The following is a 144,179-nucleotide window of genomic DNA, read 5'->3' as shown; positions in this document are numbered from 1 at the left end:
GGCTTTGCAGGATCAGGGAGGCCATGCAGCGTAGGTTTGCTGAGGCATTCGGTCCGGAGTCCTCTGGGTCACTAAGGACAACATGGTCCGCAGCCACCTCCTCCCAGCCACGTACAAGTCCATGTGTTTCTTGGGACTGATCCCTTAAAGACTGCTACTGATGCTGAGTGCCAGGCTCCACCTCCATACTGACACAATCTTCCTCCTCCTCCTCCTCCTCCTCCTCGTCCTCTTCCTGTGTGATCGGCGGGCACGCAGGAACACTGTCTGGATAAAGGGGGCCTTGAGAGCTAAGGAAGTCCTCCTCTTCCTGCCTCTGTTCTGCCTCAAGTGCCCTGTCCATTATTCCACGCAGCGTGTGCTCCAACAGGTGGACAAGGGGGACAGTGTCACTGATGCATGCACTGTCACTGCTCACCATCCTCGTGGCCTCCTCAAATGATGACAGGACAGTGCATGCATCCCTGATCATGGCCCACTGGTGTGGGGAAAAAAACCAAGCTCCCCTGACCCTGTCCTGGTGCCATAGTCGCACAGGTACTCATTGATGGCCCTCTGCTGCGTGTGCAGCCGCTGCAGCATGGCCAACGTTGAGTTCCACCTGGTGGGCATGTCACAGATTAGGCGGTTCTTGGGCAGGTTAAACTCCTTTTGGTGGTCCGTCAGCCGAGCACTGGCATTATATGACCGGCGGAAATGCACACAGACTTTCCTGGCCTGCCTCAGGACATCCTGTAAGCCCGGGTACCTGCCCAAGAACCGCTGCACCACCAAGTTAAGGACGTGAGCCAAACAGGGCACATGGGTCATTTGTCCCTGTCGGAGGGCAGAGAGGAGGTTGGTGCCATTGTCGCAAACCACCATTCCTGCCTTAAGTTGGCGTGGCGTCAACCACCTCTGAACCTGCCCCTGCAGAGCTGACAGAACCTCTGCCCCAGTGTGGCTCCTGTCCCCCAAGCACATCAGCTCAAGCACCGCATGGCATCTTTTGGCCTGCGTACTTGCGTAGCCCCTTGAACGACTACGGAGCACCGCTGGTTCCGAGGAAGAGGCCATGGAGGAAGAAGAAGAGGAGGGGGTGGAGGAGAGAGGTGTGTCACAATCATTAGCATTTTGGAGGCGTGGTGGCAGAACAACCTCCAACACTACTGCACCTTGTCCTGCATCCTTCCCAGCTGCCAGCAGAGTCACCCAATGCGCCGTGAAACTTAGGTAACGTCCCTGTCCATGCCTGCTGGACCATGAGTCAGGGGTAATATGCACCTTACCGCTGACCGCCCTGTCCAGCGAGGCATGGACATTGCCTTCCACATGCTGGTAGAGAGCCGGAATCGCCTTCCGTGAGAAAAAGTGGCGTTTGGGTACCTGCCACTGAGGAACCGCACATTCCACAAACTCACGGAAGGGGGCAGAGTCTACCAACTGAAAAGGCAGCAGTTGAAGTGCTAGCAATTTTGCCAAGCTAGCATTCAACCGCTGGGCATGTGGATGGCTGGGAGCAAACTTCTTTCGGCGGTGCAGCAGCTGGGGCAGGGAAATTTGCCTGGTACAATCTGACGTCGGTGTACCAAAATCAGATTGCCCACAAGTACTTGGCTGTGACACACCTAATTCTACACCTTCATTCCTCTCAGTGCAGGTCTCAGAGAGGACTGAAGGTCTAGTGGGGTTGGAAATCTCAGCTGATGAGGAGCAAGGAGAGATCCTCTTTGTTCTTTGGTGTGGGTCTTTTAGATACGCTTGCCAACGAACTGCATGGCAGGTCAACATATGTCTGGTCAAGCATGTGGTACCCAAGCGGGAGATGTTTTGGCCACGCGAGATATGCTTGAGACATATGTTGCAAATAGCAGCGGTGCGATCTGATGCACTCGTCTCAAAAAAGGCCCACACCAAAGAACTTTTTGAATAACGCGCAGAGACTGCAGCGCCCTGCACATGTGGAGCTTTGGGGTGTGATGCAGTCAATGTGCTGCCCTTAGGCTGGCCCCTGGAGGGCATCCTGCCTCGTTGGTGATGTGCCTCCTCCTCCTCCTCCTCTCTCCTATCATGCACCAACGTTGAGTCAGTGACCTCATCATCCCCTCCCTCCTCATCACCGGAGCAAACCTGGCAGTATGCTGCAGCAGGGGGAGCATGACTGCCAGATTGCTGTCCTTCTTGGGCACCCCCTCTGTTCGTGCTCATGTTACTGCCTTCATCGAGCTCAGTATCATCATCAGAGCCTTCCAAACGCTGGGCATCCTCCTGGAGCATGTACCCAACACTGTGGTCAAACAGTTCGAGGGACTCCTCAGGAGGACATGGTGGGGCTAGGGAAGGAGTCACTGATGACATTGAGCCGAGGGAAGAGGCCGCTGCTTTGCCAGACAAAGTACCCTGGGCATGGGTGAGAGAGGATGAGGAGGATGAGGAGGATGAGGATGGCTTGGTCATCCACTCGACCAAGTCTTCCACATGTTGCGGCTCAACATGGCCAGCTGCCGAAAAAAAGGCCAAGCGTGTCCCATGGCCACGTGCTGATGAGGATGCACCGTCTCCACGACCAGCACTAGACACAGAGCCTGCTTGCCCTCTCTTATTGGCTTGTGACTGTCTGCCTCTCCTTCTTGGCCTTCCAGACATACTAATGGCCTGTAGCTGCACTAAGCTGGGATATATATATATATATATATATATATATGTACTGATACTGCAGCTAGCAAAATCAACTGCCTGCCTGTAGTATGAGAACACCACCAACCTTCTACAGGTAGCTTTAGCTGAACACTGTGAGGTGGACGCACCCCACTAACTTGTAGGTTTAGCTGAACACTGTGAGCAGGATGCACTGCACTAACTGTAAATAGTCTAGCTGCCTGACTGTGGTACTAATAGGATCAAAAGAACACCAGCAATTTTCTTCAGGTAGCTGTATTTACTGTAACAAGACAAGCCTGCCTGTCAGTAAGAAGATAACAGAAACGGATCTAGCTGAACACTGTGAGCAGGACGCACCCCACTAGCTTGTAGGTTTAGCTGAACACTGTGAGGTGGACGCACCCCACTAACTTGTAGGTTTAGCTGAACACTGTGAGCAGGACGCACCCCACTAACTTGTAGGTTTAGCAGAACACTGTGAGCAGGACGCACTGCACTAACTGTAAATAGTCTAGCTGCCTGACTGTGGTACTAATAGGATCAAAAGAACACAAGCAATTTTCTTCAGGTAGCTGTATTTACAAGACAAGCCTGCCTGTCAGTAAGAAGATAACAGAAACGGATCTAGCTGAACACTGTGAGCAGGACGCACCCCACTAGCTTGTAGGTTTAGCTGAACACTGTGAGGTGGACGCACCCCACTAACTTGTAGGTTTAGCTGAACACTGTGAGCAGGATGCACTGCACTAACAGTACCACAGTCAGGCAGCTAGACTATTTACAAATAGGATCAAAAGAACACCAGTAATTTTCTTCAGGTAGCTGTATTTACTGTAACAAGACAAGCCTGCCTGTCAGAAAGAAGATAACAGAAACGGATCTAGCTGAACACTGTGAGCAGGACGCACCCCACTAGCTTGTAGGTTTAGCTGAACGGTGTGAGGTGGACGCACTGCACTAAATGTAAATAGTCTAGCTGCCTGACTGTGGTACTAATAGGATCAAAAGAACACCAGTAATTTTCTTCAAAATACTGTAACAAGACAAGCCTGCCTGTCAGTAAGAAGATAACAGGAACGGATCTAGCTGAACACTGTGAGCAGGACGCACTGCACTAAATGTAAATAGTCTAGAAGATAACAGGAACGGATCTAGCTAAACTGAATACAGTGTATATATATATATGCAACACCTGGGATGCATATATATAGACAATACACTTTAAGTGCAGCTAACTGACTGACTGTCCTGCCTAATCTAGCTAACTCAAATCAAATGTCACTGTCTGTCTCTCTCTCTCTCTCTCAATGAACGCCGGAACACACACTACACAGGGCCGCCGTGCAGGCGGCCTTATATAGTGTGGGGCGTGTACTAAATCCCCTGAGCCATAATTGGCCAAAGCCTCCTTGGCTTTGGCCAATTACGGCTCTCTGTTAACGCGGCGCTGTGATTGGCCAAGCATGCGGGTCATAGTGCATGCTTGGCCAATCATCAGCCAGCAATGCACTGCGATGCCGCAGTGAATTATGGGCCGTGACGCGCCACACGAATTTGGCGCGAACGGCCCATAAAGTTCGGAATTCGGCGAACGACCGAACAGCCAATGTTCGAGTCGAACATGGGTTCGACTCGAACACGAAGCTCATCCCTATTAGATAGTGAGTAGGAATTTTTTTTTACAGGATAGGTAAATTCTCAGGCTTGGCCGGCAGCCAAGCCTGTGTGTTTTTCTTCTGGGTCAGGGTTGAGTGACTTAGGCAGAGCTGGTGACTCACAGACAGCATCACCAAGACCTCCCACTTCTTTCCAGAATATTCTAGCATCTTCTGGAAAGGAAGGAGGAGCGGAAAGGTGGAGCTGCCTGGGGTATTCTGAGGAGCTCTGACCAATCCCCAACTGTGTTGCGTTTGTTACAATATGATTTTTTTTATATTAATCAGAAATAAGATACATGGGAAAAAATTACAATAGTGAGTTGGTCAGACTACTGTCAGTTTTTTGGCTTGAGTAGATTTCCCAAACAAATGCTGTTTCACACAATGAGGTTAGATGTCATTGTTGTATGCAGGTTACAGTTTTCAACAGGCTTTTGCCTCTTATTTGTGTACTATAGCTATAGAGATGTACTTGTTTGAGCTCTCAAACTGAAAGAACAACTGTTAGATTACTGTCAGGTGTTGGCTTGAGTAGACAATAGGTACGTAGATACTATTTTTGTATTCAATTGACAGTTTTCAACAGTCCATTGTTTCTACAGCTACAGTAAACAGGTATGTTTTCTGTTGTTTGGTAACTATTGTAAACAGCCTGACACATAAAAGGGGTGAGTAGAGACAGGGACACACACACACCATCATGCTGTAAGATCCGAAGCCACTCATGATACAAGAACGGTGCCTGATGCTCCAGAAGAATCGTTGCCAATGGAGATCACGAACATACAGTAACAGAAGATAAGTAACTTTTAAGTGTATTTGTACTGTTAGACCATAGGCTGTTCATTTGCTAGGCATTTTTGCTTGTTATAGATATCTGTCAGTCTTGTATTGTATTCCTAAGATTGTAATAGTTTTGTATGTACAGCATCTTTGTATAGTAAAAACACATTTACACACTGCAGAAATCTTAGCTTCCTTGCTTATACCACAGAGTGATTTTGCTAGATAGACGCAAGCAAAACATTTGGGGGCTTGTGCCGCGATCTGTGCTATAGTTAAATTGAAGTAGACCTGTTTTTTTTCTGTAGTGTGTTGTGTACCTTGTGCTAGGTAAAATGCTGCATAAGCTGTTTAGGAAAAGCAAGGCTGCAGAGGGTTCTGGTGGCCAGAAGGAAGTGTGCAGCTTACCTGTCTTGGCCAGAGACAATGAGTGGGAGCCTCTTGCTCAAGAATGTGTGAAGTATGCTTCTCCCTTGAAGCTGACTTGGGGTGATAAAGTCCCAGATCATTTTGCAGATTTTAGCCTTAAGGGGTTGGATTTAAGTAAAAAAGAGAAGAGGACAGTGTCCACAGTGGGCTGGTATTTCCTTAATGCTATTTACACCTAATCACATAGAAGGGAGCAGGCAGAGGCAGAAGTTAAGGTATTAAAAGACCAGCTAGCTGTTGCTTCAGAGTGTGTGTATTCAACTGCTAGTTGGGCTGATGATTTACAAGAGCTGTGTGCAGCCCTCATGACCAAATCAATTAATGCCTTAAAGAAAAGGAAGGGCCGTAAACCTGTTAGTAAAGCCAGGGTACGTGCCATTGTCACATCCCAAAATTGGTATTGTGAGGATGTGCTCTCTTTAAATGATAGTAAGGATGAGGAGATAGAGTTTGATATTTTGCATGATGATCTGCTAGTTCGAAAGAAAAAGTATGCCAGACCTCTCATTACTAAGCATAGGAAATGGCAACATGATAGAGAGGATATGGCAGATGGGGAGATGCATTATCGCAACCCTAGAGATGTTGAATTTGAAGAAGTACGGGAGTTTACACAAACTGAACTCCATGAGCTGGCAAAACAATACAAACAAAGGTCTGGGGGGCCCCTATTGACCTGGCTCCTACACCTATGGGATGAAGGGGCGGACAGTGTTGTTTTGTCAGGTAAGGAAGCAGTGACTATGGGAGTGTTAACCCATGATACACAATTGCGTCAGGCTATGCGAAAAGCCCAAGAGTTTAGCGTGAAATTTTCAGTGTTAGACCTTGTGAGAGATGGAATAGTCTGAATATGTACTAGTCCTACTGACCTGGAAAATACCTACCCCTGGAGGTCAATAAGAGAGGGTATTTCCAGGTTACGCGAGATGGGTTTTATAACCGGATTAAATAGGTTTCCAGAATGGATGGGTCAGATATGGAACCCTTTACGTCTGCTCTGCGCTCTAAGCTGATGCAGTCTGCACCATTTAATCTCAGAGCTCCATTATTGTCCTTGTTGGGGGGCCTGGGATGAAACAGCAAGATTCATGAAGCCACAACCCTTTTAAGCCAGTTGAGGGAGCTAGAGGAGACTAAAACAAAACCTGTCAGGGCAGTAGATAAGGTCAAGGCCAGACAGGAAGAATATAAGCAGAAAAGAACAGAGAAGAAAGGGAATGGGGTAGAGAAGACAGGAGGTGAAGAGAAAAACAGGCTAGTTACTTCTAGGAAACAAATGTGGGTGGACCTATTAAAGGTAGGAGTACATAAAGATGAGATAGATGGCATTTCTACTGCAGAAATTCTGAAGAGGTGGAAACATTTAGTAGGGAAAACTGTCAGGGTTAGAAACACTACTCTTAGCGAAGATAACATCAGCCTGGAATTAGAGAAAACAGAACAGACCCCTCCTGTTAGCCCCAAACCAATTCCCAAAACTGAACATGAACCCAAACCCAAATCCCTTTTTTTCTGGGGAGAAGTTAGAGAGAATCAGAAAAGGGGATTGGGAAGTTACTTATGCTTTATGAAGGGAAGGTGAGTCTCCTGTAATAACCGTGAGGGCAGTGACAGCAGGAGACCGACGCCCATATGCACCTGTCACTGTATGGTGGGGGAAGTCATCTTCTCCTACACATGTAATGGCTTTAGTTGATAGTGGAGCTGAAGTTACACTTTTGCAAGGTAATCCTTCCCATAACAAAGGAGAATTGATTTATGTAGAAAGTTTGGGAGGGCAAACTACACCAGCAGTTAGGATACGGGTGAAATTGGCTATTGGCAAGGGATCAGGATTTATGACAAATGATTTGGTATCAGAGTTACCCGAAAATATTCTTGGGATGAATGTACTTCAAGGTCAGTCAATTCAGACTGAAAGAGGTACATTCACATTCAGGTAACCTAATAAAGCGTATCTGGCAAAGGAGGCGAAGGCTGTGGTCAGAGGTCAAATGGACCCCTGTCTAGCTTCTCTGGTGGAGGAATGTAGTCTGTCTCGAGCAGTACAGACTTCCTGGAGGCCACAAAGAAATTGATGAGACTATTCAAGAACTGTTGAGAGTAGGGATCCTTAGACCTGCTGTAAGTCCTTTCTCATCGCCGGTGTTCCCAGTAAAGGAACCTGATGGCACATATAGAAAGACTGTGGATTAGAGAGGTTTAAACAAAGTGGCACCTCCATTGAAGTCAACTGTACCAGATATGATCTCAATTGTTGAGAAAATTGCTAAAGAGGCAGGAGAATATCATGCTGTGATAGACCTGGCTAATGCTTTCTTTTCAATTTTAATAGACCCAGGGTGTCAAGACCAATTTGCTATGGTGTGGGACAGCCGCCAGTACACTTTCACCGTGCTTCCTGAAGACTATGTTCATTCTCCAACGATTTGTCATGGACTGATTGCCCGAGATTTAAGTACCCTGAGTTTGAAAGTCACTGTGTTCCACTACATTGATGACATCATGATCTCTGAAACAAAAGAAGATGTAACTGAAGCACTGCACCTGCTGATACATCACATGGAGAACAGAAGGTGGGCTATCGACAAAGACAAAGTCCAAGGACCTGCTATGGAAGTGAAATTCCTGGTAATGATGTGGACTGGGCCGCAGAAGAAAATTCTGCGGAGACAGTTGTGCAAACTATCCAGGCTCTGTCGCCCCCTACTAACAAAGAGGAGGCACAGAAGTTCATTGGAGTTGTGGGGTTCTGCAGATCATTCATCCCACATCTTGGACTGATTCTGAGGCCTATATATAATGTCACTAGAAAAAAGACTGAGTTCTCATGGGGTTCAGAGCAGCAGACTGCATTCCTGGCTGCTAAAGAAGCTATTTTGCAGCATCAGGGATTAGGACCCGTGAGACAAGGAGTACCATTTCAGCTGGATGTAGTGGAGCAGAATGGTACCATATCTTGGAGTCTATGGCAGCCAAATGAAAAGAAAGGACTGAGAGCAATACCTATTGGATTTTGGTCCAAACAACTGACAGGGGCACAGAAGAGATACACTCCCCTAGAGAAGTACCTGTTTTGGGCCTGCACAGCACTTCAACATGTAGAGACCATTACAGGAAAGGACACAGTCACCATCCATACTGCATTGCCAATAGCAGGATGGGTGAGAGATAATGGACTGACCACTAGGGCAGCTATAGCCCAGAACCAGACACTGATGAAATGGAAGTGGTACCTTCAAGAAAGAGGGGGTATTGCAGTTGGGGATGTTAGAGACATTTCAAAACAGTTGGCAGGGCTTGACACTTTTACCAGCACCTGGCCAGAAGAAGAAATTCCTGTGATGCAGTCATTCCCTATTCAAGAGGCTACACCCTTTAAGTCTCTGTCAGAAGACATGAAGGAGTCAGCGTGGTTCACTGATGGTTCAGCCATAGTCACCTCGTCTGGACGTAAATGAACAGCAGCAGCCTACAACCCAAGTACAGACACAGTCCTGCAGGAGACCGGAATTGGAGGGTCCAGTCAGTATGCAGAGTTGAAAGCTGTAGTGATGACTCTTCAGGAGAATCCTTCTTCCCATGTCACTATCTACACTGACAGCTGGGCGTTTTTTAAAGGACTGACAACTTGGATGCCCACATGGAAGTCCAATGAATGAATGATTCATGGAAAGGTGGTGTGGGGAGGCGAGGAAGTCTGGGACTACATCTGGAAGGAAGCTCACTCCTGCACCATAAAAGTGGGGCATGTTGATGCACATGTGGCCCTAGTCCCAGACTTTGAGAACTATAACAGTGTTGCAGATGAAATCGCCAAAGTGAAGGCAGTTGTGCCAATTGATCCTGTCTTGATGAACTTGGCAAACTGGGCCCACAAGCAATCTGGACATTTGGGGCGGAAAGCAACATATGAATGGGCACAGCAGAGAGGATTGCCTATATCCATGGACATGATAAGACTGTAATAGGGAACTGTACAGGGTGTGGAGAAGTGCGACAATGGCCATTGCAAAAGTACTCCACCGGGTCGATTAAGAGGGGTGAAAGGCCTGCAGAGATCTGGCAGATTGGCTTCATCGGTCCCCTGCCCCGGGGAAACAATGGACTAATGCCGCGTACACACGAGCGGACTTTCTATCCTACTTGGTCCGGCACACTTTCCGACGGACTTTGTCCGCCAGGTGCGCCGGACTTTAAAACGGACGGACTTGCCCACACACGCCGGGACTTTCCGGCGGGCTAAGTCCGCCCGTCTTTCCGACGGACTTTCGCCGGAGTTCCGGCGGACTTTCAGAATGAACGGACTTGCCCACACACGGACAAGTCCGTTCATTTTGAACGTGACTCAGGTGCGACGGGACTAGAAAAGGATGTCAATCTTGCCGCTTTTATCGGCGAGATTGACACCTTACTAGCCCCGTCGCGGGGCATACCAGGCCCTTAGGTCTGGTATGGATTATAAAGGGGAACCCCGCTACGCCGAAAAAACGGCGTGGGGTCCCCCTAAAATCCATACCAGACCCCGATCCGAGCACGCAGCCTGGCCGGTCAGGAAAGGGGGTGGGGACGAGCGAGCGCCCCCCCCTCCTGAACCGTACCAGGCCGCATGCCCTCAACATGGGGGTGGGTGCTTTGGGGGAGAGGGGCGCCCTGCGCGCCCCCCCCCCAAAGCACCTTGTCCCCATGTTGATGAGGACAAGGGCCTCTTCCCGACAACCCTGGCCGTTGGTTGTCGGGGTCTGCGGGCAGGGGGCTTATCGGAATCTGGGAGCCCCCTTTAATAAGGGGGCCCCCAGATCCCGGCCCCCCACCCTATGTAAATGAGTATGGGGTACATGGTACCCCTACCCATTTACCTAGGAAAAAAGTGTAAGTAATAAAACACACTACACAGGTTTTTAAAATATTTTATTAAACAGCTCCGGGGGGGGATCTTCCTCCGGCTTCGGGGGTCTTCTTCCGGCTTCGGGGGTCCCTCCGCTTCATCTTCTCCCGGCGTCCGGTTGGTTCTTCTCCGCTCTCTTCTCCCGGTGTTCCTGTTCTTCGGCCGGCTCCTCTGCTGTCTTCAAGTAGCTCTCTTGCCAGCAGAGGTCCGGACTTCTGGGCTTCTGGGCTTCTGGGCTTCTGGGCTTCTCTTCCCCAGATGTTGACACGACGCTCTCTCCTGCTGGACTGCTCTCCGAGGGCTGCGTTGTGACTTATATAGGTGGAGACCCCGCCCCCTTTTGATGTCACAGTCCCTGGGCATGCTGGGACTGTGACGTTTTAGGGGGCGTGGTCACTGGGTGATGTTGACCACGCCCCCTAAAACGTCACAGTCCCAGCATGCCCAGGGACTGTGACATCAAAAGGGGGCGGGGTCTCCACCTATATAAGTCACAACGCAGCCCTCGGAGAGCAGTCCAGCAGGAGAGAGCGTCGTGTCAACATCTGGGGAAGAGAAGCCCAGAAGCCCAGAAGCCCAGAAGCCCAGAAGTCCGGACCTCTGCTGGCAAGAGAGCTACTTGAAGACAGCAGAGGAGCCGGCCGAAGAACAGGAACACCGGGAGAAGAGAGCGGAGAAGAACCAACCGGACGCCGGGAGAAGATGAAGCGGAGGGACCCCCGAAGCCGGAAGAAGACCCCCGAAGCCGGAGGAAGATCCCCCCCCCCCGGAGCTGTTTAATAAAATATTTTAAAAACCTGTGTAGTGTGTTTTATTACTTACACTTTTTTCCTAGGTAAATGGGTAGGGGTACCATGTACCCCATACTCATTTACATAGGGTGGGGGGCCGGGATCTGGGGGCCCCCTTATTAAAGGGGGCTCCCAGATTCCGATAAGCCCCCGCCCGCAGACCCCGACAACCAACGGCCAGGGTTGTCGGGAAGAGGCCCTTGTCCTCATCAACATGGGGACAAGGTGCTTTGGGGGGGGGGGGCGCAGGGCGCCCCCCTCCCCCAAAGCACCCACCCCCATGTTGAGGGCATGCGGCCTGGTACGGTTCAGGAGGGGGGGGGGCGCTCGCTCGTCCCCACCCCCTTTCCTGACCGGCCAGGCTGCGTGCTCGGATCGGGGTCTGGTATGGATTTTAGGGGGACCCCACGCCGTTTTCTCGGCGTAGCGGGGTTCCCCTTTATAATCCATACCAGACCTAAGGGCCTGGTATGCCCCGCGCTCGCCGCAATAGGAAAATGTGTTTTTCCTATTGCAGCGAGCGTGAGATGCAATACCCTGCCCTCGTGTTGTATCTGGTCCGTCGGACCAGCCTACACACGAGCGGGCTTTCCGTCGGACCAGCACACACACGAGCGGACTTTCCGCCCGAAACTGAGTCCGGCGGAAAGATTTAGAACTTTCTTCAAATCTAGGTCCGGCGGGCTTTTGGGAAAAAGTCCGCCGGAAAAGTCCGCCGGTGCCTACACACGGGCGGATTGTCCGGCACACTCTGGTCCGCCGGACCAAGTATGCCGGAAAGTCCGACCGTGTGTACGCGGCATTAGATATTGTTGCACTGCAGTGGACACCTATTCAGGACTTATGCTTGTTCATCCTTGCAAACCTGCAGATCAAGCCGCAACGCTTCAACTGCTCCAGAAACTTGTCGTTGCTTATGGTTGTCCCAAACAAGTCCAAAGTGATAACGGCTCACACTTCACCGGATCAACAGTACAGCAGTGGGCAAAAGATTCTAGAGTGTACTGGTTGTGCCACATCCCATACCATCCACAGGCAGCTGGTTTGATTGAAAGATACAACAGGCTATTGAAGGACCAGATACGCAAACTTACACCCACACATACACTAAGGGGGTGGGATCAGGTCCTCACGCAGGCAGTCATGTTGTTAAATTCTAAGGCCAATAGCCAAAAGCACACCATATGAGAGGATGGTAGGGGCTGGGACACAGATTCCACAGCTGGAGTGCAGAGTTCAGTATTTATGTAAGGTTCCTGAAAGAACAGGGCTTAACAGATGCCATGTTACTGCTTTCCATGACATAGAAACCAAGGGTGACATATCTGAAGCTGAAGCCTATCTAGGAATTAGAGGGAATATGGCAGGAAGGTTTAAAGTTCATTTGCATTGACAGATGAGCTTCAAGACAGTGGCTGGGACTCTGACTGGTTAGTGGATACTTCTCAGCAAGAGTGGAAAGTGCGGCTACATAACATCAAACCTTCCAAAATAAACAGCAGTGATCTTCTGGGAATTATCAGTATATTTCCTCTCCTCCCTATTGATGTTCTTTGGGAGGGTGAGAAGTGGGTACAGGCAGGGGGCAAAGTGTTAGTCAGATATCCAGGCAAGAAGCCATTTAGAGAAAAGATTGTAGCTGAAGGGCTTGGATCTACTGTTTATGTATTATTAGAAGGAACAGATAATCCGCTTTGTTTTCCACTCCACAGGCTGACTCCGATATGATCCATAGGACATGATGGAAAGAATGACGGAAGATCGCAAGAGCTGTGGAGTGCAAGACTTTTGATGTATTACAAGCCTGGACTTGCTTCTAAACAACTTTAGAATGGACTTTCTAATGAACTTTTAAAGACTGAAATACCTTCTCAATTACAGAAATATAGGAGGTGTTGCATTCAAGGAAAATGAATGTTTAAAATGAGTTTTCATAGTAATGAAGTGATTTTCTGTATGGAGTCTGAAAGGAAAAAAATCTAGGGCGGAATGTGTTGCGTTCCTTACAATATGATTTATTTTATTAATCAGACATAAGATACATGGGACATAACATTACACAATATTGGTTGGTCATTGAGAAATCTTCTCAAGCGAAAAAACTGACAATATCTCAAACAAATGCGGTTTCATACAATGGGGTTAGATACCATTGTTGTATTACAGTTTGAACAGGCTATTGTCTCTATAGCTACAGTACACAAGTAAGAGATGTACTTGTTTGTGGTTCTTTCAGCTCTCAAACTGAAAGAATGACTGTTAGATTACTGTCAGGTGTTGGCGTGATTAGACAATGGGCACGTAGATACAGTTTTCGACAGTCCATTGTCTACAAAGCTACAGTAAACAGGTATGTTTTCTGTTGTTTGGTAACTATGGTAAACAAGCAAAGTGCAGCGCTATAAGTATATGACATAAAAAAAAATAAAGTCCCACCAAGTGACATAACATCAATCAGTAGATATAAATGAACAAAATCAATCAATAATATACAAGGAAAATATATATGTGACATAAAAAGAGATAAGGTCCCACCAAGTGACATAACATCAATCAGTAGATATAAATAGACAAAATCAATCAATGATGGACAAGGAACTTAGATCACAGATGCATGTGAAAAAATATAAGAAAGAGTCCAAAAAGAACCATGGAATTATATTGAGTCCATAAAAATAAAAAAAAACCCCATCCAGGAAAGATGTGATACGGAGTATTAGTAGATAATCCACCAAGGAGTGTATGAGTAGAGTCTGCTTACCGGACGGCGATGACTGCTGTTACGGCAGTCTCGCCCAGCATATGGATTATGGTCTCCCAAAACCAAAGGTATAAAGCGGGACCAGTAGCTTTTTCCCCGCTCGAGATCTTCCCCAGACCTTTCTTCACTGATGATGCTAAGGAGGAGGAGCGGAGGTTGAAGAGTGAACGAGCTGTGTACTTGTCCGTATAGAGGGGAGCAGAGTCTGCACACAGTCACCCGGGGGGATTCAATGTGCAACAGGCGCCAGAGGAGGGAAAACAACGAGAGGGTTCTACATCGTCCTCCTCCCCTGGGGGAAGCCGGGAGCGTACACCTCCCTGGGGGAAGAAGTGAGATCAAGTGATATTGACGGCATCATCAGTGAAGAAAGGTCTGGGGAAAATCTCGAGCGGGGAAAAAGCTACTGGTCCCGCTTTATACCTTTGGTTTTGGGAGACCATAATCCCTATGCTGGGCGAGACTGCCGTAACATCAGTCATCGCCGTCCGGTAAGCAGACTCTACTCATACACTCCTTGGTGGATTATCTACTAATACTCCGTATCACATCTTTCCTGGATGGGGGTTTTTTTTATTTTTATGGACTCAATATAATTCCATGGTTCTTTTTGGACTCTTTCTTATATTTTTTCACATGCATCTGTGATCTAAGTTCCTTGTCCGTCATTGATTGATTTTGTCTATTTATATCTACTGATTGATGTTATGTCACTTGGTGGAACCTTATCTCTTTTTATGTCACATATATATTTTCCTTGTATATTATTGATTGATTTTGTTCATTTATATCTACTGATTGATGTTATGTCACTTGGTGGGACTTTATTTTTTTTTTATGTCATATACTTATAGCGCTGCACTTTGCTTGTTTACCATACTTTAGGAGTCAGATACTGGACTTTTCCTAGGTGCTGGCAGCTTTTTTTCCCACATTAGTTTTTTGTTTTTTATATCTGAGCGCAGCTTTGACCCTAGTTTGGGTTTCTATATATAACTATGGTAAACAGCCTGGCACATAAAAGGGGGCTTCAGGCATAAGCTAGGGACCCACAGACACACACACACCATCATGCTGTAACATCAGAAGCTACCCATGATAGAAAAACAGTGCCTGATTTCCAGAAGAAAAGTTGCCAATGGATATCACGAACATACAGTAACAGAAGATAAGTAACCTTTAAGTGTATTTGTACTGATATAGACCATAGGCTGTTCAGTTACTAGGCATTTTGCTTGTTATAGATATCTGTCAGTCTTGTATTGTATTCCTAAGATTGTAATAGTTTTTTATATACAGCATCTTTGTATAGTAAAAACACATTTACACACTGCAGAAATCTTAGCTTCCTTGCTTATACCACAGAGTAACCTTGCTAGATAGACGCAAACAAAACACCAACTTGGATTGGCAGGTGGCAGGCTTCCTTAAATAGCCAGGGTCCGCCCAGCTGGGGGAGGAGTTTTTCGGGTGGAAGCTGGAGATGGAGTGCTAGGCTGTCATGGCCTGGAGGGAGCTCCCTAGTCTGGGGGGGACCTTGGGTTCTGGTGCGGACAGGACCCTTCTCACAACACTGGAGGTGTCCTGGACAGGTGGAACGGGAGCAAGGAGAGGACAGCAGGAGAAAGCACTGCTGGGCAAAGTCTCCAGGGAGGAACAACAGGTCAGAGCCAAGAGGGTTGGTGAGTGACACACAGTCAAGAAGGACTGGGGAGACACGCCTGAGAGGACTGGGAGATGGCAGTCTGGGATAGGTGCAGAGCCAGTGGAGTGGACTGTGGTGTGTACAGGCAGTGGAGAGAGGCAGCTGCAGCCAGGAGGGCTGACAGGGCCTGAAGATGTGGTGCTGGGATCAGTAGCCACGTAGACAGCTAGCACTAGGACTACCACTATTTTTCTGCTACACCAGAGGGGCCCATGGTCCCTGCCTGCAAAGGGCATTTGCTAAGGCCTGGCTGAGCCAGTGCCAGGCCTAAAATATAGTGCTAGCCAGTCCTGGAAGAATAAGCAAGTGATGTGCTTGAGGTGTTGAGGAGAGATAGTCTGCAAGCAAGTGCTGTGCTGGAACTGGCGTGTAGAGGTGTAATATACAGGAAGTGTATATAGTTGTGTCCCTTATACTTTCTTCAATCAAGTGGGCATCCCATACTCCCTTACCCCATTCAAGTTTAATACCCCTCAATAAAAAAAAAACAAAAACAAAGTTCAAGGACTGGTTTTCTGCCTGTGGTTGAATGAGAACTGTGTGCCTGACTGGGCAGGGTGACAGATGGACCATAATACTCAGCCGCCCCTTACGGGGGTACCGCTACGCATGTTAAAGGTGGAGGACTGAAATTGTGAAATATCATACCCAGAGGAAACCTTTTACTGATTCCTTTTTTTTTGCACTTTTTTATCACCATTTGGTAGAGGACTTTGAACTTTATTGAGCGCTGCTATGATTATTGTGACATTTCTAATTATGACAAGTAATATTGCTTTTTAAGTAGCTGACGTTTAGATTTATAGATATTTACCAATCTTGCATAAGCGCTATGTAGTGTGCATTCTATGTGTTTTTTTTTAAGCATATATTGTCATTTTTTTTGTTACCTGTAGTTACTTTTTTCATACAATGTCTGTGCTGTGTTCTACTTTTAACAACCCCAAATGCACAGCAAAATCAAAGTTTTACATTTTTATTTTATATGCAATTGGTTCTAAATAATGTGCATGGGTAGTACTTGCTACTATAGATATGATAACATTACATTTTGTTCTACCTTACAGAGTTATTACTGGGAATGCCTACACCAATGCATGATACAGCCAGTCAGGGCCAGCTTCAACAAAATATTGGACCATCTGCACCTCCTGCTTACTCTGATTCACAAGTGTGGACTGTCCCTTTACCTCCATGTGATAGTCGACTGTGGTCTGAATCTCCCCCGGCTTATGACACTCTTACTGATTTACCATTGTGGTGTGTTATTCCCCCTGAATCCCAGTTAAATCCACCAGCCGTTGTTCCACAATGGTGTAGACCACCACAAGCTGCCTCGCACAATGCATCCTCAAATGTATCAGCTAGGTATGCTCCTCGGGGTTTGGTCAACAACACACCAACTGCTCAACAACACAATACACCACCAACAATTCAAATCAGAAATGTCTCCTCCAATTCTCCAACCAGGAATCCCTGTATTGTCAATACAACTGAGAATTCTGTGCATATCAAAAGATTCTTGGAAAAAAAGCATTGCAGCCCAAGAAATTTCGCGGTAAGCAATGAGTAATTTTTAAGCATGAATGTAACATTTTTATTTTCAACAGAAAAGGCATTGGTATGGGTAAAAAGACAAAAGTAGGTCTAAAGACAGAGATGGCCCAAACTGATTCCCACCTAGCTCAAGAAGAGTAAGAATGCTTAGTGGGTTTATAAATAATCTTTTTTTATTGTCAAGGCTCCCACCAGGTTAATCCATGAAGTTTTAGTGTTCTTTTTCTAGGTTATTAACGAGCCTTACAATAATGTTCCAAAATATACTGGGGTTTGTAAAACTATAACAACATTATTTAGGGGGAAGTGGTCACTTTGCCCATTCAGGACAAAATTACAAGTTCTCTTGTATATAAAAGAATAACATGAAGAAAAAAGGCTTTTCTCTTTATTTTGGTAATATTTAATGTTGGTAATATATTCAGTTAATACGTGCAATGGCATTACTGGTTTACAGTTTTTTTTTTTTTTTTAAGTTGCTCTTCTGTTTGTCAAAAAAGCAATATTTTTGTTTGTTTATAAAACTTTGTTTTATTTATAAAGATGTTATTATTTATGGTAATAAGGTTTGAACATGTACTACAGACACAGATTTAGCCTTTGTGAAATATACAGTGGCGTAGCATGGGGGTTGCGGAGGGGGCCGTGGCCCCGGGCGCAACATTTAGGGGGGTGAAAGTCCATGCCAGTGTGTGTCACTACTGGCTGCCTCCTCCTAATTTCAATTTCCTGTGTCCACCGTGCTCTGGCGCCATGTTGAGTGTCTGGCACCCTGTGATTGGGCGAATGAGGGTCGTGTGGCGGCGGGGCTGGCCTATCCACGATCGCAGTTGCTCCTGGAGCCCCGCCTCCGCACATGACCCCCATACGCCCCATCACAGGGCATCGGACAGTGAACATGGTGGCTAGAGCACAGAGGACAAAGGCAATGCAAATCATGATCCGCCGCTGTCTTCTCCTCCTCCTCTCCTCTGGACAAAAAAAACTGTCAGTGAATTTGGGGGGGGGGGTAGACGCGGTCTGGGGAGAGGGAGCAGCCGGAGAGAGAGAGTGTAGAAGAGCATCGCCATGTAGTATCAGTTTAGGAATACTGTAGGAAGGACAGTATAGTGGTCAGTGTAGTGTAGTGGACATTACAGTGGTCAGTGTAGTATAGTGGTCAGTGTAGTGTACAGTATAGTGGTCAGTGTAGTATAGTGGTTAGTGTAGTGTACAGTATGGTCAATATAGTGTAGTGGACAGTATAGTATGGTAGTGGACTGTTTAGTGGTCAGTGTAGTATAGTGGACAATTTAGTGGTCAGTGTAGTGGACAGTGTAGTATAGTGGTCAGTGTAGTGGACAGTATAGTGGTCAGTGGACAGTGTAGTGTAGTGGTCAGTATAGGAATCGGGGTGGTCAGTGTAGGAATCAGGTAGGTCAGTACTATTGTAGGAAGGGAAGGGACTTGGAGTGCTAAAAGTCCGTAGGTTAGGGGGCACAAATTACTTGCCTTGGCCCAGGCACTGACAACCCACGCTACGCCACTGGATATATAACGTGATTAGATTTTAACTCCAGGAGTATAGAATGAGTTTGGCAATTCTAGAGAAATGCTTAAATAATGCATTTTTTTAAAATCAGATTCTTTTTATTTTTATATACAAACAACAAAAAAACAACATTAAAACAATACAAACAAATTATCCAAACAGAACCATATAAACAAAAACAGACATTACATAACCAAAAAAAAAAAAGAGATATATTGCCCCATATATTGCACTGCTATTAAAATTGTAGCTTCTCTGTAGTGTGCCACAAACAATTAGCACTATATCAGCGCATGCCACAAGCATTAAATAGGTTTCAGCACAGCATCCTGCACATGTCCCTATTAGCCCCACCCCCTGTTCTGCCACTTGCCCCACCCTTATTCTCAGGCCTGCTGATTTACAAAAAATCCTAGGTATGCCAGTAGGGATTGCCCTTGTTAGAAGACTGCAATTTATGGGAGGAGAGTTTCCAATGACATCACCACCCCAAAAAGGAAGTAAGTTATATTATTTTATAAGGAACCTCTCAATGTGACATCACTGCCCTACAAGCCTACAATAAAGTAGAATCTCAGCTTTTAAGTAATAAAATTATATTACATTTGTTTTGGTCAGCTCGGCTGTTTGTTGTAAAAAAAAAAAAAGAGCTGAATACATTTCTAAGTATAAATGGATATTAACATTTATAAGAAATATTTGATTGCCTTGTGGGATCAGAAAGGATTTTTTTGCCCCACTGGAGAATATTGGACCATACTTTGTAGGTTTTTTTTTGCCTTCCTCTGGATCAACTGTGGGTATAGGGTTCTGTAATAGGTTGACTGAACTAGATGAATTTGTGTCTTTTTTTTAACCTGACAAAGTTTTATGTATAGTTTATGGATACATAGTTAATCACTGTGTCTTAAATAGTCATATTATATTATTTTAGGATAGTTAATTATTGTTTTCTCTGTCCTGTAGCGTTTCCTGAGTCTGGTAGTCTTTGTACAGGTTGGAAGTGCCATTGCACTTTCAATGAATAAATCCAATTCTGGGTCTCGGTCACTATCCTTTGGCATCATCTTCTGGGCACCGGCGTTTGTAAGTATTAAAAGCAAGCCGTAACTAACATTTCGCTGGCACACAATCTTCTAAGTTTTTGTTGTTTTTAAGGATAAGTCCATCTTAAAGTGATATTTTAAATAAAGGTGGAGCAAGGTGAGCCAGGTCAGCCTCTGGCTTCTTATATATCTTGGATACTCCAACAGTGAGATCTCCCTGCCGTAATTTACAACTCTGTTCCGGACCTCCTTAAAGTTTTGGGTGTTCCCCCAACTTTGTCAGTTCCAACTCCTCCTGTTTTATTCTCCATAATATGAAATAAATATAAAATCCATCAGGGATGATGGCAGCCCCTCATAATGGCCACAGTAGGAGTGCAGAGCCATTAACTCAATGCAGAGATCTCACTAACAGACACCAAATGAGAATACAAGAAGGAAGTTTGCCTATTCCAAATTACAAAAGAGTGATATGGGGGAGTCATACAATCTACAGCTGGCCGCACACATCACACAATCTTTTTTTTTTTTGTTCTAGCAATCTGGGCTGCTGGTTAGGTAACAATTCCTTCACTTCTGTTTTAGGTCGATCTGTTTATCATTTTTTTAATAAAAAGAGCTGCTCTAGAACCGAACTTTCTAACTTTGGGTCATTAAGACCAATCTGCCCCTCCCCAATCACCCACTAAGCCCCCCTAGTGGTATAGATTTTTTTCATTTACCTTTTGCAAATGTTTTCAGGCTGGTTACCAGATGCGGTGGTCTTCTTGTATGGGTGGGCAGTCCTCTGATGCAAAGAGCACCACTGATGTGATTGAGTCAATGCTGCTCTAAGCACCTCTGCATCAACACATTGTGAAGGCAATCCCATTACAACGTGCATTCACAGCATGTTATCAGTCTTCCAGGTTGAATGGTCATGAGCATAATTCAACTTGGAAGACTGGAGCATTTTGTGGTGAAAAGAAAATGCTGCATGGAACAGCTCCAGACTGGGGATGAATGATGCAACCTTCTTTTTTTATTTAAAAGTTCTGCTGGGGGACCATTTTAATTAAAAACAATTGCTTGGAGTTGGGCTTCAAATATATGTGCTGACCTATGTTGTTAGCTATCTGCTACACTTGTTAGGATCAATAACCCTCATGGGCATGCAATGCCGTAAATGGCTTATCCAACTACTTTGTCCAAACTTTATCAAACTTACTAGGGCAACCCCAATTCGTGTAGGTATCTCTATACAGTGGAAGATTATTATTTACCAGTTGTTTCCAATATACAAGCATAGGAGAAAAGGATTTCTTCCAATGTAAAACAATTGCTTTTTTTGCATAAAATAATGTAGTATTAGCAAACACTCGCTCTGACACTGTAGGGAGAGCAGCCTCCACCAGACCCAGAAAGCATACAGACATTGAAAGTTTAAGGGAGCGGAAGTGATAGAGTTCAATAAATCCACCACTTCCGCCTAAAAAATAGCTAGTATGGGCAAGTCCAGAAGATGTGTGTGAAATCCCCCTGTGTCGCACCACACCGCCAACACTCAGACAAGCACGCTGGATTTATCTTTTGAAGTCTATATGGCGTAATATATGCTCTATGTACCAGTTTAAAAAGAATCATGCAGTCTCTCAAGGATACCAAAGATCGCAGAGGGAAATCTCACACACTCTTCCAGCCTTTTAAGTCCAAGTCTGGTATGTCTCGCATCAACCTAGCTCTAAGACCCTTCAATGGCAGGAGGGAAATTGAAATAAAATGAGAATTTAATCAGGAGGTGCACCTCTCCAAACATTTACTAAGTACTGATTCTAGTGCAGATTGTATCATTATTAAACAATCTTGTGAAAACTGGGCATGAAAGTTATGGGGAAGCTGAAGATATCTAAATAAATGAGAACTAGGCAGATTAAAACGTAAAGCAAGTGTAGAAAAAGTAGACAATTTCTGATCAGTAGCTATCTGGGAAACAAATTTTATATTATATTTAGTCCATGCAATAGGCTCTGGTCATTTGTAAAATTGAGGAAGGGCAGGATTAAACCATAGAGGGGCATTTGGTGAAATGAAGGCCTCTTGAGCCCTTTAGGGAAAGAGAGCCCTGACTGATGGGGGCATGGCCAGGGCAGATTAAGGTGACTAAGGGGTCACTGGGGATTGGTTGCTAGGGTGGTACGGGGTTGGGCCTGAGCTCAGTAGTGTGGTGCCCCAGGGGATTCTGGGTCTTTTCGGGAAGCAGAGTTGGAAGAGCTGCCCACCCTCCCGCCCTAATTTTTTGGTTGGTATGTCACAGCTTACTGCGGTTTTTGTGACCTTGCCAGCAAAAATGGCTGTAATAGGTATGCCCTTGATGGTAATTGGGAGATAGACGGCCTGTCCAGCACTTATGGTAAGGACAGGCCCCTCCTTCTTCTCCCTTTTCCCCTTTTGGAATTGTGTGCTCACAGTGCAACTGTGACCGGCACTGTTTGAAATTTCTGATGTTATGTGTTTGAGTTAATAAAAGTTGTGGCCTTGCCCTTTCCAACATTAATGGTTGTAACTGGTTTTTATTTGATGGGAAGAAAGGGTTAAGGAATAAAAGTTGGCCACAGAAATGTTATAGTACGGGACTTGGGCTCATTGCACCTCAGCAGTCATGATAAAAGTGATAATGTTCACATCTAAGGCCCGCCTCCCAAACTCAAATAGTGTTAAGCATTGATGCGCTCAGCTGGTAGGGTGCCCTGTGGCCCCTAAATACAAATAACCTAAGAGCTTTTAAGGAACCCACCACTGCTGCTTCCAACCGAGCAGAGGAGTTAGATAAATCTGGACTTAGCCACCATGCGACCGTAACCAACTGATTGGCTAAAAAATATTTATATGAATCTGGAAAAGCTAGACCACCTTGATCACAAGGGCGCATCAAGGTGGTCAATTTATACCTAGGATGCTTTGATCCCCATAAAAAGGATGAGAAAAGTTGATTTAATTTAGTAAAAAAGGAGACAGCAGTGATGAGCAACTTGATCTTACTGAAAGAATGCAGGATGAATTGACAATACAGATAGAATGGTATGCCATAGTGTTGAACACAAAATAACAGTCACGGAAGCTCTCTCATTCCATCTTCGACCATTAGGTGGCATCACAATACAGTATAAAATAGTAACAGAAAGTTCACATGCAAAACAAAGAGTGAAGCAAAAATTAGAACAAATAAAATTACTTGTGGTTCCCTGGAAATTGGGTTGTCCCGATGCCGATACTAGTATCGGTACCGATACCGAGCATTTGCCTGAGTACTTGTACTCGGGAAAATGCTCCGATGCTTCATCTGATACCTGGACAGTCAGGGGTGATCAGTGTGGCAGAGGGAGTTACAAACACCGATCACCCTCGTATAGATTTCAATAAATCCTGACAATAGCATCTCCCCTAAACCCCATCCCCCCGTGGCTTTCAGCTGCCTTAGTGAAATCTATACAAGGTGATCAGTGCTTGTAATTCCCCCACCGCAATAATCACCCCTGACTGTCCCTGTATCCTCTTCCAGTCCCCCTCTGTGTCCTCCTCCGTGCTCCATGTCCCCCTCTGTTCTGCTGTCCCCCTCCGTTCTGCTGCTGTCCCCCTCCATGTCCTCTTCCGCCCTCTCTGTCCTCGATCTGTCAGGATGGAGAGAGGAGGTAGGAGCCGGTAAATCCGGCTCCTTCCTTTTCAGAATGAACAGTCAGTGACCACTGACACTGTGCATTCACATAACTGAAACATTGTAACCTGTGTTTACGATGCCTCCGTTTATGAAGGAAGAGGACCTTTGTCTCCTGTCTATTCATTTTCAGTGCAGATAGTGCAGATAGGAGCCTGCAGTGTAGGTGTCTCAAGTTATCTTAAATACCTTCCTTCTGGACATCATGGATTGCCACACCTTTAAATAGGTTGCTGTACGATGTTTCTAGGAACTTTGTACCACAGTGCTTGTACTTTGCCTTGCTTATGTGCACCTTTGCGCCAAACTAGTACCCTGTTTCCATGTCATGGGTCAGAGTCCGTTGCCCCTAACTTTTTTTGTTCCCCTCCCAACAGACCTTTTATGAAATGTTGAACTTCCAACAGGTGTTGCTTCCATTCCTGAATCCAGGACTCTGGCTGTACTCTCCAGGGGACATCTGAGCTTTGGGGTACACTTAAGAACTAGAGCACACTCCAAACATAATGTGATAAGGTGAATGACCTCTGTGTGGTTGTACTTTTAGACCACTTTGGCCAACTAGTGGTTCCATCTCTTTTATTTCTTATGATCTAGGACTTTCAACAGCTGTACCAGGGTGTGGTTGAAACCCCTGCATGCCCCATTGTCTTGTTGGTGGTATGGAGTAGTATGTGTTTTCTTGATATCTAAAGAGTGATGCCACTTCTGGAAGAAATTGTTTTCAAAGCAGGGTCCCTAATCTGAGTGCATTCTCTATGGGCAGCCATAAGGAAGACAGAAGTGTTTGCATACTATTTGGGCTACAGTCCTGACAGTCTAGTCATAAGTTGAGGTATTTTTTTGAAGCGCTCAGTGCATCTGCTAGGAATATCAATGCACAAAATAGTCCTTAAAAAGTTCAGAAAGGTTTAAGATATTGAATAAATTAAATTAAATTAAAATAAAAATTATTATTATTATTATTATACAGGATTTATATAGCGCGGACAGTTTACGCAGCGCTTTACAACATTAGGGCAGACAATACAAGTACAATACAATTCAATACAGGAGGAATCAGAGGGCCCTGCTCGTTAGAGCTTACAATCTAGGAGAAAATAAACATAACTGAATAGTCCAATATGCTACGTCAGCTAGACCTATGAGTAGGCTCAGGCTAGGGAGTCAGTGTTGGCAGCCAGCTGTCAGAGCAGACTCTGTAGAGATAGAAGAAGGGAAAGGAAGTGGCACTGATCTGAGTGTAGCATAGGGTTAAAACATCAGGTTTAATGTGTGGTATCAAACTCGCATAGTTTTAGTGGAAAAAAGGCATGTAGTACATATTCACATTAGTCCCTGGCATCCATACCACTGGGCATGTGATCACAAGTCCCGGCCGCTCTGGTGATATCCAAGGCTCCGGGGCTGCAGAGAATCAGCTGGGCAGGTGGTAGGCACGTCAGCACATTGTCCGTGGCATCCGTGACGAGCAGGGGGCATGGTAGAGCAGCCCAGGTTCGGAGCATGCGTGCTTCTTCATCAGGCATGATGTTTTAACCCTATGCTGCACTCAGATCGGCAGCGCTTCCTTTCCCTTCTTCTGGTCATAAGTTGATATGTCTTCCACAAACTTAGTAAAGTGGTCCACCATAATGAGTACTTGGTGGTAACCACCTTCCGACATGTCAAGGGTCTAAAAGTCGACAGTCAATACTTCTAATGGGGCGGTTGTGTGCCAAGACCTAAACCCTTGTGACATTAAACAGATCACACAGTACCAACAAACTTACTTGCTTAGGTGGAAAAGACCCACACACATCTTGCCACTTGAACCAGGCGAGGTTTCTTTGTTATGGACAAAGCTTGAACCATTTATAGAATGACCTGCTAGGTTACCAATGAGTCATGGGGGAACATTATTCCGTGCTATAGTATGCCATCTCTCAAAAACAGGACAGGACCATTCACTCAATGGTTTGTGTGTTTCTGGCAATGACTTTGATCTCTCTCTGATACTTTGCTCCCCTAATAGAGGTGATGCAGCTCTGGTGGTGGCCAACACTGTGTTCTCTCTCTATGTCTCCACCCAGTTATACTCTTCCAGTACATGGATGCAATTCACCCACAGTTAACTCTTAGGTCTCCGTCCAGTCCTTCTTCTTCTTTGGTTTCTTCAACCACATGAGAGTAGTGAAAGAGGGTTTTGGGTGGTCTGTCTCGGCAAGAGGGATTGGTTAATAACCCAATGGTGAGATTGGGCGTAGGGAAAAATTGTGCCAGCCCTAAGGCGGTGACCCTTACAATGCCACATTTCTCCCAGATGTCTGCTTAGCTAATTTCTTTAGCTGGACCAAAGTGGGTAAGCCAATTAAAAGGTGAATCACATTTTAGAACACATAAATATACAGCGCTTACCCCTGAGGGAGCGCCTGATAAATGGATCTTGTGATTCTAGAATGAGAACAACCCTTTTGGCAATGCCACATCCTCTGACACACCAAGGCTGAAGAAGGTGGATTTATTTGGGCTACAGACCAAAACAACAACAATAACAATAAACAGTCACAAAGTAAAACAAATTTGCACAATACAACAAAGGCAATGCAAGGACCTAGTATTTCTGGACCCAATCCCCCCTGGTTACCTGAATCCTAAATCTGGGGGGGAGGGGGTCCTAACTAAAGGCAGGACTTGCTTAGATGCTGAAAGATTCTAAAATTGCTCCAAAACCCCTTTCACTGGCCACTGCCCTACTAAATATTGTGGCCAAGAGCCTTGCATTGAAGCACTCAAGTAAATTTGCCATTCCATGTTAAAGTCCCCAAAGTCCCAAATTAGCATGGCACTGACCCTTTAAGTGGAGAGCAATGGGGTTGTGGCCAGTGGTCTCTCACTATTATGCAGTCTATTATGAAGCTTCCTCTTTCTCTGGGGTACAGAACCTTGCATATTCAAGGGGTGTTTCCCATGGAATCATGTAATTTTGCCAGTAACTTTGGACTCTGTAGCAATGGTTTCTTATGAAGCGAGTGATGCCCCTCTTCTCCAGCTCACTGAATCTCTTCAACAGCCCCAAGCCAATGTGGCAGAACAGTCCTGATCAAACACAGCTGCGAACACTGAAGACAAGCAGTGTCTCTGACTTAGCAGCACTCCAACTGTCTCTTCTCACTCCCTACCCTTCCTCTTGGGACTTGTAGTCCCATACAGTAAGTGGAGGAGATTTCCCTGTGGGGTTTTGAATTGCAGCAATGGAGTCATAGGTTAGAGAAAATAGTTTTATTACAATAATTAATAAAGTTACGTTAGCATGACCATTGTTAAAAACATGAGCTCTGTGATGACATTTGGCATATATACAGAGGATACATAGAAAAAACTGCTAGACAGTGTACATTAAAACATTACATAATCTGTCACAGAAATCTGTCTTCTAATGAGGGGGGTAACCCAATTGGTCCGGTGTCCGGGACGGCCAATACCCCCCACCCTCATTCCATCCCGTAATCATCCGGCCAGATGAGGAGGAACGCCACGCAATGGCGTCCTCCATGTGGCATACCCGGCGTCCCGGAAAGGGAAATCCCCCCAGCACTGCAGTCACTTCCATCCGCAAATGCGCGTGACGTCATGACGCACTGCGCACACTTCCGAGGGGAGCTCGCGCATGTGCGGTGGACCAAAGATGTCCAGAAAGATCACAGGACGCCGCCGGCAGACTCGAGTGGCCCCCAGCGGCCAGACATAGCAAGGCCACCCGGAGGACGAAAACAAAAGGGGATCAGGCTGCAGAGTGCTGCCAATCCCCCAGGTCCCTAGAAGGCGGGAGGGAAAACTACCCCCAGGTGGCGGGGGCCAGCAGCTGAAGCCAAGCAGGCAGCTCCCGATGACCTATAAAATAGAGGCAATACTTATTATATACCTATATATATATTACTTGTGAACCTATGTGTTATTGTTTACACATTTTTTAATATACTTACTTATATACTATATTTTCTAGAAATCTATAATGCTTTTCCCCTGAAGACGCGTCGGAGCTTTCCTAGCATGATTTCTGTGACAGATTATGTAATGTTTTAATGTACACTGTCTAGCAGTTTTTTCTATGTATCCTCTGTATATATGCCAAATTTCATCACAGAGCTCATGTTTTTAACAATCGACATGCTAATGTAACTTTATTCATTATTGTTATAAAACTATTTTCTCTAACCTATGACTTCATTGCTGCAATTCAAAACCCCACAGGGAAATCTCCTCCACTTTTTGTATTTGCCTCCCCATTTTTTTGTAGTCCCAGTTTTCCACTTAATAAAGGCTGCCTCCCGGGGACTACATCGCCCATAATTCCAAGTGGCTCCTAGCAGTCTTTCACAGTTTCCTGGATGGGCTCTTTCTTTCACAGGCTGCACTGTAGCCAATCACATTGTTCTCTGTAGACTGGGGGCTCCCCTCCAGGGTCTGTGGCTGCAAATGTATCTCTGTCAGAGTTCTTGTATCCTCTCTTTCTCCCCCTTTCTCCCTGCAAAGCCACTCCTCACACTTCACTTGTGACTAGAAAGAGGGGAATGACAGGTGTAGTGTGAGGAAAGCAATAAGCCCAGACCATGCAGCTGTAGTCCGGGTAGTGTAGGGGACCTGAGCTACATACAGTTACTTGCAGTTCCCTGGAAATGGGGTTGTATCACCTCTCTCTGACTGTAGCTGTTAGTTCAGGTAGTGGGTTGCAGGGATTCCCAGGAAGGCTCCACAAGGCAGTATGGGAACAGGTGCATCTGAGCTGCTACGTCCTGTGCAATGCCCGGTGACGGTGAGCCTCAAGAACACAGCACTCAGTCTGTGAAGTCTCTGTAAACCTCCATGTAATCCATGCAAAAAAGAGAGAAAGGCTGGTGCCATGAAAGTGATGGTACTTCCATGGCACCAGCCTTTCTCCCTTTTTTCCACAAGGCAGTATGCCAGAGTCAGTTGGCACAGTATCCACTGTGACTGGGGCCCACACTTTGGTTGGAGAGTTGAAAAACCCAGGGCTTGGTGACAGCTCATATGCCCAGTCACTGCTGTCTCATCAGACAAGGTTACTTTGAGCACCAGAGCACAGGAAGAGCTAGAATCTATATCAATTGCACATGTCCAGGAGTTCAGGGGATGATAGGCCTGTGCCCACTGCTAAGGAAAGCAAGTAAAGAGGCACGCCACTACAAAAAATGGATTGTATATACAGTATGTATTGCATCTTTCAGAACATGTACAATCCATAGCTCCCAACTGTCCCTGATTTTGAGGGACTGTCCCTCATTCGGAGAAAAGTCCCTCTGTCCCTCTTTCCTCCTCATATGTCCCTCATTTTGGTCTGATCTATATAATTGTATATAAAATGCACTATTTATCTTTCAAAAAGTGTTTCCCAGTGCTAAACCTTTCATCCAATTTCCAAATTGCTGGATTTGTAAATTCCAAAAGCCAATATAAAGGAATAGTAGTGGTAGAAAAGCACTTGTGGATTTAACCAATCATTTTTTTTTTGGTAAAATTCTCTTTTAAAGGGGGTGCAGCAGGGAGTTTGCCCTACGCCTCCATACTTTTGCTAATAGGTGTCCCTCATTCCCATCTCAGAAAGTTGAGAGGTATGAGAAACATAAGCATATTAACAGTTTTTTTTTTGTTTTGTTTTTTACAGTACCTAATTACAGTAATATTCACTGCTTTAGCAATCCTTGAACCCTCAGTCTGCAAGGTAAGCCACTCACACAACTGATTTAATCAAAGAAGTAAATAAATTGGGCCTGATCAGGATTTTTATTTTGTATTATTCATACAGACAGGCTAATTTGGTAGATGGTGCAAAGAGCAAAGTCACAGTGTGTAAAATGCACAAATAGTGACTGAATGCTATGCATAGATTCCTAACCTACTAGGAAAAATGATTTGCATGGTAAATGAACTGGTAAAGGGATCTTTGGGTCCCTTTATCAGGTCACATGGGGTCCAGTATCATAGGGGGACAGTGCCTGTATTCATACCTGATTTGCTGACTGGAGTCAATGGTAGTGCCAGAACTTGGAAGCCTAGCACTTCCTTTTTAGGTCAGTTACATTCCTGACTACAGTCTTGTGACTTGTATCGGTGTCCAGTAGACTTTTGTTTTTTTTTTTGTTTTGTTTTTTTACTGTCCCTTATAAAAAAAAAATTTAGATCACTTTTATTGCTGTCACAAGGAATGTAAACACCCTGGAACAGTAATAGTCGTGTGTCAGATATATTTTTGGAGGGATCTGGGGTCTATAAGACCCCAAATTCCTCTTTTGCACTTACAAGCATTCAAAACGCCTAGTTTGGCTGTTTTGAATACAGATTTTTTTTTTTAAATCTGGCGACTTTAAGACTCCAGTAAACCGGATGTGATGTCATGATATCGCTTTCAGGTTACTAGACCCGAGACCCGATCAAAGCCGATTCCAACTTTGTTCGGGTCTCCGGCCAGCAGGCGGATGTGCCGGCTGGTCGATCGGGCCTGGGAGAGCCCAAGCGAGCCAAGGAAGGCGGCGGTGGGCATCCCCTCCCGCTGCTTGTTGAGCAGATGATTAGCCGCATTGGTTGTTATTACAAGAAAGCCGGTGGCTCTAAAAAACGGTCCAGGGACGATGCCTGCAGCAGGAATCATCCCGGTAAAATCACTTGAAACAGAAGGCCGCATATATGCGTTACGTTGGCGTGAAGGTGTTAAAAGATAAGGAAGCTGCATACTAAGTAAATGATTAATTCAGCTGCTGAAATTGTTTAAAAAACAGAGGGTTTAACATCACTTAAAGTACAAAAAAATACTTAGTGCGGTATGTCTGTCCTCACAAACAAATCCTCCCCCATTCCCCTAGCATTTTTTTGTCTCTGCATTCTCAGTGCAGTGTACACTCTCAGTCCACACTCAGCACCTGTAAGATGCCAAGAGTGAAGTCGGTTGCTGGGATGGTGTAAGTCCAGTACACAAACGCATGAGTTACACATGAGAAAGAAGATGCCACATTATATAAGTGCTATTGGAGCCTTGGGTTGACTTCAGTTCCACTTTAGCCCCTTCCTTTTGAACATATGCACATATGTGGCCTCCTTGAAATGGGTCTTCTTCCTTGGGGCCGCATAAGTGCATACTTGTGTTTGTATAGAGAGCACACTGTTAGCTGTTTATATTAACACCATGAAAATTTGAAACCATTAATGGTAAGCCACTTTGATTGGTTTGGCCTTTTTTTGCAATTTATTTTTTTTTGCAAATTATTTTTGGCTCAAAGTGATTAAAATTGGTAGACGTTCATATCTGACTGTGCCAATTTGAGCTCATTGGTTGTTATTACAAGAAAGCCGGTGGCTCTAAAAAACGGTCCAGGGACGATGCCTGCAGCAGGAATCATCCCGGTAAAATCACTTGAAACAGAAGGCCGCATATATGCGTTACGTTGGCGTGAAGGTGTTAAAAGATAAGGAAGCTGCATACTAAGTAAATGATTAATTCAGCTGCTGAAATTGTTTAAAAAACAGAGGGTTTAACATCACTTAAAGTACAAAAAAATACTTAGTGCGGTATGTCTGTCCTCACAAACAAATCCTCCCCCATTCCCCTAGCATTTTTTTGTCTCTGCATTCTCAGTGCAGTGTACACTCTCAGTCCACACTCAGCACCTGTAAGATGCCAAGAGTGAAGTCGGTTGCTGGGATGGTGTAAGTCCAGTACACAAACGCATGAGTTACACATGAGAAAGAAGATGCCACATTATATAAGTGCTATTGGAGCCTTGGGTTGACTTCAGTTCCACTTTAGCCCCTTCCTTTTGAACATATGCACATATGTGGCCTCCTTGAAATGGGTCTTCTTCCTTGGGGCCGCATAAGTGCATACTTGTGTTTGTATAGAGAGCACACTGTTAGCTGTTTATATTAACACCATGAAAATTTGAAACCATTAATGGTAAGCCACTTTGATTGGTTTGGCCTTTTTTTGCAATTTATTTTTTTTTGCAAATTATTTTTGGCTCAAAGTGATTAAAATTGGTAGACGTTCATATCTGACTGTGCCAATTTGAGCTCCCTCACCCCTTCCCCCTCATCTCACAATTCTATCCATGTAAGTCTTAAATTCATGTAGAGCTACCCTTACAGGAACTGCTTGGTAATTTGGGTTCTGTGTTCTCTACTCCCTCTCAACTCCAAGAACAACCTCAGCCCCTACGACACCTGGTTGAATGAAAGTTACTGCAAGCACTTTTAAGATTTAAGATTAAGAGATTTAAGAATTAGTACCACGAAATAGACACAAGACCATTTAGTGATAAATTAACTCTGTGTTTGAACCTACCTTCTATGTGTTTATTTATGCTCAAACCACCATTTATTCTAGCCCATACCAAAACACTGTCTGCTATACAACATAATAGAGATCAACAATGCCATACAAGCATTAACTGCAATGTAAATAATATTACTAAAACTAGACTAGAGTGCACTGGGCATGCTGGGACTGTGATGGCATAAGGGGGCGTGGTCACCACCTATATAAGTCAGATCAGAGCACTCAGAGAGCATTCCAGCCGGAGAGAGTGTCCTGTCAACATCGGATGAAGAGAAGAGGGAAGAAGACAGGAAGACAAGAAGGAGAAGGCAGAAGTCCGGGCCACCGCTAGAAACAGAGCGGCATGAAGATAGCGGAGGAGCCGGCAGAAGAACTGGAACACCGGGAGCAGAGGTCAAACACTGGGAGAAGAGACCAGAGGAAGTGGAGAAGAACCAACCGGACGCTGGGAGAAGAGGCCGGAGGGACCCCCGGAGTCGGAAGAAGAACCCCAGAGTCAGAAGAAGACCCCCGGAGCTGTCTAATAAATTACTTTAAAAACCTGTGTAGTGTTTTTTTTCTTGACACTTTTTCCACCAGGTGAATGGCTAGGGGTACCATGTACCCCATACTCATTCACATAGGGTGGGGGCCCCTTATTAAAGGGGGCTCCTGGATTCCGATAAGCCCCCCCGCCCGCAGACCCCGACAACCAACGGCTAGGGTTGTCGGCCAGGGTTGTCGGGAAGAGGCCCTTGTCCTCATCAACATGGGGACGAGGTGCTTTGGGGTGGGGGCGCCCCCCATTGCCCCAAAGCACCAACCCCCTCATGTTGAGGGCATGCGGCCTGGTATGGCTCAGGAGGGGGGCCGCTCACTTGTCCCCATCCCCTTTCCTGACCGGCCAGGCTGCGTGCTCGGATCGGGGTCTGGTATGGATTTTGGGGGGACCTCACGCCATTTTTTCAGCCTCGGGGGTTCCCCTAAAAATCCATACCAGACATAAGGGCCTGGTATGCCCCGCGCTCGCCGCAATAGGAAAATTTGTTTTTCCTATTGCAGCGAGATGCAGTACCCTGCCCTTGCGTCGTATCTGGTCCGTCGGACCAGCATACAGACGAACGGGCTTTCCGTCAGGAACTGAGTCCGGCGGAGTTACGACGTAAAGATTAGAAGCAGGCTTCAAATCTAAAGTACGTCGGATTTCCGACCGAAACGGTCCGTTGGAAGTCCGATGCAGACCATACACGGTTGGATGGTCCGTCGGATTTGGTCCGTCAGCGTCCATCGGACCAGTCCGGTCGAAAAGTCCGACCGTGTGTACGCGGCATAACTCTTCAGCCAGCTAGCGTTGGGGTCCAGTTATATCATTGGTGCACATGAGAATAGTCCCAGTCAATAGCAAAAAGGCTACTAGATGGCTGTATGTTCAGTTCCTAAAGAACTCAGTCTCTCTAGAAGCAGATAGTAAATCCCCACAGTAGCAGCTCACCAGGCCCAGTGATATTGCAATCACCATCCAGTTACACATATTGTTTAGTCCATAGTCTGTTCTACACCCAGGGGAATCTGTCTGTCGGAATCTGTGTCAGCACCCCCGAGCTCAGCACTCAGGACCCTGCTCAGGCCACCAAAATGCAGCAAAGATAATGCACACTGGACAGGGATGTGCACCCTCCAGTCTCCCTCATGGCAAGAGGAGGATGTGTCCTGTATAGCCTAGGAAAATGCAGCTCTTTCCTCTCATCCCAGCAATCTCGTCTTTTAGAAATGTAATTATTACACAGTAGAGTCTCTCCTAAGGACTACAGTCTTCACAGTGCACTGCTGTCTGAATTAGTCTATTGAACACTTCCTGCTCAGCAGCTCCCTCCTTTTGTTCAAATAGCTGTTAACCAGTTCAGCTACAGAGAGCAGATGCAGCCAATGTTTCTCTCACTGTCATTCTTAGCCAAGCACCTGGCTACACAGGGTTCATACACAGATCTACCACACATGTGTGAACTCACAGTCCTTTTCCAGGTTGATTGATGCCCAGCAGCATTCATCTACTTCTTGTAACCCAGGACGTCAAGGACCTGCCCCTGGAGGTGTATTATCAAACCACCCGAGATTTACAGATGAATAAAAGAAATAAGCACCACATGAGGGATATTCTCTGCAGCATTCTGGACCTCTGTGTGGAGGACCCATGATATCATGTAATCAGACTGGGGACCATGGAGAGGGGCTATAATGGAAGGGAGGGGGCCTAACTTGATATTGGGCTTTAAAGAGGCAATAAACTGCATTAAAAAAAAAGGCACCGGCAATTTAAGTCATTGTGTGCTAGTATGCTTCGCATACTAGCACATTATGACAGACTTACCTGAAAATGAAGCCCTCCAGTGGCGCACTGTAACTGAAGACGCTTTTATATTCATCCTGTCTTCTTTCCATGTTCACGGGCTTCGGTGATATGAATGGACATCACTCTCGCCCATGTACACAGGAGTCACTGTTAACGGATCTGTAGGAATTGCACAGGTATGCCATTCCTTCTGAACGCATGCGCAGATATTTACTGTACCTATAGGTAAGCCTTATTATAGGCTTACCTACAGGTAAAAATCATACTCGGGAGTTTACTCCCACTTTAAGTGAAATTGTTGCTTTCCTGTATGGGCAAAACATAGATTTTCTTCAAGTTTGCAGTAATGGGTTTGGCTTAAATCTTAAGAGCTTTGGCTCAAATTTTGCATCAGTGCCCAGGCACGTCAAGTTAATGGGTAAGGTGGGGAAAGGTGATACTTTGTGATACCATGTGGTGGGAGGTCTGATTGATGAAGGGGGTTAATGCTGTCCTTACTGATACCTCCAATTTCTCTCTGTAGGTCAAGAGTTTGCTTTCCTTGAACTTAGTGTCATCGGCTCTCAGTTGTATCGGGTTGGCACTCAGCATCCTCGACCTGCAGGACCTGCAGAAACCTGCATGTGACCCCACACCTTTTTTCCAATCCATGTGCAAACAGTCATTTGTAAGTTATTGATACATATATAGTGCACCCCCTAAGGAGCCTGGGTGGGATCCCCCATCCTGCACAGCCAGGCACAACAAATTTCCACAGGCACTCCAGAAACAGAGAACAGTCCGTGATTTTTTTTTATTTGAGGCATATAAACTTGGATCGGAATGGGAGATTATGGGATGCCCACTTGACTTCAACAACAACTTCAGGGGCAACTCTTCCTATATACAGTCTTTATATACAACTCCTCTTCTTCATCCAGCACTCACTTGTTTACAGAACTCATCTGGAACACTGTGAATTATCCAACAGTTACTCAGTCAGATGAAGCAAAAGCCAATTACAGGCAGGAACCCGAGGCCACCTAGTTGTGTAGCAAAAGTTCAGTGTCTAGCATACATTCCTCTTGTGGCTATTGGTCCCAGCAACACCTCTTCGGGCAATGCCAACCCGCTTAGATGCAGCTGCCCCTTTCACTAGTCCTCCATGCTAACTCTCTGGAGATATCCCAGACGTGCTGACCTTTTCCTGCTCTGGCTAGGGGCACCCTCAAGAGCCACTGACAGCCTCCTCAGCACTCCATCTTCCACCCGACTGCCCCTTGCTGGCATGACTCATGCCTATTTATGAGGCCTGCCCCCTGCCAGCCCCATACTGGGGATTGGCTGAGGTCCTTGTGAATATTCTCAACAGCCCCTTCTAGCTTCCACCCACTATGTCTAGAACATTCTCCAATGTTCCAGAGAACAGGATGAGTCACCCAGCCCCTGAGTCACTAATCCCTGACCCAGATTCACAACCCAGGCCTGGCTCTCAGTCAAGCCAATTTGCCTACACTAACTAATAAACCAGGTATTGGTATTTTTCACAGTGTGGGCAGGTGCCAAGTCCTGCTGGCAAATGAAATCAGCATCTCCATAAAGCTGGTCAGCAGAGCAAAGCATGAAGTGCTCTATAATTTCCTGGTAGAGGGCTGCACTGACTTGGTCCACTGTCTTTTATCAAGTCTGTTTTATCAACACCAGCAGATGACATGGCTCCCCAAATCATCACTGACTGTGGAAACTTCACATTGAACCTCATGCAACTTGGATTCTGTGCCTCTCTACTCTTCCTCCAGACTCTGGGACCTTGATTTCCAAATGCAATGCAACATTTTTCACAGTCTGTGATGATTTGGGGAGCCATGTCATCTTCTGGTGTTGGTCCACTGTGTTTTATCAAATGTTTAAAGACTCATGTAATTTGGCACGTAAATTGCAGTCATCCCTGTATATATGAAAAATTATAAATACCTCTAATTTGGGATTTTTAAGGTACTTTGAGAAGAAAAACTATATATAAATATAACAAAGATTTATTACAGATTAATTCAACATGATTAAAAATTCCAAGATTTTGGAAACAATACAAAAAAGAACATATAGTATATCATAATATTGCACAAATGATCATCCTGAAGTGGTATTTCCCAACTACTTGGGAGTAAACCATCTGTGCATGTTGTGGATGGCAATGGGTAGTGGGGACATACAACGCGTTTCGAAATGTATATAAACTATATTCTTCTTCAGGGATTAATACCACTTCTGAAAGTACAAAATATAAATGCAATTTAGAATCCATATAAATTAATCTCATACAAAACATTTTCAAAGCATAAAGTATCAAGAGTGCCTTTTCCAATAATATAGCAGGAGTTGTAAGTTTGATACTGTCACAAAGGCCACGTACCTAATGTGAGACCGAAGTAGTGGGGAGGCCTCCCTTGCACCTCTGGTCCTTAAAGCATCTGGAGATGGAGACAGAGACTTGGTGGACACCGAGTGGCAGGGGTGCCAGGGGTGCAGAGCACCGTGCAAGCCTTAGTCCGAGATCTGAGCCGAGGTCAAGTCCAGTTGGGCAACGAAACATAAAAGGGTTAATCCAAAGAAGAATGGTCGAGATCCAAGTCGGGGGTCGGTTTCAATCTGGCAGCTGAGTACAAAAGGGGCAAAGAAGTAGAATAGTTAAGGTACAAATCTGAGGTCAAAGGCAAGCAGCAATCAAGAACAGTCAAATAGGTTTGCAGGTCACAACAGGTTCAGACAGATCACACACTAGCACAGGAACAAGGGGGAATGAAGATAATCTAACAATTTGGCAGTGTCTGGGCTGGGTTTATATAGGGAAGGTTGAGGTCACTTCCTGTGTGCCTCCTGGGGATTTTCCTGCCTTTTTCCATCAGGTTGAGGTCACTTCCTGAGCACATCCTGGGCATTTTCCTGCCCTTTTCCATTAAGTCTTCTGCACAAGTGTGGGTTGGCGCCATGAGGGGTCTTTGAGCATGCTCAGTTGGCACGGATTTCCTGTTGCGGCAATGCGCCATTGAGGCATGCATAGTAAGGACTCTTACAGATACTTTATGCTTTGAAAATGTTTGGTATGAGATTCATTTATATGGATTCTAAATTGCATTTATATTTTGTACTTTCAGAAGTGGTATTAATCCCTGACGAAGAATATAGTTTATATACATTTCGAAACTCCTTGGATGTCCCCACTGCCCATTGCCATCCACAACATGCATGGATGGTTTACTCGCAAGTAGTTGGGAAATAACACTTCAGGATGATCATTTGTGCAATATTATGATATACTATGTGTGTTTTTTTGTATTGTTTCCAAAATTTTGGAATTTTTAATCATGTTGAATTAATCTGTAATAAATCTTTGTTATATTAACCACATGCCGACCGGGCCACAGCCGAAAGATGGCTACAGCGCAGTCGGCTTATTCTGGGTGGGCGTAAATGGACGTCCTCACAGATTGGCGCTCCCACGTGCCCCCTGGGGCGTGCACCCGGGAACATCCCTGACCGGACCCGGCGCATCATGGATCACCGTAAATGGCTGCTTATAGCGGCCATTTACCACGTGATCACTCTGTCAAATGATGGAGCGATCACAAACAGGCGTCATGCCATGATGCCGGTTCCTCCCTCCCCTCTCTGTACCGATCGGTACAATATGAGAGGAGAGAGGGAGAGGGGAAGAGATTGTTTGCAGCGCTGTGGGCACTACATATCCAGCCCACAGCGCTGCTCAGTGCCCATACTCTGCCATACTATGCAATACTATGCATTACTCTGCCAATAATTGCCAATACTTGCCAATACTCTGCAATAAATTTGAACAGAAACAAAGAATTTTTTTTTTTTTTTTTTTACCAAATTTTCAGTCTTTTTTCATTTATAGCGCAAAAAAATAAAAAACCCAGCGGTGATTAAATACCACCAAAAGAAAGCTCTATTTGTGTGAAAAAAAGGACAAACATTTCAAATGGGTACAGTGTTGCATGACTGAGTAATTTTCATTCAAAGTATGAGAGCACCGAAAGCTGAAAATTGGTCTGGTTAGGAAGGGGGTTTAAGTGCCCAGAGGTCAAGTGGTTAATATATAGTTTTTTCTTCTCTTTCTTTCTTGCCTTAAAAATCCCAAATTAGAGGTATTCATAATTTTTCACTGTGTTTTATCAAGTACAAAGTCAGCGCAGACCAGCTTTATGTAGATGCTGATTTCATTTTCCAGTAGGACTTGACACCTGCCAAAAGTCATTAAATCTGGTTTAATGATCATGGTATCACTGTGCTTGATTGGCCAGTAAACTTGCCTGACCTAAACCCCATAGAGAATCTGTGGGTTATTGTCAAGAGGAAGATGAGAAACACCAAACCCAAAAGGAGCCCTGACCATGTATTGAGTGCATACTATACTGTACATGGACATACTTTTCAGTAAGCCAACATTTCCATATTAAAAATCCTTTTTTTTATTGGTCTTATGTAATATTCTAGTTTTATGAGATGTACCTGTATATAAATATATACAGTATATACATACACACACACTTATCTGTCAGAGTATTTGTAATCCATGCACCCCTGTTGTGTCATATGACTACAAAAAGATGCAAAGCCCTGGCCTGGTCAGTACCACTGTTCGACCTTCTGTCTGTTCTATGGACAACTAATGAAGAACACCATACCAGCGATGCTTGCCTGAACTCTGTCACTCTTGAAATTACAGAATATATTTTAACAAATTGCTGCTGAGAAATGTAACTACTTAGTGCAGGTTCACACTACAGCAACTTGGGATCCGACTTGTCAGACCTCAAGTTGCTCCAAGTCGCTGGACATAAGAAATTCCATTGATGAGAGCCATCTTAATGTACACTACTGAAGTTGCTCCGACTTCAGAAAAGGTTCCTGTATTACTTCAAGGTGACTTCTAGGCAACTTGTACCCATAGATTTTAATTGAAGTTGCCTCCAAGTCAGATCTGCATCTATATTGAAGCGACTTTACAGGAAAAAGAAAATAATTTACCCAAATATTTCCCACGTTTACCCAGATAACCCCCTCCCTCCCACAAAGCTGATTATTCTGTGATTGGCCACAGCCAAAGTCGCCTGTCCTGGAGGCAACTTTAAGTCTCGTTGTAAGTTGCGCAAAGTCGCGCTGAAGTCGCCTCCAAATCGCCTTGCAAAGTCGCGCTGTAAGACGGGTTGCCCCTGTGTGAACCGAGCCTTAGTGTCAGTTGCTTCATTGCAGCTGAATAGTGCAAGTGTGCTGGTAATCAGTAAATGTTAGAAAGCAGTAGAGAATAAAATTGCCCTAGCTTTAAGTACCTCCTAAGCCCACCAGTCTTTTTATAGAGGAGATATTCAAATTACAACCCATGTGATAGCTCAGCGTAAAGATAGGTTTCAGTCAAATACGCTAGATGAATTGAAAAACTAGTTAATGGATGTTAATAGATGTTAAAAAGAATACATAAAACATGAGCTTTTCTGTACAGTGATAGATCTATACAGCAGAGGGCGCATCTGAGTGTAGTGGGTTAAAACATTAATTGAAGTAGACAATTAGCAACTTACACAAATCATAAGGGGTAGCTTGCGCATCAGAAAATAAATATCCCAATTGAGGAACTGCATTCAGCGTATTGAAGACTCACCTCAGAGACAAGCAGCACATGCAGATGAAATACCAGAAAGACACCCCGGGGGGGGCAGCAGACTAAGGCCATACATTACAATTTTTATGTACAATTTTCATTTATATTAAATACTAAACACTTCCGCGTATTAATTTTTTTTGGGGGGGGGGCAGATGAGCAAGTACCTACTTTTGACAGGTACCCAGCTTCCACTTCCTCTCGGGGCCGCCTAGGGGACTCAAGCAATTCTCATCTCCCCCTGCAATCTTCTGGGACATGTCACAGGTCCCAGATGATTTCCCGACCATTGAGGAGGTGCAGCACGACTCGCACATGCGTAGTGTGCACTCGGCTGTGAAGCCTCAAGCTGTCACAGCCGGGTGCCCACACTTGTGATGCCGGAGAGAACTGAAATCGGGCAGCCGCATTGCTGGATCATGGGACAGGTGAGTTGAGTGTTTATCAAAAGTCAGCAGCTACACTTTTTGTAGCTGCTGACTTTTAATAAACACAAAAACGAGTGGAACTCCACTTTATGTGTAGCAGTATATAAAAGGAAAACATGCATATATTTATTCCAACTCACAGAGTTAGAGAAGCACAGGAACGATAAGTCACTGTGGCATCAGTCCCAGTCTCTCATGCATTTCCTCAGGTCCTCTGGGTGGTGGAAATGTGTCAGAGTACAGCAGCCATGAGGATCCAATAAATTGTGGATGAAGCCTTGGAGAACCCCAGAGGGGTGGAACACATGTGGCACCAGAGGTGGCTTCAAGTGCGTCTGGATGTGGGGGGTGTGGTATGCATTTTAAAGAGGACCGCCTCTTTGTCAAACCAAACCAACATGTAACCATGCCCCCCACGTCCAGACGCACATGACATCACCTTGAGTGCTACGTGCATTTCTCCCTTCCACCCTCCTGGTCCTCCGGTGCTCTCCAAGGCTCCATCCATTACTTTTAGATCCTAATGGCTGCTATACTCAGTCACTGTGACATCGGTCCCAGTCTCTCATGCAGTTCTTCAGGTCCGCTGGGTGGCGGCGATGTGACATACATAGCTCCCTCCCTCATTCTGGTCTGATCTATATAGTTGTATATAAAATGCACTACTTATTTCTGAAAAAGTGTTCTACAGTGCTAATATATAAGAGAGAAGAGTCGGCAACTCTAAAGTCCTTAATGCAAACATTTATTGGCTACATATGAGCATTATAAAGCAAACTACTGACGCGTTTTGACATGAGCCTTAATCAGAGCCTTAGTCATGGCTATGACTAGGGCTCATGCCGAAACACGTCAGTTGTTTGCTTCTCTCTAATATATTGTATTTAGTGTGAGAAGACACACTGAGCCTTGGCACCTGTGCTACAGACTGCATACTAGGATTGGATTGCTTCTGTTGGGAGTGCTGCATCTTTTAGTTTTACAGTGCTAAACTTGTCATCCAATTTCTAAATGGCTGCATTTGAAAAAAGCACTTGTGGGTTTAGCCAATATTTTTTATTTTACAGTTCTCCTTTAAGGGGTGTGTGGCAGGGGGTGTGCCCTATGCCTACATACTTTTGCTAATAGGTGACCCTCATTCCCGTTTTAGAAAGTTGTAGGGTATTGACTTATCGTTCATGTGCTTCTCCATCTAACTTTGTGAGTTGCCATGATGTGTGTGTGTTATCCTTCTATATACTGCTACACTTATTCTGCTGCCCCCTGGGGTCTTCTTGGTATCTCAACTGCAGGTGCTGCTTGTCTCAATTGAGGAACTGCACAGAGCTCATTGAAGACTCACCTCAGAGGCATTTCTTTTCTGATGTGCAAGCTACCCCTTATAATTTGTGAAAGTTGCCAATTGTCTACATCAAAAAATATGCTTTACCCCCTACACTCAGATGCGCCCTCTGCTGTCTTTATCTATCAGTCCAGGGAACCTCCAGTCTCTTAAGAGGTGCTGCTCCAAAGTGTCCTAGAACCCCACAAGAGTCCCTTTGGAATTACTACGATCCCCCCTTGGGTCATAGGTCATGTACATTTCTGCTCCATAACTTTAACCCTTTTCTGTACAGTGAACCTGTACTTTTTGTCATTTTGGGCAACGCAACAGACTAGCACATGACACATCCCCTTTCTTTGTACAATGCAATAATGGGTGCCTGCAAAAAATAATATACTCTTTGGTGGCTCATGTCTTCTCTCAATTTAAGCACTGCAGCATCTATAAGATTCTTCAGAATTTAACTTTTCTGGGAGTGTCAGATGCCTGTGTCACCCCATTTTGGCTGTGGTTATCACCCCTTTTTCAACATTATCAACAGGACTCAGCAGTGACATAGGGGTCAAAGGAATGAACCACAGAGTGCAGCAGGGGATGCAGGCAGAAGACATTCCTGGAAGTGCTGTATAACTAAGAGTCTGGCTGTCTATACTTAACAAAATAAATGTTAAATTAAATGTTAAATGTAGTTAAAGTTATATATCCATTATTTCTTTTGCAGGAGGGTACAGATATACCTTACTATATTTTAATCGTTACGAATGTGCTGGCTATCATCTTATTCTTGTCGACTGTCAGTGTTTCAAGCTACATTTTACATTATACCTCCAAGCGATGTCCTCCGCTAAGGACTTTTTCATAAGAAGATCAGTTTTATTTTTTTAAAGGATGTGAAAATACTGGTAGGTTTTATTTTTATTTTTAAAGGCTTAGTTTATCTTTACCAAACAGACTGCCTATGCTGGTTAAGGAGTGCCTGTAGATCAAAACAAACTGTCTAATGTTGCCAAGACACTCACAGCCTTTACTGATCACCCCCACCATCACAGAGACAAGTCCTCAAATCCCCCCCACACGTGGTCCATTATCTCGCCTATCGCTGCTTTGCTAACCTCAGAGCTACTGTGACGGGAGAAAGAGCATATGCGAGGGAGTTTAATTTGGCTAGGGTGTTTTAGCAATATCCTAGCAACAAGGCAGGACGGGATAATGCCATCTCTGAGAGTTTTTCAGCCAGGCCTTGGGATGTACGTAGTGATAGCAAACACTCCTGGGCATAAGTGTAATAGCCAGGCAATATATTGCATTACTATATGGCAAACCGTTACACAACATCCCTAATACTCATGCTGCAGGTACCTTTTTAAATGGTGCTCATGTTGCAAACGCTTTACTAAGGACACTTTATATAATAAGAACTAAGTGTCATCTTTCAACCATCACCATACTCCCACCCTTCCACAATACCACCCCTTTTAGTGGAAGGTGGCTTGAGTTTCTCGTGAGATGTGTCTCATCAATGTACAAGTGTATATAATAAGTTGAAGGAGCCATTACTGCTAGGCTCTGAGGAAGAAGGTACTCCTTCGAAACGTGTCATCCAGAAGTGATTCTGAGGTCTTCCCCTCTGCTCTCTGGAGATGGTCAGTTCCAGGACTGATTGCCACATTTTAGTGGCTTCTATATTCTTTTATTCATCACATGTTTGTGAGTAGTATTTTACAGTTTTTTTATCAATAAATTATCTTGGGATAATGCACAAGGCTGGTGCCCCCTCTTCTTTTTATCTTTCTTGGGAGGTACATAAATGACTTATAGTAAGGGCATGATCCAACCATAGTTAAAGCTACATATTTTTTTTTATCTAACTTGCATTGATAGTTTTTTGGTAAAGGTGAACTAACTCTAAAAATTATCTTTTACGCTCACCCTATCCTTCTTTTATACTGTTCTCTCACCACTCATAGTACCATTAAGTTATCTCTTTAAATAAACAACATTCTCATTTTAACAGATAACCTTACAGTACTATAAGGCACAGAGAACACAAATATTATTTTCATTGAATCCTTGCAATTCTTTCACACACTGGTGGTGGTCAGGTGACCAATGCTTCATTGTTGGTCACATGGTGACAGGTTGTGCCTGAATGTGACTCTTTAAGGTCCCTTTAGCGGAAACCATGTAAACGTTACTGAGGGATTAGTCAGGGTGCCTGGCATCCAGAAGTGCAAAGATGCACTAAAAAATATGTAGACGTGACCTCTTTGTACTTATGTATTTGTTTTAATTGCAGTCCGTGTATGCATTAAGTAAAATTCACCTCTCTGTATTTCCTGGTGTCCTTTGCCTCCGTGGCTGAAATAGATGGGAATTGTAAAATTTCGAGTTGTCACCAGAAAAGAAAAAAAGAGGCACAGTCTTACAATGAGGACACTTGTTCCGGAGAGGGGAATTTCCCTTAGTTGGCAAGATTTTCCTCTTGCTGTTGTGTCTTCTGGTCAAAAAGAGATGGGAAATCTAATACGATACAGATGGCGAGAAAAACCTCAGTGGTTTGAAACAGTTCCTACTTTTTCCAGATAGATACCACAGAAGTAAAGAAACATCCCATCAGCAAGTTTCTTTTTATGATAAAACATTTTCTGACAATCTACAGATTGACAATTTCAAATAAATTTGGTTGGCTTAGTGACATTTTAAAGAATTCAACGTATTCAAAATTGAAAACACATTGGATTTTTTACTTCCTGTTGACTCCATGATCATAGTACTACCCAGACTCTTCCCTTAAGCTCCCCACCATTAATACCACTTGGAAGTCTTCTCATAGTTGTATGCCAAGTCACCCACCAGTTTTTCAGTTCTTGGAGAAAACCAGAGCACCCATTGGAAGTAATCATTAGAGAGAGTACCTTCTTACATCATCCATGAATTTGATTAAAAGGAACAGCAAATTAAATCCATTTTTTTAGTTTTCAACAGAGCAGGGAAAGAGAAGAGCCCCTGCCAGGTTTTATTGCTGTTTGTGTCACCATTGGGAAGATTAAACCTCTTTATCTGTCATGTTGACCATCGTTACTGGGGCCAAAAGTGAGGAAAACTCAAACAATTTGAGCGGTCACTAGAAAATTAAAAGAGTGGAAATTTTTCCAAGCGAGCATCTCTTCTGGGGGTGCCTAAGAAACGATCTCCCTCACTTTGGAGAAATATAATTTGACTTACTGTTGTGCCTAGGAAAAAGGAAATTTAGGGAGATCACCCAAATGGGAGAAAAAAGACAAAACAATTTAACATTGGTTTTAATTCTTTCCTACTCTCTACAATAAATAAGGTTTTTAGCTTTAAGGATGCATGTCACATCACATCAAGAACTTCTGTGAAAACTTACAGGAAATATTCATAGTTTCACAGTTTTATATTAAATAGAAACACATTTATAAGTAGAGTGCTAGATCAAGTGTAGTTGTTTTGTTTTATTGTCATTGTTTTTTTTTTTTGCAGGTGATCGCCCTTGAGAACCGTACACTATCACCAATGCCTCCAGTATCTCCACCAAATCCACACTAAGATGTAATCACCTCTATAAAATTTAACTGCAGCTCACCCTCAGATAAGAACCTTTTTTTTCAGAAGGTCTAAAAGCACTTATGATAAAAATCTCAGACAAACCCAAAACACCAACCGGGCTTTCCCAGGAGCTTCACTGACTCAAACCTTACAGCTTAATCTTTGTATGTAGCATTTGAAGCTCTCTATAGTGTATGTACCAAGTAGCTGACATAGAGAAAGCTGAGAGAGACCTCTATGGTGCACTTTTCTCTGCTTTAATTAAGGGTAAACCTCAAAATTGTTGTGTCAGAGTTCTTTATGTGGAATCACATAAAAAAAAAAAAAAAAGCTAATGCGTCTCATCAGGGCTTAGTAAACACTCAAACTTTGTATTTTGAATGTCAAACTAGTGACTGGAGCAGCTCTACACTTTGATTTGTCTTCTAGGATATAGATGTTTTATACAGTTCAGGACATGCAGCTTTAGACTTTACCAAGAAGAAGGTCCCACAGGGCCTGCTAAAACATGCTGGCTTTTTTATTTTTTTTTTTATGACTCCAAACACCTTTTTGGATGACACCAATTTTGACACTTTACTTTATACACTTTCATACTTTCTGAGATAAGAGCCCAGTTTCACAGGTTTCAATAAAACCAGATGTGAACCCCTTTAGGGTCCTTAAACTCTACTAGAGATCCAGTGCTCCATTCCACATACCTTTAATAAAAATCAGCATTTAAAGTGCAAAGTAAAGCACAGAATTCCCAAACCCTTTGTGACATCAAATGGCTCCCCTTGCATGTTTCATATAATAAGGCTCTACCAGGGCTTCCTAGGATGCCAGGATTTTTGAAAAAGTTACAACCATAACACCTGGCAACAACAGTCATTCCACATTTAAAATTGCTTAGATTACTTTTTGATCAAACATTAGAAAAAGGGTGATGATGTGAAGGAATGTAAAATAAATAATACCGATGGTGATACTTCTCCAGTTCACAAAGTTACAGTATTTCCTTTCACCTGCGAATGCATCCAATCCAGACTATAAAGCCACAACTGATCTTTTTTTTAAAAAAAGCTCATTACCCAGCTGTAATATTTCATCTGTAACAAATTAAGAAGCTTCAATAGATGTCAGCTTATCATGTTGTATTTAAAGGTAGTATATTGTTCTGCTTGAATTACTTGCATTATTTATGGTCCAAAATACTTTATTTTAAATCTGGAAAATTATCATCAATAGTGAGTGTACAGAAGATGAAATGGCTCAGGAGCGGCAGGACACAATGAACACGGATTTGCAATTAAGCGTTACCTTTTTATTTTTTGAATGCAAAAACTGACCTTCTCAAGTATGATGACGGCTTATATATTTTATTAATCAGAGTTTTAATTTAATTTAATAAACTTCTCATATTTATTATTGTTTTTTTTTATTGTACTGTTGAAATTGAATTATTATAATTCTATGATGGCCCATTTTTATTGTGCTAAAGATTTAAGGGGGAAGTTGGATATTTTATTACAAAAGGTTGTATAGAAAAAAATACTGTATTTTTGTGTTGTCCCAAATAGTTTAAATTAAGAAATCAAAATTAGTTCTATTTTGTAGCATCTTGAGAAACAACTAGGTACAAAGTATCTAATTTCCTATATGCTCTACTTGAATTACTAGGAATTAGAAACATTTTGTTAATTTTATGCCATCTACAGTTTGTTTTTAGAAATTACCAAACTGTCATTACCTATATAATATATAACCAACCCTTAAATGTGTCACCCAAGTTACCTTGCCAAAGAAGTGGGTGGTCACAGGCACCCAGCTGCTCTGCAGTGGCTGTCGGGTTCTGTCTATAGTAAAACAGGTCATAATGGGGGCAAGGCTAGTAGGACCAGGCATAGGCTTTAACTGTGCTCAAGGTCTCCTAACCCCACCCAGCCATCCTGCTACATCTTGACCAGGTGGGCATCTCTTCTCCAGCTGCTGAAGCAGAAGAAAAATTATGAACCAAGTCACCCCCATGACCAGCGTTTCAATCTCAGCTTGGAAAGATTGCTGGCTTTACAATTGTTCCCATTCCAGCTAATAGAGTCAGCCCCCTTCCACAAGTTTTCAGCTTGTGCTGTTCCACGGTGGCTACTATTTGTTTTAATTTTACATGGAAGACCATCCTTGCTCTCTACTAGCATGCGTCTCCTTGTTGCTTGAGCACATAGTCAGTGGCAGACATGTTGTCCATGAAGCATGGGTAGAGACATTACATCTCCTTCATGGTCCACTGGGTCAATTTGCTGGCAGCTGGGAAGATACAGGATGGGGCTGGCTACTTATTGATGGTGACATCTAAGTCACCTCTACCCACTTCTCTATGCTCTTCAGAGGAAGGCTGAAATTTAGATGATGCCATGCCATCCCATCTTGTGCCACGCAAGATCATCTGTGGCAAGGGCACCAACCTGTTGGGTACCCTGGCTTCTAGGAAGTCTTGCGGCAGGCCGGTGAGCAAGGAGGGTACAGGGTGGTGGTAGTTTGTCATCTCCTCCATGTTTCCCCATTTACTCGTTGGCTTTCCTAGTACTGGGTCACACAGAAGACCTACCCCACATGGGTTCTTCTGGGCTACATTAGGCACTTTGTTATAGGGTCACTTTACTCACACACCTTTGCTTTGCGCCATTTTCATAAATGCCCTAAGACAAGGCAGAGGTTGCCATGGGGGAATACTCAACCTAAAGCGGACCTCTGCACATAGAGATGAATGTACCATCAGTGTGCCACCTACAGTATAACAGGTATATGCCATCGACAGGCTGCTTGGTAAACTTCCATTACCCTTGGCAACCACATGTGTCTTCACATTACTCTATTCCTCGATAACATCTTCATACCCCAATTTGTTAAGACCCACTTGGTGAACTATGTATGGGCCAGTTACTTACAATGCACATCTTTGGTAACCTCACACCAGGCAGGGACAACATTTCAATACTTTACATGGCAAAAGTATGAAAATAGAAATTTTTACAGTCCAACAGGCAAGACGTGATACTATAACTACAGGCTTGTGTGCTGCCCCGGCATACCTGCAAAAGTGCATTCCAGTAATCATAGTCCTTCCAAGGCTCTCACACAAGTGTGAATCCTTATGATGCACATTCCAGCACTGGTGTCTTTGGGGTGAACCCCAAGTTCCAATAGCTTAACATCCCCATAGTGATATGCAGCATCCTACTGGCTCCCTTAGGAAAGTCAACACACTGACAAATCCCAGGCTGTGCACACCCACCCTTTGGGCTACGGACCACAATCCCTTTTATATGCTGCCGGACCAGTGGTCGGACCCAACAAAATGACCCACCAAAAAGCAAAAGAACTGGAAAAGGTTTTAACTCTTACCCTCCTGGCCGGGACAGCACCAAAGTAACTGGATAAAACTTCCAAACTGCTTACAGGCCTAAAAAGTGTGCAGCCAACTGAGGAGGTCATGCCCAGCTGCTGCTCGACTGGCTGAAATTCAGCAACAACATCAACTGCATTCCTACCTGCGTGAATTTGACCTTGATCATGCTGCAGGAGCTATACTTTCATCGCAGGCTGTAAATGTGTATTTGTGTGAATATAAGGACTTGTCCTGGTATTAAAATACCGTTATTTTTGGGGGGGCGTGGCTATCGCGCAGCTGAATGGACGTGTAATTCCACAGCTCCGCTCCAGCTAAGGGAACCGATGACTTTTCAGACGACACCGCTACCCAAATCTACACCCACGGCAAGCCTAAACGCACCGCCGACCCAGCCAGATGACCCACAAAAGAAAAGAAACGGCACAGCTGAAGAAATTACAAGATTTCTTTCAGCTGAAGGACTGCGATCCTCTCCAAGATGGCGCCGGCTCAGAGAACAGCTCTCCTTCCCCCACAGACAGCTTGCGGAAACGAGAGAGCTAGTGTACCCGTTCACAGCATTCCCCACAACGGGTAAGCCTGTATCTGACACCACACTCAAAGACATGCTTGTCTCCCTCCGCAGCTTTATGCACACAGATATGTTACAGTGTGTGAATAACTTTAAAACAGAGTTGGGAGCCCTAGGAGGGAGGGTAAACTATATAGAGGATAAAATGGGGGACTTTGCATCATCCCACAGCACCCTAATGGCTTAGGTCAAAGGTTGCTGACCTTGAGGATAGATCAAGGAGAAACAATGTTAAGATACGGGGGGTTCCCGAAACTGTTCTCCCCTCACAACTTCAGCAGTACGCCCAAGATCTAATTAAGACCTTCCTACCCACCATTTCAGAATCTGAAATCCATATTGGAAATCCATATCTGAAATCCATTCACAGACTGCCAAAGCAGTCACATGTCCCAGATAATATACCCCGAGATGTCCTGATGCGGGTGCATTTCTATCAAACCAAGGAACAACTTATGTCTGCGTTCCGCAAAAACCAACAACCCCCAAAAAGATTTGCACATATTCAATTATTTGCTGATCTTTCACAATTCACCATGCAAAAATGCAAAGCTTTGTTGCTGGTGACCAAGGCCCTACGCAATCACAATATCCTATACCGCTGGGGATACCCTGTTAAACTAACGGTCACTCATGAAGGCAACACCACAGTAGTCACAGACGTGGAAGAGGGGCTCGAGCTACTTCGATCCTTGGATATACTGCCTGATCAATCACCTGCAGGCCCCTCTCCCCCTGTGAAACTAAACACCCAGTATGACTGGCAAACGGTGTCAAGAAAGCAAAGCAACAAACAACATAATTCAAAAACACCCAAGTACAAGAATTAAACCTATCTTTATTCATCAAGGTTCCTGATAAATTCTGGAGTTCTCGGTTGTGAATTTGATTTTATTTTCTTCCCCCCCCCGCAACCCCACTATCTTTCTACTGTTCTGGCCTCCATGTGAACACTCTCACCGATCTGGATTTGTGCAACCCAAGTCAACTCAACTACCATCGGAACTTCAAAGCAAGATGGACTGCACTGCCAAGACTAAGGTACTGTAAGCATCTACACTTACACTACATACATGGCTCTTAAAATAGTCTCCTTCAACGTAAACGGCCTCAACCACCAAAAGAGCCTCGGTTTGGAGTGAGGCACTTAAACTCCAGACCGATGTCTTATGTCTTCAAGAGACACATTTTTCAGCCTGCAACACCCCCTATTTTCAACATAAAAAATTCCCCCACATATTTTTTGCTTCGGCTCCCTCGAAACAAAAGGGAGTCCTTATAGCTATCAGAGACTCTGTAGCCTTCAGCCTATTAGAAACCCATGTTGATCCAGCAGGAAGATACCTCATACTTCTAGGAGAACTCAATAATAAACCTCACACGATTGCTAATTCATATGCGCCAAATTCCCACCAACTCTGTTTCTTGAAAAGGCTTTATCGCAAAATCACCACTATCCAAAAGGGCTCACTGGTGATATGCGGAGACCACAACATAACAGCAGACTGCTCATTAGAAACCACATCCAGGGCCAAACGACCTCCCCTCTCGCTTCAACCTCTGCTACATTCAGAAGACATCTATGACGTATGGAGATGCCAACATGCTAACGAAAAGGACTTTACCTTTCACTCTGCTAGGCATAATTCTTATTCCAGAATGGATCTGATACTAGTGGACAAGGTACTTTTACAAGCAGTGTCCTCCTCCACCATACACGATATAACATGGTCTGACCATGCTCCTGTGTCTATCACAGTGGTGGAGGGGCACACTCAGAGTCCTACTTATATCTGGAGAGCTAACTCACATATTTTCCAAATGTCTCAACATATCACGAATATAACTAATAAATTATCTGAGTTTTTTGATGTAAACACCAATTCTGTATCTGACCCTGCAATACTATGGTGCGCCCATAAGGCCTTTATTAGGGGGATAATACTACAGATATGTGCAAGGGAGAGGAGGCAGAGGATGCTGTCAGGAGACGCAGGTCGCCTCCGTCCGCCGGGCTGCGGGGCGTATGCACAGCGGGCTTGTATTGAGACGTGCACCCGTTCGCGGCCCGATGGCGCGGCGCGCGCGGGTGCACGGCGGTCCCCGTGTGCGCGCCGTCGCCCGTGCGGGTGCCCAGTAGTGCGTCACGCTGACGCGCTCACCGGGAGGCTACTTCAGACGACTCCAGCGCCCAGTCGGGTTGCTGGTTTGTCGTCAGCTACTCCGTGTACCTAGTCCAGAGAAAGTTCCTTGTTCCTGTCTGCCTAATACCCCTGACCTCTGCTTACCATAAAGGATTACTCTGCCTGTTTGCCTGATACCCCTGACCTCGGCTTGTTAAAGGACCACTCTACCTGTCTGCCTGATACCCCTTGATCTCTGCTTGTTAAAAGGACTCTTCTATTTGCCTGCCTGATACCCCTGACCTCTGCTTGTTAAAGGACCACTCTACCTGCCTGCCTGATACCCCCTGATCTCTGCTTGTTAAAAGGACTCTTCTATTTGCCTGTCTGATACCCCTGACCTCTGCTTGTTTAAGGACCATTCTATCTGCCTGCTTGATACCTCTGACCTCTGCTTGCCTCACGGACTTCCTGCTCTCAGCCTCACCGATCCCGCATGGTACCCGCCGGTGTCCTTCTACACCTACTGTGGATCCTAGTCTACCTTTCTTGGTCCCTGCAACTACCGGAAGCCCGTGCCTCCGCGTGCTTCCAAATCCCCTGTATCACCCTCGGGGGTTCGGGTGCGCGTGGTCGTAAGGGCGAGCCGCTCTCGGCATCTCGGCCTCGGTGAGTATTGACGTGACAGACGCAAAAGCTGAATCTACTTATTAACAACATCAAAACCCTAGGGACTTTGAATAAAAAAAATTCCAACCCTCAAACTTTCTCAACTCCGTTCTGATCTCAGACTCCTACTAATTGAACAATATGACAAACACATACAATCTCTTAAACTGTCCTACTATTCATCTGGCAATCGAGCAGGCAAATTTTTAGCCCAGAGGTTAAAAACAGCCAGGACCAAATCTAAAATCCCATTTTTGCTCCATCCAACAGGTAAACATAAAATAAACAACCCTAAAGAAATAGCAAATTCCTTTGCTGAATATTATTCAACACTATACAATCTAGATAAAGACCCAACACACCACAACCAACAGAGGAAAACATACAAGCCTTCCTGACAAAAATTAAGCTTCCCTCTCTCTCACAAACACAACTTATGTCCCTTATCGCCCCTATTATGGAGTCTGAGATCCAGAAAGTGATACAAACACCTCCATTAGGTAAATCTCCAGGTCCGGATGGCCTGCCCAAAGATTATTACAAAACATTTCAATCCAAGCTAACTCCGACCCTACAGGCAGTCTACTCGGCTGTGGTGTCCTCTGCCTCATTTCCCCCTGAAATGCTTAAAGCTTATGTGGTGACTATTCCAAAACCCGGTAAAGAGCCCACGTCTCCACCCAACTTTAGACTGATATTACTACTCAACATCGATGTTAAGCTTTATGCAAAAATCTTAGCCCACAGACTACTCCCTTATCCTTCCCTCCCTTATAAAACCTGACCAATCTGGTTTCACAGCAGGAAGACAACCTGCTGATGCCACAAGGAGAGTCATCAATATCATGCAATATGCTCGATCGTGTCAGATGCCTTCTCTACTCCTCTCTTTGGGTGCGGAGAAGGCATTTGACAGGATACATTGGGGCTATATGAGGCATACATTGCAAAAATTTGGTTTCACTGGTCCCATCTTATCTGCCATACTGGCTTTGTACTCCTCCCCTTGTGCACAAGTTTTCACATCTAACTTGTTATCAGATACCTTTACCATATCTAATGGCACAAAGCAGGGCTGCCCTCTTTCTCCCTCAATTTTTAACTTACTTATTGAGCCCCTAGCAGAAAGAGTTAGGACTCATCCTAATATCTTAGGCTTCACCATACAAGGACGATCCCATAATATAAACTTATTTGCGGATGATATTATCCCATTCTTATCATCACCTAACACATCACTGCTGCATGCACATGACACCCTTAACAAATTCAGCAGAATCTCATACTACAAAGTAAACTTTACAAAGTCAATCATACTAGAATTGGGAATAGCACCCTCCTTAAAATCTCAATTACACACATCCTTTCCCTATACATGGAGCAAAACGAGTATCACATATCTAGGCATAAAACTAACTAAGAATCCTTAAAATCTAGCAGAAGCCAATTATCCATCTTTAATTAACAAACTCTCCAAGGATACAAAAAGACTAGCCAATATATAACTAACTTGGACAGGACGCCTAGCCTCATTTAAAATGTTGCTCCTGCCCCAAATACTTTATATATTTTGAACCCTGGCAGTCCCAATACACAACATATATATCAAAGCCTTAAATACCTTGCTTTCTAAGTATATCTGGAAATCTAAAAGACTGAGATGCTCTAAAACCCTTCTGGTCAAACATAGAATAGCGGGCGGTATGGGACTAGTTGATATTAAAGATTACTATCGAGCAGCTATTCTTACACACCTTAAAGAGTGGTTCGACCCGGCACCTGACACTTTATGGTGCGGCATTGAACAAACTCTGATCCCTTCCAATGATCTAAAATGTTTCCTGCTCTTAGACGTTTGGAAACCCCTTTCCCTTAACAAACTACCACTCACTATCCAAGCATCAGTATTGGCATGGAGAGATCTCTGCAATGTCCCAACCCTGATATCCGGTCAAAAGGACATCCCTATACCTATAACAATACTTTCTCATGCCATCCCAAATCTCAATATTGGGGACTGGCACGACAAAGGCATTAAAACAATCGCTGACTTGCACTCTGATAATTCCCTTATCCCCTTTACAACCTTTGTCCTACCGACCAATAAAAATACAATCAAATAGCTCACCTCCTGCGTTCCATCAAATCATATCATATATACCTTCCAAAAGAAGTGTGGAGATACTTCACCACGAAACCAACCCCAACTAAAGGTATTTCTTTGTTCTATTATCTTTTTCAACATAAACTAGATTTCGTAAAATCCCAGCCCTTCAAGAAATGGGAGTCAGACCTCGACATGCATATTACAAGCTCACAGTGGCAACATGCATTTCGATTGCTTTACAAAGCCTCCACATGCGTTAACCACTGGGAATTATCTCAGAAGATAGCACTTAGATGGTATCTCACACCATATAGAATCTCCAAGTTTGGAAACCATAACTCTCCACTATGCTGGAGAAAATGCGGAGCAACAGGCAACCTGCTACATATGTTCTGGGCCTGTAAACACTTAACCAGTTTTTGGAACTCTTATCTTTCGGTCAATATCAAGCATCACTGGGAATCTGACCCGTCCCAACCCGGGCCTAGCAATATTAAATGTAGGTATTGAAACCTTCCCACCCGAATTTAGAACTGTGATCACCCACATTCTTCTAGTGGCTAGAACATTAATAGCTAAGCATTGGAAGGCAGACAAAGCACCAAATGTATCCAAAGTTCTTACAAACACTCATACTCATTATGTGTGTGAATCTCTACTAGCTAGTAGATGTGGTAAGAAGAAAAAAATTGATAACCAATGGAAAATATGGACAACAGGGTTTAAAGATAATTAATGTTAAACACTCTTAAAAAATTTACCTTACTCTAGCTATATTCATTATGTTCATGTGATGGTCAGACCATAGACAAATCTCCCCCCTCCCCCTCTCCCTTCCTTCCTCACATTTGTACTTTATTTTACCTTTTATATTTTTCTACTTATATACTTTAGTTTTAGATACCGTATTGCTCAGCTAAATCTATACTGACAGAGTAAATGGATACTTTCTGAGATGATGTTCTTGTAGTACTTTCAATGTAAAAATTGACTATGCAATACCCTTGTACTATTTTCTTTTATGTACTAATGTAAATCTTGCTGGTGTAATACTGTATTTCATTTATACTCTGTGAAAACTCAATAAAAACCATTTGAAAAAAACAAAACAAAAAAAAAAACGTTATTTTGGTATTAATATCGATATTCTGTAAATTATATTGATGAGGAAAGTTCCAAGAAAATCCGCTCAGTTCTTGTGTAAAAACTAAAAAATTGATTTAATAATAAAATAGCAAAACATTACAAGAACAATGTCAAAATGTAAAATGTAAAAATAACATCAGTAATGTAATTATAGTCTTAAGATGAAGATTGAATCAGATGTGTGTCTTTGTGTGTGTATGAAGCTGTGGCAGCTTCCATCAATGTCTGCCTGAATCAGTCTGCCCAACTGTGTTTCTGTTTCTAGCTTTTACTCCTAAAATGTGACCCCCACTTTATCTTTAAAAGGGCTGGTTCCTCTGAGCCTCATTGTTCTACAGACTCTTCTAATGAAACATAGCTTCCCTCCCAACTCTCACGCAAGGATGGGGGTTGTTCAGTCTCAATGCATTGACATTCCTGTGGAGTGGGCAAGAACAATGTGTGAAAGCATTAAACGTATACAATATAACATCTGCATGCAAGAATAAAAAGGATTTGAATGAAAAAAAAAACATCTGCATCAAATACTACATAAATCAGTATATATATTATATTCATTGAAAACCCAATGGTCTTATTAAAATCCTATTCAAGAAATATTGTAATATAAAGAACTTATATTCTCATATATACATAAATTTTTTCATCTTAAGAAATGTGAAACCTTTCTTCTCCCCTATAGGGGAAGGTGAGAGCTAATTAATACCATATGTTAGTTCTCCAAAGAGAATCACAGATTATTATTAAAATGTATATTTTCACATAAATATAAAAGTCCATATATTTCACTTTATCCATATTTAGAAGATATATATATATATATATATATATATATATATATACACAACTCAATTATTCTATAAAGATCTAATCCATTCATTCATTGATAAATATTAGATATTAGATTAAAGAAAACTTCTAACACCTAGAACTGCTATATCCTCACTCCAATTATGTGAGACAGCACCAGTCCCCTGAGGAACATAAGGAAAAGGAGTAAGGTTGGGGTGCCAGTGGTCCAGAGGAGGCCATGGAGCAGACTACCCCTCCTTATCATCGGTAATTGTACATGGGTAGGGTAAGATGGTTGATGACACCATTGCTCTCAGTGACATTAAGGACAGGGGGGTTCCACTGCTACCCGAGATTTGTTGTGGATGGGCTCATTCATGCTGCAGTGCCTAAATAAGGACCCCAGAATTTGGGCCATCAAGGGAAAGATTATTTCTGGTTGGACACTCTTTTTTATCCATGTTATAAGGTGGAATTACCAGTGCTTATACTGACATCCTAGAGGAAACAAAAATGTGACATCTGGTTCTGTAGAGGAACCTCTAAATGGCTTTCCCAAAGAGTGGCAGAATTCCCTTTCAAGACCAACATGCCTCAGATGCTCATGATGGTAACAGGAGGAGCAGCGGTGACATTGGCTGCCTAAGCATGGCTTTCCCATCTTTCTTCATGATACCATGCCCAAATCTGGCTGCTAGCAGCACTCACAGGTAGCTCATAACCCATATGATCAATGATTACATTGTGTCAAGGGTGCATGTGGACACCCTGAAAATGGACCACCCACTTGACTAATGGATGTCAAAGCTAGATTGATGGCCTGAGCTTGCCCAGTGTGCAGTTGAGCTGCTCGGCTGCTCTGTAGCCAGTAGGGATGGGCCTGATGTTCGTTTGTTCATATTACAAGCCGACGAGTGACCCATAATGCACTGCTAGATCGCAGCGCATTGAAGACTGCTGATTGGCCAAAGCATGCACCTGACCTGTATGCTTTGGCCAATCACAGCGCAATGTGCTGTGAGAGAAATGATTGGCCAAAGGCAGGGTGCCATGGCAGTCCACGCCCCACACTATATAAGGCTACTTACACGGTGGCCGTGTACAGTGTATACGAATGGAGATTAGGCAGGGTAGTGTATTGTGCGGTCAGTCAGTGTAGAATAAATAATACAGTGTAGTGTAGAGAATATATAAAACAGTGCAGTGTATATGTATATAACATAGTGTAGTGCGGTGTATATAACACAGTGTAGTGTGGTGTGTATAACATTGTGTTTTTAATTGCTAATGAAGTGTTGGTGTGTACAACACTTCTACGTCACCACTGATCCAATTTTTTTTCATTAATATATATATATTAGTACATTATTAGTACCCCCCTTCTGTATCACAGGTGTCTTTCCTTCTGCGTCAGCACAGCAGTGGTATACTTTTTTTAAAATTATTATTTATTTAATTTTTTGGTGGCGCAGCAGCACTAAGAATATTTAGGGCATAATTGCTATCCCCCTACTGTGTCGCAGGTGTTCCTTGAGGAATGCTGCTCCTACATTCCGTGAGGCCAGGGAAGCTTCTTTGACTGCAGCCGAAGTGACTATGTCCTTCCTGATAAAGAGGGGAACACACAGAACCCTGCGCTCGTTCGGGACCCCGAGGAACAAAATAACAAAGGCGAGCCTCAACAAATTCTGATACAGCGGAGAGAGGAGCAGCTGTAAGATGGCGCCGACCCACAGGAAGACCAGCGCGGAGGAGCTGGAGGAGGATGAAATCTCTCTGCCCACTTCAGACGACTCCAGAGGTAATCCTGCAATTGATCCCCCCTGACTTATGCCACTATGACTGAGATAGCAGCAGATATAAAGAACTTTTTCTCTGCTACCATCACTGACATTAAGGCTAAACTACTTAGAATATCAGAGCAGATGGTGATCAATAAGAGAGCAGGGAAGAGGAGAGACAGGGCCCTTCTAAGACTGGACGACATTATCACTTCTCACTCACAACACCTCATAGACATGAACAGGCAGTTCAAGGATCTGGACAACAGAGGAAGGAGGCATAATATCAGAGTGAGAGGTGTCCCAGAATCAGTGACCACTGAGCAAATTTGTCCTGCCCTGTCCTCCATTTTTAACAGCCTCCTGGAAAGACCTGAAGACTCCCCTATCGATTATGATAGAGCACACAGAGCCCGTAGACCCAAAGCCCCAGATAACAACCTGCCGAGAGATATCATCTGCTGCCTCCCTAATTTTAACCTAAAAGAAGAAATCTTACAAAAAGCCAGGATAAACGAGCAAACCACATTTAATGGCATAGATGTCCAATTATTCCAGGATTTATCCCCAATTACACTGAAAAACAGGGGAGCTTTAAAACCTTTACTTGGAATCCTGAAGGAGAAAAACATTAATTACAAATGAAAATCCCACTTTGCCTTACAAGCACATTATAATGGCAGGCAACATTTGTTCAGAGTTCCTAATGATCTTCCGAAATTCTGTGAAGATGTGCAAATAGCCCCGGTTGAGCTGCCAGAATGGTATGAGTTCCACATATCCCCGGCCATTAACAACACCCCTTTTCTGCAAGGCATTTCCCCTACGAAATCTCCTTACCAACCCGGGAAAAAACGCAGAAATGCAAACAGAAATAACTACAATTCACCTGCCTCCAAAAGCCCGGCATGAGAGGACCCAGATGAAACCTAAGATTCCCTAATCAACAGCAATCCGATAACCTGACTGTTACTTTATGCTGTTTCTTATAGGCTAAAAGATGATCTGTGTTAAGTACTGTGCAATCACCATTTTGGTCACTCACAAATACACTGTCTGCGCTGCTTAGAAGTTTAAAAGTTTCATATTTGTCAATTGCTTTTTGCAGCCACAAGATGGCACTAACGCTTTAACAAGCGCCCAAGAAAGACATTTTTCTCACCACCAGAGGGAATCAACCTACCAAGAACAGTAGTACAGTATTATCATTGTTCTAACTTCTTTATTGTGTTTTACAAGTAAACTCCTTTTTTTCCCTCCACCTTGAGAACATTTGACGGAAAACCAGTTACGGTTTACTCTACTAAAAGATGACGGAAGACTGCAGATCTACTACCATAAATGGTTCTTGAACATCTCCCTGCGCTACTGAGAGATTACAAAGACAACTACAGACAACCAGTCACTGTCTACTCTACCAAAAGAAGATGGAAAGCTCCAGATCTACTAACACAAGTGGCCCTTGAACTTTTCTCTGCGCTACTGTGATTTTATAAAGACAACTGAGTAATTTAAATGACATACACTCTGCCACAAACACAGAGAAACAAACTACAACATGCTATGAGAGAAAGGATTATTCTACACTTAAAAGGAAAGGTTTTTAACCTACAACTATCCTACATTACCTTCTCTTGTTTTACAAATCATCCCAACACGGATAGAAATGACTGTAATACGAACTAAATCACCTACACGAGAAAGCAGTCGTTTAAACTGCTCTTTAGAATATGATATGTTATAGTTATATAGAAAGGTTGAAAAAACAGTACAGTTCATTATTGGTTATACAGTTTAACATCAAACTAACTTTACTGTGGCGAACCTTGCCCTGGGGTGTGCCTCCGGCGGAACCTATGAGTGGTGGGCCCTTCCGGTGGGGTACTCGGGACGGGGTTTTGTCCATACATAGTACAGCACAGAGAACTGTTATATCTTATGGTTAATGATGTAGCACATACATCTTTTGTGGTTCCATTATTTACAGAATTCTTGAATGCTGATATCATATGATCGCTTACAATATATGTAAAAGCCTGTTCTAATTAATATTTAAATCCAAAATATTTGCATTTTATAGTCCTAACAACATTACTGGTTATAGCTTTAACAAAAGTCAAAATCATTTCATCAATGGTCCCTGATCTTTATGCCCAGACCTCACGGAACTCCCAATCCCAACACTAAATCTTTAATATAATACACAGACTCTCACTGTCCACTAGCGTGCCTCCCATCCACCTCCCAGAGTTGCAACCGGTGTTACCTCACATAACACTGAACAGCTCTATGCCCTTCGGATGTACATCTGAGCTTAGACTCATTGATTGTACCACTGGTACAACTACATAATTCCCACCTCTCTAGCTATACCTTTAAGATGACTTACTCTCCTTTAGGGAAAACCCCTACACTTATATCATACAATATCAACGGCCTATTTTTCTCAAAGGAAAATGGGAAGGGTCTCCCATCACCCTAGTAAATGTCTATTTCCCGAACAAAGCCCTCATCACATTCTGCAACAAAATAGTGAATGAACTTAAATGGTTTGCTGAGGGTTGCATAATCTTAGGTGGGGACTTTAATGCATTTGAGGATTTTGTATGACACATGAGAGTGACCCATTGATGTGTCCTGAAGCGGTGAGAGAGGAATATTAAAGTCCTATTACAATCTTTAGCTCTGGTTGATTCATGGAGAGCAATTCACACTACAGATTGAGATTATACATATTTCTCATCACCCCATAAAAGATACTCGAGAATAGATCTAATTTTCATCTCCCAGAGAGATCTAATTAATCTAGCTTAAGCTGAAATTGGAATCATAGCTATATCGGACCACGTCCCTACTGCCATCAAATTTAATCCATCAAAGCAGACTTCCTTTAACTGGAGACTTAATGCTGCCTTACTCGCCGACCAAACAATACATGATGACATTCATGAATCCATTAAAAACTACTTCATGGGGGGCGTGGTTTGGTTCCTGGTCTCTGATGGACGCCTGATCCTACTATCTTGGTTTTTTTTTTCTTCTTATCTTTTTCTTTTTTCTCCCCCCCCCCCGCTCCCCCTCCCCTCTATAGCTCACTTTCCCTCCTCTGCCTCTCCCTCCTTATTCCTTAGCCACACTTAGTTTTTTATACCTCTCCTCTACTTCCCCCACTCCCCCTCCACTGCCTCCTCGGTCTCCGCCACCTCCATATCGCCACCCCGATCCCTCCCAAACCAAAAACATCCCCACGACCCACCTTCCAGCACACTCAAGGGGGTTTATAGACTAATCCGACAGAAGATCTCATCCTTCTAAAGCCTCTCCCTCCCAAAAAGAGGAAAAAAGAAAAAGGGAAGGAAAAGGGGGTAAAAGAAAAAACAATATGTCACACATAAAACCCACCACCAAACATGACACGCTAAAAGTGACAAACGTAAAAGGGCTCAATATCCCAGAAAAACGCAGCCAAGTTCTGTCTTTGATGCACAAACTAAAAACCAACATCGTCTTCCTCCAGGAAACCCACTTCCACGCAGATAAGATTCCCAAGCTCACAAATCACTGGTTCCCACATTCCTATCACTCTACCAACCCACAGGCAAAAACTAAGGGTGTTTCAATCTTGATCTCCAAAAACTTAACCTGGGAACTCACTGATTCGCTTATTGATAAGGAAGGCAGATACATCTTTTTAAAAGGTAAGATACAGGGCCGGCCTGTAACCTTGGCTAACATTTACAGCCCTAACTCTGCACAATCTAGCTTCTTTAGACAGATCTCTCAACTTCTAACAGGCTTCTCTACTGTTCTAACCGTGCTCGGGGGAGACTTTAATGTAGCCCTGTACCCAATATTGGACACCTCATCAGGCACCACATCGTTGCCATACAGAACTTTACGCCAAATCAAACTACAATTTAATGAATTGCTTTTACATGACACCTGGCGCACTCTCCATCCAAACGTTAAAGATTACACATTCTTCTCCGCCCCTCATGACAGATATTCCAGAATCGACTACCTCTTCCTTTCCCAGCCAGACCTCCCATTTCTTTCCCATGCGACAATTGAACCAATGCTCCTATCTGGCCACCACCCAATTACAATGACATTGACCTTCCCTGACCGTCAGACTGTTTCTAAGATATGGCGCTTAGATTCTACTCTTTTGACTTCAGAAGGAGATATCATGGACATTAGACAAGCCATACACAATTTCTTTATCGACAACGACAATGGGGAAACAGCTCCACTAACACAATGGGAGGCCCACAAGTGCGTCTTGAGGGGAAAACTCATTGCCCTAAAAACGTCGCGGAAAAAAGCCCATCAAGCCAGAATCACAAACCTGATTCAGCAGAATAAAACTCTAGAGCTAGCTCATAAACAAACTCAGGCCCAGCAGACATACCGAGAACTCACACAAACCAGAGAGCATCTACTCACAGAACTATCCCATAAAACGAAACGTAAATTCATCCTGCAACAGAAATTGTTCTATGAATTTGGAAATAAGAGCGGAAAATACTTAGCCCGAGCCATCCAAAAGAACAAAGCTCGTTCTACCATTCATTCTATCAACGACTCCCACGGTAGGTCGAAAGTCACAGCCCCAGACATAGCTTCCCAATTTGAGGCGTACTATTCCACGCTGTACAACCTCGTTACACCAGCTGATGGCCCCTCTAATAACAACAATAGACGATCCCTTATTAAAAACTTTCTAAAAGAACATTGTCCTAAACCCATTGACAGAGAAGATGCCCACCAATTAGAACTCCCCATCTCGGAAGATGAACTTAAAAATGCAATCAAACAATTAAAAGCCGGGAAGAGTCCTGGCCCAGACGGATTTACAGTCGTATATTTTAAAACCTTCGCAGAGACACTTACTGGCCCCTTTCTCAGAGCCTTTAATTCCCTATCCTCCTCCACGCTTCCCTTCCACAGACTCCTCGAAGCCCACATTACAGTTATACCAAAGGAAGGGAAAGACACAACTCTAGTAACCAACTATAGGCCGATTTCCCTACTAAATGTTGACATAAAACTCTTCGCAAAAATCTTAGCCAATCGCTTGCTTCCTCTACTACCATCGCTGATAGATAAGGACCAGGTTGGTTTTATTCCAGGTCGAGAGGCAAGGGATAACACTATTAAAGCCATAAATCTTCACCACTGGATGATAACCAATAAACATAAGGGTTTCTTCCTGTCGTTGGACGCGGAGAAGGCCTTTGACAGATTGGCCTGGGACTATATGGGGACAGTGCTGAGACGCCTAGGCCTCCAAAATCGTATGTTCAACTCAATCATGTCCCTATACACGACACCCACGGCCAGAGTTCGGATTAATGGCCATCTGTCAAACGCCTTCTCCATAACCAATGGAACGAGGCAAGGTTGCCCACTCTCTCCTATCCTTTTTGTACTAACCCTTGAACCTCTCTTGAATTGCCTCAGAAAAAATGAAAATATTAAAGGAATAACCGTAGCAGGCCGCACCTATAAGTTGGCAGCTTTTGCTGACGACATTCTACTTTCCCTTAGCGAGCCCCACACCTCTATTCCAAACTTACTAAACGACTTTCACCTCTTCCAACGCATCTCCAATTTTAAAATAAACTTCACCAAATCCCATGCCCTCAATGTTACCATCCCAAAAGAGACTGTTACACAGTGTGAAACTAACTTTCCCTTCCAATGGCGGCACGACACAATTAAATACCTTGGAATTTACCTTACAGAGAACCTATCAGATCTTTTCGCACAAAACTATCTTCCCATTCTCAAAACGATTTCTGATGACCTCAAAAATTGGAACAAACCTCAGTTTTCCTGGTTCGGACACGCGGCCATTATCAAAATGAACATTCTTCCCCGCATCTTATACATTCTACAGGCTATCCCCATTAAACTTCCCCCATCATTCTTCCTGTCTTATAGAAGGCTTTGTACAGATTTTCTATGGAAACAAAAACATCCGAGAATCGCATACGATCTTCTAACACGACCTAAGACGAAGGGGGGCATTGGTCTTCCAGATCTGAAAAAATATTACTGGGCCTGCCACCTTACCCGTATTGTGGACTGGTCACTACATAATCAATACAAAGATTGGGTCAGACTGGAGGGATCAATGTCTCACTTCCCTTTGGGATCCACACCCTGGCTGGCGCCTACACATATCCCCCCCACTCTCAAAGAACACCCTCTTATTGGTCCGACCCTCGGCTGTTTCAGGGAAGCTTGCCAAAAACTACACATCTCATCCACCCCGGGACCTTTAACTCCTATAAGACTGAACCCTGCCTTCCTCCCGGGTATGTCCGCACAATTCCTAGCAAGACAGTGGCAACTCCCAAACATACTAGCGCATCAATTTTTCCGCAACGGTTCCTTTTTAGGAACACCCACCATCACCAGCGACCCTTTACCATTCTGGATCTACTTTCAAATTCGCCATTTTTTACAGGGAGTCAATCGCGACTCTTCTATATCGCGACCATTCACTCCATTTGAGCACCTCTGCTCCCAATCCAATCCCCAACAACATTTAATCTCCAGTATTTATGCTATGCTATTTACTGAAACTTCCCCCAAAAAAGGGAAAGCTTGCAAAACATGGGAAAGAGAATTACAATCAGAACTATGAGAAGACCAATGGGAAAATATATTTACGATTGCCCATAAAGGTTCCCTAAACGTTTCCATTCAGGAAAACAACTATAAGACCCTGACACGATGGTACAGAACCCCAGCCATCTTGAATAAATTCAACCCCTCGTACCCAATCAAATGCTGGAGATGTGAAGGGGAACCGGGCACATTGCTACATATTTTGTGGTCATGCCCAGCTATTCAAACATTCTGGATGCAAGTCCGAGAACTCACTGAATCAATATCGACTTATAACTTAGACCACTCCCCAGCCCAATGCCTTTTTCATCACTCAGATTTATCTACTCCATACTATCGTAAGACACTGATCTTACCCCTACTGAATGCAGCCAAAATGTGCATCCCTAGACACTGGGGTTCGTCTCATGCTCCGACCATCCAAGAGTGGTTCACACAAATTAACAAAATAGCTGAAATGGAAGAACTCATTTCCATTTCCCGAGACTCCCCAGCTAGATTCTCCAAGACGTGGGCATTCTGGATTCATTTTCGATCAACCGACAGATACCTGACATTGATGAACTAACTTTCGACCTTGACCTGCTCACTTATGATCACAATCCACTATCCACTATCTACGCTGCATAATCCTTTCAGCCTCACCACCCGTATACTCCTTCTTCTTCCCCAGATGACGTGGACCTCCCACCCCTAAACAAGGGACGAGTATGGGAGGTCGCACGTCAACATTAGCCCTGTGCAACTCTCTGACAATAGGGGTCATACAAACCTAACCTACTTCACCATAGAGCAATATCAGACCGCACTTACACTACAAGTGGCGGAGACCGAGGAGACAACCACCCCTCCGTCACCTTAATCTCCCTCCTGTATCCCCATCCCCTCCATCCCTCATGTCCCTTAGGCCACCCCCCCCCACCCTTCCCGCCTTTCATATGTTTTTCACTATCCATCCAGAACCCATCTTAACACCTTGTACGGTATGGGTCTCCTAACAGAGCTCCCGACCAACAATTCCACTTTGCACATGGATTGAATTGTCATACAAATCCCTACACCATCATCCAACGAATGGAAATTTTCCCCCAGTGGTTGTAACAGCAATTGAAAAAAAAAAAATTTGTGCCATTGTAACCAACATCACTCTCTCGACAGTTAATTTATTGTTCTATTCAAATTGTTTAAACTTTCTTGTCGTGCATATGTTGTAATGCAAATACAAGAGATTTTCTGTTATAGCCAATTCATTGACACATTTGTCTCAATCGCAAGAATTTCTGTTCCTTACTTCTTGTACAACTGTATGATAATATTGTCATACTGATTTATTTTTCTTTCAATAAAAATCTATTTTGGAAAAAAAAAAAACTACTTCATGACAAATGTAGATTCTGACAAAAATCCCCTCAATAACTGGGAAGCACATAAGTGTGTCATCAGAGGAGATTTAATTAAATGGGGTGCAAGAAAGAAAAAAGACAGGGATAAAGAAATCACTACTCTTACTAACACAATCCCTAGATTAGAGACACTACATAAACAATCTCTTGCTTCCAAGGTAGAACAGGAACTCACAAGATACAGCAACGACTTGATGCAAATTCTAAACCTTAAAAACCAAAAGTCACTTTTCTTTCAGAAAAGTGTTTTCTACGAGCATAGTGACAAAAGTGGCAAACAGCTTGCTAGAGCCCTAAAAGAAGCTACAACCGCAAACCACATACATGCCATACGCAACAAAGATGGGACACTTGAGTGTAATTCTGGAAAGATAGCAGAAATCTTACTCGAGTTTTACTCAAAATTATACAACCTACCTCCCCAACACAAACCACCCCACCTAACACTCTCGAAAGAAGAAATGATTAAAAAATGTTTAGAAGACAGTAAAATCCCCTCCTTAAATACTAAGGATATGAACAGCTTAGAAGATCCAATTTCCATTTCAGAACTACAGGCAACTATCAAAGATTTAAAATCAGGAAAAAACCCTGGCTCTGATGGATTTACATCACAATACTATAAAATCTACACACAACTCCTTTCTAAACCCCTTTTAAAGGCATTCAATCACCTAGCAAAAAACAACAATGACTCTAACACACTTTTAATTGCACATATCGCTGTTGTCCCCAAGCCAGAAAAAGACCACAAAGACAGTGCACATTTTAGGCCAATCTCACTTTTGAATATAGACATCAAGCTCTTAGCAAAAATAAAAAAAAAAATAGGTCCTGAACAAGTTGGCTTTATGCCTGGTAGGGAAGCCAGAGACAATATAACAAAATCCCTGAACCTCATCCACTACTCCCGGGGGTCAAAAGTTGAGGGCCTTCTGCTATCAACAGATGCAGAGAAGGCCTTCGATAGGGTCTCCTGGGACTACATGATGACCAAATGCTCCCATATTGGCATAGGCGCTAATACGATGAATTGGATAAAGGCCCTATACCAAAATCCACGGGCAAAAATTAAAGTCAACAATACCTATTCAGACCCAATAAAAATACAAAACGGCACACTACAAGGCTGCCCCCTTTCACCAATTCTCTTTATTCTAACATTAGAACCTCTTATCAGAACCATAAACTTAGCCTTGGCAATCCATGGGCTAAACATCCATAATAGGTGATACAAAACTGCGGCTTATGCAGACGACCTATTATTCTTTTTCACGCAACTCCATATCTCAATCCCCAACCTCAAAAAAAAATTTAAAACCTTTGGCTTTATATCTAATTTCAAAATAAACTACAATTTTAAATGGGAACAGACCACCCTCAAATATTTGGGAATCAAATTGACGCCTAACATTGAATCTCTCTATGCAGCAAATTTCACCCCATTCCTAAACTCCATTTCCATTGATCTCCAAAAACGGACTCCCAAATTATTTTCTTGGTTCGGTAGAGCTGCAATTTTAAAAATGACCATACTCCCTAGACCAGGGGTCTTCAAACTACAGCCCTCCAGTTGTTCAGGAACTACAATTCCCATCATGCCTAGTCATGTCTGCGAATGTTTTACAATGCCTCATGGGATGTGTAGTTCCACAACAGCTGGAGGGCCGTAGTTTGAAGATCCCTACCCTAGACTATTATACGTATTCAATGCATTACCTATACCAATTCTTTTTTCTCTAGACTGTTGCAGATGCAGAGAAAGTTTCTATGGGCTAGCAAAAAACTTAGAATAAACTTCAGACTTCTCACACTACCCCAAAATAAAGGAGGAATAGGCCTCCCAGACTTTAAAAAATACTATTACGCCACCCACATCACCCGATTAATTGACTGGCATTGCCATAGCCAAAATAAAGAGTGGGTACATCTTGAACATTTACATAACAAACAACTACTGTACTACCCATGGTCTATCCATTCTAAAAATACCAGAAACATAGACCATCCCCTGGCAGCTGCCATGTTAAACATCTGGCATAAAACCGCTACTCAGCACAACCTAGCTTCAATCCCTGGCCCTTTGACACCAATTGCTACAAACCCAGACTTTCTTCCAGGTCTAAATCAAAGAATACTCCCGTCTCCAGACCGCACCACGAAACTCCTCGCCACCCACTGTCTCAGTGGTAACAAGATGAAATCTCTAGATACTTTAAAAACAGAATTTGGGCCCTCATTCCCTTACTTGTGGTTTAATATGCAACTCTGCTCAATAGTAAACATAAAGCCTCATATTGCTTACAGCTGACACCCTTAGAACAAATATGCTATAAGAGATCTCCGATCTTAAAAACAACTTCAATGGCCTATTCATGGTTGATTCAACCTACTCGAGATGAAAACAAAGAACACAAAGCCAAATGGGAATCCTTGATTGTGAAAAATTCTGCACAATTGCTGCACCCTTATTTTCTTCATTAAAAATAAATAAATAAATAAACTATAATAAAATGGTTTAACCACAGAAGTATTGCACCCAAGCACCATATTGCCATCCCACACTCTATAATAAAAATCCCTCCAAAAAATCCTCATCATGTCCAAAAGTCCAACAAGGAGAGGCAGTCGCTCACAGGCCACTAAAAGAGGGCAAGCAGCCTCTGTGTCTACAGTGAAAAGTGATGGTCACGGACATGGTGCATAATCTGCAGGCGGGGCACGCTTCTCCATTTTTTCTGGTGCTGGCCATGTTATTGAGCCACAACATGCAGAAGAGGCCCAATTTTTCTGCACCTGTTTGACATCCATGGAGTTCTTTGAATGGTGGCAGTGCTGAACGAGCAACCACTTATGGTCAGTGTTCAGAGGGTAAGCCACTTGGTGTAGCACCTGGGAAATTGGAGCCATCACTGTAGTAGTGCCAACTCTAATTCATCAGCTTCCCCAGTGGCCCCTCGAATACAAGATATGCATTTCCAAGCTTGACCAATGTAAGTATGCAATCAAGAGCACACCTGGAGTTCAGATTTGAACCTGCATGTGAAGTAGAGCACCTGTTTGATGTACTTCAGCAAAAGCGACATTAACCACTTCAATATTGGGCACTTTCACCTCCTTCCTGCCCAGGCCAATTTTCAGCTTTCAGTGCTGTCTCACTTTAAATTACAATTACATGGTCATCCAATGCTGTACCCAAACAAATTTGTTATAATTTTTTTGAGCAAGATAGTGGTGATTGAATACTACCAAAAAAAGCTCTGAGTTATCTTTTTTATACAATTTTTTAGCAAAAGAATAAAAAAGTTTTTCTTAGTTTCTGTTATAAAATTTTGTAGATAAGTAATTTTTCTCCTTCACTGATGTGCGCTGTTGAGGCTGCACTGGTAGGAACTAATGAAGCACCACTGATGGGAACTGATAAGGAGGCACTAATATGCAGCATTGATGGTTGCTGATAGCATTAGGCATGTGACAGGTACTTTTTTTTGGAATAGCCCTCAATGTTTCCTATGTACTTCACACAATCTAGCCAAGCACAGATCGGCTTGGTTAGATGTGTCTCCTGGCTGTACTGGCCAGGAAAGTATGCATATGAAAGTGGATGGTTCACTCTTTGGACGTACATAGTATGCCCAAAGAGCTGAACTTGATATGCATGGTGTACCATGTTACAAATCCACAGGCCCCCGCACCCCCCTGAAGGCCTCTTGAGCCCCCTAGGGAAAGAGAGCCTTGACTGATGGGGGCATGGCTAGGTGTGTAACAAGTGGAACGATTGGTTGGGACATTGGGATGGGATGGGCCTGAGCTCAGGAAATCGTGTGCCCCAGGGAATTCTGGGTCTTTCGGAAGAGTCGTTGGAAGAGCTGCTGTGGACCCTGCACCTCTGCCATGGACACAGACATTCTGCTGGCCAGGGTCCATGAGCTGGCTCTCCAAGGTCAGGCAGATAGGATTTTCTCCCTCCTTACCCTGGAAATGTCCCCCCCCCCTCCACAAGCCTGGGCCCCCGGCTGCTAGGGCCAGGAGACGCACTCGTCCTCCTTCCCGCCTGTGCCCCAGTCCTTCAAAGCTTTGTTATCCCCCTTCCACCCCCCCTCTCCTCCTGGGAGCTGCTGTGGCTAATGTATGTCGGCTCCCCCCCCCCCTCCCTCCCGCTGTCCGCCGGAGCCTTCCCTGGCGGTTTCTCCCGCCATCTGAAACTGATCGAGCCGGGTCTCATCTCGCCCGGCCCGCTCCCGGAACCCCAGAGTCCCCCGGCAGTATGTTCGGGCTCCTCAGACTGTCCACCCCCCCCCCCCCCCCTTGCGGGCGCCTGCTCAGCTGCGCGGGCGGGAACAGCGGCGCTCCCCGCCGCTGATCGCCGCCTGCGGGGAACTTTACAGCTGTCCCGTCCCCCCCCCCCGAGCGCCGGCGAAGCGGGGGTGTGGGGGTCATCAGGAGATCGTCCCGCAGCACCAGACGCCTGGCACGCCAGCCCGGGGTTGCTGCACGGGCCGCACGTCCTCCTTCCTTTGGATCTGCTGGCGTGTCACTGCCAGCGTCTCTCCCTGCGCCCTGCAGGGCGGGAGATTCAAGTGTAGATATGCTACACTCTTCTTCTGCCAGGTCCACTGAACGTCCATATCCCCTTGCACCTGGCTGGGTGGGGGATGTCAGGGATGGACATACCCCTCACCCCCTGAAGTTAACCCCTGCCTTACTACGTCCCCCTGCACCCAGCTGGGTGGGGAATGGTAGGGAGGAACATACCCCTCATCCTCTGCAGTTAACCCCCGCCTTACCACATCCCCTTGCACCCGGCTGGGTGGGGGATGTCAGGGATGCACATACCCCTCACCCCCTGCAGTTAACCCCCGCCTTACCACGTCCCCCTGCACCCGGCTGGGTGGGGGATGTCAGGGATGCACATACCCCTCACCCCCTGCAGTTAACCCCCGCCTTACTGCATCCCCCTGCACCCGGCCGGGTGGGGGACGGTAGAGATATGCATGCCGCTGACCCCCACCTTACCGCATCCCCCCGCACCCGGCCGGGTGGGGGACGGTAGACATATGCATGCTGCTGACCCCCACCTTACCGCATCCCCCTGCACCCGGCTGGGTGGGGGGGATGTTAGAGCTGCGCATGCCGCTCACTCACTGCCACTGACCCCCGCCTTCCCACATCCCCCTGCACCCGGCAGGGTGGGGGATGGCACTGCTGGACATGCCTCTCACCCCTTGCGTCCTCACATCTCCCTGCGCCCGGCCGGGCGGGAGATGACCGACGGTCGCCTGCTCGCATCCCCTCATCACTGTTATCTGACCATCAGCAGCTCCCTGCGCCCGGCTGGGCTGGAGCTTCCTTCCGGACGCCCGCTGCCACAGCCTCGCCCCAACATCTCCCCGCGCCCGGCAGGGCGGGAGATTCCCATTGGGGGCCGGCCGATGCGACCTTGCACCTGCCCGCTACGCGGCACCATCTTCCTGCGCCCGGCAGGGCGGGAGATGCACGCACGCCATGCCGGGGATGTGGGCTGTGCCCGCTGCAAGCCCTCCATCCGGGGTCTCCGGCTGCTCCAGATGCTGCTCGGCTGCCATCCTTGGCTCTCAGGGTCGGGGGCCAGACCGCCCCCTCTGGACCTATCCTTCCGCCAGCATCCTTTAACTTCACGAGTTGTCGGCTTCCTTCGAGGCGATGACGTCCTGCTCCTCCCACGGACGACCCTGTACCGGGTGTTCCTCCTGGACCTGCGGTTGGTCACCCTTCTTCTTCAGCTGCATACCCGCGACTCAGTGAGTATGATCGTGACCTGATTTGGGGTAGGTCGGGTGACGCTGCCTTATCGGGTCCGCCGGACGAACACATTGTCACGGTCATAAAATCAGTCCTGCCTCGCATTGGGTGTGTCGGGTCCGTCCTGTAGATCGGCCTCTTCCACGTGGCGCTTTGTGGGCGCTTTCGCCTACTGGCACGCACCTTTCATAAAGCTCATTTGTTTAACAGCGGGTGCCGTGAATTGGTATAACCGGCTTCCAGCTGACATTAATCACTCACGCAATTATATGTTCACGTGGGTCTCCAACATTAGCTTTATATATGTTTTTTATTTCCATGTATGCCAGCTATGAGTAAGCACTCGTCATGAGTGCAAAAGGCGTCAGCTGATCTATACACTTCTGTGGTAGTGCTTTGTATACTTCTGTGATCCAGCTTTTTATTAATAAAAGCACTTATCATCAGACCGGTGTGCGGCTTCCAGATTTCCTCGTTCTTTTCGGAAGACGTCAAGGATCAAATCTGGCATTGTGAATTTATGGATTTCTCCGTGAGACGATCGACAAATCCCATCAGGTTGACGTGGCGACCAATGCGAACAATTCAAGCAGCTTCCTCTGACATCCGGGAACTGGTTGCAAGGGTTCTGTTCTTATGCCGGAGTGCTTTACGAGCGTTTTCCGGAGTTCGCTGCATCACTTTCTTGCTATCTTGATCTCATTTGGGGTACCTACAAAGTGTATGGGGGCCAGTGTTGGTTCCATTACGACACCCAGTTTCGCAAAAAAAAAAAAAAAAAAAAAAATGGCATCAAGGAAGGAGTTCCGCTTGATTGCCAGGATGGTAGCCTGTGGTTATGGCTTATTTGCCCCCACAGGCCTTCGTCCGTTCAGCCTCCAGCCGGTGTTCCCTCTGGAGCGCCGGATGCCTCCAAAAAGGCCTCTGCTGGGTTTTTTACTGAGAGCCACTGCAAGTGGTACACCGCGTGTCGTTTTAAGCACGAGTGCTCATTTTGCCGGGGCGCTCACCCAGCCAGCTGGTGCTTCCACAAGGGAAAACAACCTCTTTCCCGGCCGGGGGGCCAAGCCTGACATTTCTAAACCAGAGGACCCCAGTGATCATCTCAGAGATGCTTCCCTGGCTAGACCGGTACTCCCCCCCCTTCATAGTGAAGCCTTGATCTTGAGGGACGGTTTAGACCGTGGCTTTTGGATCCCCTTTTACTCCTTCGAATGTGCCGGCACGGCACCTAATTCCATGGGCTGAGCTATTTCTTGTTACTTCCACCTGTTGGGATGCTACTTTCAGGGAAGATATTTTTGACATGGCCCCCCCCCCCCCCCCCCATGGGCTGTGCAATACAACTTCAATCTTTGCTGGGTCAATTGGTCTTTACCTTTCCGCGTCACCCGCATGGGACTGGCTTTCTGTAGACGTCTGGCATGGGCCACAAAGGGGGTGGCTGTCCCCCACCATTATATCAGTATCACCAAGCCCATGACTTAGGGGACGTGGCTGCCCTTCCTCCAGTCCTACAACGGCCAGTCATGTCGGTTGCTGGAGGAGGTAATGAACACACAGCTGGAGCTATATACCGATGCAGCAGGTTTCTGTGGTTTTGGTGTTTTTTCCAAGGGGAGTGGTCTGCTGATTGTTGGCCGGCCTCATGGGCCCGCATGGATCTTTTGCGCAATCTTACACAGCTGGAGCGTTTTCTGATTATTGTCGCCATTGAGCTGTGGGGTGAGCGGTTGCACAATCGATAGGTGGGTTTTTTCTGGTCCGATAATATGAGCGTGGTGCAAGTGGTCAGTCAACAGTCTGCCAGATCCCCTCTGGTCATGTCGTTGCTGCGTTTTTGGGTTTTAAAGTGCCTGCAGTTTAACGTTTTCTTAGAGCTAGGCATGTCCCTGGAACTGCTAATGATATTGCCGATGCTCCCTCTCTTTCACAGCTCCATCATTTCCGCGCCCTTGCCCCGTCGCTTCCCCGGAGGGCCTCCCTGTCCGGCCTACTTGCGGAACCTCGTTTTTGAGGTTTGCCAGTCTTCTGGGTGTCGCCTTCCCGTTGGACGTGGGCGTCGTACTGCCGGGTGTGGGACAAAATGGGTTCAGGCGTCGGGTGGTCATTTTTCCATCTCGTCTTCACGGGTAATATGCGTGGTTTTATTTCTTACCTTGTTTATTTACTGCAAGAGGTTCTTCAGGTTGCCACGGTTTTGTTGGCCATGCCTTCTTTGTCCTTCTTGGTTTTCAGCTCCTTGGGTGAGAAGACATCACAAAAGCGTTTCTGACCCGTCGGGGCCTGCGGGGTTGGAGGTGTGCGACTTACTCCCCCGATTCCCGGCGTCCGGTTTCCCTCCCTCTTCTCTCCGGTATCCTTTCCCTGTTGCCGTCTTTTTGTTTCCCCATTTGAGACGCTTCTCTTCTGGATCATGGAAGATTCCTTCATTTATTGGGCCGTGCGTCGGTTCGGAGCTACGGGAAGAACTGGGGGTTTTTACCTATGATCTCGACCGGATCCGCTGGCTTGGGCTTCATGGTTTACGCTGGCCTCGGGTCCTTCCAGAGTGTTTACGCATTCGGTCCCATGTGACTGGCCCCATCATCTTGATTCTTCACGCTGGGGGAATTAGGTGGGTTATACACGTTCTATGTCTTGATCTCTGCCATCAAGCGGGACATTGCTCAATGCTATGCAGTTGACACCAATTTGGTGCCCATCTGGTCGGAAATTGTGCCTCGCCTGCTGTGGGCAAGGGAATTACCTGCTCCCACCCCCACATGGCCAGAACGCTTCCGTCCGAAAGTGAACGCTCAGGTCGCTAAGTTTGTTTGGCAAATAGGGGGGGTTCGTCATCAGTCACAAGGATCTGGAGGGTAATAATAATGATCTGTTGAGACTGGATGGCCTTCACCTTAATGGCATTGGGTTGGATATATTCAATCTTGGCCTGCAGCGAGGTGTGGAACAGGTGCTGGCTGCGGTGGGGCGCACGTCAGTTATTAACTGACGGGCGTTTGGCGGTTTTCTTGACCTTGCCAGCAGTTAAAGTTGCTGTAATGGGCTATGCCCTTGATGGAAAATTGGAAATAGGCTGTCTGTCCAGCACTTATGGTAAGGACAGGCCCCACTTCCCTAATTTGGTTAAGTGCTCACAGTACGACTGTGACTGGTACTGGTTAAATATGTTCACCACTTCCCTCTTTTGGTTAAGTGCTCACAGTACGACTGTGACTGGTACTGGTTAAATATGTTCACATGTTATGTGTTGGAATTTAATAAAGCTGTGGCCTTGCCCTTTCCAACCTAATGGTTGTAAGTGTCTTATTTAATGGAGTGAAGGGCAAGGGTGGTGGGGGATTTTATCCCTTGGTGTTAAGTTAAGTGGGACCTAAGCCCATTGCGCCTCAGCAGTCATGAAGGCCTCTTGAGCCCCCTAGGGAAAGAGAGCCTTGACTGATGGGGGCATGGCTAGGTGTGTAACAAGTGGAACGATTGGTTGGGACATTGGGATGGGATGGGCCTGAGCTCAGGAAATCGTGTGCCCCAGGGAATTCTGGGTCTTTCGGAAGAGTCGTTGGAAGAGCTGCCCACCCTCCCGCCCCCTTTTTTCCTATGTTTGGTATGTCACAGCTTGCTGCGGTTTTCTTGACCTTGCCAGCAGTTAAAGTTGCTGTAATGGGCTATGCCCTTGATGGAAAATTGGAAATAGGCTGTCTGTCCAGCACTTATGGTAAGGACAGGCCCCACTTCCCTAATTTGGTTAAGTGCTCACAGTACGACTGTGACTGGTACTGGTTAAATATGTTCACCACTTCCCTCTTTTGGTTAAGTGCTCACAGTACGACTGTGACTGGTACTGGTTAAATATGTTCACATGTTATGTGTTGGAATTTAATAAAGCTGTGGCCTTGCCCTTTCCAACCTAATGGTTGTAAGTGTCTTATTTAATGGAGTGAAGGGCAAGGGTGGTGGGGGATTTTATCCCTTGGTGTTAAGTTAAGTGGGACCTAAGCCCATTGCGCCTCAGCAGTCATGCTCTCTGTCACAATCTGCAAAGAATGTGGTTGTGCGGGGCTCTGCCCACCGGGCCACATCATTCATTTACAGAGTTCTGTGAATGAAAAACGACAAGGTCTGGCAACCTTTGTTGCTGTTGGCTTGTAGTTCTCAACGAACTACCACTGTGCTGTTGAACACCATGGTAGTTCATTGATGCTTCCTGTTATTAACTGCTTGGCCATATTATGTACAGCCAAACAGCTTACACACAGAGTCCGCAAGAGCCCTGGCATTGCACCCACGGTCTACTGATCGTGAAATGCTTTCCAGGCTCCCAATAAAAAAGAAAATTAATGCAAGCTTTTTTACCTGCAAAAATATGTGCATTTATTTATTTTTAAGGTGAACTTATCCTTTAAAGGGCTAGTGACCTTTTAACCACTTCAGCCCCGGAAGGATTTACCCCCTTCCTGACAAGAGCACTTTTTACAATTTGGCACTGCGCCGCTTTAACTGCTAATTGCGCGGTCATGCAATGCTGTACCCAAACGAAATTTGCGTCCTTTTCTTCCCACAAATAGAGCTTTCTTTTGATGTTATTTGATCACCTCTGCGGTTTTTATTTTTTGCGCTATGAACGGAAAATGACCGAAAATTTTGAAAAAAATGACATTTTCTACTTTTTGTTATTAAAAAAATCCAATAAACTCAATTTTAGTCATACATTTAGGCCAAAATGTATTTAGCCACATGTCTTTGGTAAAAAAAAATGTCAATAAGCGTATATTTATTGGTTTGCGCAAAAGTTATAGCGTCTACAAACTAGGGTAAATTTTCTGGAATTTACACAGCTTTTAGTTTATGGCTGCTTATGTCATTTCTTGAGGTGCTAAAATGGCAGGGCAGTACAAACCCCCCCCCCCCCAAATGACCCCATTTTGGAAAGTAGACACCCCAAGGAAATTGCTAAGGGGCATGTTGAGCCTATTGAATATTATTTTTTTTTGTCCCAAGTGATATAATAATTTTTTTTTTTTGTCATTATTCAATTATATATATTGCTCACACAGGCCATGGGCATATGTGGAATTGCACCCCAAAATACATTCAGCTGCTTCTCCTGAGTACGGGGATACCACATGTGTGGTAATTTTTGGGAGCCTAGCCGCGTACGGGGCCCTGAAAACCAATCACCGCCTTCAGGATTTCTAAGGGCGTAAATTTTTGATTTCACTCCTCACTACCTATCACAGTTTTGAAGGCCATAAAATGCCCAGATGGCACAAACCCCCCCCCAAATGACCCCATTTTGGAAAGTAGACACCCCAAGCTATTTGCTGAGAGGCATGTTGAGTCCATGGAATATTTTATATTTTGCGGGAAAGTGATAATATTTTTTTTTTTTTGCACAAAGTTGTCACTAAATGATATATTGCTCACACAGGCCATGGGCATATGTGGAATTGCACCCCAAAATACATTTAGCTGCTTCTCCTGAGTATGGGAATACCACATGTGTGGGATTTTTTGGGATTCTAGCCGCGTATGGGGCCCCGAAAACCAATCACCGCCTTCAGGATTTCTAAGGGTGTAAATTTTTGATTTCACTCTTCACTGCCTATCACAGTTTCAGAATGCCCAGGTGGCACAAACCCCCCCCCCCCCAAATATTTTGGGGTGCAATTCCACATATGCCCATGGCATGTTTGAGCAATATATCATTTAGTGACAACTTTGTGCAAAAAAAAAAAAAAAATTGTCTTTTTCCCACAACTTGTGTCACAATATAAAATATTCCATGGAATCGACATGCCTCTCAGCAAATAGCTTGGGGTGTCTACTTTCCAAAATGGGGTCATTTGGGGGGGTTTTGAATTGTCCTGGCATTTAATGCACAACATTTAGAAGCTTATGTCACACATCACCCACTCTTCTAACCACTTGACGACAAAGCCCTTTCTGACACTTTTTGTTTACATGAAAAAATTATTTTCTTTTGCAAGAAAATTACTTTGAACCCCCAAACATTATATATTTTTTTAAAGCAAATGCCCTACAGATTAAAATGGTGGGTGTTTCATTTTTTTTTTTTACACAGTATTTGCGCAGCGATTTTTCAAACGCATTTTTGGGGGAAAAAACACACTTTTTAAAATTTTAATGCACTGAAACACACTATATTGCCCAAATGTTTGATGAAATAAAAAAGATGATCTTAGGCCGAGTACATGGATACCAAACATGCTTTAAAATTGCGCACAAACGTGCAGTGGCAACAAAATAAATACATTTTTAAAAGCCTTTAAAAGCCTTTACAGGTTACCACTTTAGATTTACAGAGGAGGTCTACTGCTAAAATTACTGCCCTCGATCTGACCTTCACGGTAATACCTCACATGCATGGTGCAATTGCTGTTTACATTTGACGCCAGACCGACGCTTGCGTTCGCCTTAGCGCGAGAGCAGGGGGGGACAGGGATGCTTTTTTTAAATTTTTTCTTCCTTTATTATTTTTTTGCTTTTTTATCTTATTTTTAAACTGTTCCTTTCATTTTTTTTTTTTTTTTATCATTTTTATTGTTATCTCAGGGAATGTAAATATCCCCTATGATAGCAATAGGTAGTAACAGGTACTCTTTTTTGAAAAAATTGGGGTCTATTAGACCCTAGATCTCTCCTCTGCCCTCAAAGCATCTGACCACACCAAGATCGGTGTGATAAAATGCCTTCCCAATTTCCCAATGGCGCTGTTTACATCCGGCGAAGTCTAAGTCATGAAATGCTCGTAGCTTCCGGTTTCTTAGGCCATAGAGATGTTTGGAGCCACTCTGGTCTCTGATCAGCTCTATGGTCAGCTGGCTGAATCACCGGCTGCATTCTCCTGTTGAGACAGGAGAGCCAGAGAAAAAAACGGAAGACAGTGGGGGGGCATTACCTCCCGCTGCTTGTAAAAGCAGTCTAGAGGCTAATTAGCCGCTAGGATTGCTTTTACATGAAAGCCGACCGCTAGCTGAAAAGTATGATACCAAGATGATACCTAAACCTGCAGGCATCATTCTGGTATAACCACTCAAAGTCGTGAATTGCGTACCTGAAGACAAAAAAACGGTTAACAACAAAACACAGTAAACGGTAAAGTATAAAAAATTGCATACCTGAAAAGCAAACATGATAAAACATATTAACAATAAAACATTGCAGAATAGAATACAGTAAAAAAGAGCAGAACAATAGAGAGAGAATAGAGAGAGAGAGAACAATGAAACGACAACTTTTTTTTTTTATTTCATATATTTTTTTGTGGTTTTTTTTTTTTTTTTACACTTTTTTTTGTAACTGTAACTTTTATAACTGTAACCGGCTCCAGGTTCGGGTCTCTCAAAATGCGATGGCATCTTGGAAGACCCTGTGAAAGTGTGCCTAGTCTGCTGTACCCTACGCTAATACTCAACTAGTGTATGGTAGCGTTCAAAACATTCACCAATGCAAAGACCAGGATTGTCAGGACAGGAGGGACAATAATAGCGGGCGTCACGCCTATATCCGTGCTTGCTGCAGACACGACATCTTTTTTGGGGGGGTTTGTTGGGTAGGGGTACTCGGGAGGACATAAAAATGCCTCTCATGCAGCCGACTGCATTTGGTTGGGGATGTGAATGGGGGAAGTACGGGTGCTGCAGAAGTGGTGGGTTCCCAATTAGGATTGGCGAATGCAGCAGGAAGGGCACTATGGGCACGACGGGCTTGTGTTTGTCTTCTTCTTGGTGGCAGCGGGACACTACTTGTGCTTGCCACCTCACCAGCTTGAACTGCACTTATTGGACTCGCCACGTCACCAAGTGTTACTGCAGTGCTGGTTTGACTACGACCGGGGTGTACTAGGCCGCTGGTGCTTGCCAGTTCACCAAAACGCTACCAAAAAAACTGTTAGCGATTGCAGGGATCAGGCCTGACTCTGCGAACGCTGCAGTTATGCATTTAGTGTTTTGTAAGTGTCAGTGATCGATCGATACTGCACTTAGGTGGGCTGGGCTGGGCCGGGCGGAGGGGCAAAATGCAGGTGCTAGCAGGTATCTGGGCTGATCCCGCTAACACTGCGTTTTTGGGAACCCTAAACTGCTGGGGACGCTAGTATAGATCTGATCGGATCTGATATTGATCCGTTCAGATACTATACCACTAAGGGAGGTGTACGGTGCGTGCGTAGGTGTTAGCACTACTGGCGCTAACCTGACGCTGCTTGGGGCTGGTGCTTGCCAGTTCACCAAAATGCTACCAAAAAAACTGTTAGCGATCGCAGGGATCAGGCCTGACTCTGCGAACGCTGCAGTTATGCATTTAGTGTTTTGTAAGTGACAGTGATCGATCGATCGCTACTGCACTTGGGTGGGCTGGGCTGGGCTGGGCAGGGCGGAGGGGCAAAACGCAGGTGCTAGCAGGTATCTGGGCTGATCCCGCTAACACTGCGTTTTTGGGAACCCTAAACTGCTGGGGACGCTAGTATAGATCTGATCGGATCAGATATTGATCTGTACAGATACTATACCACTAAGGGAGGCATATGCTGCGTGCGTGGGTGTTAGCGGTACTGGCGCTAATCTGACGCTGCCTGGGGCGACGCATATCACCGCTGGGCGATCAGGGGGCTAAACCTTTATTCGGTAATAAATGGCGGTTGCCCTGACACTATAAAAAATAAACGAACTAACCAGCGACACCCGTAACAGTTAGACGGTGATTACTGGTGAAAGGGTTAACTAGGGGGCAATCAAGGGGTTAAAACCTTTATTAGGTAGTATATGGGGGTCCCTGACGCTATAAAACGCTGACGGCGAACCTAAATATTTACCTCCCTAACTAGCGTCACCAGTGACACTAATACAGCGATCAGAAAAATGATCGCTTAGTGACACTGGCGACGGGGGGTGATCAAGGGGTTAAAACTTTATTAGGGGGGGTTAGGGGGGCATCCTAGACCTAAAGGGGCTAACACTAACTGCCCTACCACACTAACTGTCACAAACTGACACCAATGCAGTAATCAGAAAAAAAAAAAACTGCTTGGTGTCAGTGTGACAGGGGGGGGGGGGAGGAGTGATTAGGGGGTGATCGGGAGGGGGATCGGGGGTGTAATGTGTGCCTGGCATGTTCTACTGTATGTGTAGTGTTGGTGCACTCACATTGAAGTCTTCTCTCCTCGGCGCTGGAACAGAAAATAACCGAGCCGAGGAGAGACGACATCATTTCCTCTGCTGCTGTTTAGCATAAAGCAGCAGAGGAATGATCCCATTGGCTGGAAGCGATCGCGAGGGGCTGCCATGAATGGATGGCCTCCCCCTCACCTCCAATCGCCGGGGGACAAACGCCGACCGCCTCGGGCACGGGGGGGTCCAATCAGACCCCCCGCCCGCGGGAGGCAGATCACGTACAGGTACGTGATTCTGCCTGCCCGTGCCATTCTGCCGCAGTATATCTGCGTGAGGCGGTCGGCAAGTGGTTAAAGCCTATTTAACCTTTGTAGTCCTCTTTTGGGGGAGAAAGGTTATGGGAAATGGCCCTAACCCAACAGGATATTATGCTAAACCTGTAGGTAAATAAGAGAATCAGAAGCTTTGCTAAGTAAAAGAGTGGAATTGATAAAAAGTTGGCAGTGCCTCTACCCAGGACAGGCCCTCTGTGAGCAGAGGGGATTCCCTTACCGGGAAATCTACCAGTTATCTAATAAAAGTAAATGGGAGAAGAGGAACAACTGCAACCAGCATATAACATTAATCAGAAGTATATACAGTAGATGTACACCAGTATGAAAGTAATACAAGATTTAAATAAGAAAAGATTAACCACCTCAATTCCGGGCACCTACACCCCCTTCCTGCCCAGGCCAGATTTTCAGCATTCAGTGCTCTCACACTTTGAATGACAATTGCGCAGTCATGCTACACTGTAACCATGTGAAATTTTTATCATTTTCTTCACACAAATAGAGCTTTCTTTTGGTGGTATATAATCACTACTGTTTTTTTTTATTAAGTCAGTAAATTTTGTAAATAAGTAATTTTTCTTCTTCACTGATGGGCACTGATGAGGTGGCACTTATGGGCACTGATGAGGCGGCACTTATGGGCACTGATTAGATGAGGAGGCACGAATATGCTGCACTTAAGTGCACTGATAGGTGGCAACGATGAACACTGATAGGCGGCACTGGTGGGCACTGGGCAGATAGGCGGCACTGGTGGCCACAGTTAGGCAGCACAGATAGGTGGCACTGATGGGTGACATTGATGGGCAGCAGTGATGAGCATTGACGGGCAGCACTGATAGCCAGCACTGACTGGCATCATTAATGGCCACTGATTGCTGGCACTGATTGCTGGCACATATTGGTGGCAATTGTGGGCACTGGTTGTCACTGATTGCTGGCAGTGGTGGGCAATCAGTTCTGGCTCTGGTGGGCACTTAATTGTAATCAGGACACTGATGATCAGCCGTCATTTGACGGTGGGCGGGCGGCAAGTGGTTAATAACAGTACATACATCCAATGTACATATAAGTGTTATTAACAAAGGGCCCAACAAGAGTCCTGGTATAATCATATATACCCAGGTATATATAATTATTAATAAAGATACTTCCAGATGAATGTTGCAGCAAAGTTCAGTTGCGGGGGCCCCTGAGGAGGGTTGTGATGCGGCACCCATCTTGGTGTCTAAGACCTGAAGACAAGATCAGCAATGAGGAGGAGATCCTACAGCCATTGTCCAACCAGCCTGGAAAAAAATCAGCAAAAATCATGGTGTGGCACTGGAACTCAGACAGCCTATCTACTCTGTGTCTTAGTCCCTAATAGCTTCACCTCTGCCATGGAACTGGACCTCTGACTACCTAATGGGCCATCCGATGCCTAAAATGGCTCTAGCCTATGCTGGTCATTGAGCCTAGAGCTAAAGCTAGCTAAACTAACTATACAAGGACCAGAAGGGGCAGGGACATTTCTCCCTGTACGCAGGAGAGAGCAGACATCTGTGTTAGCAGCTCCAGCCATCCGGCCTCCCAGCCATCTAGGACTCATCCCGGACTCCCCAGCGGAACTGTACAGGGACCCCCACCTATGCACCGTGCATCCACTGCCATCTGGAAGCCGCGTTCGAGCCCGCCAGCTGCATAGGCCCTTCCCGCAGGACACTCCGCGGCTTTGGCCTAGCACCCTCAGGACACTCCGTGGCTTTGGCCTAGCTCCGGCCAGTGCCGACCTGCCGCTTCACCTCCCACAGCTCGATCGGCAATCCGACCGGCAGGCCCGCGCACCACCCCCTACCGGGTCCATCCTCCTCCATCACCATCCTTGGACGGACCGATAGCCGCACCGGGGTCCGAGCAGCCAGACAGCCCACGGCTCGGGCCTAGCCGGCGGCCATATTGGTCCTCCCTTCTGAGGCCACAGCACTCTGCCGGCCACCCGGAGATCTTCCCGTACATCCCAGCAGGACCCACCGGGACCTCGGTCCCAGCGGACCCCCCCAGCCCAGCTCACCAGTACACCCACCGCCGCAGTACACCCTCCGCGGCTCGGGCCTAGCCCGTCGGCCATCTTGGTTCACCCACTTCGGCAGCTATCACCACCTCCACCCAGAGCTCATCCCGGACCCCCCCAGCAGGTTAGTACCGGCACCCGGCCCCCTCCCCCAGGTCTGAACCGGCCCACCTCCAGGCAGGACCCATCCTCCCCTCCACGGCCTACCCCCCCGGGGGCACCATCGCAGCCGCCATCCAATCACCCCGCTCTCTAGCTGTTAGACTCGGGGGACAGACCACGGCTGCGGCCTAGCTCCAGCCACCCAGCACCCACACCTGTCCAGCGGGCCCCCGTGCCCCTACACCTGTAACACCCCCTCCTCTACACTGGACCTCACTGCGTGGGCACAGGTTACCACCAGAGATTTTGGACCTGACCAGCGTCCATCTTAGATCCTCCTAGACCCAGCCGTAGCACCATTCCAACCAGTAAGTAGCGGCCTGCTCCACCCTACCCCTCACCCCCCCACCGTCATCATCCGAACCATCCTGTACAGGTAAGCCCACCAGGGTACCCTAGTAGTTGATCCTGGGTCCTCGAATCCGATCGCCCCTCGGGGGGTCAGGAAGGAATTTTTCCTCTGCTGTAGCAATTGGCCAGCTCAGCTAGGGGTTTTTTCACCTTCCTCTGGATCAACGGGAGGGTGATAGGTAGCCCTCCATCACCTCCATCATCCTCCTTCATCAACTTTTTGCTCTCACCATGTGCAATTTCAAGTACACAGCAGACGCCCTCCACAGGCTAAGAAACATCGGTTCAACTCTACCAACCGCCACTCAAAAAAGAATAAAAAAAGAAAAATGACTAAGGACCAACCTACAAGCAACCATCATATACAGGGAGACACCAATCCAACTACAACAACTAGCATGCGCTCTGATCAACACCAGATCTGCAGTCAAGCACAGACTAGAAATCCATGACTTCATCATCGAAAACAACATAGCCAACTTTCCGTAATGAAGAGGCAATCTAACATCCGACTGCAACACCATCCTAACTGAATTGGTGCCTGAGAACGACAGCATCCTAACAGAGCATAGAATAGGAAAAAAAAGGAGGAGGCCTAGCACTGACCTTAAATTGCACCTTGCCTTCACCAAACCAACTTCACAGAACTCAGTGCCTTTCATGGAGATACCCCCCTGCATCTTCAAACAACACCCCAAGACACCATTCACATATTACTATGCTACAGAACACCAGGAACAAAGACCAATCTCCTTACACCACTCACTGAATTCATTTCAATGCACACCCTGAAAACCAAAAACCTTCTGGTACTTGGAGACTTCAACCTTTGGACAAACTCTACCCAAGACCCTATTGCGACCGCCTGCATCAACCAACTGGAAGAACTAGGTCTTCAACAGCTGATAAATACTCCCACACACGGTTCAGGACACACTCTAGACCTCATCTTCAAACAGAATATGGACATCAACATATTCGACAACACACCACGCCATCAAATTTAAAATCACCATTAACACCACCCTCCAAAAACAGAAACATGCAATAACAACACACTGGAACAGATCTCAAAAGAAACTGCATTCTGAACTCTTCAAAACCACATTATCAAACAAAATACAATCGCTAAACTTAAACCTCTCAACGGAAAAAACACTCAACTTCCTAAACAAGGCATTACTACAAACAGCAGACTCAGTAGCGCCAAACTGCAGAACACTTATCCGCAAAAAAAACTTGAGATGGTTTAATGGCACTCTCACCCTACTCAAGCAGGAACGTAGAAGAGCTGAAAGAGCATGGAGAAGAAATCCTACCAAGGAAAACCATACAAACTACAAAGTACTCACTATGAAATACCACAAAGCAATCTTCACAGCCAAAAAAGAACATTTCTCGAACATCATCTCAACTGCCTTAAACCGGCCGCGGGAACTTTTCAAAATAGTCGCCCAGTCAATGAACCCAACCTGCTTAGAGCCCCCAGCAAACGATACTCAAGAATTCTGCAATGAGTTATCAAATTTCTTCATCAACAAAATCGACAACATTCGGAGATCAATTCAACAAAAAAAACCCAACCTTACCCAACCAAAGCAAAAAGAAGACATCAACACGAACATCACACAACCGCCGGACTTCTTCTTGACCCCAATCACCACTGACATGCCTAAAAACATTATGAGAAGCCTTCGAGACAACACATCACCAAAAGACATCATTCCCACGAAACTCCTGAAAGAATACACCGACATCCTGGCTCCCACTATAACGCACCTCATAAATCAGTCGTTCAAAGAAGGGATTGTGCCAACCACCCTCAAGCAAGGCACCGTCAAACCCCTGCTAAAGAAACCCAATCTTGACCCTAAGGACCCTAACCACCGCAGACCGATAACAAGCCTCAACACCATCTCCAAGATTATGGAGAAAGCGGTAGTACAACAGCTAAAACGCCACCTGGACACGCATCAATTTCTGGACACTCTACAATCAGGCTTCCGCCCTGGCCATGGCACAGAAACTGCACTTCTAAAAATATGGGATGATGCCCTCGAAGCAGCAGATGACGGAGAATCATGTCTCCTGATACTGCTAGACCTTAGTGCAGCATTTGATACAGTGGACCACAATACTCTACTTGTCTGCCTCACAGAAGTTGCAGGAGCCACAGATTCTAGTCTAAAATGGTTTGCATCCTTCTTGGAGAATCGCTCTCAGACAGTGAAACTAGGAGCATTCACCTCTGACATCCACACAATCTCCTGTGGAGTCCCTCAGGGTTCACCCTTGTCGCCAGTGCTATTCAACATCTACATCCGCCCACTCCTCAAAATCATCAAAAAATCAGACCTCTGCTTCTACTCATACGCTGACGATACCCAACTCTACTTTCGCATCACCGGACAAAAAGACCACCATCAGCAACTAGAGAAATGCCTCACTACACACCTAATCGCAATCTGCGATCATCTAACCAAAACCTCCTCCTCGTTCCCAAATACCGCTACAAAGCAAGGGGAGAACGCAGATTCGCAGTCCAGGGACCTCGGCTATGGAACACTCTTCCGACTCACATCCGCATGGAAGAAAACCACCTGGTCTTCAGGAAAAAACTCAAGACCTTCCTCTTCTAAGAAGCTGTCAACACAAAACGCATTTAGCGCCTTGAGGCGATTCGGTTTGCATTTGTAGCGCTTTACAAATCATTCATTCATTCATTCAAATATCAAGAGCTGCATATAAACTTTATTGTAAGTAGGTTCACCTACTAAGATACAGCAAGGTGATGCTACACATGCACGCCATACCACAGACTTATACTACGAGAGAAAGAGGGGTTTTGGGATTTTAAATGAAATCACGGCCTGGTAAGGCCATGTATTTCCATCCCTATCAATATGACGACAAGAAAGCAAGCGAGCAAACAACAAAGGGGTGGGACTTTAGATGAAGTACAGTCAGGTCCACAAATATTGGGGCATTGACACAATTCTAATCTTTTTGGTTCTATACACCAACACAATGGATTTGAAATGAAACAAACAAGATTTTAACTGCAGACTTTCAGCTTTAATTTGAGGGTATTTACATCCAAATCAGGTGAACGGTGTAGGAATTACAACAGTTTGTATGTTTATTTATTGAGTTGCAAACCATGTACTTCATCTAAAGTCCCACCCTCTTGTTTGCTTGCTTGTTTGCTTGCTTGCTTTCTTGTCATCATATCACAGACTGGTATAGTGCATGCATAATAATAACAACGGGACTGATACAGTTTTGTCACCAGTCTTTACATTACAGTATATACACCTAGAAGCTAGAAAAACACCTAGGAAACACCTAGAAAACTATTAACATAGGAACACTTGCCTAATAATATCTGCCTCTGGTCTGGGTTCATAAGCAGCTCTTCCATGGACAGGACATGTGGTCTCAGACTTTCTCTGTCTTCCTGTCCTTGGGTTCTGCCTTTACAACCACTTTAACTTAATGCATTTTGTGCATTAAGATAAAAAACCTTCTGTGTGCAGCAGCTCCTCTCAGTCCCCCTAATATTTACCTGAGCCCCCTCTTGATCCAGCGATGTCCATGAGTGCCTCAGCCATATGGGACTCTCCTTCCTGATTGGCAGAGACACAGCAGCTGCACCATTGGCATCCGCTGCTGTCAAAGTCAGTTAGCCAATGATGAGAGAGAAGAGGCGGGGTTGAAACTCTGAAGCACGGCTCAGGTGCCCCCATAGCAAGCTGCTTGCTGTGGGGGCACTCAAAAGGAGGGAGGGGCCAGGAGCACCAACGAGGGACCCGAGAAGAGGAGGATCTGGGCTACCCTGTGTAAAACCACTACACAGAGAAGGTAAGTATAACGTTTATTATTTGTATAGAAAAATGACGAGACTTTAGTATCACTTTAAACGGTGTAAAATGCTAACCTATGCATCGCATTCTAGCACATTATGTTAAACTTCTCATGCTGAGAAGTCAATACTGCAGGTGCTCCCATCTTCACGCATCTTGCTTCTGGCTTCCAGGCGTGCAAGAGCCACCGTTCACGGTACATGGCTCTGTTAGAAGGACACAAGTCACTGGCTGCACAAAATGTAAATATCTCATAAACGGTGCACGTCTTATTATAGGCTTAGCTATAGGTAAAAGCAAAAGATGGAAGTTTACTTCCACTTTAACAGCTCCAGACCCGGACCATTTGGCTGGTGGCCAAATGGCGATTCGGCACTGTGTTGCTTTAACTGACAATTGCGCGGTCGTGCGACGTGGCTCCTAAACAAAATTGACATCCTTTTTTCCCCACAAATAGAGCTTTCTTTTGGTGGTATTTGATCACCTCTGTGGTTTTTATTTTTTTTGCGCTATAAACAAAAAAAGAGCGACATTTTGAAAAAAAATGCATTATTTTTTACTTTTTACTATAATAAATATCCCCCAAAAAATATATAAAAAAACTTTTTTTTTCCTCAGTTTAGGCCGATACGTATTATTCTACATATTTTTGGTAAAAAAAAAATCACAATAAGTGTATATTGATTGGAAAGTTATAGCGTCTAGAAAATAGGGGATAGTTTTATGGCATTATTATTATTTTTTTTTTTACTAGTAATGGCGGCGATCAGCGATTTTTATTATGACTGCGACATTATGGCGGACACGTCGGACAATTTTGACACATTTTTGGGACCATTGCCATTAATACAGATATCGGTGTGATTAAAAATGCATTGATTACTGTAAAAATGTCACTGGCAGTGAATTGGGGTTAACACTAGGGGACAGTGAAGGGGTTAATGTGTGTCCTAGTTTGTGCTCTAACTGAAGGGGGGAGGGGACTGTGCAGGGAAACTAACAGATCGCTGTTCATACTCTGTATGAACAGACAATCTGTCCGTTCTCTGCTCAGAGAACCGGAAACTGTGCGTTTACAAACACAGTTCTGGGTTCTCCATATGTCCCAAGCGATCGCGGGAGCCCGGCAGTGATTGAGACTGCCAGGCACTTGCATCGGCTCGGGGAGCGAGCGGGGGCATGCGCACGCCGCCCTAGTGGCCACAGGGAGAAGCGACGTTACATAACCATATATAACAATGTAACTGTGCTGGCTGGTCAGCATGCGGTTAAAGAGGTTGTAAACCCTGATGGGTTTTACTTCCTCTTTTTTTCCCCTGCAAAACAAAAGCATAATGGGCTAGTATGCATCGCATACTAGCCCATTATGTGGCACTTGCCTGCAAATAAAGCCCGCAATGTCCCCGCTGGTGGCCGCATCCATCTTTGCCCTTTTCCTTCCAGGGCCGCAGACTCCGGCACTGTGATCGGCCGGAGTCGTGTAATGTCACTCCCGCACATGTGCCCAGTAGCCGTCAGTCATGGCACTTGCTAATGAAGAAATGGCACGGAGGGCAGTTTCTTCACAGCACATGTGCCCATTAGGGATGAGCCGAACACCCCCCGGTTCAGTTTGAACCAAAACCTGCGAACGGACCAAAAATTTGCGCGAACTTTAGAACCCTATTAAAGTCTATGGGACTCGAACGTTCAAAATCAAAAGTGATAATTTTAAAGGCTAATATGCAAGTTATTGTCCTAAAAAGGGTTTGGGGACCCGGGTCCTGCCCCAGGGGACATGTATCAATGCAAAAAAAAGTTTTAAAAACGGCAGTTTTTTCGGGAGCAGTGATTTTAATGATGCTTAAATGAAAAAATAAAAGTGAAATATTCCTTTAAATATCGTACCTGGGGGGTGTCTATAGTATATGAATAAAAGTATACTAAACACATGCAGCGCTAAATGGGTGATAGGAATGTACGTTTACATCCTATATATGCATAGAATCATATATCGTGAGTTAAATAACAAAATAATGTGTTCATAATCTATATCAGGTACCAGTATACGTAGTATGTACAATCAGTGAACATTCACAGAACCAAAAATTAAGGAAAAAAAGAAAGTCCATTCATATGTGATAGACAGTATAAAAGTCCACAGAAATTGAGGGTTCATGGGCATATAAAGTGCCGCATTTTAACATAAGGCAGTGGCTGGAGCCAAATATGTATAAAGATATCAATTTACACACGGATCTTCTTAAATTCCAACTCAAAGATGTAAATGGCAGAAATGAATATCCTTACCAGAGGAGATGGACACAGTCACCATACGGTGGAGTGTCATGCGAGCTGTCAGTTCTTTATTCATATGCTTTATACAGGCTACGCCCAGAGCCTCTGAATTAGAGGAATGACAGCGAGCAAGTAATCAGTACCTTATTAGTGGGAGGGAGAGCAATTTCATGGTCTTTTCTCTGTTTTTGTAACATATGGTGTCTATAGTATGCCTGTAAAGTGGCACGTGTTTCCCGTGCTTAGAACAGTCCCTGCACAAAATGACATTTTTAAAGGAAAAAAGGTAATTTAAAACTGCATGCGGCTTTAATGTAATGTCGGGTCCCGGCAATATGGATGAAAATCAGTGAGACAAACGGCATGGGTCCCCCCCCCCCCCCCAGTCCATTACCAAGCCCTTTGGGTCTTGTATGGATATTAAGGGGAACCCCGCACCCAAATTAAAAAAGGAAAGGTGTGGGGCTCCCAGGCCCTATATACTCTGAACAGCAGTATACAGGCAGTGCAAACAAGACAGGGACTGTTGTTGTTGTTTGTTGTTAAGTAGAATCTGTTTGTAATTTTGAACCTGTACATTTTTAAAGTGTAACTCCAGCCAAAAAATCTATTTTTAAGCTTTTTGGAAAACATAGGGAAGGGTTATCACCCCTGTAACATTTGTTTTGCGGTCTGTGCACCTCTTCAGAAGATTTCACCTCACTTTCTGTCCCAATGACAAATGTTTTTGAAAATTTGGGGTTTTTAGTGAAACAAGGATTGGTGATAAAGTATCAGTGAAGAGGAGACACGTTTTTCCCATATTAACTCTTACAGGAGAGAATTTCCCTTCCTATGGGTAGATTTCATCTCACTTCCTGTTGTCTCCTTCCGTTTGCAAGTAGGAGTCATTTGTAAGTTGGATGTTTGAAAGTAGGGGCCTGTCCTATATACTCTGTAGAAATTGGGGCCTTAGGTGTTGGTGTTGCCACAAAACTGTAATGCCCCGTACACACGGTCGGATTTTCCGATGGAAAATGTGTGATAGGACCTTGTTGGAAATTCCGACCATGTGTAGGCTCCATCACACATTTTCCATTGGATTTTCCGACACACAAAGTTTGAGAGCAGGATATAAAATTTTCCGACAACAAAATCCGTTGTCGGAAATTCCGATCGTGTGTACATAAATCCGACGGACAAAGTGCCACGCATGCTCAGAATAAATACAGAGATGAAAGCTATTGGCCACTGCCCCGTTTATAGTACCGACGTACGTGTTTTACGTCACTGCGTTTAGAACGATCGGATTTTCCGACAACTTTGTGTGACCGTGTGTATGCAAGACAAGTTTGAGCCAACATCCGTCTGAAAAAATCCTAGGATTTTGTTGTCGGAATGTCCGAACAAAGTCCGACCGTGTGTACGGGGCATAAGCCCTCACAGTTACTCTTGGTGGGCGCTGGAACGGGCCCTGCTGTGAAATATTAGATCAAGAATTGTATTTACATGTCCCTGTTGAACAGGGGCAGAAAAATTGGGCTTTAGGCACTGGTGCCACAACACTGCAACCCCTCACAGATGCTATAGTTGGAGCCCAGGAATGAGCCCTGCTGCAAAGTATTGCATCAAAAAATTGTAATTACATGCCCCTGTTAAACAGGGGCAGAAAAATTGCCACAACACTGCAACCCCTCAGAGATGCTATAGTTGGAGCACAGGAATGAGCCCTGCTGCAAAGTATTGCATCAAAAATTGTAATTATACGCCCCTGTTAAACAGGGGCTGAAAAATTGGGCCTTGGGCACTGGTGCCACAACACGGTAAACCCCTCACAGATACTACAGTTGGAGCCCAGGAATGAGCCTTGCTGCAAAATATTGCATCAAAACCGATGGCAGAAAAATTGGGTCTTGGCCACTGGTGGCGGTGCCCAGAACCAAAAATGTTCTTACAAGCTATCAGCATGAAAATTGAGGAGGAAGAGGATTGTCACTCAGCATAACAGGGTAGTCACTCAGCATCAGCATAGGCAGACTTGAAGGGATCTCACATTTTAAAAAAAAATCAGTCGGTTACATCAGCATCAGGTGCTTGGTAGCTGGTGATCCAAGAATGATTCATTTTTATGAACGTCAGCCGGTCGACCGATTCAGTGGACAGGTGCACCCTGTGATCAGGTTACAAAGCCTCCAGCAGCACAGAATGTGCATTCCGAAAGAACGCTGGATGCAGGACAGGCCAGTAGCTCAATTGCATACTGTGCAAGCTCTGGTCAGTGATCCATCCTCAAGATCCAGTAACCCAGAGGATTTTCGGTGGGAAAGGTGTCCAAGGCTGATCTTGCCCCTAGGTACTCCTGCACCATGTGAATCAGACACTGGCGATGGTTGCTGGAACCGATCAGACCTTGGGGCTGCGGACTAAAAAATTGTCTGAACGCATCGGTCAGACGGCCACCTTCTCCACCGCTCCTTCTGTTACTGACCGAAGCCTCAGCAACACATTGTCCAGGAGGACCAGGAAATTGTAACCTCCCAGGCTCTGGAGACGCGTTGCACAAACCTTTCTGCAAGGCCTCCAGAAGATGTTTCACCCTCTGCTCCCTCTGCTACGGGAAGATAAAATCTGCAACCTTACCCTTGTAACATGAATCAAGGAGAGTTGCCAGCCAGTAATCATCCCTGCCCTTGATACCACGAGTACGAGGATCCTTCCTCAAGGGTTTGCAGGATCAGGGAGGCCATGCAGCATAGGTTTGCTGAGACATTCGGTCCAGAGTCCTCTGGGTCACTAAGGACAATATGATCCGCAGCCACCTCCTCCCAGCCACGTACAAGTCCATGGGTTTCTTCAGACTGTAAATGATCCCTTGAAGACTGCTGCTGATGCTGAGTGCCGGGCTCCTCCTCCTCCTCTTCCTGTGTGATCGGCGGGCACGCAGGAACACTGTCTGGATAAAGGGGGCCTTGAAAGGTAAGGAAGCCCTCCTCTTCCTCCCTCTGTTCTGCCTCAAGTGCCCTGTCCATTATTCCACGCAGCGTGTCCAAGAGGGTCAGTGTCACTGATGCATGCACCATCACTGCTCACCATCCTTGTGGCCTCCTCAAATGGTGACAGGACAGTGCATGCATCCCTGATCATAGCCCACTGGCGTGGGGAAAAAAACAAGGTCCCCTGACCCTGTCCTGGTGCCATAGTCACATAGGTACTCATTGATGGCCCTCTGCTGCGTGTGCAGCTGCTGCAGCATGGCCAACATTGAATTCCACCTGGTGGGCATGTCACAGATTAGGCGGTTCTTGGGCAGGTTAATTTCATTTTGGAGGTCAACCAGATGAGCATTGGCATTATATGACCTGCGGAAATGCACACAGACTTTCCTGGCCTGCCTCAGGACATCCTGTAAGCCCGGGTACCTGCCCAAGAACTGCTGCACCACCAAGTTAAGGACATGAGCCAAACAGGGCACATGGGTCAGTTGTCCCTGTCAGAGGGCGGAGAGGAGGTTGGTGCCCCTTGAATGCCTACAGAGCACCGCTGGTTCCGAGAACAAATCAGCACATGAAGAAGCCATGGAGGAAGAAAAAGAGGAGGGGGTGGAGGAGAGAGGGTTGGCAGAATCACCACTAGTAGAATTTTGGAGGCGTGGTGGCGGAACAACCTCCAACACTACTGCACCCTGTCCTGCATCCTTCCCAGCTGCCAGAAGAGTCACCCAGTGCGCGGTGAAAGATAGGTAACGTCCCTGTCCATGCCTGATGGACCATGAGTCAGCGGTAATATGCACCTTACCGCTGACCACCCTGTCCAGTGAGGCCAAGACATTGCCTTCCACATGCCAGTAGAGAGTCGGAATCGCCTTCCATGAGAAAAAGTGGCGTTTGGTAACCTGCCACTGAGGAACCGCACATTCCACAAACTCACGGAAGGGGGCAGAGTCTACCAACTGAAAAGGCAGCAATTTCACCAAGCTAGCATTCAACCGCTGGGCATGTGGATAGCTGGGAACGAACTTCTTTCGGCGGTGCAGCAGCTGGGGCAGGGAAATATGCCTGGTACAATCTGACATCGATGTACCGATAGCAGATTGCCCGCAGGTACTTGGCTGTGACACACCTAATTCTACACCTTCATTCCTCTCAGTGCAGGTTTCAGAGAGGACTGAAGGTATAGTGGGGTTGGAGATCCCAGCTGATGAGGAGCAGGGAGAGGTCCACTTTGTTCTTTGGTGTGGGTCTTTTAGGTACGCTTGCCAACTAACTGCATGGCATGTCGACATATGTCTTGTCAAGCATGTGGTGCCCAAGCGGGCGATGTTTTGACCACGCGAGATACGCTTGAGACATATGTTGCAAATAGCAGCGGTGGGATCTGATGCACTCGTCTCAAAAAAGGCCCAAACCAGAGAACTTTTGGAATAACGTGCAGAGACAGCAGCGCTCTGCACATGCGGAGCTCTGCGGTGTGATGCAGTCGGTGTGCTGCCCTTAATCTGGCCCCTGGAGGGCATCCTGCCTCGTTGGAGATGTGCCTCCTCCTCTCTCCTATCAGGCACCCACGTGGAGTCAGTGACCTCATCATCCCCTCCCTCCTCATTACTGGAGCAAAGCTGGCATTATGCTGCGGCTGGGGGAACATGACTGCCAGATTGCTGTCCTTCTTGGGCACCCCCTCTCTCTAGGCTCACTTTAATGTCTTCTTCTAGCTGGGTACCATCATCGGAACCTTCAAAACGCTGGGAATCCTACTGGAGCATGTACCCAACACTGTGGTCAAACAGTTCGGGGGACTCCTAAGGAGGACATGGTGGGGCTAGGGAATCAGTGACTGATGCCATTGAGCCGAGGGAAGAGGCCAAGTTGGCAGCTGCTTTGCCAAAGTACCCAGAGCCTGGGTGAGAGAGGACGAGGAGGATGAGGACGGCTTGGTCATCCACTCTACCAAGTCTTCCGCATGTTGCGGCTCAACATGGCCAGCTGCCGAAAAAAAGGACAAGCGTGTCCCACGGCCACGTTCTGAAGAGGATGCTCCGTCTCCACGACCAGCACTGTTGCCTCTAGACACGGAGCCTGCTTGCCCTCTTTTATTGGCTTGTGACTGTCTGCCTCTCCTTGTTGGCCTTCCAGACATACTAATGGCCTGCAGTGAGATGTAGCTGCACAAAGCTGGGATGTATATATATACTGATACTGCAGCTAGCAGAATTAACTGCCTGCCTGTAGTATTATTAGTATGAGAAAACCAGCAATTGTCTTTAGGTAGCTTTAGGTGCACACTGTGCAGAGGACACCGTACACTAACTGTACATACTGCAGCTGCCTGCCTGTGGTATTAATAGGATCAGAACAACAGCAATTGTCTTCAGGTAGCTTTAGGTGCACAATGTGCAGAGGATGCACTACACTAACTGTAAATACTGCAGCTGCCTGCCTGTGGTATTAATAGGATCAGAACAACAGCAATTGTCTTCATGTAGCTTTAGGTGCACATTGTGCAGAGGACGCACTACACTAACTGTAAATACTGTAGCTGCCTGCCTGTGGTACTAATAGGATCAGAAGAACACCAGCAATTTTCTTCAGGTAGCTGTAAATACTGTAAAAACACCTGCCTGCCTGTCAGTAGGAAGAGAATAACAGGAATGGATCTAGCTAAACTGAATACAGTGTGTATATATATATATATATATATATATATATATATATATATATATATATATATATATATATACACACACACACATATATACACACACTACACTGTAAGTGCAGCTAACTGACTCGCCTGCCTACTCTAACTTAAATCAAATGTCACTGTCTCTCTGTCTATCTCTCCGCCGCCACAACACTCTACACAAGGCTGCCACGCAGGCAGCCTTATATAGTGTGGGGCGTGTACTAAACCCCCTGAGCGATAATTGGCCAAAGCCACCCTGGCTTTGGCCAGTTACGGCTCTCTGTACAGACGGCGCTGTGATTAGCCAAGCATGCGGGTCATAGTGCATGCTTGGCCAATCATCAGCCAGCAATGCACTGCGATGCCGCAGTGAATTATGGGCCGTGACACGCCACTCAAATTTAGCGTGAACAGCCCATAACATTCGCAATTCGACGAACGGTCGAACGTGCAATGTTTGAGGCAAACATGGGTTCGACTCGAACTCGAAGCTCATCCCTAGTGCCGATGACGTTGGCGCATGGGTATATGGTAAATATCTCCTAAACTGTGCAGGCACAAGTGGTGTAGCTTTGTTTTTTTAAATAGCTGTGCTGCTTATCACAGAATTAGACAGTAGAGGGCAGCAGATCCCTACACTTTTTTCTTTTGTTACACGTGACCAGAATACTCATGGCAGTTATGAACAAGCAACCAATTCTGAAAAATTTTCTCAGTGATTGATTTCACACTCTTTTTTTATAAGACACATTTTTTTCCTTTGCAAAATTAGCTAAAAATGTTTGCCTTTAACCCTTTTGCTGCCAGAGCCATTTTTGAATTCTTTGCACACATGCTACAAAAGTCATTTTAGGCCTGAATATTACATAACCCCCCCCAAAACATTATATATGTTCTAAAAGTAGACACCCTAGAGCAGTGGTTCTCAACTCCTGTCCTCAGGACCCACTAACAGGCCAGGTTTGCAAGATAACTGAAATACATCACAGGTGATATAATTTGCTGCTCAGTGATTACAGTATTGTAGTCTGCATCTCCCCAAGGTAATACTTAAAATCTGGCCTGTTGGTAGGTCCTGAGGACTGGAGTTGGGGAACCACTGCCCTAGAGAATAAAATAGTGGTAGTTTAAATTTTTTATGTTGCATGATATTACTGCAAAGGTACCCACATTTGTTGTTTAAAATATAAAAGAGGTTGCACCGAGTAAATAGATATCCAACATGGCAAACCTTAAATGTGCGTGTAATCGTGAAATGGTGACAAACTTCAGTACCCTACATAGGCATGCGCAGGGGGTTTGCCAGGTGTGCCTGGGCACAACCTAATCACTATGTGCAGTGCCGATTCTCCCTACTGCCCAGGCTTCTCCCATGTTGGCCCTCCACCTTCCAGTGCTGCTGGCTTCCCTCCTCTCTTCTCCCCCTGGCTGCTGCAGGGGGATGTTTCAGAATGGAGCGTGGGGGAAGGGGCAAGTAAATACGTCATTTACCAGCACCTTCCTTTTCTAAATGAACACAGTGAACACACTCCCTCACTGTGTTAATTCATAAACTTTGTTTACTATGCTTCAGTTTGTGAATGAACAGGATGCCGTTCAGCACAGGGCACTTCCCTATAATTCACTGTCCAGTGCAGCTGAGGCTTCATTGAAAGGAATGTGTGTTTGAGCTTTGGGGTGCACACCTATGGTATGCTATATTTTTCATAGGCGAGGCTTTAAAAGCATGCGGCGGGCCATAACCTGGGGTGTGTGGAAGCAATCAGATGGTAGCGCAGCTGCCCTAATGCTTCCATCTGACAGGCAGGAGTCTGCTTATCAGATTTACACACAATCATGGTGGCTCAGGAAAATGGGGCCAGACTGTATATATTTTAAGTGAGATTTATTTACGGTGAAACAAAATCCATACCAACACCAGCTCACAGCAAGCATGACAATATAAGTGAACCAAAAAACCCTGTTACAGAATCCTTGACTAACACCTAACAAACAGAAGCCTAACAACTAACTTTATAAAATGGGTAACACCAAAAAAGCAGGGGAATGCTAGAGGTGCAAGGAGCAGATATGAAGGGGGGAACAAATCAGGGATCAAGAACAAGGGGTATAAGGCAGGGTACAGGGTGCAGGGCAGGAAGCAAGAATAAGATCTAGGCAAACAGAATCTGGCAGCAACAAAACACTGGAGTACAAGGCACTTCATAGGGGAGGACATAAATACCTTCCCAGCAGCCAGCATCAGGTGGAAACTGATTACTGGGGTCTGCTGGCCTGCTGGGGGACACCTTCTGGTGGACACTAGAAATACAACTCTCAGCTCAGGGAATCACTGCCACCAGCAGGTGATCCAGGTCCTGACAATAGGATAGTAAAGCTTCATAATCAGAAATATGTTAGGAAGTGAGTTAAAATGAAACAGCAATGGATAGTATTAATGAGAGTATATACAACAAATATAGTTAGGACATATGACAAAAGTAAACTGGTGCCTGATGTATATTGAATTACCTAAAAACAATAATTGCCTTTTTTCTGTAGGTGGTGCTGATTTGTGCAGGCACATTTAATGTGATCATGGGAATTGGCATGATCTTCTCTGTTAACGGACTTTCTCTAAAAAGTGGAAACCCCTTTTGGGCAGCAGTGGCTGTAAGTACCACTTCAGTGTTATTCAACTGGTTTAGTGCTTTAATGTTATAAATTGTATTCTTATTAATACACGTATGTACTTATTTATTTTGTAGTATATCATCACAGGAATTATAACCCTTTCAGCTCAATCTAATGCCGCGTACACACGGTCGGACTTTACGGCAGACTTTGCCCGGCGGACTTTTCGACTGACTTTACGACGGACTTTCTGAATGAACGGACTTGCCTACACACAATCCACCAAAGTCCGTCAAATTCATACGTGATGACGTACGACTGGACTAAAACAAGGAAGTTCATAGCCAGTAGCCAATAGCTGCTCTAGCGTGGCTTTTTGTCCGTCGAACTAGCATACAGACGAGCGGACTTTTCGACCGGACTCGATTTCGATGGATTGATTTAAAACATGTTTCAAATCTAAGTCCGTCCAACTTTTGAGAAAACAAAGTCCGCTGGAGCCCACACACGATCGAATTGTCTGCCGAAATCCAGTCCGCCGGGCAAAGTCTGCTGCAAAGTCCGCTCATGTGTACGCGGCATATGATATCCATTTGTTGGGTATGTAAATTTTCAACAAGGATTTTCAAAATTATCCCTTTAAAGCTCAATTTCAGTATATTTTATTATTTTTTTCAAACACATTTTCCAAGGGTCTAGTGATGATTTTTTCAGAGGAACCTCACCCATTTTTTTTGCATGGTCCCTCATAAAATCCACACCAGATCCAAAGGGTTGGGTTGTATTTTCTAGGGAACTTATTGCATTTTTTCCTTTTTTTTTTGTAAGTATCCGTGCTGCTACAGTACTTTCTGTATGTGACAGAGATTCATCCCTTCACAGGCAGGATTAGGGCTCCCCCTTGGCATGTTATTTGAAGGAATTAGACATTTTTTATTATTATTTATTTAACATGCTTGCACCAGATAGCAATGATATAATACATGGTCTGCATACAGTTGTATCTTGTACAAGACATTAAACAATAGAATATGACAAAAACATAGAAGAGGTAACAGTATTCCTATAAAAACAAAACTTTTTTTGATTGATCGGACTTTGCTCCATCGGACTTTAGTTGCTGGAAAGTTTGTGCGTTCGCACAGCCAACAAAAGTCCGATGGAAACAGAAAAAGTTTGTCCGATGGAGCGTACACACAGTCAGATGTTACTCCAAAACAGCTAATTTGCATGTTTGTTGTCAAAAAGAACGATCGTGTGTACGGGCCTTTACATCAAGCAAGATAAGACGATGTAAGCTGGCACATCGAGTTGAAATTCCACTAGTGGTCACTGAGCAGAGTGAAATTCAGTGTATAAAAAGTGTTTTATGATGACTAAATAAAAGTATGTAGAAACCATGCGTATCCTCATTAGTCTGGATTTGTGCGTGCCAAAAGATGATTTTTTTTCAACAAGGATTATGCAGGTAAAGAAATGAACGAGAAAAAGAAAAAGAAAGAAAGAGAGAGAAAAAAGAAGAAGAAGAGGGAAGGGGGGGTGGGGGTGGGGGTCTAGTCACCACTGGTAGAGCAAGGTAGTACAATTACCCCGCGAGTAGCCAGCCCATCGTAGCGTTGGAATGAAACAGTTCATACATATTGGGGTTATTAACCAGAGAAAAGAAAGAGGTCCTAGTGGAACCATCTGGTTTTATGTTCCTCAGTCTTGTCTCTGAAGTCATTTTCTTCATTTGTTCACTCTATCGTTCACTCTTGCGATTCATTGGGCAACCTTCCTGGCAGCTTGTTATTTCCACATGCTAGGGATACAAGCGTGAGCCACGTTTAGAATGTGTTTGAGTAGGGACTTATGGTAGCGCTTCCTGGATAGGGGGGTAAGATTAAGCAAAACTGCTGCAGGATCATCGTGTAGGGAGATGGCTGTAAATTTTTTAATTCGTTTAAGCACTGGTTGCCAAAATGTATGCAAAACAGGGCATTCCCAAAAAATATGTAAGAGATTGCCCACACTAGTATCACACCTCCAGCAGTGATCACTCTGGGACATTTTTAATACTTTACTTTAAGCATTTAAAATCACTGCTTCAGGTTGAATTCATTTTTTTTAATTTTTATATGTTCCCCAGGACAGTGTACATCCCCTTGCTTATATACACACACATAAAATATTTACAAAAATGTAAGGGGTATACTCACTTTTGTAAGATATTTTATTATATCTTTTCATGTGACAACACTGAAGAAATGACACTTTGCTACAATGTAAAGTAGTGAGTGTACAGCTTGTATAACAGTGTAAATTTGCTGTCCCCTCAAACTAACTCTGCATCTCAGTTTCAGGGCCTTAGCGATCTTCTTATAGCCTAGGCCATCTTTATGTAAAGCAACAATTCTTTTTTTCAGATCCTCAGACAGCTCTTTGCCATCAGGTGCCATGTTGAACTTCCAGTGATCAGTATGAGAGAGTGAGAGCGATAACACCAAATTTAACACAACTGAGACCTTGTAACACTAATGAGTCACATGACAAGGGGGAGGAAAAATGGCTAAATGGGTCCAATTTGGACATTTTCACTGTAGTCACTTTTGTTGCCAGCAGTTTAGACAATAATGGCTGTGTGTTGAGGTTTTTTGAGGGGACAGCAAATTTACAGTTATACAAGCTGTACACTCACTACTTTATATTGTAGCAAAGTGTCATTTCTTCAGTGTGGCAAATGAAAAGATATAATAGAATATTTACAAAAATGTGAGGGGTGTACTCACTTTTGTGAGATACTGTGTGTGTATATATATATATATACTGTATACCCATACATGCATATATAGAATATATTTACACACACAGATCCCGGTTCTCGCTCACGAGCAATTACGGGTGCCCGGCAGTCATCGCGCCCACCAGGCACACTCATTGGCTCCGGGCACACGCTGAGTGCGCGCACACCTCCTACAGTGTCTTAAAAGGCCGATGTACAGCTACGATGGCTTGCCCAGGGGAGCCATTCTGCCGCAGCATAACTGTGAAGGCCGGTCGGGAACCGGTTAAACATTTGATATGTTTTCTATTCTCTATTGTGAATAAAATATGGGTTCATGAGATTTGCAAAGCATTGCATTCTGTTTTAATGTAGATTTTACACAGTATCCTAACTTTTTTTGGAATTGGGATTGTAAAGTGTTTTAAATGATAAGTTTTCGAATAATCACCAAATGGCGAAAACGTAATAATAAAAAGCCGAAAGCCTAACACCTTAATTTACTTTTTTTTTTCTCTTTTTAGGCGAGAGGTTCTCTTGCTATGAATGTTGTAAGTGCTCTCATGAGTGGTGTTGGCATTATTCTCGCCTGCCTGGATCTAGTAGAAATGTCATCTCTGAGGTGCAGAGAAGATAACTCATACCACTGCTCAATAATTGTAACCATATCTTTGTAATCACTTAAAATGTTTCTGTCTTTGTGAAGCAGAATTAGGAAGGCAGAATATAGCAGCAACAGACTCATGGTTTACTCAGAAATACAGATACTTGTGTATTTACAGAAGGTTTGGAGTTCAGACGATACCCTTTATTGGCTAACTTTGGTTATTAAAGGTGTATCCTTTTGGGACCTTCCTTGGATTCCAAACGCAGGCATTATGAGAGGAGAAGCAGCACAAAAAGTCAGTCAGTTGCGTTGCAGTACAAGGAAAGCGCAGATTGGAGAGAGAAGAGTGACAAAGAGATGAGCTCATCAGGGTTCTGATCCCCCTTTAACTGTCTAGCCAATTGTTGGGGTAGGAAGAAAACCTTTAAATGAAAATGAAACTGCAGCAAAGAAAGATCAGATCCTGAATTTAAAAATTATTTAATCACTTAGTCATCAAGTAATACAGAAAGTTTGAAGTTTAACATTATAAAAGACTACTACTTGTGTATTTTTGAAATTTCGTGTTTAAAATGAACCCATGCTTTGGTTGTAAGGGAATATCAAAAATGTTTAATTATCACCAGAATGGAGGGGACATATGTCAAGCTAAGAAGGAATTGCCTTCACTTTGGAGAGATTTTCTCTCACTTCTTGCTGGGTCTATGGGACAGAAAGTGAAGAGAAATCTTGCCAACATGCAGGGCCTGCCATCAGGGGGGTACAGGCATTACACATGTAAGGGGCCCGAATGTCCCCAGGGACACGGCTGGCCAGGCACATTGCCTCCAACAGCAGAACCATACCTCCCAACATTTTGAAATAGAATGAGGGACGCCTACTAGCAAATGTATAGGACACGCCCCCTGCCACACCCCCCTTAAAGGAGAATTAACCACAAAAAAAGGTAATTAAATTCATACAGGCTTTTTTTTAATCACTACTATTGCTTTAAATTGGCTTTTAAAATTTACAAATGCAGCACTTTAGAATTTGGATGAAAGGTTTAGCACTGGGAAACACTTTTTGAAAGATAAAAAGAGCATTTTATATACAACTATATAGATCAGACCAAAATGAGGGACAAATGAGGGGGAAAGAGGGACAGAGGAACATTGCTCCAAATCAGGGACAGTCCCTCGAAATCAGGGACATTTGGGAGCTACGGCAGAACATCTAAGGAACCTTGGCAGTGTCAGGCTGGTGACCGCGGCCTACGCTCTCTCCTCATCCATTCCCTGCAGAGGCAGAGCCTGATGGCTGCTGCAGGGTTTGCTTGGACTGTGATTGGCCAGGACAGGAACAGGGGGAGTGGCCAGCTCGTCAACGGTGCACATGGACACAGACAGCAATAACAGGTCGGAGAGTGCAGCATGGAGGGTAAGTCGCAAAAATGTAATGTGTGCTGCTGACTGTGCCCCCTGTGCTGCCTGTACATTTTAGTTGGACTTTATTTATCTCCTTCTTCTTGGATGGGACACCCTTAGGCTGACTAGCTGCCTATAATTGATTTGCATTTTGAAAATGATGACTTTGGGTGCAAATAAGTAAAATTTTGGAGAGCCCGCTGCAACTCTCATTCCCACCCACAGTCATCCTCATCCATTTTCACAATGCAACTCAATCATCTTCATCCCCACCCAGCATCTACTCCATCCCTCCAGTCTCCACAACGCACGCATCCCCACCAATGCCGAGCATCATCCATCCCTCCAGTCTCCACAACACCTCCCCACCCATGCCGAGCACCATCCATCCCTTTAGTCTCCACAACACATCCCCCACCCACGCCGAGCACATCCCTCCAGTCTCCACAACGCGCGCATCCCCACCCACGCCGAGCACCATCCATCCCTCCAGTCTCCACAATGCATGCATCCTCTCCTAGTCATTCCCTTCCCCACACAGTTAGAACACACATTTAACCCCTTGATCCCCCCAAGTGTTAACCCCTTCCCTGCCAGTGACATTACACAGCGATCAGTGCTATAAAAATGCATCGATTACTGTGTAAATTGTGAATGGTCCCAAAAATGTGTCAAAAGTGTCCGATATGTCCGCCGCAATATCACAGTCACAATAAAAATCGCAGATCGCCGCCATTACTAGTAAAAAAAAAATTAAAATGCTATAAATCTATCCCCTATTTTGTAGACGCTATAACTTTTGCGCAAACCAATCAATATACGCTTATTGCGATTTTTATTTTTACCAAAAATATGTAGAAGAATACATATCGGCCTAAACTGAGGAAAACATGTTTAAAAAAAAATTGGATATTTATTACAGCAAAAAGTAAAAAATATTGTGTTTTTTTTAAACTTGTCGCTTTCTTTTCTTTATAGCGCAAGAAATAAGTGTCCGATCTGTCCGTCGCAATGTTGCAGTACCGCTAATAATCGCAGATCACCGCCAATACTATTAAAAAAAAACCAAATACACAATGGCATAAATCTTTCCCATAGTTTGTAGACGCTATAACTTTTGCACAAACCAATCAATATTCAATAAACCAATCAATACGCTTATTGCAAATTTTTTTTTTACCAAAAATATGTAGAAGAATACTGATGAAGAAATTCGTTTTTTTTTTTAAATTAGGGGGATATTTATTATAGCAAAAAGTAAAAAATATTGTTTTTTTTTTTTTTTTAAACTGTCGCCCTTTTTTTGTTTATAGCGCAAAAAATAAAAACCGCAGAGGTGATCAAATACCACCAAAAGAAAGCTCTATTTGTGGGAAACAAAGGACATAAATTTTGTTTGGGTACAGCGTCGCACGACCGCGCAATTATCCGTTAAAGCAACGCAGTGCCAAATTGCAAAAAGTGCTCTGGTCAGGAAGGGGGTAAAATCTTCCAGGGCTGAAATGGTTAATGGGCAGGCTGAATGTATCAAGTTGATAGATCGATCAACTTGGGTACAACCAGCCTGCTGGATTCGCTTGCAACTATCGCAGGTGGGCCCTGGGGAATGTTGGGGGTCGGGCCCCGGGGGGCCCAGGCCTAAAGCTGTGTAAGGGGCCCCAAAATTTCTGATGGCTGCCCTGCCAACATGACCCATATGATATGAAAATCTTCTCTCCCTACTCTATCCAAAATTAAATTGGAAAAAAGCCTAGCTATGTCTTTTCTTAAAAATGATCTCTCCCTCTCCTCCTACCTAGCCGATAAGTGTGCATTATATAGGACTACATTAACTGCTTGCCGCCCGCCCACCGTCAAATGAAATCGTTCTGGGGCGATGTCATATGGGGGCGCGCAATGTAGCGATCGCGGCTGCACCGTGTTGCTAGGACACAGCGCGACCCTAATCTCTGTAAAGAGCCAGGTCTGCGGCTCTTTAACCGTGTGATTGGCTGTGTCCAATCACAGCCGGTCACATGTAAAACACAGAGATGCCGGTAATCGGCTCTCCTTGCCATACACTCTGTGTGTGGCAAGGAGACAGAGTGTGTGGCAAGAGCCGATCAGCGGCATCTCCACGCAGGGGTACATCTAGGAATGTAATCAGGGCACTGTTCATGAGTGCCCGGATTACAATATAGCAATACAGTGTCACCAATCAGTGCCCACCAAAGCCAGCAATCAGTGCCCACAAGTGCCACCAATCAGTGCCCATTAGCGATGCCAGTCAGTGCTGGCAATCAGTGCCGCCTATCAGTGCTTCCCATCAATGCCCATCACTGCTGTCGATCAATGCCCATCAGTGCCGCCTATCCGTGCCCACCAGTGCCGCCTATCAGTGCCCATATGTGCGGCATATTGGTGCTTCCTCATCAGTGCCCATAAGTGCCACCTCATCAATGCCCACCAGTTCAGCCTATCAGTGCCCATCAGTGACCCCTCATCAGCGCACATCACTGAAGGCGAAAAATTACTTAGTTACAAAATTTGCTAACAGAAAAAAGTCAAAAATGTTGAAAAAAAATGTTTTTTTGTTTTTTTTTGTTGTAAAAAAATAAAAAAACCAGCAGTGATTAAATACCACCAAAAGAAAGCTCTATTTGTGTGAAGAAAATGATAAAAAAAAATGTTTAGATACAGTGTAGCATGACCGCGCAATTGTCATTAATGGCTTGAGCAGGAAGGGGGTATAAGTGCCTGGTAGGCAAGTGATTAAGCAGACATTTTTTAACAGAGCATCCTTGGAAACATGATCTGGGGTGAAGAGGGGTCACAGTGCTGGGGGGTATTTCTGTGGTGTAGAGTGGTCACAGTGCTGGGGGGATTTCTGGGGTGTAGAGCTGTCACAGTGCTGGGGGGATATCGGGGGGATATCTGGGGTGTAGAGAGGTGAGAGTGCTGTGGGAAACTTGGGGTGTAGAGGGGTCAGAGTGCTGGGAGGATATCTGGGATGTAGAGAGGTCAGAGTGCTGGGGGGATATCTGGGATGTAGAGGGGGCAGAGTGCTGGGGGGATATCTGGGATGTAGAGGGGGCAGAGTGCTGGGGGGATATCTGGGATGTAGAGGGGGCAGAGTGCTGGGGGGATATCTGGGATGTAGAGAGGTCAGAGTGCTGGGGGGATATCTGGGATGTAGAGGGGGCAGAGTGCTGGGGGGATATCTGGGATGTAGAGGGGGCAGAGTGCTGGGGGGATATCTGGGATATAGAGGGGGCAGAGTGCTGGGGAATATCTGGGGTGTAGAGGGGGCAGAGTGCTGGGGAATATCTGGGGTGTAGAGGGGGCAGAGTGCTGGGGAATATCTGGGGTGTAGAGGGGGCAGAGTGCTGGGGGATATCTGGGATGTAGAGGGGACAGAGTGCTGGGAGGATATATGGGGTGTAGAGGGGTCAGAGTGCTGGGGGATATCTGGGGTTTAGAGGGGTCACAGTGCTGGGGGGGGGGGAATCTAGGGTGTAGAGGGGTCAGAGTGCTGGGGGGATATTTATTTGGGGTTCTGAATCCAGGGGTGTGGAGGTGGTAACAGGATAACAATGGTAGGGGGAAGCTGTGTGTGGGGGGGGATTTGGTTGGGTGGAGTTAAGAGTGCTGGATGTATAGAAAAGATGTAGAGGGGTTACAATGTTGGGGGTATCTGAGACCCTGTCAGGCTGGATGGTGCCTCATGATTTTTATTGGTGGCAGTGTCACACCACCGCCACCAATAAAAAACAGTTACAACTGTCCTGAGCATCATTCTAGCAGATATATTATATGCACAGGACAGCTTTGTTACTTTATGTATGTAGTATTTTCCCACTGTTTCTTTGCTGTACAGAATTAATGTTCATGTAGTTAAAGTGATGCTCCGCCCAAAAGGGAAAGCTCCATTTGTCTGCCTCCTACCTACTTGATGTCTGTTTACCTGCACTGTCTCCATTGTAGGTGCCCCAGAGCATTACTTTGCCCAGGGCCCCACGATGCTATTAAGACGGCCCTGCCACCAATGTAGGGAGCTCCTTCTCTCAGTCACCACTAATGTAAGGGGGTCATTTTCCACCTGACCACCAATGATAATTGAGTACCTTAATTACCATAAATGTAAGGTGACACTACGCTGACAACCAACATAAGGGGACACTACACTGACAGACAACTGATGTATATGGTCACTTCACAGACACTTTTCCACTGACCACCAATATAAGGGATCACTACAATTTTCGGCCTGCATGTCTGAAAATGATTTTGTTTCATAGCGCAGCCCTGGATTTGAACACTTTATATTTCTAGCTTTAACTTAGTGTTCATGCTAATTTCTCATGAGTGATAAATATGATTAGAAGGGGTTCCCTGAGACCGGGACGTTTTTTTCAAGGGGTCCTCTCTTTTAAAATGGTGGCAAAAGCCTGCTGTAGACAGACACCAGGGTTACCATACACACAGAATAGGTACTCTAGGATCCTGCAGAGGGTTGATTGAACAAAACAGGTAATAAAACTATTTAGCAAGTCATGATACTGAAGCCATTAAAATGTACACTGTGATATTAAGGTCACGTATTGCCTTGTTTATTGATTTTCTTTAAACCAAGTCCATTTATTTGACAGGTTGGTGGCATTGTTGTGCATTCTCTGACTCAACAACCTGCTAATCCTCTGTGTGTCCATATCTCTTGGTGTTTTTGGGTGCCTCTCCTTAGGCGATGTACCAAGTGTTCAAAAGGTAAGCGAGGGTCAAAAGTCATGCTGCCTTCATCAGGGAACACAAGGCTTGTTAAGACAAAACAATGAGCTACATCCTGTGCATGCTGTTAGCTACTCTTAGCTCCCCTTGCAATCTTTATTGATGCTTCATTTCTACTAGGGATGAGCCGAACACCCCCCGGTTCGGTTCGCACCAGAACCCGCGAACGGACCGAAAGTTCGCACGAACGTTAGAACCCCATTGACGTCTATGGGACTCGAACGTTCGAAATCAAAAGTGCTCATTTTAAAGGCTAATTTGCATGGTATTGTCCTAAAAAGGGTTTGGGGACCCGGGTCCTACCCCAGGGGACATGTATCAATGCAAAAAAAACTTTTAAAAACGGCCGTTTTTTCGGGAGCAGTGATTTTAATGATGCTTAAAGTAAAAAAAAAAAAGTGAAATATTCCTTTAAATATCGTACCTGGGGGGTGTCTATAGTATGCCTGTAAAGTGACGCGTGTTTCCCATGTTTAGAACAGTCCCTGCACCAAATGTCATTTTTAAAGGAAAAAATCTCATTTAAAACTGCTTGCGGGTTTAATGTCATGTCGGGTCATGGCAATATGGATGAAAATCAGTGAGACAAACGGCATGGGTACCCCCCAGTCCATTACCAGGCCCTTTGGGTCTTGTATGGATATTAAGGGGAACCCCGCACCCAAATTAAAATAAGGAAAGGTGTGGGGCCACCAGGCCCTATATACTCTGAACAGCAGTATACAGGCGGTGCAAACAAGACAGGGACTGTAGGTTTGTTGTTAAGTAGAATCTGTTTGTAATTTTGAACATTTTTAACGTGTTTAGCTCCAGCCAAAAAATCTTTTCTAAGCTTTTTGGAAAACATAGGGAAGGGTTATCACCCCTGTGACATTTGTTTTGCTGTCTTTCCTCCTCTTCAGAAGATTTCACCTCACTTTTTTGTCCCAATGAAAAATGTTTTTTGAAAATTTGGGTTTTTTTGTGGAACAAGGATTGGAAAGCATCAGTGGAAAGGAGAAATTGTTTTCCCATATTAACTCTTACAGGAGAGAATTTCCCTTCCTAGGGGTAGATTTCATCTCACTTCCTGTTGTCTCCTTCCGTTTGCAAGTAGGAGTCGTTTGTAAGTTAGATGTTTGAAAGTAGGGTCCTGCCCTATATACTCAGCAGAAATTTGGGCCTTAGGTGTTGCTGTGGCCACAACACTGTAAGCCCTCACAGGGCCCTGCTGTGAAATATTAGATCAAGAATTGTAATTACATGCCCCTGTTGAACAGGAGCTGAAAAATTAGGCCTTAGGCACTGGTGCTGGTGCCACAACACTGCAACCCCTCACAGACACTCTAGTTGGAACGCAGGAACGAGCCCTGCTGCAAAGTATTGCATCAAAAATTGTAATTACACGCCCCTGTTAGACAGGGGCAGAAAAATTGGGCCTTAGGCACTGGTGCTGGTGCCACAACACTGCAACCCCTCACAGACACTCTAGTTGGAACGCAGGAACGAGCCCTGCTGCAAAGTATTGCATCAAAAATTGTAATTACACGCCCCTGTTAGACAGGGGCAGAAAAATTGGGCCCTAGGCACTGGTGCTGGTGCCACAACACTGCAACCCCTCACAGACACTCTAGTTGGAATGCAGGAACGAGCCCTGCTGCAAAGTATTACATCAAAAATTGTAATTACACGCCCCTGTTAAACAGGGGCTGAAAAATTGTGCCTTAGGCACTGGTGGTGGCGCCCAGAACCAAAAATGTTCTTACAAGCTATCAGCGTGATGATTGAGGAGGAAGAGGATAATTACTCAGGGATAGTCACTCAGCATCAGCATAGGCAGTCTTTGAAGGGATCTGAGATTTCAAAAAAAATTATTCGGTTACATCAGCATCAGGTGCTTGGTAGCTGGTGGTGATCCAAGACTCATTCATTTTTATGAAGGTCAGCCGATCGACCGAGTCGGTGGACAGACGCACCCTGTGATCGGTTACCACGCCTCCAGCAGCACTGAATGTGCGTTCCGAAAGAACGCTGGATGCAGGACAGGCCAGTAGCTCAATTGCATACTGTGCAAGCTCTGGCCAGTGATCCATCCTCAAGACCCAGTAACCCAGAGGATTTTCGGTGGGAAAGGTGTCCAAGTCTGATCTTGCCCCTAGGTATTCCTGCACCATGTAAAACAGACGCTGGCGATGGTTGCTGGAACCGATCATACCTTGGGGCTGCGGACCAAAAAATTGTCTGAACGCATCGGTCAGACGGCCACCTTCTCCACCGCTCCTTCTTTGACTGACCGAAGCCTCAGCAACACGTTGTCCAGAAACAGGAGTTTGTAACCTCCCAGTCTCTGGGAACGCGTTGCACAGACCTTTCTGCAAGGCCTCCCGAAGATGTTTCATCCTCTGCTCCCTCTGCGATGGCAAGATAAGGTCCGCAACCTTACCCTTGTAACGTGGATCAAGGAGGGTTGCCAGCCAGTATTGGTCCTTCTCCTTGATACCACGAATACGAGGATCCTTACGCAGGCTTTGCAGGATCAGGGAGGCCATGCAGCGTAGGTTTGCTGAGGCATTCGGTCCGGAGTCCTCTGGGTCACTAAGAACGACATGGTCCGCAGCCACCTCCTCCCAGCCACGTACAAGTCCATGTGTTTCTTGGGACTGATCCCTTAAAGACTGCTGCTGATGCTGAGTGCCAGGCTCCACCTCCATACTGACACAATCTTCCTCCTCCTCCTCTTCCTCCTCGTCCTCTTCCTGTGTGATCGGCGGGCACGCAGGAACACTGTCTGGATAAAGGGGGCCTTGAGAGCTAAGGAAGTCCTCCTCTTCCTGCCTCTGTTCTGCCTCAAGTGCCCTGTCCATTATTCCACGCAGCGTGTGCTCCAACAGGTGGACAAGGGGGACAGTGTCACTGATGCATGCACTGTCACTGCTCACCATCCTCGTGGCCTCCTCGAATGGTGACAGGACAGTGCATGCATCCCTGATCATGGCCCACTGGCGTGGGGAAAAAAAACCAAGCTCCCCTGACCCTGTCCTGGTGCCATAGTCGCACAGGTACTCATTGATGGCCCTCTGCTGCGTGTGCAGCCGCTGCAGCATGGCCAACGTTGAGTTCCACCTGGTGGGCATGTCACAGATTAGGCGGTTCTTGGGCAGGTTAAACTCCTTTTGGAGGTCCGTCAGCCGAGCACTGGCATTATATGACCGGCGGAAATGCACACAGACTTTCCTGGCCTGCCTCAGGACATCCTGTAAGCCCGGGTACCTGCCCAAGAACCGCTGCACCACCAAGTTAAGGACGTGAGCCAAACAGGGCACATGGGTCATTTGTCCCTGTCGGAGGGCAGAGAGGAGGTTGGTGCCATTGTCGCAAACCACCATTCCTGCCTTAAGTTGGCGTGGCGTCAACCACCTCTGAACCTGCCCCTGCAGAGCTGACAGAACCTCTGCCCCAGTGTGGCTCCTGTCCCCCAAGCACACCAGCTCAAGCACCGCATGGCATCTTTTGGCCTGCGTACTTGCGTAGCCCCTTGAACGCCTACGGAGCACCGCTGGTTCCGAGGAAGAGGCCATGGAGGAAGAAGAAGAGGAGGGGGTGGAGGAGAGAGGTGTGTCACAATCAGCATTTTGGAGGCGTGGTGGCAGAACAACCTCCAACACTACTGCACCTTGTCCTGCATCCTTCCCAGCTGCCAGCAGAGTCACCCAATGCGCCGTGAAACTTAGGTAACGTCCCTGTCCATGCCTGCTGGACCATGAGTCAGCGGTAATATGCACCTTACCGCTGACCGCCCTGTCCAGCGAGGCATGGACATTGCCTTCCACATGCCGGTAGAGAGCCGGAATCGCCTTCCGTGAGAAAAAGTGGCGTTTGGGTACCTGCCACTGAGGAACCGCACATTCCACAAACTCACGGAAGGGGGCAGAGTCTACCAACTGAAAAGGCAGCAGTTGAAGTGCTAGCAATTTTGCCAAGCTAGCATTCAACCGCTGGGCATGTGGATGGCTGGGAGCAAACTTCTTTCGGCGGTGCAGCAGCTGGGGCAGGGAAATTTGCCTGGTACAATCTGACGTCGGTGTACCAAAAGCAGATTGCCCACAAGTACTTGGCTGTGACACACCTAATTCTACACCTTCATTCCTCTCACTGCAGGTCTCAGAGAGGACTGAAGGTCTAGTGGGGTTGGAAATCTCAGCTGATGAGGAGCAAGGAGAGATCCTCTTTGTTCTTTGGTGTGGGTCTTTTAGATACGCTTGCCAACGAACTGCATGGCAGGTCAACATATGTCTGGTCAAGCATGTGGTACCCAAGCGGGAGATATTTTGGCCACGCGAGATACGCTTGAGACATATGTTGCAAATAGCAGCGGTGCGATCTGATGCACTCGTCTCAAAAAAGGCCCACACCAAAGAACTTTTTGAATAACGCGCAGAGACTGCAGCGCCCTGCACATGTGGAGCTTTGGGGTGTGATGCAGTCAATGTGTTGCCCTTAGGCTGGCCCCTGGAGGGCATCCTGCCTCGTTGGTGATGTGCTGCCGCCTCCTCCTCCTCCTCCTCCTCCTCCTCCTCCTCCTCCTCCTCTCTCCTATCAGGCACCCACGTTGAGTCAGTGACCTCATCATCCCCTCCCTCCTCATCACTGGAGCAAACCTGGCAGTATGCTGCAGCAGGGGGAGCATGACTGCCAGATTGCTGTCCTTCTTGGGCACCCCCTCTGTCCGCGCTCATGTTACTGCCTTCATCGAGCTCAGTATCGTCATCAGAGCCTTCCAAACGCTGGGCATCCTCCTGGAGCATGTACCCAACACTGTGGTCAAACAGTTCGAGGGAATCCTCATGAGGACATGGTGGAGCTAGGGAAGGAGTCACTGATGACATTGAGCTGAGGGAAGAGGCCGCTGCTTTGCCAGACAAAGCACCCTGGGCATGGGTGAGAGAGGATGAGGAGGATGAGGACGGCTTGGTCATCCACTCGACCAAGTCTTCCGCATGTTGCGGCTCAACATGGCCAGCTGCCGAAAAAAAGGCCAAGCGTGTCCCATGGCCACGTGCTGATGAGGATGCACCGTCTCCACGACCAGCACTAGACACAGAGCCTGCTTGCCCTCTCTTATTGGCTTGTGACTGTCTGCCTCTCCTTCTTGGCCTTCCAGACATACTAATGGCCTGTAGCTGCACTAAGCTGGGATAGAACACCTGTAATTTTCTTCAAGTAGCTTTATATACTGTAACCAGACAAGCCTGCCTGTCAGTAGGAAGATAACAGGAACGGATCTAGCTGAACACTGTGAGCAGGACGCACTGTACTAAATGTAAATAGTCTAGCTGCCTGACCGTGGTACTAATAGGATCAAATAGAACACCTGTAATTTTCTTCAGGTAGCTTTATATACTGTAACCAGACAAGCCTGCCTGTCAGTAGGAAGATAACAGGAACGGATCTAGCTGTACACTGTGAGCAGGACGCACTGTACTAAATGTAAATAGTCTAGCTGCCTGACCGTGGTACTAATAGGATCAAATAGAACACCTGTAATTTTCTTCAGGTAGCTTTATATACTGTAACCAGACAAGCCTGCCTGTCAGTAGGAAGATAACAGGAACGGATCTAGCTGTACACTGTGAGCAGGACGCACTGTACTAAATGTAAATAGTCTAGCTGCCTGACCATGGTACTAATAGGATCAAATAGAACACCTGTAATTTTCTTCAGGTAGCTTTATATACTGTAACCAGACAAGCCTGCCTGTCAGTAGGAAGATAACAGGAACGGATCTAGCTGAACACTGTGAGCAGGACGCACTGTACTAAATGTAAATAGTCTAGCTGCCTGACCGTGGTACTAATAGGATCAAATAGAACACCTGTAATTTTCTTCAGGTAGCTTTATATACTGTAACCAGACAAGCCTGCCTGTCAGTAGGAAGATAACAGGAACGGATCTAGCTGTACACTGTGAGCAGGACGCACTGTACTAAATGTAAATAGTCTAGCTGCCTGACCGTGGTACTAATAGGATCAAATAGAACACCTGTAATTTTCTTCAGGTAGCTTTATATACTGTAACCAGACAAGCCTGCCTGTCAGTAGGAAGATAACAGGAACGGATCTAGCTGTACACTGTGAGCAGGACGCACTGTACTAAATGTAAATAGTCTAGCTGCCTGACCGTGGTACTAATAGGATCAAATAGAACACCTGTAATTTTCTTCAGGTAGCTTTATATACTGTAACCAGACAAGCCTGCCTGTCAGTAGGAAGATAACAGGAACGGATCTAGCTGAACACTGTGAGCAGGACGCACTGTACTAAATGTAAATAGTCTAGCTGCCTGACCGTGGTACTAATAGGATCAAATAGAACACCTGTAATTTTCTTCAGGTAGCTTTATATACTGTAACCAGACAAGCCTGCCGGTCAGTAGGAATTTAACAGGAACGGATCTAGCTGAACACTGTGAGCAGGACGCACTGCACTAAATGTAAATAGCAGGAACGGATCTAGCTGAACACTGTGAGCAGGACGCACTGCACTAAATGTAAATAGTCTAGAAGATAACAGGAACGGATCTAGCTGAACACTGTGAGCAGGACGCACTGCATTAAATGTAAATAGTCTAGATAGAAGATAACAGGAACGGATCTAGCTAAACTGAATACAGTGTATATATATATATGCAACACCTGGGATGCATATATATACACAATACACTGTAAGTGCAGCTAACTGACTGACTGTTCTGCCTAATCTATCTAACTCAAATCAAATGACACTGTCTCTCTCTCTCTCTATCTCTCAGCACACCGGAACACACACTACACAGGGCCGCCGTGCAGGCGGCCTTATATAGTGTGGGGTGTGTACTAAATGCCCTGAGCCGTAATTGGCCAAAGCCACCCTGGCTTTGGCCAATTACAGCTCTCTCTACTGACAGCGCTGTGATTGGCCAAGCATGCGGGTCATAGTGCATGCTTGGCCAATCATCAGCCAGCAATGCACTGCGATGCCGCAGTGAATTATGGGCCGTGACGCGCCACACGAATTTAGCGCGAACGGCCCATAACGTTCGCAATTCGGCGAACGATCGAACAGCCGATGTTCGAGTCGAACATGGGTTCGACTCGAACACGAAGCTCATCCCTAATTTCTACAGAAGAAAAGCATTGTTAGTCAATCGGGAGTAAGGTTGGGTTCACACCGCAGCACAGAGCGGCTCACAGCAGGGGTCCGGTGCGTGCCTGTTCACCGTTTCAGGTACGATTTCAGCCTGAATTTTTGGCTGAATTCGGACCTGAAACAGACCAGAAAACTCACAGGACTCCTGTGCAATTCCCACCGGAGCCGCTCCATAGAAAGCCGGTTACAATCTCCTGACATGCAAATTGGATGCACCCAATTTGCAATAGTTTGAACCCAGCCTAAAGCACAAAGTGCCAAAACTCTAAATAACCAGCTAAAGTCTATTTTAATGAAGGCGGACCAAAATATATTCTGGATGGTTGCCATTCATAGTGTACTATGCTTCTACATATTTACATAGTCCGGTTGAAAAAAGACACAAGTCCATCTAGTTCAACCAATAAAAGGGGAAACAAAATCCCATACTCACAATTGATCCAGAGGAAGGCAAAAAAAAAAAAAAAAATAGCAAGCATGATCCAATGGGCTCCAGTAGGGGAAAAAAAATCCTTTCCTGATCCCCCAAGAGCAATTGGATATTCCCTGGATCAACTTTATCTATAAATATTAGTATCCAGTTATATTATATACCTTTAGGAAATAATCTAGGCCTTTTTAAAGTAATCTACTGAGGTGGAGAGAACCAGCACTTGAGGGAGTCTATTCCACATTTTTACAGCTCTTACTGTAAAGAAGTCTTTCCATAACCCCCCAAAAAAAGAGCTCCTGTTCTCTTATAGCAGATTAAACAGCACAATGATTGTGCTGTCTAATCTGTCCCTTTCTAAGCTGTAAAAAACCTGGTTGATCCTGCCTTTTCCTTTGTCCCCCTCTGTGTTCAGATCACAGTAATCATGGCTGCTGATCTCTGATTACCGTGGTCAGTTTATGTGCCTCTGTCATCCACTGCTCTCCTCTCTCTCCCTCTCCCTCCTTGCCTGTCAGCTCCTGTGTGTCTCTCCCCCCTCTCTGCCCCCCTGCCCCCCTCCTGCCGCTGTTAGTAGTTGACAGTAAAAGTACAATTAGAACTAGAACAATTACAGCCAGCTCCTCTGTTCTATTAATCGCTCCTACACAGTGTACATGATTTTTTTAAAATGATGCCTGTAATTACCCTATCTTTGATATCTTCAGGCCGATCATGTGACCTCTGGCCGCTCTCCTCCCCCAACTAAGGGCTACAGTGGGAGGAGCTGAGCAGCCAGCACAGCAGTCACGTGACCTTCCGGCTGATGTTAGAAGGGGATATTGGCTCCTCCCGCTGTAGCCCCATTGGACAAATAGAGCTGCTGGAGGTCACGTGACCGGTCAGTAGAGGTCAAAGATTAGGTATTTACAGGCATCAATAAAAAAACAAAAAAACATGTACACAGTGTTGGAGAGATTAATAAAACAGAGGAACTGTCTGTAATTGTTCTTTACAACCATTTTAAATCTCTTTTTCTTCAGATGTAAAGAGTGCCCCCTTGTCCTCTGTGATGACTTTAAAGTGACAAACTCAACACCAAGTTCACTATATGGACCCCTTATGTATATATACACATGTTGATCATATCCCCCCTTAATGTCCTCTTCTCAAGAGAGAATAAATTCAGTTCCTGTAATCTTTCCTCATAGCTGAGGTCCTCCATGCCTCTTATCAGTTTGGTGGCCCTTCTCTGCAGTTTCTCCAGTTCCCCGATATCCTGTTTGTGAACTGGTGCCCAAAACTGAACTGCATATTCAAGATGAGGTCTTACTAATGATTTGTACAGATATCATCTCTCTCTCTGGAGTCCATACCTCTCAATACAAGAAAGGACTTTGCTGGCTTTGGAAACCACAGCTTGGCATTGCATGCTATTATTAAGCTTATGATCTACCAAACCCCCAGATCCTACTCCACCACTGACTCCCCCAGTTGTACTTCCCCTAACATGTTTGATGCATGCATATTCTTAGCCCCCAAGTGCATAACTTTACACTTATCAGTATTAAAACGCAACTCCTTTGAATATTGTATTGAATGAGCTCAAACAGATTTAAAGGAGTTGCTCTTTATGGGAGAAACAATGTATAGAATTGGATAAAATATCAATTTTTTTTCATAAGTTCAGTTCATAAGTTTTAAACCTCAAGGTTTGGACATATTTTATACTATTTACAGTATATCAAATTACTGTATCATGTGATATTATAACAGAAAATTGACAAAAGGGACAGCACGGATGAATCTGTTTGCTTTCAGACGCTTTATATGGAGTCTTATAAACAGAGCAAAAAGGGAAGGGGAGGAGTCACTACTCATCATTTGTTGCTGGAGCTATTGAGCTCTATAAACAGGCTGTTTCAGCAACTCAGGTAATCTGAAAATGAGAATCATACAGAAGTTTAGTACTTCCTTTCCTGTTATTAGTGCAAAGCTTAGTAACTTGGTGTTCTCTGCATTACAGGTTTACCTGTTACACAATGGAGCCATGGTTCCAGTTTCAGCCTCAGCCACCACCTCACCACCTCTGACACAATATCCGATTCCTTACTTCGTCCAAGGAGATGTCAAGAACCAGCCAACAATCACAATCACACAAAGTCCCTGATAGTCCAGGGTGGAACTGCACAGCCTTTTGCTCATATTAAATTGTATAAAGAATAAAGTAACAATACTTTTTCCTTTAGGCCCCTTTCACACTGTTGGATCGTTCAGGTCTGCCTGTCAGTTTTGTCGGCAGACCTGAACAGGCGCTCCATGCTAGTCTATGGAGCGACGGATGTCAGAGGTGACATGTCCTCTGACATCGGACCTGGTCCGGTCCGCTAAAATCAGACGAATGGCCCTATGTTCGCATCCATCCCTGGCAGATCGGATCGGGTGAGATCTGATGAAAATGGACATGCTGTTTGTTTTTGTCCGATTTCTCCATAGTAATCAGCGCCGCTTGACAAGCCCCTCCCCACTCAGTGAGCAGAAAGAGACCTGTCATCCGCCGGCTTAGCAGAGATCAATGGAGAGATCTCCCGCTGAGCTGGCGTACAGAGGTGGACTCCGTGGCAGTGGATTCACCTCGTGAGAATGAAGCCTTATGCCGCGTACACAAGACCGGACTTTTCGGCATCAAAGGTCCGACGTAACAAATCCGTCGGTCAATTTGATCGTATGTGGTCTTCATCGGACCTTTTCTGTCGAAAATTCAGACAGACCTAGAAATAGAACATGTTTCAAATCTTTCCGACGGACTCGAATCCTATCGAAAAAAACGCTTGTCTGTATGCTAGTCCGACGGACCGAAAACGACGCAAGGGCAGCTATTGGCTACTGGCTATTGAACTCCCTTTTCTAGTCCGGTTGTACGTCATCGCGTTTGAAATGTTCGGACTTTGGTATGATGGTATGTAGGCAAGTCCGTTTAGTTGGAACTCCGTCGAAAAGTCCTTCGGAGTTCAGTCCGACGAGAAGTCCGCTCGCGTGTATGCGGCATTACACATTTTGTTTTACTCTCTTGTCTTGTTTCTATATGTGCAGAGTGAAAAGTGCAGATGTTTTGCAGCTTTAGATTTTTCGACTTTAAAAACATGAACCTTACTTGTATATTCCTTTAATTAAATGGCTTTGAATCATTAAAATTTTCTTTTTTTCAGTTTTTAAAGGAGATTGAAAAATAATAAAATATGGGCAAAATGGGAAATAAAATACATTAAAAGTAACGTGTAAAGAAAAGAAAATAGTTATTCATTAGCCTAGTGACTGGATTGAATAGGAATCAAAGATTTAGATTGATGTGATCACTTTCCAGTGCCTTATTTAAGTGAATCTCAAGTTTGGGGGTCTTTGTATTTGTAAACAAAAAAAAGAAAAGGGAAATTGCTTCATTGTATTTTCGTTTTGTGCAAATGGGGCAGATGCCAATGTTATTAAGCTATTTTCCCTCCACGTCAAATGTTTTTATTCATACAGAACAGAGTGAATCAGGAAAAGAATGTATTATGGCCACCAGATGGATCATATTAACCACTTAACAACAATGCCATAGCCGAATGATGGCTATAGCGTGGCTCGATAAGTCTGATAAGTTATGATGTCCTCCCAGAATCGCGCTCCTGCGCACCCCCTGGGACGCGCACCTGGGAATATCCGTGACCGCCGGGTCCGGAGGATCACGGTAAATGGCCAAAGACAGTGGCCATTTACCACTTGATCGATCTGTCAAATGACAGAGCGATCACTTGTAAACAAGCCGGCGCATGCCCGGCTTAGCTCTTCCCCTCTCCGTACCGATCGATACAGTGTGAGAGGAGTGGGGGGGGAGATCGGTTGCAGCAGCGCTGTGGGCTGGATCTGTAGTGTCCTCAGCTCTGCTTTGTGATAATTCCTGCAATCTGTCATCTATACTCAGCCATCCCCATCCATACTCAGCCATCCTCATTCATGCTCAGTGATTCCCATCCATACTCAGCTATCCTCGTTCATGCTCATCAATCGCCATCCACGGCTCATTCATCCCCGTTCATGGCTCACTTATGCCTCATTCATGCCACTAAAGTGTCCATCAGTGCCATTACAGTGCCTCACAAAAGTGTAATGCCCCGTACACACGGTCAGATTTTCCGACGGAAAATGTGTGATAGGACCTTGTTGTCAGAAATTCCGACCGTGTGTAGGCTCCATCACACATTTTCCATCGGATTTTCCGCAAACAAAGTTTGAGAGCAGGCTATAAAATTTTCCGACAACAAAATCCGTTGTCGGAATTTCCAATCGTGTGTACACAAATCCGACGCACGCTCAGAATTAGGGATGAGCCGAACAGCCCTCGGTTCGGTGCGCACCAGAACCTGCGAACGGACCGAAAATTTGCACGAACGTTAGAACCCCATTGACGTCTATGGGACTCGAACGTTCAAAATCAAAAGTGCTCATTTTAAAGGCTAATTTGCATGGTATTGCCCTAAAAAGGGTTTGGTGACCCGGGTCCTGCCCCAGGGGACATGTATCAATGCAAAAAAAAACTTTTAAAAACCGCCGTTTTTTTCTGGAGCAGTGATTTTAATGATGCTTAAAGTTAAAAAAAAAACGTGAAATATTGCTTTAAATATCGTACCTGGGGGGTGTCTTTAGTATGCCTGTAAAGTGGCGCGTGTTTCCCGTGCTTAGAACAGTCCTTGCACAAAATGTCATTTTTAATGGAAAAAAAGTCGTTTAAAACTGCTTGCGGCTGGTCCTGGCAATATGGATGAAAATCAGTGAGACAAACAGCATGGGTACCCCCCAGTCCATTACCAGGCCCTTTGGGTCTTCTATGGATATTAAGGGGAACCCCGCACCTAAATTAAAAAAAGGAAAGGCGTGGGGCCACCAGGCCCTATATACTCTGAACAGCAGTATACAGGCGGTGCAAACAAGACAGGGACTGTAGGTTTGTTGTTAAGTAGAATCTGTTTGTAATTTTGAACTGGTACATTTTGTGTTTAGCTCCAGCCAAAAAAACTATTTTAAGCTTTTTGGAAAACATAGGGAAGGGTTATCACCCCTGTGACATTTGTTTTGCTGTCTGTGCTCCTCTTCAGAAGATTTCATCTCATTTTTTGTCCCAATGACAAATGTTTTTTGAAAATTTGGGGGTTTTTGTGAAACAAGGATTGGTGATAAAGCATCAGTGGAAAGGAGAAACGTTTTTCCCATATTAACTCTTACAGGAGAGAATTTCCCTTCCTAGGGGTAGATTTCATCTCACTTCCTGTTGTCTCCTTCCGTTTGCAAGTAGAAGTCATTTGTAAGTTGGATGTTTGAAAGTAGGGGCCTGCCCTATATACTCAGCAGAAATTTGGGCCTTAGGTGTTGTTATGGCCACAACACTGTAAGCCCTCACAGAGCCCTGCTGTGAAATATTAGATCAAGAATTGTAATTACATGCCCCTGTTGAACAGGGGCAGAAAAATTGTGCCTTTGGTGGTGGTGGTGGTGGTGCTAGTGCCACAACACTAAGTCCTCACTCGCTCTTGGTGGGCACAGAAACGAGCCCTGCTGCAAAGTATTGCATCAAAAATTGTAATTACACGCCCCTGTTAAACAGGGATGGAAAAATTGGGCCTTAGGCACTGGTGCAAGGACACTGCAACCCCTCACAGATACTCTAGTTGGAACGCAGAAACGAGCCCTGCTGCAAAGTATTGCATCAAAAATTGTAATTACACACTCCTGTTAAACAGGGACGGAAAAATTGGGCCTTAGGCACTGGTGCTGGTGCCCCAACACTGCAACCCCTCACAGATACTCTAGCTGGAACGCAGGAACGAGCCCTGCTGCAAAGTATTGCATCAAAAATTGTAATTACACACTCCTGTTAAACAGGGATGGAAAAATTGGGCCTTAGGCACTGGTGCTGGTGCCCCAACACTGCAACCCCTCACAGATACTCTAGTTGGAACGCAGGAACGAGCCCTGCAGACCAAAAAAACAAAAAACAAAGAAGATCTGCCTCCATGGGAGGCATGATGCATCCTCGCAGGTGACAGCTGTTTTAAAACTGTGGGCATGAAATCGCTGGGTGACCCCTTTTCTGAACCCAGTAACCACTCCCACCTCTTTGCAGTGATCCAACACCAACCTCCTCTTCTGAACCCTGTTTTGGTGTTCCCCTATACACTTCTTCCCCCTACCCTCCCTGTGGTACAACACTGACCTCCACCCTCTCCTGAATGCTCTTTTGGTGTTCCCCTATACACCTCTCCCACCCTACCCATGGTCCAACATCAACCTCCTCTCCGCCTCTTGGTGTTTTCCAAAGCACCTCCCTACTCCCCTTTCTTGGTGTTTTATGTTCATGTTAATGCATGACATTGTAGGTATCTATTTAATCGGCGCAATATCATCTATTTTAGCCAAAAATTCAGGATTAGATTGGGTTTGATGAATGAAATGCATTAATGTTTATTGCAATAATAATTCTGCCACTGGACCTCCTGTGTAACTTTAAACTGGTAGCCTCTAAAGTTTTACCTATGGGTAATGAAAAAACATTATTTTTTTCTCCAGGGCCTTTGATAAAAAAAAGATATGGTGTTTGGCGGTTCTAAGTAATTTTTTTTTTTTTTTTAAACAAGTTTTTATTGAATTTTTCAGAAAAAAGTTTACAGGTACAGCAAGAAGTAAATGATTGTACATGAAAATGCAAGAGTGCGGGCGCAGCCGCAATAGTTGTGTGATAAGATATTACATTCATATGTGCATTCTTAAGGCAAGACGCAGACGTTAAGTATAGCATTTGTCATATATTGTGTGGGATTTTTAAATTGTCATGCATAACTGGAATATTATAACTATATTGTAGGGTGGAGAGAGGTGGAAGTCTTTATGAGGTTTTGTAGATGTATGGCTCAGTGTTACCTCCATACTTTCAAGACTGAACGTATCTTGTTTGCTAGTGTGTTTGCAGATGTAGAGAGTATAATGTAATAAAAGGAAGGAAACAACGTAGGGGGAGAGGGGGTGGTAAACGTACTCGGGGAAGAGAGGATGGAGAGCCTATGGGGTGACACTGGGTTAGTAGGTATCCAAGAATGAGCCGTTATCTTGTGCTGTTTATCTGGATGGTGCAGATGCTTGTGGCATATGAAGAAAAAGGTGGGGGGGGGTGAAGTGAACGATGGGTAGTAGTATCGGGGCAGTGATGAAGGGATATGACTTTAGCGTGTGCTGCCTTCTGGTATAGTCAGTTAGGTCATTGTTAGTTTGTATTCGTTCGTAGTGGTGAAATGTATCCAGCATGTCCATGTTTTCGTGAATTTAGTCTGTGAGTCGTTAGACAGATGGATAAGGTCTTCCATGATCTTTGTCTGTTGAATGCGGTGGAACCATTCTTTTATAGTAGGCGGTTCTGTGGATCGCCACTTAAGGGGAATACACATTTTTGCGGCGTTCACTAAATGCATGGCTAGAGAATGCCTGTATGCCGGTAGTCGTGTCTTAGAATGGTGTAGAAGGAACATTTGAGGTTCAAAGTCCAAGGTATAAGTGGTTATATGTGTGATCAATTCGTGGACTTTCACCCAGAAAGGTTGGATTTTGGTGCAAGACCACCAGATATGTAACAAGGAACCAGTGTCTGTGTTACATCTCCAGCATGTAGAAGGAAGTGTTCGGTTGAATTGGTGTAGAAGTTGTGGTGTTCTATACCACCTGGAGAATAATTTGTATGCATTTTCTTGGATTTGCACGTTCATCGAACCTTTGTGAATCAAAGTGTAAATGTTTGCCCAATCTTGGTCGTTCAGCTGAATGGAGAGATCTCGTTCCCATTGGCGGTTGGTCCAGTGTTTTGTAGGGGTGAGGTCGTTAAACAGGAAGTTATAGTTTTGTGAGATCAGGTGAGTGAGCGTGTTCTCGTTTAAACATAGGTTTTCGAATGGTGTTGTAGGTCGGGACCATTTCGGTGCAGGAGAAGGTCTATTGAAGAAGTTTCGTAATTGTACATATGTCCAGAAGGGAAATTCGTCTATGTGTAATTTTGAGGCTAAGTTAGTTTGGGATAGGAGGCTATCGTTCTCAAAAAATTGATTTGCTCTGATAGTTTGATGGGGCCAAATATCCGTTAAGAAGGAGATAAGCATGCCCGGAGGGAACTCTGGGTTTAGGCGTATCGGAGTCATTGGGCCTTTGATTGAGGAGATGTTGTGTTTAGTACATGTATTTCGGAAAGATATTAATGTAGGGTTAATCAGCGGGTGTTGAGAGTAAGCAGGGGGTAAGAATTGAGGATCGATCCACGGTGTGTGGTGGATGGGTATATGTGAGAGTGATTGCTCTATTTGAATCCAAGCTTTATGTTTAGTATTAACATTCCAATCAACGATCCTAGCCAGGTGACATGCTTGTTGGTATTTGCGTACGTCAGGGAGCCCTATCCCTCCTAGAAGTTTGGGGTTTGTCAATCTCTTGAAGCTAAGTCGTGGGCGTGTCTTCCCCCAAATGAACTTCGTACAGGTTTTTTGGTATATGGAGAAGAATGAGGGTGGTAGTTTAATCGGGATTGTTTGCAGGAAATATAAAATTCTAGGAAGGATATTCATTTTAATGATTGCAGCTCTGCCGAACCAGGAGAATTGTCCCGATGACCATTTAGTTAAGTCTAGTCGTATTTTTTGAAGGAGAGAGGAGTGGTTTTGGGCGTATAGGTCTGATAGGGAGGTTGGTATTTGAATGCCTAGATATGGGATTGAGTTCCTATTCCAAGTGAATGGGAAGTTATGTTTGCATTGTTGGCATATTTCTGAGGATAGGGATATGTTGAGAGCAGTAGATTTTGAAAAATTAATTTGGAGGTTGGAAAGGGTGTGGAAGGTTTGGAAGTCTTTAAGTAGATTTGGGATTGTTGTAAGCGGATCTGTAAGAAATAGGAGGATGTCGTCAGCAAACGCAGCTAATTTATATGTGTGGTGTTTGATTTGAATCCCTTTAATGTCAGGGTTAGCATTAATACGTCTGAGGAAGGGTTCTAGGGTAAGAATAAAGATTAAAGGGGATAGTGGGCAACCCTGTCTAGTGCCATTCGACACGGAGAAGGCATCCGACAGGTGGCCGTTAACTTGGACTTTTGCTGTAGGGTTGGAGTAAAGTGCTGATATGTAGTTTAGCATTATTTGGGGAAGGCCTAAGGTTTTGAGGGTCTCTCTCATGTAGTCCCAAGCCACTCTGTCGAATGCCTTCTCCGCATCGAGCGAGAGCATGAAACCTTTGTTGTTGGTGGACGTGAGCCAATGATGTATATTGATTGCTTTGAGAGTGTTGTCTCTCGCTTCCCTACCGGGGACAAAGCCCACTTGGTCAAGGTCAATAAACTGGGGGATCAGTGGTAGGAGTCTGTTGGCTAAAGTTTTTGCATACCATTTAAGGTCAACGTTAAGCAGTGATATGGGTCTGTAGTTGGTGACTAGGGATAGGTCTTTGTCCGGTTTGGGGATTATTGCTATGTGAGCTGTGAGGAGGTCTCGTGGAGGGTGGACGGGTTGAGCAAAAGAGTTGAATGCTTTCAAGAAATGGGGTATAAGTAGTTCCGCGTAGGTCTTGTAGTAGCTAGCTGTAAGGCCGTCGGGTCCCGGGCTTTTACCCGCTTTCATTTGTTTTAGTGCGTCAGTGACTTCGGTGTGTGTGAGTGGGGCGTTTAAGTCTTGGGATATAGAGTCTGATATGGGACGGGGGCTGTATTGTTTTAGAAATTCAGATATCATTTGGAGACGTGTAGTGCTAGTATTGGCGAGAGAGGGGGGCGCTAGGTTGTACAGTTTGCTATAGTATTGTACGAATTGGTGAGCGATTTCAGGTGTCTTGGTAATTTTGCGTCCCGAGGGATCAGTGATTTGGTGTATCGTTTTGTTGGACCGGGAGATTTGTAATGCTCTCGCTAAAATTTTACTGGCCTTATTGCCAAATTCATAGAATTTTTTTTTTGAGAGTATGTATTTACGTTTTATCTGAGTGTCCAGTAGGTCAAGTAAGTCTTTTCTAGCTTGTATTAGGTCGTTAAGGGTTGAAAGTGCTTGGGAATGTTTATGCAATCCTTCCAGTTTGCGGATTCTGTCCAATAGGTCTGAATGTTGTTTCCTTTTTTCTTTATTACGTTTAGCTGCTGCTGCAAGGAAGGTGCCCCTAATTACGCTTTTGTGTGCTTCCCAATTAGTAAGGTAGGACGTGTCTTCTGGGTTATTTTCTTGGAAGAAGTGTTGTAGTGTGGATTTTATGTCCGATGTGATGTTGGGATCGGAAAGCAGTGAGGAGTCTAGTCTCCAGATTCGAGAGCGGGGGGTAGAATCAGGGAGTCGTAAGGTCATGGAGATCGGATTATCATCAGATATAGTCATGGGTTCGATGGAAGTTCGATAGAGTAAGGGTAGGTCGTTTTGTGTCAAGAAAAGGTAGTCTATCCTAGAGTAGCGGTCGTGTGGCGTAGAGTAGAAGGTATAATCCTTGGTGTCTGGGTTTAGCGTGCGCCAGGTGTCGTGAAGTAATAGTTGTTGGAGTAGAGATTTGATTTCTTTGAGAGCTTTGTATGGCAGTGTCGACGAGTGAGTTGAGGTGTCTTGGATAGGATTAAGGGGAACATTAAAATCACCTCCCAGTATGAGAGTACCTTCTTGGAAATTCGTGAGAGCTGTAGTGGTAGATCTAAAAAATGGGACTTGGTGTTTGTTTGGGGCGTATACATTCGCCAATGTTATAGTTTTGTTGGGCATTGAACCTTTGACGAATAGGTATCTACCTTCTGGGTCTTTGAGAGTTTCAGTGACATTCAGGGGACAGTTTTTTGCAAGAAGGATTGATACTCCTTTAGTTTTGTGGTGGGGGTTGGTAGCGTGTATTGCAGTCGGGTAGTGGGCATTGGACAATTTAGGGGTACAATCAGAGCGGAAATGTGTTTCCTGTAGTAGCACTATGCTCGCCTGGAGTTTGTGCATGGTGAGGAGTATTTTGGAGCGTTTTTCTGGGGTATTAAGGCCCCTTACATTGAGGGAGACTATTTTAAGACTTGGGGTTTTTGCGTTTGTTTGCGGCATCATATTGAGGTGATTGGAGAGTGTCTTGTTAAGGAGCGTGGGTGTGGATGGGGGGTGCGTAAGGGGGGAGAAGGACACTGGAGGAAGGTGCGGCGGAAAGGGTGGTGGGGTAGAGGGGGCGTAACAGGGGGGAGGGGTAGACGAAACTGGCAATGTGTGGCGATTAGATCACCGAATCAGGTGTTCTATGCCACTAAAATTATATTCGCCAGTAAAATTCGGTGGGTCTAATTGTTTGTTGGGTGCGAAAGTTGGCTAAAGTATTAATACCACCGTGTGGGGGTTGGCTTGTCTGTCGAGGAATCTGGGTGTAGAAAAAAGTAAGAATGTGGTAGAGATTTGAAAGGTCTGTCTCACCTGCAGCCTTAAAGTACGAAGAGTGTGGCGGGGAGTTAACAGTGTAAGTTGGGAATTAAAATATGTAGGGCACTGTTAGCAAATAGTGGTGGAAAGCATGTGGGAGGTCAAAGAGACGTTTGTGATGGGGTGAGTATTTTGCGTGGTTGATGTTTACCCCACCATAGGAGAGCACTGAGATTCAGTGCATTGAGGTCGGGGTTAGGCGAGGTATAGAGGTGGTCATTGGGGGAGACGTATTGTCCCCTAATAATGGGTAATTTCTGTTATTATGTATAGACAATGTACCAGCGATAGAATACAGTTTGCTTAACAAATAGGTATTTAAAACATGGTATCTAATATGGTAATTTGTTGACAGCATATTTTAAAACAGAAACAGGAAAATATGTAAAATAAAACCAAACAATAATCGCATAACTTAATAATGCATAACCTATGGATTAGCAGTGAGTCTGCAGACTGCAATCCCGGATTGGGGACGGGGGGGTGTGTAGTGTGTGATGACCTCATAGAGATAACTGGTCTGGTTTATGGTGTTAGTGTCTGTCTCTGTGGTGTGGGTGGAGCCTGGGGGGGGGGGGGCATGTGTGGTTCCGCAGTTAGTAACCCTGGTAGGGTGATTTGTTATGATGTTAGTGCGCGTATGATAGGACTTGTACAAGTCCATCATGGTGTACGCTATCTGGAAGCGGTACAGTGTGTATGGACAGGATAAGGGAAGGTATGCAAGCTGTTGGGCATACCCAAACAGGGGTGTTGTAGAAGTGTGGGTGTCAAGGGAGTTTTGTTGGGACTGTAGTGTAAATGGGATTATTGTTAGTGGAAGGTGTATTATAGTAAGTATCATGGGGGTGAAATAGAATATGTGTGTCATCATCCCCCGTTTGTGCGATCAAGGTGATATGAAGTGGGTGATGCATAAGCATCATTTCCACATTGTGTGCTAAGCTCAGGTCGATCCTGGGGGGATAGGTTGGGTGGGAGGTGTATCTGTGCATGTGTGGCATCTATAGCCCTGACCTCTGGCATCCGGCGCAATCGCTGAGTTAAAAAGTTGCGGTAAGCCAGAGAAGTTAACCAATATAAAACTTATAGTTAAAACGTAACAGTGATAGTAAACTATATGTGGTGAAGGAGGCCAAGGGCCTACGTGTCTTCCCTTATCGGGAGGTAGAATATCTTATAGAATGGTATACAGGTTGCAGGCATACTAAACAATACCTACGAAACTTGCATCGATTGCTAGATGAAAGAAGGTTGGTCTGATGGCACTCCGGAGAGGTGTCTGGTAGGTTCTTGAGGTGGGGTTGATCGTGGTGATGTCTCTCGGTGGTCCGGTGAGGGGGAGTGTGTGGGTACGATGAAGCTGATCTGTATTTTATGGGTTTCTTTCCTGTTGAAGTTTAGCGTCGTCAGAGAACAGTCCAAGGGGGATTATGTGATCGGGGACATAGTCCGAGGTTGTGTGTTCATAACACTGGGGGTAGAGGAGGTGGAGGGAGAGTCAATCTCGTCCGTGTGTGGAGAAGATTTGCTGGTTTGGCAGGGATCGGCTGTCAAGGTTACCGGTGGTCGAGGTGATTTTCCTGTGTCTCGATTCATCATGTCTTTTCAGAATCCTCTGGTTTGCTTCATCTGTCACGTTGTATGTCAGTCATTGGCAGGGGAGTTGTAAGGGAGAAGGAACGGTAGTGTCATCTAGGTACCTTCTGTTCGGATCACCAGCGATCTCTGCGAGCTCTGCGAGGAAGGGGTGCCGTCATGGGGCTGGCTGGTGGGTGGTGTGATCCAGGAGAGGCGCCGGTTCTGGTATTGGAAGGAGAGCGCCGCCTGCGAAAGCTGGTATTGTGGGCATCCATGGGTTCTTCTCCGTGTGAGGATCGGTCGGATTGTATGTTGAATTCAGAGTACCAGTTCGGGACCGGGGTGTAAGGGATATCCAGCGTACGGCAGAAATCCTCCAAGTCTTCCGGTACTCTGAGGAGGGCAGAGCGACTCTGGTGTGTAGCTGATAAACCGAAAGGAAACTTCCAGCTATACCTTATCCCTCTTGTTTTCAGGACGTCCAGTAGAGGGCGCAAATCTTTACGATGGTGCAGCGTTATAGCAGAAAGGTCTTGGTAAATGTGGACGGGTTGTCTATTGTATTCCAAGACAGACTTTTCGCGGGCTTTTCGCAGGAGTTCCTCTTTGATGGAGAAATCATCAATGTGACATATTATGTCCCTTGGGGGGTCCGATTCTCTCCCTTTAGGGCGGAGAGCTCTATGGATGCGTTCCATATCGATCTGAGTGTGTTCAGGGCGGTCTAACAGGTGGTTGAAAAGGCCTGTCACAACCGCAGATATTCTGTCACGTTCCACAGATTCTGGTATTCCTCTTATCCTGAGGTTGTGTCTGCGGCCCCGGTTGTCGAGATCTTCGACATGTCTTTGAAGGTCCCTAAGCTGTAGTGAGTGGCAATCAACGTTATGTTGGATTTTCTGCACTTTTGAGGTTTGCCTCACAGCTTCATCTTCTACCTTTTGTATGCGGCCTGTGATGGCTTGTAATTCACGGCGCAGGTCCCTGATGGCCGAGAATAAGGTATCCTTTATATCAGCCGCTACTGTTTGCAAATCCTGCAAGCTGGGCTGACGGTGTGCCGGTGGCGGTTGGAGTTGCGGGGCATAACTGATATCCGTGGGGGTGAGGGTTATCTCTGAGTGAGAAGGAGAGGTGTTTGAGGCGGGAGGGGAGGACGCCATTGTTGTCCGTTGCGTCCGGAAGATCTCCGGGATCGTGTGGCCTGTGCTGTTGGCAGTTCCTCTCGGGGATCGGGATCTGCTCTGTGAAGGTCCACGAGATGATATTCCCATCGTCGAGAAGAGTTTTGGGAGTAGTAGACCCCGTTTGAGGCTCAAGGTAGGCTGAGGTGAGAGAGAGCCAGTGAATCAAGCAGCCATCTTCTCTTCAGGCAAGCCACGCCCCTGTAATTTTTATGCAAATGTTAATTTTTTGCTTTTTTCATCTGCCCACACTGGGCTAGATAGGTAATCCTCTGCACCCAATCCCCCATATTACTGAGCCCAAGCAATTCAATACCTTTCCCCAACTTCAAATACAGCAGGTGGTTAAGGTTAGATAGGCTGCCTCAAAAACACATGATAAGGCCCCAGCATTTTCAGACTCATCACAAGCACCTTGGATGGTGGTGCAAGTGGTAGAGCACTGGGTTCATAAGCAAGAAGTCACTAGTTCAAATCTCTGGACCGGTGTGGGCTAAGGTAATTCGGATTCTCTAGAATGTAAGCTCGAAAAAATGAGCAGGGGAGTTGGCTGGAATGAGTAGCGATTAGTTATGGGCCAAATAGTTTGCGCAAGAACAGGCAAAAAATTTGTGCAAACACCATTAAGGTCTATGGGACATGAAAAATCAAAAGGGCTAATTTGCATGGTATTGTCTTAAAAAGTGTTTGGTGACCCGGGTCCTGCCCCAGGGGACATGTATCAATGCAAAAAAAAGTTTTAAAAACGGACGATTTTTTCAGGAGCAGTGATTTTAATAATGCTTAAAGTGAAACAATAAAAGTGTATTATTCCTTTAAATTTCGTACCTGGGGGGTGTCTATAGTATGCCTGTAAAGTGGTGCATGTTTCCCATGTTTAGAACAGTCCGAGAGCAAAATGACATTTCTAAAGGAAAAAAAGTCATTTAAAACTACTCGCGGCTATAATGAATTGTCGGTCCGGCAATACACATAAAAGTTCATTGATAAAAACGGCATGGGATTCCCCCACAGGGGAACCCCGAACCAAAATTAAAAAAAAAAAAAAAATGCGTGGGGATTCACCTAAATTTCATACCAGGCTCTTCAGGTCCTGATGGGCCTCATCCCCACAACCCTTGCCTGGTGGTTGTGGGGGTCTGCGGGCAGGGGGCTTATCAGAATCTGGAAGCCCCCTTTAACAAGGGGACCCCCAGATCCCGGCCCTCCCCCCCAGCCCCCCCTGTTTGAAATGGTAACGGGTACATTGTACCCGTACCATTTCACAAAAAAGAATGAAAATGGTATAAACAACACACACCATGGGAGAAGTCCTTTATTAAAAAATAAAAAATAAAACTGTCCCACATAGCCCATTTACCTCCGCCGACGGACCGAAAAAAATAAAATAAAGAAGATCTGCCTCTATGGAGGCACACGCCAAATTACGCATCCGCACAGGTGACAGCTGTTTTAAAACAGTGGGCAGGACCACACAGTGTCATCACATGAGCCCTTTTCTGAACCTTGTAACCAACCCCACCTCTTTATGGTGATCCAACACCAACCTCCTCTTCTGAACCCTGTTTTGGTGTTCCCCTATACTCTTTTTCCCCTATCCTTCCTGTGGTGCAACATTAACCTCCTCTTCTGACCCCCACCCTTCTCCTGAACCCTCTTTTGGTGTTCCCCTATACACCTCTCCCAAGGTCCAACACCAACCTCCTTGTCTGACCCACCCCTCTCCTGAACCCTGATTTGGTGTTTTCCAAAGCACCTCCCTACTCCCAATTTCTTTCTCTCAGGGTGCACACACTTATCCTTTTTCTGTGTTCCCATAAACACTTCCTCCTCCCCTCTTTGGTGTTCCCACAGCCGATATTTCTTCTTCCACATCCCTCCCCTTTCCAAGGCTCCCCAACAATCCAACTCCATCACCCCTTTTTATCGGTCACTTCTATCTATACTCCACCTCCTCTTACCCTACTCAAACCATCCATTTTATCTGGCCCACATTGGGCTAGATAGGTGATCCATGGCACCCAATCAAGTCAATACCTTCCTGCAATTCAACATGCCACAGCAGTGATTTGAACTCACAACCTCACGATAACACTTCAGGCGCTTTACCCATCGCACCACCACCACAGGTGCTTGCAAAGACCATTAAAAAACAGGCCCATATCAGACATAGTAACTGTCTACTCTATACCAAGGGATTTGAATACACCCTGGATCTCTCCATAAAGATGAGACGAGCCACAGCCATATGCTCTACTGCAGGAAGACGGCGACGTGGCCAGGCCACCATATGGTCCTCGTTAGTGTAGTGGTGATTTTTCCTGTCTGCCACGCGGGAGACAGGGGTTCGACTCTCCGATGGGAAGATGAGTTTTCATTTTCGACACACACTACACAAGCTATGCTTAACTCAAGTCCTTTAACCACTTGCCGACCGCCTCACGCAGATATACTGCGGCAGAATGGCACGGGCAGGCAAAATCACGTACCTGGTACGGTGCCCGAGGCGGTCGGCTTCTGTCTGGGAGTGATGAGAGGTGAGGGGGAGACCATCCATTCGTGGTCCCCCCCTCGCGATTGCCTCCCAGGCAATCAGATTCTTCCTCTGCTGCTGTATGTGAAACAGCAGCAAAGGAAATGATGTCATCTCTCCTCGGCTCGGTATTTTCCGTTCCGGCGCCGAGGAGAGACGACTTCAATGTGAGTGTACCAACACAACACACTCAGTAGAACATGCCAGGCACACAATACACCCCCCTTTACCCCCCAATCACCCCCCCCCCCGTCACACTGACACCAAGCAGTTTTTTTTTCTGATTACTGCATTGGTGTCAGTTTGTGGCAGTTAGTGGTAGCCCCCTTTAGGTCTAGGATACCCCCCTAACCCCCCCAATAAAGTTTTAACCCCTTGATCACCCCCCGTCGCCAGTGTCAGTAAGCGATCATTTTTCTGATTGCTGTATTAGTGTCACTGGTGACGCTAGTTAGGTTGGTAAATATTTAGGTTCGCCGTCAGCGTTTTATAGCATCAGGGACCCCCATATACTATCTAATAAATGTTTTAACCCCTTGATTGCCCCCTAGTTAACCCTTTCACCAGTGATCACCGTATAACCGTTACGGGTGACGCTGGTTAGTTAGTTTATTTTTTATAGTGTCAGGGCACCCGCCGTTTATTACAGAATAAGGGTTTAGCCCTCTGATCGCCCGGCGGTGATATGTGTCGCCCCAGGCAGCGTCAGATTAGCGCCAGTACCGTTAACACCCACGCACGCAGCATACGCCTCCCTTAGTGGTATAGTATCTGAACGGATCAATATCTGATCCGATCAGATCTATACTAGCGTCCCCAGCAGTTTAGGGTTCCCAAACACGCAGTGTTAGCGGGATCAGCCCAGATACCTGCTAGCACCTGCGTTTTGCCCCTCCGCCCGGCCCAGCCCAGCCCACTCAAGTGCAGTATCGATCGATCACTGTCACTTACAAAACATTAAACGCATAACTGCAGCGTTCGCAGAGTCAGGCCTGATCCCTGCGATCGCTAACAGTTTTTTTGGTAACGTTTTGGTGAAGTGGCAAGCACCAGCGGCCTAGTACACCCCGGTCGTAGTCAAACCAGCACTGCAGTAACACTTGGTGACGTGGCGAGTCCCATAAATGCAGTTCAAGCTGGTGAGGTGGCAAGCACACCAAGAAGACGAACACAGGCCCGTCGTGCCCATAGTGCCCTTCCTGCTGCATTCGCCAATCCTAATTGGGAACCCACCACTTCTGCAGCGCCCGTACTACCCCCATTCACATCCCCAACCAAATGCAGTCGGCTGCATGAGAGGCATTTTTATGTCCTCCCGAGTACCCCTAGCCAACGAACCCCCCAAAAAAGATGTCGTGTCTGCAGCAAACGCGGATATAGGCGTGACACCCGCTATTATTGTCCCTCCTGTCCTGACAATCCTGGTCTTTGCATTGGTGAATGTTTTGAACGCTACCATTTACTAGTTGAGTATTAGCATAGGGTACAGCATTGCACAGACTAGACACACTTTTACAGGGTCTCCCAAGATGCCATCGCATTTTGAGAGACCCGAACCTGGAACCGGTTACAGTTATAAAAGTTACAGTTACAAAAAAAAGTGTAAAAAAAAAAAACCACAAAAAAATATATAAAATAAAAAAAAATAGTTGTCGTTTTATTGTTCTCTCTCTCTCTATTCTCTCTCTATTGTTCTGCTCTTTTTTACTGTATTCTATTCTGCAATGTTTTATTGTTTTTCTGTTTTATCATGTTTGCTTTTCAGGTATGCAATTTTTTATACTTTACCGTTTACTGTGTTTTATTGTTAACCATTTTTTTGTCTTCAGGTACGCAATTCACGACTTTGAGTGGTTATACCAGAATGATGCCTGCAGGTTTAGGTATCATCTTGGTATCATTCTTTTCAGCCAGCGGTCGGCTTTCATGTAAAAGCAATCCTAGCAGCTAATTAGCCTCTAGACTGCTTTTACAAGCAGTGGGAGGGAATGCCCCCCCACCGTCTTCCGTGTTTTTCTCTGGCTCTCCTGTCTCAACAGGGAATCTGAGAATGCAGCCGGTGATTCAGCCAGCTGACCATAGAGCTGATCAGAGACCAGAGTGGCTCCAAACATCTCTATGGCCTAAGAAACCGGAAGCTACGAGCATTTCATGACTTAGATTTCGCCGGATGTAAACAGCGCCATTGGGAAATTGGGAAAGCATTTTATCACACCGATCTTGGTGTGGTCAGATGCTTTGAGGGCAGAGGAGAGATCTAGGGTCTAATAGACCCCAATTTTTTCAAAAAAGAGTACCTGTCACTACCTATTGCTATCATAGGGGATATTTACATTCCCTGAGATAACAATAAAAATGATTAAAAAAAAATAAAAATGAAAGGAACAGTTTAAAAATAAGATAAAAAAGCAAAAAAAATAATAAAGGAAAAAAAAAGCACCCCTGTCCCCCCCTGCTCTCGCGCTAAGGCGAACGCAAGCATCGGTCTGGCATCAAATGTAAACAGCAATTGCACCATGCATGTGAGGTATCACCGCGAAGCTCAGATCGAGGGCAGTAATTTTAGCAGTAGACTTCCTCTGTAAATCTAAAGTGGTAACCTGTAAAGGCTTTTAAAAATGTATTTATTTTGTTGCCACTGCACGTTTGTGCTCAATTTTAAAGCATGTCATGTTTGGTATCCATGTACTCGGCCTAAGATCATCTTTTTTATTTCATCAAACATTTGGGCAATATAGTGTATTTTAGTTAAAATTTTAAAAAGTGTGTTTTTTCCCCAAAAAATGCGTTTGAAAAATCGCTGCGCAAATACTGTGTGAAAAAAAAAAATATGAAACACCCACCATTTTAATCTGTAGGGCATTTGCTTTAAAAAATATATAATTTTTGGGGATTCAAAGTAATTTTCTTGCAAAAAAAAAAAAAATGTTTCATGTAAACAAAAAATAAAAAATGTTTCATGTAAACAAAAAGTGTCAGGGCTTTGTCTTCAAGTGGTTAGAAGAGTGGGTAAAATGTGACATAAGCTTCTAAATGTTGTGCATAAAATGCCAGGACAGTTCAAAACCCCCCAAATGACCCCATTTTGGAAAGTAGACACCCCAAGCTATTTGCTGAGAGGCATGTCGAGTCCATGGAATATTTTATATTGTGACACAAGTTGCGGGAAAAAGACAAATTTTTTTTTTTTTGCACAAAGTTGTCACTAAATGATATATTGCTCAAACATGCCATGGGGATATGTGAAATTACACCCCAAAATACATTCTGTTGCTTCTCCTGAGTACGGGGATACCACATGTGTGAGACTTTTTGGGAGCCTAGCCGCGTACGGGACCCCGAAAACTAATCACCGCCTTGAGGTTTCTAAGGGCGTAAATTTTTGATTTCACTCTTCACTGCCTATCACAGTTTCGGAGGCCATGGAATACCCAGGTGGCACAAAACCCCCCCAAATTACCCTATTTTGGAAATTAGCAGTTAAAGCGACGCAGTGCCAAATTGTAAAAAGTGCTCTGGTCAGGAAGGGGGTAAATCCTTCCGGGGCTGAAGTGGTTAAATGGAAGGGGCCTTATTGGTCTGGAAATTAATCTTCTGGCGACCCCGCTCAAAACACCAAGTCTAAAGGGTTTCTGTCAAGTGTCAAATTTGACACTACATAAGGAGGACAGAGATGCTTTAAAGCATGTGCGCAATTTTACGCTGGCGTATTCATTTCTCCCATTTCCTCTCATCTTCAAATCTCTCAACCAGCTCCCTCTCTACCCCTGCACGGTCATTGGCACCATCCCAGGTTTGGCCCCAGAGACCTCGGTATGACAGCGTCTAAGTTCCTGCCCCTTCGTTGGTCAAGTCTGGATGTAAAAGTTCTGCCAGATGGTCTAGGGAAAATTTAGTATACTAGTAGGTCCTATGAGATGAAAAGGGACACATCCTTACTCACCCCCCCCAAACCCTTTTTGGTGTTGCCGTACCCACCCAGGCTTCACCTCCCCCCCTTTCTAAACCCCTTGTCTGTGTTCCCCCAACTACCTCCATTTCTCCCCCCACTCTTGCTGATCCCTATTTCAGCGTTCCCCCACCCACCGCACTGCTCTTCTCCCCAAACCCTTTCTTGGTGTTTTCCTACCCACCTATGCTCCACTTTCCCCCCACCCTTCCTGAAGCCCTTTTAAGTGCTCACCCACCTACCTCCAGTTTTGCTGTTCATCCCTTGTGATAGCAAAAAAGTTGACTCAAATTACATAAATAAAAACAAAGAAACACTGTATCTAATTTAAACAAAACATTGTCGTGCAAACACATACGTAGGTCCAGCACGCATATGTTAACAGTAATCGCACCACATATCTGAGGTATCGCCGCAAACGTCAGACTGAGGGCACTAATAATCCAGCAATAATTCTAGCACCAGACCTCCAGTGTAACGTTAAACTGACAGCCTGTAAAGAAGCATGGGCATGTTAACATATGACATGGTAGGTATCTATTTAATCAGCGCAATATCATCTTTTATATTTTAGCCAAAAATTCTGGATTAGATTGGGTTTGATGAATGAAATGCATTAACGTGTATTGCAATAATAATTCTGCCACTGGACCTCCTGTGTAACTTTAACCACCTCAATACAGGGCACTTTCACCCCCTTCCTGCCCAAGCCATTTTTCAGTTTTCAGCGCTGTTGCACTTTGAATGACAATTGCGCGGTCATGTTACACTGCACCCTAATGAAATTTTTATCATTTTTTCCCCACAAATAGAGCTTTCTTTTGGTGGTATTTGATCACCTCTGCGGTTTTTATTTATTGCGCTATAAACAAAAGAAGAGGGACAATTTTGAAAAAACACAATATTTTTTACTTTTTGCTATAATAAATATCCAATTTTTTTTTTTTTTTTAACAAATTTTTTCCTCAGTTTAGGCCGATACGTATTCTTCTACATATTTTTGGTAAAAAAAAATTGCGCTAAGCGTATATTGATTGGTTTGCGCAAAAGTTATAGCGTCTACAAAATAGGGGATAGATTTATAGCATTTTTATTATTTATTTATTTTTTACTAGTAATGGCGGCGATCTGCAATTTTTATTGTGACTACGATATTGCGGCGGACAATTCGGGCACTTTTGACACATTTTTGGGACCATTCACATTTATACAGCGATCAATGCTATAAAATTGCATTGATTACTGTGTAAATGTGACTGGCAGGGAAGGGGTTAACACTAGGGGGCGCTCGAGGGGTTAATGTATTACCTAAGGAGGTGATTCTAACTGTGGGGGGAGGGGACTGACTGGGGGAGGTGACCGATCGCTGTCCCTATGTACAAGGGACACGCCATCGGTCTCCTCTCCTCTCTGACAGGACGTGGATCTGTGTTTACATGCACAGATCCACGCTCCTGCTCTGTTACCCGGCAATCGCGGGTGCCCGGCGGACATCGCGGCCGCCGGGCACGCGCACCGGGTCCCGAGCGACGCAGCGGGCACGCGCGCGCGCCGCCGGCGGTGCGCGCGCGCCCCCTAGTGGCTCGGAAGGCGAGGACGTCATATGACGTCCTCCCAGAACAATAGAAGCCTCGTCCAGCCGTCATATGACGGTGGGCGGTGGCTTAGCGGTTAAACTGGTAGCCTTTAAAGTTTTACCTATGGATAATTTAAAAACATTTTTTTTTTCTCCAGGGCCTTTGATAAAAAAAAAGATATGGTGTTTGACGGTTCTAAGTAATTTTTATGCAAATGTTAATTTTTGCTTTTTTCATCTGCCCACACTGGGCTAGATAGGTGATCCTCTGCACCCAATCCCCATATTACTGAGCCCAAGCAATTCAATACCTTTCCCCAACTTCAAATACAAAAGGTGGTTAGGGTTAGATAAGCTGCCTCAAAAACACATGATAAGGCCCTAGCATTTTCAAAAGCATCACAAGCACCTTGGACGGTGGTGCAAGTGGTAGAGCACTGGGCTCATAAGCAAGAAGCCACTAGTTCAAATCCCTGAACTGGTGTCTGCTCAGAATGTTGGCTAATGTAATTCAGATTCTCTAGAGTGCAAACTCCAAAAATCGAGCTGGCTGGTACGTATAGCGATTAGTTATCGTTTGAACACCCCCCTGTTCTGTTCGCACAAGAAATGGAGACGCTAGAGAGGGTGCAGAGGGGGAAGGAAACTTCACCCCAAAAAGGAGGAAAATCTAAACACAAATGGTATTGTAAATCTGAGTACCAAAGAAATTTCAAAGGAAGAACTTTCCACTCTTAGTAAGGGTTTGAAGTTTGTTCCACCTAGGAACCTCAACAAATTTCAAACATTTATAGACATGCAGAAATACACGCGCAAACTGAATATTAAGAGGTATATTCTAAGCAACCCTGCTAGGCAACTAAACAGGGAGGCATCTGTGGTGGTACATTCGGGGCTGTCAAACGCTTCGCTTTTCAACCCCCCCCAGCAACGCAGCACCAAATGTTACCATCTTTCGTGACTTAGTGTTGAAAGATCTGGCTAACTTGAATATAAAATCAATACAACCTCAACATAACATTAAGGTCGGTTTGGAGGCTTTGTGTAAGAGGAAGGATATCGTGATACGCCCCGCGGATAAGGGCGGGGCGATTGTTATCCTAGACCATGAAGCCTATACTAATGAAATGTTGAGGATTCTTTCAGAAAGAAGCACCTATTTCCCCTTGCCTTCTGACCCTACCGCTGTCAACCAGGACCTTAAGTTCCTGTTTGAAACTAAAGGCTATAACTTGGGGATTTTGAACAAGAAAGAAAAGGAATACTTGGTCCATTTAGCTCCCCAGCTACCAGTGATGTATATATTGCCTAAAATCCATAAAGCCTTGACTAACCCACCAGGTAGGCCCATCATCAGTGGTATAGACTCCATAACTTCACGTGTGGGGAAATACATAGATTTTTTTCTGCAACCACTGGTGATGGGTACTCCTTCTTTCCTTAAGGATACGAAACATGTCCTAAATTTACTAAATGAAATAGAGTGGAAGGCTACATACTTGTTGGTGACAGCAGATGTCGCATCACTCTATACCTCAATATCTCACAACCTAGGACATGATGCGGTGCGTCATTTCCTCTATCGGGAATCCAGCATCTCCACCACGCAATGTAATTTCATGATGGAGCTGCTGAACTTCTCGATGGAGCATAACCATTTTTGGTATGGCGGCACACATTACTTGCAAATAAAGGGAGTGGCCATGGGAGCTAAATTTGCTCCCAGTATGGCCAATCTCTTCATGGCCAAGTGGGAGGAGGACATAGTCCTACATGATAAACCACCCCAATTGGTCATGTGGAGAAGATTTATAGATGATGTCCTGTTCATCTGGGATGGCGACATCAATTCTGTCACTACTTTCCTGTCTGTTCTCAACGATAATGACAGAGGTATAGTACTCACCCATGAAGCCAGCCCTACCCAAATCCATTTTTTGGATTTCGTTATTACGATTGTTAATGGTGTAATTACTACTTCCACCTATTTTGAACCAACCGACAGGAATAGTTTCATTCCGCTTGATTCCTGCCATCATCGCTCTTGGTTGTCCGCTGTTCCCAAGGGCCAATTCTTGCGTTTGAGGAGGAATTGTTCTGACCTAAATGAATTCTATAGGGAGGCCTTAACATTGAAATCTAGATTTGTAGATAAAGGCTATGATGAAGCTTACCTAGATTCCCTGATTACAGAGGTAGGGAACAAGGACCGTAGGGATTTATTAAGTGATAGACCCCCTCCAGTCGCTGATAGGGAGGACTTTAGATTGGCCTTCCTCATGACTTATTCGAGTCAGCATTGGGCGATTAAAAGGATTATTAAAAAGCATTGGCCGGTTATTAAGAATGATCGGGTTCTTGGACCACTATTATCGGATAAACCACGAGTTTTATTTAGGGGAGCCACCAGTTTCAGGCATCTATTGGCACCTAATATTCCAGTTCCACCTATAAGGCCTACTTTTTTGGGGGATTTAAAAGGCTTCTCCCCATGTAGGAGATGTAATGTTTGTAGGGTCAATGCATTACATGACAGGAGACTGACTGAGTTTACTTCTAGCGGTACTGGTGCCACATACTCCATCAAGTCACTCATCACATGCACCACTAAATGTGTAGTATACCTACTTAGGTGTCCATGTGGGTTGGAGTATGTGGGACAAACCATCAGGAAATTGAATGTTAGATTAGGAGAGCATATTACTAACATTTAGCAAGGCTTTGATAAGCACAGTGTCTCCAGACACTATGACCTTGTGCATAACAGGGACCCCAAGGGAACCATTTTTATTGGTATAGAGAAATACGTACCCCACTGGCGTGGCAGCAACAGTAGGAGAGCCATCTCCAGATCCGAAACAAACTGGATCTATATGTTGGATTCTCATGCCCCCAATGGTTTAAATATTGAGTGGGACATCAACTGTTTTATTAATAACAGTTGATGTCCCCCTCATTAATATATTTTTTTTATATCATACATATATATTTTTTTAAAATAATTTTTTGGTCATAATTTTGTTTTTAGTGGTGTTAATTTTATTTATATATTTTCCTTAATGTTCCTTGATTGTGATGTTTGGGAGCTGTTTTGGTAAATTAACTTTACATCTTTACCGATCAGCAAGAGGGATACTTGGTTTAGAATTTTTGGTTTCACATTACTTTGTATGTTTAGGTATTTCTCAATTTTTACCACTAGATGGCATTGTTTGTCTCATATAAGTCTTTCCTGCACTTCACCTGTGTAGAGTTTTTCCACATTAGAAGAGCACCTTGTATACTTAAATTGGGGGTGATTCATGCTTGGGTGTATGCAATAATTCCGCTTACCCAATCAGCATTAGCCCTGTTTAGATTAGCCAACGATCGCGCTGCGTAGCGCTTCGTTCGGGCTTATAAGGCGCATGCGCGTGCATGATTGCGTACCCCTGATGACTTCAGTTGTGACGAAACGTCCGTAGGGTCACAACGTATATACGCATGCGCAAACTCTTTTTAAACGGCGGTGAAGCTTTTTTTTTTATCTTTGCTGGATTCTTTGTTGTTTTATACAATATCTGTGTATTTTTTATGCGGAACGTGCCTGTTATTTATAATAAAGGAACTTGCCATTTTTACATTATGGAAGTTTCCTTCTTTTTCTGGCATGGTCTATCTCCGCTGGGTTGTTTGCTGCTATGAGTCAGTCTGTCATCACACTCTCTTGAGCATTCCTGATTGCCACAAAGGAGACATCCGGAAAGGAGAAAGGAGACCTGAGGGCCATCAACTGATATCCTGTTGCGATTCTTTTGGTAATCTACTAAGCCTGTACTGACCCCCCTGAGTAAGGGCGGTCGCAGGCTTTCTGGTAAGCCTCCATCCTATTTTTCACTTGGTGACGGGCAGCACTAATAAGTTGGAACATCAGAGTTGGATCTGCTTCACCTTTATATTATCACATTTGTGGACTTTTGTTTGAATTCTTTTTTCACTTGAACATTTTTTTGGCACTTTTTGGAACATTTAAGTTTATTAAGTGTTGACTTTTTCATGATCCTTTAATATTATTTTATATATATTTTTTTGTGTTTTTTATGTATACCTTATTATTAATTTTCATATTCACTTAACTACACATTCATTCACTTTGCAAATTGTCCAGCGCTGTATTGCTTTTTATTTTTCCTTATTTATGTGCCCTCGTATTGGGGTTATAGTACATAGCTGCAGGACCTCCTTCACGGTTTTTTCAATTTAGAGAAATTTTATTTTAGCACCTAGCGCAATTCTTTTTCCTTTATATTTATTAAATCTTCTGCCCTTGTTCTTTTAACTTTGGATTGTAAAATATTTTTTTTTTTCTGACAGTAAATACCTTATACTGCCCACTTCCAATTTCTTGTCTGGTCATTAGCCTAGGCTTATGGCATCATGCACAGCTCTCTCTTTTTCTCGTGAGAGTTTGCCAGAAAGGGAGGGGGGATGAGTCATAAGAGGGCCAATGAGAGCCACAGGGCTGCAGAGCTGGAGTTGTGTGTCTGTGTAAAATCCAGGAAGTGAACAGGCAGCAGCTTCAGCTGCCCACAGTTAAAATGGTTGCAGCCAGACTCAGTGGAGGGAGATTTCTGCAGCATATTTGGCAAGTATAGAATCACAGTATATATAAAATAATGTGCAAAGTGGTTGGAGGGAAGCCTCAGAATGGCAAAGATGTTTTTATTACACATTATGTGAGCAGACTGCAGTTCCTCTTTAAACTGAACTTCGGGTATGTTCTCAATTGCATACTTGCATTAGTCCAGCTTGGACCATTGTAAGTATGCCATGTTCATGCCTAGGGTACTGATGTGGAAGCTGACAATCATTATAGTAGCCTGAGCTACTACAGTAATTCTCTTCTAAATCCTATTCCACTGGATACTGACCAGAAGAGGTAACTTGTTCAGCATTTATTGCAAGGTGTGAAGAAGAGGTGCTCCACACAGTGCCATGCAGTCATCTCTGGAGTGCATATACTGTATACAGGTGGCGGCTCCAAAGAGCAGCCTTGAGAATTAACAAAGGATGAAAAAAGCTATATTAATCAAACTGAGTTAACTTTGTGCAATAGTGCATGAGTACATAATTTAGAATTAGTTCACTTTGGATGTCGTTTTCCAAAATGCAATATAGTAGGGAACAAAGTGCAATAATTTAAAGTATAACTAAAGGCATACTTTTTTAGTTTTGTATAGAGTGGAAATTGATTATAACACATATTAATTTTTATTGCTGTCTGCATCCCTGTTAGGGAGATTTGCTCCCTCTATTTGTCCTGGCAACAGTCGGTGACATCAATGTACCACACCACTGCATCCTGGGTGCTTTAAACACTGTGATGAAGCACTAGTGCACTGTACTTGAAGCACATGTTTGTAGGATTCTAATAAACCCGTTTTCCAAAATAGTGTATTTGTTGCAGTGGCCAGAAATACGACCTCTGTCCAGATTAAGTCCAGCCATTGTTGATATAACAAGAACGGTTTGCAATATGGGGCAGGATGGGGGTATTGCCTAAAAGGCAAAATTAAAAGGCGTTTTCTGTTTAGATGGGGTGGGTGGAGAGAAGAGTTAATGAAATCAGTTCTCAACCACATCTTCACCTTGTCTAATCACAGAACGTATATTAATTGAAAATACAAATAAAAAGCATTCTTTGAATGGTGGCAGTGCTGAACTAGCAATCCCCTGTAGTCAGTATTCAGATGGGATGCCACTTGGTGCAGGCCCTGGAAAATTGGAGCTAACACTGTACTAACCACAACTTCAGCTTGTCAGCTTCCCCAGTGGCCCCTCAGATATAAGATATGCATATCCAAGCTGGACCAATGTAAGTATGCAATCAAGATCACATCTGGAGTTCAGCTTTGAACCTGCATGAAAAGTGGAGCACCTGTTTGACGTACTTCAGAAAAACCAAAGTAAAGCTGTGGTGTGTGTCCCCTTAATGCTGCTGACTGGACAATTGACCCTTTATTGCTGGTCAGAGGACAAGTACCCCCTTACTTCTAGTCAGTGGATAAGTATCCCCTTGTTGCCGGTGAGGGAACAAGTGCCCCTCTTCCATGTGCCTTATTTTTAATAACAGTAACCATTGCTGGGACAAAGTCATCCAGTTCCAGTGACCCGGATAAAGATGAGAAACTGCACCCCCCACCCCCCAGCCAACAGCAGCATGCATCAAAATTTATGTAATGTCTTGTGGCATGTGATTAAATAGTACCAATGTCTGTGGAACATTGTGCACCAATTTTAAACTCTCCACTTTGCTTCAAATATGGGACCAACAGTGGAGTAGGAGAAAATGTTCCCCAGTTGGTGGTGTCACTGAAAGGAAAACAAAATGTTGTTAGGACTGGATTCGGGCGGTGCATGGAGCAATAAACAGACACGTAGATTAAGTCTACGTGACGAAACATGTTGGGCGTGGCTGTATGGCAATAATCATTGCGAACGTTTGACGCGATACGCCAAACCAGGGAGTGGAAGTCCGAGCCTGAGGAATGGGTGAGAGCGAAAGAGCATCTGCACACCTTGGGTCCGCCGTGACCACTACAAATCACTTTAGATGCTTATGGAAGATTTGCTGTGGTATTTTTTGCTTGATTTGAATTTCACCAATGTGAGTATAATGGTTGAAGATTTTTAGAGTGTTTTATTAAACTGGCTTTTCGTTATTACACTATTGGAGCATTTTTTGTTATTTACATGTTGAGAGATTCTTTGTATACACGGCTGGATATTGGATATTTCTAAACCCTTTCTGTGTGG

At 44.9% G+C, this 144,179-nt stretch overlaps 1 long non-coding RNA gene and 1 pseudogene across 1 annotated transcript; both read left to right on the top strand.

Annotated features, from left to right (window-relative positions):
- The first annotated feature begins 34,683 nt into the window (after positions 1–34,683).
- LOC141105373 (uncharacterized) lies at positions 34,684–46,492 on the top strand. Its single transcript, XR_012235583.1, has 3 exons — positions 34,684–34,808; positions 42,274–42,454; positions 45,057–46,492. It is a non-coding gene; the product is annotated as an uncharacterized lncRNA (long non-coding RNA).
- A 24,684-nt stretch (positions 46,493–71,176) lies between these two features.
- On the top strand, positions 71,177–117,251 carry LOC141106733 (uncharacterized; annotated as a pseudogene).
- The last annotated feature ends 26,928 nt before the right edge of the window (positions 117,252–144,179 follow it).

This window comes from Aquarana catesbeiana, linkage group LG08 (assembly GCF_042186555.1).
Source record: "Aquarana catesbeiana isolate 2022-GZ linkage group LG08, ASM4218655v1, whole genome shotgun sequence".
Taxonomy (NCBI): Eukaryota; Metazoa; Chordata; class Amphibia; order Anura; family Ranidae; genus Aquarana; species Aquarana catesbeiana.
This window is presented reverse-complemented; position numbering and strand designations above follow the sequence as displayed.